Source organism: Eumetopias jubatus, unplaced genomic scaffold (genome assembly GCF_037043125.1).
Source record: "Eumetopias jubatus isolate StellerSeaLion01/CBP00866 unplaced genomic scaffold, mEumJub1_p1.0 scaffold_17, whole genome shotgun sequence".
Taxonomy (NCBI): domain Eukaryota; kingdom Metazoa; phylum Chordata; class Mammalia; order Carnivora; family Otariidae; genus Eumetopias; species Eumetopias jubatus.
This window is the reverse complement of record NW_028274823.1, coordinates 36,449,814-36,571,709: the sequence shown is the minus strand read 5'-3', so window position 1 is coordinate 36,571,709 and position 121,896 is coordinate 36,449,814. Positions and strand designations below refer to the sequence as shown.

The 121,896-nt window shown below is 40.0% G+C and overlaps 1 protein-coding gene and 3 pseudogenes across 3 annotated transcripts; 3 read left to right on the top strand and 1 right to left on the bottom strand.

The window, feature by feature from the left end:
* Positions 1–4,470: 4,470 nt before the first annotated feature.
* On the top strand, positions 4,471–76,236 carry HECTD2 (HECT domain E3 ubiquitin protein ligase 2). Of its 3 annotated transcripts, XM_088019787.1 has the most exons (22): positions 4,471–4,608; positions 4,713–4,715; positions 25,634–25,763; positions 42,433–42,571; positions 43,273–43,375; positions 43,836–43,925; positions 45,820–45,884; positions 49,521–49,566; positions 51,502–51,611; positions 53,066–53,214; positions 53,975–54,098; positions 56,477–56,573; positions 59,683–59,790; positions 60,625–60,757; positions 61,653–61,741; positions 65,627–65,785; positions 68,974–69,048; positions 69,684–69,771; positions 69,857–69,963; positions 71,252–71,367; positions 72,520–72,663; positions 75,833–76,236. In XM_088019787.1, the coding sequence occupies exons 1-22, from the start codon at positions 4,471–4,473 to the stop codon at positions 75,951–75,953; spliced, it is 2,334 nt and encodes a 777-aa protein (XP_087875913.1). In that variant the 3' UTR covers positions 75,954–76,236. The 3 variants fall into 3 exon arrangements, with proteins under 3 accessions (XP_087875913.1, XP_027954504.1, XP_027954503.1); XM_028098703.1 differs by lacking the exon at positions 4,713–4,715 and having other exon boundaries at positions 4,471–4,602; XM_028098702.2 differs by lacking the exon at positions 4,713–4,715.
* On the top strand, positions 16,963–17,398 carry LOC114205314 (large ribosomal subunit protein eL30 pseudogene; annotated as a pseudogene).
* LOC114205247 (large ribosomal subunit protein eL21 pseudogene) lies at positions 36,631–37,108 on the bottom strand (annotated as a pseudogene).
* Positions 76,237–121,067: 44,831 nt separating the features above from the next.
* LOC114205182 (cytochrome c oxidase subunit 4 isoform 1, mitochondrial pseudogene) lies at positions 121,068–121,577 on the top strand (annotated as a pseudogene).
* The last annotated feature ends 319 nt before the right edge of the window (positions 121,578–121,896 follow it).

The window sequence follows — 121,896 nt, the reverse complement described above, 5'->3', positions numbered from 1 at the left end:
GTTGAGATGTGACTCTAGAGCTATGCTGTGCACTAGGGTGGCACTAGTTACATTTGGCTACTCAAAGAGAAATTAACTAAAATTAACAATTCAGTTCCTCAGTTACACTAGCCACATTTCAAGTGCTCAGTAGCCACATGTGGCTGGTGGCTATTGCATAGGACAGTACAGGCAAAGAACACTTTCACCATTGCAGGAAGTTCTAACGGACAGCACTGATCTAGAAGATCAAGCCTTTGAAGAAGCAATACCAGACCAAATCGTCTGAACGAGTGCAGCCCATCACTCAGAGCATTTTTGGAATTCCTCTTTGGAAACTGTCTTCAGAGCCCTTAAAAGCCACACTAAGAAAACATCTATTTCATTTATTCTGAGCATATCAAGTGCCTCCTTAACAGCACACTCCAGGGATTCAAGGAGTAATTAGACATGCCCTTTCCTCCCTATGCCATGACCTACTGGGGGGAATAAAAAACTAAGCTGTAAGGTAATAGGTGTATAAATGTAAATGTGTACAATATGCTCTGGGAGCAGAGAGAAAGAAACAATTGATTCGAATTAAGAAAATGCCTTCTTTGTAAATAATTCAGGTAAATGCAAAACAACGGGTTTCAAAGCTTTTCCTGGAAAGATTTTGTTTAAGAAGTATTTTTTTTATTTTTTTAAAAGATTTTATTTATTCATTTGAGACACAGAGATAGAGAGCATGAGCAGGGGGAGAGGGAGAGGGAGAAGCAGGCTCCCCGCTGAGCCAGGAGCCCGATGTGGGGCTTGATCCCAGGACCCTGGGATCATGACCTGAGCCGAAGGCAGACGCTTAACCATCTAAGCCACCCAGGCACCCCTAGAAAGTATTTTTTTAAACAAAGGACTGAGAAGAAGTTATGTACTTTGAAAAGGTCATTCCTGTAGGAATTGGAGCAGGTAAAACACTGAAGGCAAGACCAAGTGGCAAGCTCGGGAAATAATTTAGGTTAGAGATGTTGAGGGCCCTGACTAGGTCAATGGCCATGGGAACCCAGAGAAAAAGAACAGATTCAATAGAGGCCTGATTCAGAATTCAAAGCTTGATGATCATCCACTCTGTTCTTCAGTTTTGCCTTTATATATCATTGTGCAATTTTTTTTAAGTCATCTTGGGGGGTATTCTAAAAAGTTGCACAGATTCAAAACAGTACTTCAGTATGTATGTTCTGTTTTTGTAAAAACAAATCAAGAAACAATATGTATGTGTGTAGATAGATAGATTTCGAAAAGAGTCAGACCAAGGTCTTGGCAATTATCTGAAGTTGGGCAGGATCCAGAGTTTATTTTCTTCATTTTGCTAATCTGTATCTTCTATCTTTTTCTGTAATGACAATGTATTGTTTATGTAATAAAGAAAAGCTATTTTTTAAATAGTAATTTTAAAAAGCCACAGCTATTAAACCTAAGGAAGAGTTCTAACAATGTTTTTACCAATGTCAACATGGCTAAAATAGTTTCTTTCGCCAAATTTACAACTACTTTAGGACAACACTCAGTTGAAATGTGAAAAGGATGTTTTCTTTAAAAAAACAAGTTTACTATTTCATAGCTATACCTGCTATAATTAAGGTGTTAGGTATAAGCCACTCTTAAAGGACCTGCCAGAACTTTGTTATTGTTCACTAGATTAGTATTATTCTATGTAATTATAATAGAATGTTATCTATGATTAGACCTTCCATTACCTTGTAATTTGGTCTTTCCCTTTCTTCCATGGAAATAACCAGTTCTCTACCTCCCCACCCCTCAAACTCCTATCCCCCATAGGTATAATTAATGAGCTTGGTTTTCCATCTGGATTTAGGAAGGTGAAACGTTTCTCCTGCCTTACTCCCAGTTTTTCCACGGCTAAAGAGTTTATACGTGAATGCCATCACCATTGCACTTCTAGCTGACCCTTACATAGCTGAAAAGCATCCTCTCTACACCTTGTACAGACCAGCCAGAGCTCTCAGCATGTCCTGCTCCACAACCTTCTCTCTCCCACCTGAGCCCCAGAGGCCTGTTGGTGGTGGTTGGGAAATGTGCCTCTCAAGCCCACTAGTTCCCCAGGGGCCATCACTCGGCAGTTTTCCAGCAGCCCCATCAGGACTCCAACCCCGACCCTGGAGTTCATTCATGTGCATGATGGAGGGATGGAGTGGTGCCTAGAGAGCAATGTATTTAATAGGAAGTAAAAGAAAACATCAACGAATTATAATTTTGGGTATGTAACTCACAGGTGAATTGATCAGTGGACACTTTTAGAAATGGATTAACTATACTGGTGCAGTAGCAGAAATTAAAATTTCTGACTTGCCTTGCTTTGCCAATATTTAGGCATTTTGTTCTATTGAATGTGACTACATGTACAGACACACTTTTATTTAGTCTCACACATGAAAAGAGAAAGCATAAGGCATGTAATTCGAGTGGTTTTTCATCCAAGCATTTTTATCACAAATTACTAAATCTAGTTGAAAACAGTAAGAAAGGGGATACTTCTCCCCCTTCTCCCCCCAGTATTCGTTCTAACAACCTAGCTTGGCAGCACAGAGTATTTTGAATTGTAGTTAAAATAAAGGCTTCCCTTTCTAAAACAACATTTGAGTTGTTGCCATATCAGAAGATCAGCAAGCTGACCTGCTAAAAGTAGGATGTGATTGTAGGTTCCTCTCTATAGGATGAGTATTTCAGAGGTTTAAGAAGGAAAGAAAATCCTGAAAAATTCAAGAAAAATAGAAGAATGCTTCAAAGTAATGTCTGTATACATCATTTCCCTCCAAGGCTATTTAGCACAGAAATACTTTTTCCTGACTGTATGGCACTTACTCCATACCTTTTACTAAATTAACATTTAAATAGGTGATGACAGCAACTGTATTAAAACTAGAAAGCTTTTCTATAAATGAAAGTCAGAATTTATAACAGAAATTGAACACTAATTGTTATATTCATTACATTGGTTGCTTCAGATCTGCTTGCTACAAATTCTGGGTTTGAAAAACATGCAACCTCATCTCACCGTGCACTTTAATAATTCTGAATTATGAAAAACAACAGATAACCCAAACATCATCTTCGGCTTTGTTTCAGATATATTTTTGGTTCTTACATTTGGATCTGGGTATCCTCGATTTGAAAATTCACTCAACCTCAAATAAAATAACAAAACCACAGCCTAGAAATCTGAAGACTTGAATGTCGAGAAATTCCCTATTTTTAATAGGCGATACAGCGCGTTCCTACTCTCTCCCTTCTCTTAGATCTGCAGGTGTCTCCACTGCTCCAGTAGACTGAGAAAAGGAAAAGGAGGGGGCGACAAGAAAGGAAAGGAAATTGTGTGGCTTCGCGGGGTGAGGTGGGGGGTGGTGTTAATATTATGATTAAAAGCTTTCCTCTCCAGTTTGTTAGTTCTTACCCATATTAATGATCTGACATTAAGGAATATGAGTCTGAGCAACAGCGGAGTGAGTCCGTCCATCTGTAACTTATAAAAGGAAAGGAACAAAAGCAAGGATAGGAGGCAGGAAAGAGATGCAAGGAGAGAGCGAGATGTAGGCGCGTGGGGACGGGAAGGGAGAGGCGGATTTGGCAGTCAAAGGGGGGACGAAAGGAACAGGAATGGAAAGTGTGGCCTGGCCGTCCCTGTGGTGGAGAAGGTGGAGCCCACGACGTCTCACTTCCCCACCCCCCCAGGTTTTTCCTTTGTAGGTGGGGGCCCTCAGGGCATCTGGAAAGGATCGGTCGGCTAAGAAAGGCAAGGCTGTCGCCTGAGGATGCGCAGGCTCGAGACCGCCTCTCCTGGAGCAGGCGGCGGGCAGGGATGGCAGGGACAAGCAGTGACCCCAAGGCACACGGTTTTGTGGGCTCTAGGGGGTAAAAGGCCACCAGCCCAGTCCCATGGGTCTGGACGCCCCAGGCCAGGGCCGTCCGTGCAGGGGATGTTGCCGCGCCCGCCCCGCTCTAACTAGCACCACTCGGGCGCTCTCACTCCCGGCCCGACCCTCTGCAGGCCTCGCCTTGTCCCCTCAGTCTAGACCCTCTAGTGCAGACCCCTCCTCGCCCTGTCTGGCGACAGTCGGCAAACATGGCCGCCCGACGTCGGCTGCTGCGCCTCCTCTCCCAGACCTCGGGGGCGGCGAGGCTGGCAGCGGCTGGCGCCGCGACCCGCCATCCGCGAGCGCGGAGTGGGGCGGGGGCGGCCGAGGCGAGAGGCGGGCGGGGGCTGCGGGGAGCGGCGGCCGAGGGCCGGGCGCGCGCGGGGGCGACGGCAGGGCGGGGCATCCGGGCTCGCGCGCGGGGCCGGGCGCGGGCGCGGGCGCGGGGGCGGCGCGGCGGCGGCGGTTGGAAGCGGCGGCCCAGAGCCCTCTCGCGGCCGCGGCGGCAGCAGCGCCAACCCCAGCAGCAGCCCGGCCGCCGCCGTCGCCGCCGCCGCCTTGCGCTCCCGCCGCCCGGCCCGACATGAGTGAAGCGGGTCGGGTGCCCTCGCCCGCCGCGCCGCCGGAGGTGGCAGCGGCAGCTCCGGACGAGAGGAAAGGGAAGGAGCCTGAGCGCGAGAAGCTGCCGCCCATCGTGTCGGCGGGCGCCGGAGCTGCTGCGGTAGGTGCCGGGCGGGGGCAGCGCGGCGCCCCGACGGCGGGCGTCGGGAGGGAAGGCAGGGGGCGCCCGGTGACCCCCGGGGCCTCCCGCGGAGATGCGCCCAGGCCGTCCTTCCCCGGGCTGCAGTGGAGTGTGCCTCGTGGACAGCCGCGGACACTTCTCGAGCTGCACCTTCCACAATCGGGAAATGTTGGGGTGGCCGCGTCCGCTGCCTGTTCTCGGTTATTGTCTGGTTTGGGGGGGCCCACCTTCTCTAAAGAAATGACCGGCGTCTTGGAGTCGACGTTATCATCTGTTGGGTGAGGGCAAGGTGTCAGGCAGAGGGGAATGGGTTTTCCACGGAGGTGCCTACCTGCCTTTGGGGCGCGGGGATTCCCCCCCCTTCTCTTCGCTTTTCTTTCCCTTCCCCCCTCGGATTGAACAGTCTGTGCGGCGAGTTCCACTTAATTGTGACCTTTCCGTTGCTGTCAGGATAGTGGGAGGTAGATGCCTCAGTGATGGTTTTATTTTTCATATGGTACAGATATGTGACGTAAGGTGGGGAAGCTTTTTTAACCTTTTATTTAAACTCAAGTTATCTAAGCTTGACAGGGATGATTTCCCAGCTGGATTTTCTTAAGGATTATTTGGAGAGCGCTCTAAGGCTTCAAACTACATATTGCCAGATGATGTAATGGGACAGCCCCCCCCCTTCCCTGTTTTTACTGGTGGTTACGACTCTGGTTACTTTGGAGCACACACACAAAAATTAATATCTGATTTATGAGATTTTTATTTGATATAACATTTAAATACTTTTTGAAAGTTTGCTTTGGTACATTTAAAGGCCATGACTTGTCATGCATCTGTGCTTGACAAAATAGTAAAAGTTTAGAGAACATGATACATTTTCTTTATTCCTACTTGCAATTCATTTCTTAAAACCTCCCTCTTAAATGACTAAGAAGTTACTAAAATAGCTCACTCTTTAAAGTGTTAGGAATAATGTTTTGATTCTGTAGGTTTTTTAAAAATGTCTAGGGACTGTAATAACTGGAAATTGTTAGAACAAGCTCTGATCATTAAATCAGTGCAGCAAAGTGTGGACAATAATAAAATGACACACATATTAAAATATAGCTACAGTTGAGTGGTAAATTGGAGTTGTGTGTGGTTAGGAATCACTTTGGGAAATGCTTTGAAGGAATTTGTCACCCAACTGCTTGCAGACCCAGTTCTTGTGTTGGTACCCTAGGCTTTCAGAGTTTATCCAGGATGTTCTTAACTTGCAAAAAGACAGTGTTTTAAAAGTTCATTCCAGGGCTCCTGGGTGGCTCAATCGTTAAGCACCTGCCTATGGCTCAGGTCATGATCACTGGGTCCTGGGATCAAGCCCTGCTCCACAGGAAGCCTGCTTCTCCCTCTCCCACTCCCCCTGCTTGTGTTCCTTCTCTTGCTGTGTCTCTTTCTGTCAAATAAATAAAATCTTTAAGAAAAATAAATAAAAGTTCATTCCTAAATCAGTTGTTTAAAACAATGAATGCATATGCTTATAAGAAACAGTTATATGATTGGGTTTAGGTCCTCAAGTGAGCACCCTTCCCCAAACATATTTATCTCAGTGTAACTGAAAAATTGAAGATTTGGAATAAAAACTTGGAGAAATTAATATAGTATGGACCCAGGTCTACGGACTGTTTCCCAAAACCCTTGGAGTTTAGAGTTTTGGAATCCAGACTTTTTCAGATTTTAGAAAGGCAATTCGGTATATATGTCATATATAATATCCACAGTGAGGTCCTGGCCAGTTCTTCATAATCAATCATATCAGTAGTTCTGCAGTGAAATGTATGTGTGTTCTCACTAAGAGAGGTAAAGTCAGACAAGTATAAATGGTTCAGATCAGGTTGAATTGTCAAGAGTTCAGGTCAGGTACATGTTTTGTCACCATATGAGTTACAAAAACTTTTCAGTTCTAATAGTCTATAGGATTTCAGAAGTGTGAATAAAGGATTATGGACTTTTACTACTAGTCAAACTGGAATAGAGTTCAGTAAATTTTTTAAAACCTTTGAAGAAAATATGTATTTGGTCCTCCAGAGGGCAGGAGAGCTGGGATGATATCTGAGTTCACCAGCAGGTGGGGGAAGGTCTTGATGTGGAAGGACAGGGAAAGACAGTTTGTGGCCTGTTTGGTTGTTTTTCAGCCTCCACTGTGGGTTAGATGAAGCTTCTGGAGGTTTGCTTAGGAACCTGACTGCCATCAATAACTTTTTCTTTGGGCCACTTTAGTGATTCTTTTTGCCCCAGGTGAACAGTTCTATGTAGACTGAGTTTATGACTCAATTAATGTAACCCTACATTATTGGCTTTTTCCAAAAATCATTCTATTACATTTTTATGGGAGTTTGGAAATAATTTAGAGGGACAGCTCCCTAGAATAAATAGATGGCCAAGTTATGATGACCCTAAGTAAGCTTGAAGAGTTGGGACTATAACCTGGAAGTGTAAAGAAATATGCAGGGACGGCGGCGCCTGGGTGGCTCAGTCGTTAAGCACCTGCCTTTGGCTCAGGTCATGATTCCGGAGTCCTGGGATCCAGCCCCACATTGGGCTCCCTGCTCCGAGGGAAGCCTGCTTCTCCCTCTCCCACTCCCCCTGCTTGTGTTCACTCTCTCGCTGTGTCTCTCTCTGTCAAATAAATAAACAAAATCTTAAAAAAAAAAAAATATGCAGGGGTGGGATTGAGGGTGCTGGAAAAAGCAGCCCTAAAGTGATTGATCCTAAGACCACCTAAGTGTGAAGGAAGTCTATTCTAGCCAGGAAGTGCCTAACACAGTGGTCTCGAACCTGAGTGACCAGAGTTTCCCTGGTAGCACTTTAAAATCCTGATTCCCAGATCTCACCTCAGAGCACCGATTTTCAAATTTTGATGCACAGTAGAATCACCTGGGGACCTTTTAGAGCCATCATTGTCCAGTTTCAATTGCAAACCAGTTAAATCAATTTCTGTGGATGGGGCGCAGACTTTTAAATTTTCAAATATAGCTGATTGAAAATTCATGCTTTATGTACTAAATTAAGAGCGTCGTGAAATCTGTGTTTTAACTACATTTCTTCAAGTTTATGGAGCAGCATTTGAAATGGACTGGTGAAAGTTATGGATTAAGTCAATGAGGCACAGCAGAAATCAAGGGTGGTGGGGGGAACAGAGAAATGTTGGTTAAAGTGGTTCTAGTTAGAGATGCTCAAGAGGCTCAAGATAGAGACCTCAGAAAACCATCAGGGTGCATGGTTTGGCCTTGCTGCGGTGGAGAGGTGATGCAAGTCCACAGAGTTGAGGAGACTAAGGAATTGGAAACAGGACATGGATACAAAGGGGTACTGGTGTGAACATTGAATTTACTGAGGTTGACAAATTGGAGTGGAATTAGTTGCTGATATAATACTGAAGTTAGAAAAAAAATGGTGAGTAGGGAAGAAGAAAATGGTCAAGGGAAGAGCAGAAATCATAGTGGCTCAGTCTGTTAAGTGTCCGACTCTTGGTTTCGGCTCAGGTCATGATCTCAGGGTTGTGAGATCAAGCCCTGCCTGGGGCTCTAGTGTGGAGTCTGCTTGAGATTCTCTGTCTCCATCTCTCTCCCGCGGCTCACGCAAGCACCTGTGCTGTCTCTCTCTCTCAAATAAAATAAATAAATAAAATCTTTAAAAAAAAAAGTGTGGTGATTAACATAACAATAAAAATTTTTTAAAAAGAAGAAGAAGAAACAATAGTAGCAAGTGAGGATAAGTTTGTCTACTTCAACATTTAAATCAGGTGAACAGGAAAAGGGAGGAAGTTCTCCACAGGATAGGATAGCAAGGAATGAAATGGGTTTAAGCAAGAGCTAGATTTAATTAAGTCAGGGAGATGAAGGGAAGTGGAGGAAATCAGTTTAGGATTTCAAAGGGAAGTTTGCCCACAATGAAGGCCAGAAGACTTGTCAAGTAGGTGGAAGCTGAGGGGAGGGTTTTGAGGGAAAGCATAAAGTTTGTAGAGAGGATTTGGCAGGAAGTCGGTAGCAAGAATGAGAAGTTCATATACATTGTGTCAGGTGTGTATAAATGAGCTTGGTGAAGCCACTAGCCAAAATGTAACTACCAGTTATTGAACATCTATTATGTTTAGCTTTGGGCTCCATGCTACAGAAAACACAAAAACATGGTTTAAGAAAATTTCTGCCTCAGAGGAAGCAAGACTAACACATGGAAACATAACAAAGCAAAGCAATATGTGTAAGTCACAGTGAGCCATAGAAACAATTTGCGCTATAGGAGACCAGAGAAAGGAAATCAATGTGTGCAGAACTGTGAAGAAAGGCCTTGAAGTAAAGGTAATTATTTAAGCCGGCTGGCCATTGAAGGATGATAGGCTCTGGATGGGCAAAAGAAAGTGGGATAAGTAATCCAATGGGGAAAACAACATGAACAAGGCTTAAGGAAAAGCATCAGAGAGTAATACAGTGAGCCCAATGGAAGCGTGCTGGGAACTTGTGGGAGGTAAGATTGCCTGGGCGCTGGAGCCAGATCACTAGGCACAGAAGTATGGACTTTTTTTTTCCTGTGGTTAGTGGAAGCCACTGGAGTTGCTTAAATAGAGGAGCGAAATAATGAAATCCATGGTAGTGATTAGCGGTAGTTAGCCTGGAGGGGGAGAAGGAAGAGTGCAAAGAAGGAGCTTTGAAGGTGGTACCCAAGATAAACAGGTGCATCCACTCAGGTGGTAGCCATGTGATAATGGGAAGGGATGAAAGAACACATGATGTGAAACCTTATTAGACAGCAGAATGGAAAAGAAGGAAGATTGATACAGAAAAGGATTCTGCAGTTTTCAGACAAGTTATCTCAGAGAAAAATGTTTACATCAAAAGGCAATCCAGCCGATAGCATTCCAAATAAACGTGTGTGTGAACTCACGTAAACCCTGCCCATCTAGGTGTTTGGAACAATCTCATACATGGAGACTCCTATGCCCTTTGTCCATTGTGTTCTAATCAAGAGGTGAGACAAGAAAGAGTGAAGGTTATGGTGCAATTAATAAACCACAGTTATTATAAAAATGCATCATATATGTATATGCTTAATATCGTTTAAGTAATATAACTAGTAACTAGTATTTGAGTACGAACTCTATGCTAAGCATCTTCCCTGTATCTCTTGTTTAGTCAGATTGTAACCAAAAACAATCACAACAACCACTACGATGCTGAGGAAGGTATTCTTATCTCACAGAAAAGGAGTATGAGTCAGGTTACCTGTTCCTTGCCGAAGGGTAAAATGACGAGTAAGGAGCAGAGCTTCATTGAAAATTGAGACGTTTCTGGCTCAGAAACCCATGCTCTTCCCATATACTGTATCTATGATCAGGGCAATGTGGTTCAAAGAACCTGCACCTATAGCAATATTTGTTCTTTTTTGAAAAGAGGATGTGGTCTAGTGACAAATTTGTTCAAAATTTTGTTAACCAGAGATGGAACTATTATGAAGGAGAAAATCTGTTCTACGATATCTGATAGTGTCAGTTTTAATGATGGTATGAAGGAATGAATTTTCTATGTAAAATAAAGCAATCTCATTAAAGAAAAATAATCTGAGAGTCTTGAGACATAAAAAGGAGGGGTGATAGCTATATAAATACATATCCAGGGTGTCTCTAATTTTGAATGGGTTGTAAAGTCTGTTTGTCAATTTTTTTTTAACTGCATAGCCATTATGTTGCTGCCTGCTTATTCCCTTATGCATAACTAATTCAGGATGTTAGGACACAAGGAATTTGACTGTATGTAGCAATTGGAGAAAAGTGGTCATTGTAAGTTGTGAACCAGGGAACCTCCAAAAGTGCCCTATATGATACTGAACCCTCCTCATAGCGTAAGTGAGAAGACTAAATTAATACACATAAAGCATTTAGGAAAGAGCCTGGACAAAGTGAGTGCTCAGTAAATGTTGGATGATGTTGTTGTTGTTGTTGTTGTTGTTATTGTTATTAGTGTTATTTGCAAACCAACATCTGTAGCTGGAAAGCTGTTTGTAAGCCAGCCTGCCTTTTTAATTCTGTCCTGTGGCTCTGGTACTTTCTTTCATAAGCCTCTATATCAAGCTTCCAGTCCTGTACCACCCCATCTTCCTTCTCCTTTCCTACGCTGTGTGTGTGCACATGCATGCCACACACACACACACACACACACACACTGAACAAAAGGACGTTATGCATTCTCTGAACTCTTCAGGGCTGGTGTATGCCAGGGTTCATAGGAATTTCTTTTTGAAGAGGAAAAGAATAGCTTCAAAAAAAGGGTACAGCTAGTGTTCTCCTGCCAGAGTAGCAGGTTATTTTGGCATAGTGTTTGGAAATTAACTTGCTTATTTTTAGTTTGAGTTGAGGAAGAGAGAATAGAGAAAGATCAACAGAAGACAAGTGAGGAGGTGGGTGGAGCTGAGAAAGCTCTGGGAAGCTTTGATTTCCCTACTTTTTCTCCTGTTTTTGTTTTGTTTCTAGTATGAGTTTATGGGTGAAGAATTCCTTCTTGCATTGCAAAACTGTTAGACTGCTAAGCCTTATATGAAGAATCAGTTGTTCCTAAGTTGATATTTGTAACTTAGTGACATTTTGGTAAGTAGTCAAAAACATATTTTGGGGAATGATTGTAGTAGACAAATATGCCTTTTAAAAATAGAACTTATTGAAATTTTACTAATTCAACTGAATTGAAAAGTCTATCTGAAGTCTGAGCCTAGTCACTAAAGAAAGCTCTATTTTGGGGCGCGTGGGTGGCTCAGTCAGTTAAGCAGCTGCCTTCGGCTCAGGTCATGATCCCAGGGTCCTGGGATCGAGTCCCGCATCGGGGTCCCTGTTCAGTGGGAAGCCTGCTTCTCCCTCTCCCTCTGCCTGCTTCTCTGCCTACTTCTCTATCTCTCTGTCAGATAAATAAATAAAATCTTAAAAAAAAAGAAAGCTCTATTTCAAATTAACTTGGTTTTTATCCACGTTTTTATTAAAGAACAGCAAATTGGTTGAGGAATTGTGATTGCATCAAATCATACATTTTAAAAGTAGTATTTTACTGTGTAACAATAATCTGTTGATGCAGTTTTTTTTCTCTTCCTATGCTGTAAAATAAGTGAATAAAATCTCCTATACCACCGTGCCTTCCTGATGAGTGAACACTGAATTTTCTGTTTCAGGACTAACATTTCTTTTATATTAAGTAGGGTTAGTTTTCAGTAATTTATAAGATTAATTGCATTGTGACTTTTTAGTGTCAGAATTTTGTTTCAGAATCCACATCCTTATTTCCTAGTCTCCTTTAAAAGAGGTGGCTTATATCACTTAAAGAAAGCAATTCCACTTGGACTGGTGCTACTTAGTTTGGGAGGGAAGTTCACACCTTGCAGGTAGCTAACTTTTCACATCTTAAAAGAAGGCTGTCAAGCAAAGTTAGCCCTTCTGATCTTATAACCCAGCATCCTAATAGGGAACCCTGAAAAGACATACAAAAAAGAAAAACAAAGTATCTTTACCCAGTAACAGGGCCTAAAATAGTCTCCTTTGTAGACTAAATACAGTTGAGGCCTCTCATCTGATATGGCCCTACCTGGTAATTTAGGTCAGTTTCTATAAAAAGTTGGTAAAGCAGACTATCTTAAATGTTGGCAAAGGAGACTATCTTAAATGTTTTTTATTTTAACTTAAAACATATAAATGTACGTTTGTTCACCTGTCATTTGACACAGTAGCCTTTGCTCAATACCACAGGAAGACACTCTTTGCAAAGTGGTTTTCCTAGGCATTATAGGTAGTTTCTGGACTCATTGATACTGAATGATACATGCGTTATGCATTATATTAGGAGCTCTTAACTTGTTGCTGGAATATTTATTTTTGGATTTGAAAAATATATTTCAGTGAGGTATATGGCCCAAAGTATAGATTGCTATGGTATATTTATTTATATATTTATCTATATATATCGATATATATATATATATATCAGAAATTACCAAAGCAAGACACTCAGTTTTTATTCATTCAGATATCTTTTATTCTTTGGCTATAGAGTATTTTATACCCCATTTAAATTCACTACCTTTCCAACAGATCCCTTCTTCCAAAAATGATGTAGGGATGTTCTGAATCAGAATTATAATTATGTTCTTTTTCCTGAGATTGTGTGCTGTATTGGATCTAGTTTAGGAAAATATGTTTTCTTCTGTCTATATCAGCTCTGCCCAGGAGAAATATAATGCAAACCACATATGTAATTTAAAATTTTCTAATAGCCACATCAAAAAGAATCAAAATAAAGAGGTAAACTTACTTTTAATAATATATTTTATTTAGCCCAGCATACCCAGAAATTTACTATTTCAATATTTAATCAGTATAGACATTGGCTGAACTAAACTACTTCACCTCTCTTTCGTACTACGTCTTTGAAAACTGTGTATTTTACCCTTGCTAGGTATCTGTCGGTATTAGCGTGTTTCGAGTGTTCTGCAGCCCCCTTCACAAATGGCCGTACTAGACAGTGCGGATCTGGATGGTGTCCTCTTGTCCTCCCAAGATTTCTTAAATCCGTTCTTAGTTTTAATTATTGTTTATCCCTATTGTAGCAGGCCTCAAAGTTTTCTTCCCTTCCACATCCTTATAGAGGTCCATGAGGTCAGAACGACTTCCATGATACTGAGATGTTATTTGTCTTGTCTCGTTCCCGCTCACTCTCCTGAGAGTCGTGTGCAGTTTTCTGAAGGGTACGTGACTTGGTGTTGTGACAGACTGAACACAGAGGCAGAGAGAAGAATCCAGCTGTCCTCTGTGAAACCAGATGTTAAAAAATAGATTTGAAAAATGTAAATGCCACTCTTCTCACTAAGACTTTTTTGTTGTTGTTTGAGAAAATATATTTTCCATAAATGGGTTTATTGTTATCTTAAAAGGAATTGAAACGTGCAACAATTTTTGAGTGTAAAGGGATCCTGAGACCAGAAGGTTTGAAAACCACTACTATAACATATGTTGCATTTCCTTTGTTTGTTTTTTTTTTTTAAAAAAAGATTTTATTTATTTATTTATTTGACAGAGACACAGCAAGAGAGGGAACACAAGCAGGGGGAGTGGGAGAGGGAGAAGCAGGCTTCCTGCAGAGCAGGGAGCCCGATGTGGGGCTCGATACCAGGACCCTGGGACCATGACCTGAGCCGAAGGCAAACGCTTAACGACTGAGCCACTTAGGCGCCCCCTTTGTTTGCTTTTTATTTGGCATTATTGATGACAAGTATTCTACAAAAGTGTATTTTCCAACTAACCAAGTGTTATTGAACATTTTAGAATGCCCAATCATTATTTATTGTATGGAGCACTTTCTAAAATACATTATCTACCTCTCAAATAGAAGGTACTGAACACAGTTTAACATGTCCTGTTGATTGGATCCCTGTGGCAGCTTTGCATCCAGAGCTGCCCTCACCACAGAGCTGACCTCACCATCTGTAGTGTTTGTCTCTTCAGTAAGTAAAACTTCTCCCAGTTGACCTAAATAGCTAGAATGTAATATTAATTTTCATTTGATACAGTTTAAAATGCAAGCATTTCCCAGCTTGTTCACAAAACTAGTTAAATATGTTTAAAATATGTTATGAATAATGACTTTTGTAGATATAGGAATTCAGTTTAAAATATTTTAATTCAAAGACCCTAAGGTAGTGAGATATTATGGCTTTAAAAGGTGTTTCATGATGGGACAGAGCCAGCATTTTATTCTTTTATCAGTGATTGGTTTAGAATGTGAACAAAAATGTTTTATCTTCTATAGCAGCTTTTGGGGAATAGAGGATGAGCAAGGTAAATTTTGCCAGAATCTTGAATATGATAGAACTTGGTATTAAGTACAAAAGCTATCATGGAAAACCACAAATATCCTTCTTATTAGCACCTGATGAAAAATATGATTAAAAAAATCAGAAATTTCACTCAAGTGTAGTTTGTTCCTCAGTAAAGGTTGAAAACAGGAATTTGTATAAAGAGTTAAAATGAGGTTGACAATATTATATGTTAACAATAGCAGAGCAGATACTCTAAGTATTTATTTATATTTTTTGAAATTATTTGTGATTATAAGTAGTCCAAGAGACCATTGAGGTCCATGTTAGGTACTTGTGAAATATGATCTTTGATTTGTTATGTCATTACTAAATAAATTTTTTTTGTTGTTTATTGAATCCATGGTAGCCTCTGCCTAGAGTTAAGTCTATTATTTATTATGCCAGGTTTAAATATTTTGAGTTTTTTTTCCTCAATGAGTTCTTGATGTTTTTTCCCCCCGTGTTCCCTATTTGTGCTTATCTTCAGTCTGTAACAGCTGGTTGGGTAGCCTGCTACACTTTGTTCTTTAACACGCCCAGCCCACTGCTTTTGTCTGACCACCCTCCAGAACTTCATCCTTGGTGTTCTCCTGCTGTAGGACTCCTAGATTGCATTTTCAAAACTCCTCAGGAAACCAGATGTAATAATTGTGATAGATCCAATTCTTATAGAAGACTCATAAAGAAATGTTCTCTAAACTTTAATTTAGTCTGATGTTTGATGTCAATACCCAATAACTTCTTTTTTTTTTAAAGATTTTATTTATTTATTTGAGAGAGAGAGAATGAGAGATAGAGAACACGAGAGGGAAGAGGTTCAGAGGGAGAAGCAGACTCCCCGCTGAGCAGGGAGCCCGATGTGGGACTCGATCCCGGGACTCCAGGATCATGACCTGAGCCGAAGGCAGTCACTTAACCAACTGAGCCACCCAGGCGCCCAATACCCAATAACTTCTTGAGTTGATTCTCTAATTTTTAGTTTACCATGGTACAACATGCTGCCCTGTTTTTCTTGTGAAAGTATGAGGTTATGTATAAGATTTCTCTTGTACAAGCTAGTGTGGGGCAAGGGCTATTTTGTGAGTTAACTTTTATTAATCTGTAGTGTACCATTTGCCTCTGAAATTGTCCATGATTTGTTTCATGTCATTTCAAGTATAAAGTATCAAGAACATAGCCATCTTAAAACAAGAGACTTAGTAGACCAAAGATTTTTTTCCATGTTTAAGGTTTTTTGATTACAAGGAACAGAAAGCTGGGCCATATAAGCCTCCCTTAGGAAAAAGGGGGATTTATTGGAATAATACATACGCATAGATCAGAACCAGACAGCAGACTGGAACAGAGATTGGCTGCTGTCTGTGTCTCTGCTGTTCTCTCACTCTTGGCCGGCACACTTTTTCTTTTCCTTCATATTCCTTCATCTTTTTTTTTTTTTTTTTGAGCTCTAATTTATTTATTTATAGATTTTATTTATTTATTTATTTATTTGACAGAGAGAGACATAGCGAGAAAGGGAACACAAGCAGGGGGAGTGGGAGAGGGAGAAGCAGGCCTCCCACAGAGCGGGGAGCCCGACGTGGGGCTCGATCCCAGGACCCTGGGATCATGACCCGAGCCGAAGGCAGACACTTAACGGCTGAGCCACCCAGGTGCCCCTCCATATTCCTTCATCTAAAATCTGGAAAGACCTCCTCCTGAGTATATACTAGGAAGCATCAAGGCCCTTTATGCCAGGCCACCTAATGGGTAGCCACTCAGGCTACAGATGGCTGCCCTTTGGTTGAGTGCCTATCTCTGCTCCCATCTGTGGCTGTTCCTGCACAAAGAATAGCAGTAATGCTTTGGGAACCACAGAAGCAAACATTGGATTTCGCAGCCATGAAACATGCTCAGTGTATCTTCCCTCAAACCTTTGTACCCTTCCAGCCACTGGCCTTTCTCCCCTTCTGTAAAGCTTCTGGACAGAGCAATCCCTGCTCGTTGCCTCCACTTCCTAACTTCCCACTCATTCACTAGTCCAGTTCATATAGTATCTGCCACCACCATTCCCCTGAATCTGTTGTCTCCAGTGTCCCCAAGATTTCACAGTTGTTCATTCAAGTAGGCACATTTTTGACCTAACCACTCTCCATTGTTTAACATCATTGACCACTTTTTTTCTTGAAAGTTGATCCTTCCTTCGTTTTTAACACATCACCTTTTCTGGATTTCATATCTCCTTGGCCACTGATCCTTTATCTTCTTTGTCAGCTCATATCATACGTACCTCAGAGATACTGCAGGTTTAGTTCAGACCACTGCAGCAGTCAAACAAATATCACAATAAAGTGAGTCAAATCAAAACTTTTTGATTTCCCACTGCATATGAAATTATGTTGATACTATACTATAGCATAGTAAGTGTATAAAAGCATAATATCCGAAAATACAATGTACATACCTTAACTTAAAAATACTTTATTGTTGGTCTCCTGGCCATTTTGGCTGCTGGTTTTAGGTTGGGGCCGTCCCGCATCTAAGGCAGGAAGATGGTGGCTGCAAAGAAGACGAAAAAGTCGCTGGAGTCGATCAACTCCAGGCTCCAGCTTGTTATGAAAAGTGGAAAGTACGTGCTGGGGTACAAGCAGACTCTGAAAATGATCAGACATGGCAAAGCGAAACTGGTCATCCTCGCCAACAACTGCCCAGCCTTGAGGAAATCTGAAATAGAATACTATGCCATGTTGGCCAAAACTGGTGTCCATCACTACAGTGGCAATAATATTGAATTGGGCACAGCATGTGGGAAATACTACAGAGTATGCACATTGGCTATCATTGATCCAGGTGATTCTGATATCATTTGAAGCATGCCAGAACAGACTGGTGAAAAGTAAATCACGCATAATTTTTCTTTAATAAAACTGGCCACAGCTTGTTTTAAAAACAAACAAACAAAAAAAAACAACAAAAAAAATACTTTATTGTTAAAAAATGCTGACCACCATCGGAGCATTCAGTGAGTCATAATTTTTTGCTGGTGGAGGGTCTCGCCTTGATGTTAATAGCTGCTGAATGATCAGGGTGGTGGCTGATGAAGGCTGATGGGGTGACTGTGGTTGTTTCTTAAAACAATGAAGGGTGTTGCATCAATTGACTCTCCCTTTCACAAATGATTTCTCTGCAGCATGTGATGTTTTTTGATAGCATTTTACCCACAGTAGAACTTCGTTCCAAATTGAAGTCAATCATGTAAAACCCTGCCTCTGTTTTATCAACTAAGTTTATGTACTAATCTACATCCTCTTGACATTTCAACAGTCTTCACCAGGACTAGATTCTATCTCAAGAAACCACTTTCTTTGCCCATCCGTAAGGAGCAACGCCTCATCTGTTAAAATTTTATGGTGTGATTGTAGCAGTTCAGGCACATCTGAGACTCCACTTCTAATTCTAGTTCTCTTGCTGTTTCTACCACATTAGCAGTTACTTCCTCCACAGTCATAAACCCCTTAAAGTCATCCATGAGCGTTGGAATCCACTTCTTCCAAACTTCCGTGGATATTGCTATTTTGACCTCTTCCCATGTGTCACAGATGTTCTGAATGGCATGTAGAATGGTGAATCCTTTCCAGAAGTTTTCATTTGACATTGCCCAGGTTCATCAGAGGAATTCCTATCTAGGGCAGCTACAGCCTCATGAAATGTATGTTTTAAATATGACTTAGAAATCAAAGTGACTCCTCGATCCATGAGCTGCAGAATGGATGTTGTGTTAGCTGGCATGAAGACAACATTCAGTTCATTGTACATCTCCATCAGAGTTCCCGGGTGACCAGGTGCATTGTCAATGAGCAGTAATATTTTGAAAGGCATCTTTTTTTTTTGATCAATAGGTCTCCACAGTGGGCTTAAAATACTCAGTAAACCATGTTGTAAACAGATGTGCTGTCACCTAGGCTTTATTATTCCATTTACAGAGCACAGGCAGAGTAGATCTAGCATAATTTTTAAGGGTCCTAGAATTTTCAAAATGGTCAACAAGCATTGGCCTCAACTTAGAATCACCAGCTGCCTTAGCCCCTAGAAAGGAATCAGCCTATTTTTTGAAACCAGGTATTTACTTCTCCTTTCTACGAAAGTTTTAGATGAATCATCTTCCAATAGAAGTCTGTTTTGTCTGAAATAGCACTGAAAAACCTGTTGTTTAGTGCAGCCGCCTTCATGAGTTAACTTAGCTAAATCTTCTGGGTTACTTGCTACAGCTTCTATATCAGCATTTGCTGCTTCCCTTGCACTTTTGTAATGGAGATGGCTCCTTCCTTTAAACCTCATGAAGCAACTTCTACTGGCTTCCAACTTTTCTGTAGCTTCCTCACTTCTCCCAGCCTTCATAGAATTGCAGAGAGTTAGGGTCTTGCTCTGGATTAGGTTTTGGCTTAAGGAAATGTTGTGGCTGGTTTGATCCTCTATCCAGACCCCTCAGACTTTCTCTGTATCAGCAGTAAGGCTGTTTTGTTTTCTTATCATTTGTGTGTTCACTGGAGTAGCACTTTTAACTTCCTTCACGAACTTTTCCTTTGTATTCGCAACTTGGCTGTTTGGTGCAAGAGGCCTAGTTTTCAGCTTATTTCATACATCAGCATATCTTCTTCCCTAAGCTGAATCACTTCTAGCTTTTGATATAAAGTGAGAGATACGCAACTCTTGTTTCACATGAATACTTAGAGGCAATTGTAGGGTTATTAGTTGGCCTCATTTCAATATTGTTGTGTCGAGGGTGGGGGGATGGGTTAGCCTGGTGATGGGTATTGAGGAGGGCACATTCTGCATGGAGCACTCGGTGTTATGAACAAACAATGAATCATGGAACAGTACACCAAAACAAATTATGTAATATATGGTGATTAACATAACAATAAAAAATTTAAAAAAAATATTGTTGTGTCTCAGGGACTAGGGAGACCCATGGAGGAGAGAGAGGGGCGAATAGCCGGTCCATGAAGCAGTCAGAACACACACATTCATCAGATAAGTTTGCCATCTTATATGGGTGTGGTTTGTGGTGCCCCAAAACAATTATAATAGTAACATCAAAGATCGCTGATTATAGATCACCATAATAATAATGATGGAAAAGTTTGAAATACTGCATGAATTATCAAAATGTGACACAGAAACACAAAGTAAGCAAATGCTTTGGAAAAGTGGTGCTGATAGACCTCTTGACCCTGGGTTTCCAAAACCTTCAGTTTGTAAAAATGCTGTGTCTGTAGAATGCAATAAACAGTAATAAAAGGAGGTATGCCTCTGTTTCCCATAGTTCTGTCCTTATATTAGTTTTGCATAACAGTTGCTACATAACTGTGGCATCATGATAACCCTGTCAGTTAGGAAAAAAATCCATTATTTTGGCATGAGAAACATGCTTTTGCCTAGCAAGCATTGATTCCTTTTCTGGTCACTCACAAAATCATTGTCTTATAAAACCCAGTCTGGAATTTTCAAGTTTTTACATATTCTTAAATCATACACCCTCTTGTTTATGGTGAGGTGTCAAAGTATGCCTGTTCTCCTGAACTTTGAAATAAAGCATTTTATGTTATTTATTTATTTTGTAAGTTATGGAAGGGTTCTGTGATTCTCATTATGCTTCACATTTGGAACTAAAGTAGCTGTTACTACATTTTGCCATTTCTTTGGCCCAGCCTTCCATGACTCTTCATCCCCTGTTTTGGTTCAGACTTTATTTCCTCTGATACAAAGGTCCTCCAAGGCCCGGTTTAGCTTCTAAACTAAACTTTATTCCCTCTAGCCTCTTCCCTACACTGCTAACAGAGTAATTTTGCTAGATACAGATATGATCATGTCACTCCCTGCTTAGATGTCCTCAGTGATTTTTCCCTTTCGCCTTCCATCCAGCATATCATCTCTACTCCATAGCTTGAGGGCTTCAGGATATGGTCCCTGCCTGTCTTTCCAGTCTCATCTCACTGGGCCATTCTCCCTTTCTGATTCTCTGTTTCAACCACACTGCTCCCTAAATCCTATTGTTGCACAGTCTTAGATAATAGTTAACTGTCTTTGACAGTTCACAGTGAAAAAAACAAAAACCGCCCTTGGTATACTAAATTATTGAAGATATTTAAAGCTAAGTCAGCATAGCTCCATTCCTAAGAGGCCATTCATTGATCTCATTTCACAAATCGATTATTTTTATTAATTACTATGTATAAACGAAATATATAGTGCATCAAATTTGTTCCCACTAGTATTTAAGATGTTCTATAGAACAAAACATACAAGTAAGCAAACTTGGTCCTAGTAGTTAATAAAATTTTTATTTAAGTGTCCTAATATTTATAGTAAGATTGATTTACTTTTTCAAATGTATGGTTTATTTTGATTTTATTTTACTAATCAACATTTTGTGTTGTTCTGTGAATTTGAGTGTATTGCTATAATTTACCAAGATTATACAAATTATGTAATTTATCAGAAAAAATATTGGATATCACTGTCTTATCTCTTTCTCCAGTTCTCTCTCTCTTCAGCAATCTGTATTATAAATCTATTAGAGATTAGAATTGATAGCTGCTGAAAGGATTTGATTGAATCAGTTACTTGTTATTTTTTATTATTCAGAGATTCCACAAGTGAACTAAGCAATGTTCTTTGGGACCTTCTTTTATGGAGGAAGGGTAGAGGAAGAAGTAGGAAAATAAAATATTGAGTCGTTCCTAGATTGCAAGGACATCATTTCCTTAAAATACACTTAGTTTTTCTCCTTATTTCGATTTCCTCTGCTTGCTCCTAAAGCTACCGAATTTCATTCAGCATATATCTGTAAAAGTCGAGAAGATAATAGCCACAAAGGGTTGTTGTGGAAACAAGCTGATATGTGTAACATACCTACTGTCACAGGATAAACTCCTAATAAGTGATAGCTACTATATTGAGAGACTTTAATATATGGTGGTTTAAGGGTACAGACTTGAGGGTCATTCACAGTTTGAATTCCTACTTACCAGCTCTGTGAACTTGGGCTTGGTACTTCAATTTCCTTATTCATAAAGTGGGATATAAATACATATCTCCTAAGAATGGTATATTAAGGCATTTAATATAGCACCAAGCCTATAGCAAGTACTCAGTAAGTGATTTGTTTTACTATGCTTTTATCATAGGAATAGTCATTTGTTGAGCCACTCATTATGTTGTAGGTTTTGTACAAGACCCTAGATGATACTGTTTATGATTCTGAAACCAGATTCGTACCCTACATCTATTAGAGTACTTTGTTTTAGTTAGGCAATATGTCTAATAGGCTGGATCATGTAGGCTAATCCTAACAGAAATATTAATGTCTTCACTGAGCCTAAATCTAGTCAGTACGCAAGCAGAATTTCTACTTGTGGCCCTATGAGAATGAATCAGGTGCCCCTCCACCCCCAAGAGAGTAGGAAATGTGAGAGAGTCAATCCTTGGTAATCGTAAATGTTTTTGCTCTATGGTATATGAGGTAATTCTGAAAAGGCAAATGGAAATCAGTTCAGTGGGTTAGGAAGGAGGAGAGGAAAAAGAAACTATTGTGAAAGCAAAGAAATTACCTTTAGAGTAAGGGAGTGAATATTAAGGAGGAAGTTATATTCTCTTAAGCATCAGTAAACTGGAAAGAGCTAGAGCTGAGAATAAACCCTGAGGTAGCTCTATAATTGAATATTGCCCTGGTAATATTTTATTTATAATTATAAAATACAGATGAACTACATACTGTGGGCTTTACAGTTATTATTTTTGTGGAATGTGTGTTAATGGATAGATTCTGTGCTATAGGAAGATTGCACTGCTACATGCACCTGTGGATCCCTAAGTGCTTAGCATTATCTTTTCTCCTCCCATCACCTATTTAACCCAAACCCATCCCCTCACCCATCTCCCTTCTGGTAACCATTAATTTTTTCTCTATAGTTAAGAGTCTCTCTCTCTCTCTCTCTCTTTCCCTTTGTTCATTTGTTTTGCTTCAAAATTCCACGTGAGTGAAATCAAATGATATTTGTCTTTCTCTGACTAACTTACTTCACTTAGGATAATACTCTCAAGCTCTATCCACGTTGTTGAAAATGGCAAGCTTTCACTCTTTTTTGTGGCTGAGTAATATTCCAGTGTGTATCTATGCCACATCTTCTTTATCCATTCATCAATCATTGGACATTTGAGCTCTTTCCATAATTTGGCTATTGTAGATAATGCTGCTATAAACATAAGGGTGTGTGTATCCCTTTGAATTAGCATTTTTGTATTCTTTGGGTAAATACCTTGTAGTGTAACTGATGGATCATAGGGTAGTTCTATTTTTAACTTTTTGAGGACTCTCTATACTGTTTTCCACAGTGGCTGCACCAATTTGCATGCCCACCAACAGTATAAGAGAGTTTGCCTTTCTCCACATCCTCGCCAACACCTTTGTTTCTTGTGTTGTTAATGTTAGCCATTCTGGAGGTATAAGTGGATATCTCATTGTAGTTTTGATTTGCATTTCCTTCATAAGTGATGTTGAGCATCTTTTCATGTGTCTGTTGGCCATCTGTATGTCTTCTTTGGAAAAATGTCTATTCATGTCTTCTGCCCATTTTTAATTGGACTATTCATTTTTGGGGTGTTGAGTTTTATAAGTTCTTTATAGATTTGGGTACTAACCCTTTATCAGATATGTCATTTGCAGATATCTTCTCCCATTCCATAGCTTGCCTTTTAGTTTTGTTGATTCTTTCCTTTGCTGTGCAGAAGCTTTTAATCTTGTTGAAGTCCCACTAGTTCATTTTTGCCTGTTGTTTCCCTTGCCTCCTGAGACGTGTCTAGTAAGAAATTGCTGCCGAGGCCAAAGAGGTTGCTGCCTGTGTTCTCCTCTAGGATTTGGATGGATTCCTGTCTCACATTTAGATCTTTCATCCATTTTTAATTTATTTTTGTGTATGATGTAAGAAAGTGGTCCAGTTTCATTCTTCTGCATGTGGCTGTCCAATTTTCCCAACATCATTTGTTGAAGAGACTGTCTTTTTTCCATTGGATATTCTTTCCTGCTTTGTCGAAAGTTAGTTGACCATATAGTTGTGGGTCCATTTCTGGACCCAAAATAGAATCTCTCGATTCTATTCCAGAGATCTATGTATCTGTTTTTGTGCCAGTACCATACTGTCTTGATCACTACAGGTTTGTAATATAACTTGAAGTCTGGAATTGTGATGCCTCCAGCTTTGCTTTGCTTTTGCAAGATTGCTTTGGGTATTCAAGGTCTTTTGTGTTTCCATACAGATTTTAAGATTGTTTGTTCTAGCTCTTTAAAAAAAAATGCTGGAGGGGGCGCCTGGGTGGCTCAGTTGGTTAAGCAACTGCCTTCGGCTCAGGTCATGATCTTGGAGTCCCAGGATTGAGTCCCGCCCGCATCAGCCTCCCTGCTCAGCAGGGAGTCTGCTTCTCTCTCTGACCCTCCCCCCTCTCATGCTCTCTCTCTATCTCATTCTCTCTCAAATAAATAAATAAAATCTTTAAAAATAAATAATGGGGGCACCTGGGTGGCTCAGTCAGTTAAGCGTCTGCCTTTGGCTCAGGTCATGATCTCAGGGTCCTGGGATCAAGTCCCGCATCGGGCTCCCTGCTCAGTGGGGAGCCTGCTTCTCCCTCTCCCACTCCCCCTGCTTGTGTTTCCTCTCTCGCTGTCTCTCTCTGTCAAATAAATAAATAAAATCTTAAAAAATAAATAAAAATAAATAAATAAAATGCTGTTGATATTTTGGTAGGGATTGCATTAAATATGTAGATTGCTTTGGGTAGTATAGATATTTTAATAATATTTATTTTTCCAGTCCATGTGCATAGAACATCTTTCCATTTCTTTGTGTCATCTTCAATTTCTTTCATTAGTGTTTTATAATTTTCAGAGTACAGGCTTTCACATCTTTGGTTAGGTTTATGCCTAGGTAGCTTATTATTTTTGGTACAGTTGTAAGTGGAATTAATTCCTTAATTTCTCTTTCTGCTGCTTCACTATTGGTGTATAGAAATGCAGCAGATTTCTGTACATTGATTCTGTATCCTGCGACTTTACTGAATTCATTTTTCAGTTCTACCCAATTTTTTGGTGGAGTCTTTCAGGTTTTTTTATGTTTAGTATCATATCATCTGCAAAGAATGAAAGTTTTAATAATTCTTTGCTGATTTGGATGCCTTTTATTTCTTTGTGTTGTCTGATAGCTGAGGCTAGGGCTTCCAGTACTATGTTAAATAACAGTGGTGAGAGTGGACATCCCTGTCTTGTTCCTGACTGTAGAGGAAAAGCTGTCAGTTTTTCCCCATTTAGGATGATATTAGCTGTGGCTTTTTCACCTATGGCCTTTATTACGTTAGCATTATCTTTTTTAATCCTAGTACACCCAAAGTATAATCACAATGCATAGAAAGAAATGAGCTCTAAAAGGTTTATCTTTTTACCTGAACGGTTGAAGTTGCATCAAAAGACAAGAAAACCTCCAATGAATCAACATGTGAAGTATCACATGCATGTTAACTATTGAAAATAATATTTGTGGAGCTCATAAAAATGGTGTTATCTAAATACAAATTTAAGGGACGCCTGGGTGGCTCAGTCACTTGGGCGTCTGCCTTCAGCTCAGGTCATGATCTCGGGGTCCTGGGATCGAGTCCCGCATCGGGCTCCTTGCTCAGCGGAGAGTCTGCTTCTCCCTCTGCCTGCCACTCCCTCTGCTTGTGCTCTCTTTCTTTCTGACAAATAAATAAAATAAAATAAATCTTAAAAAAAATAAATACAAATTTAAAAGAGCCGTTAACATGAGGGGAGCATGCACGATATACGAGGGGCTGTGCCACTTTATATGCTTATTTCAGTGAGACATCACAGTAACCCTATAAGGAAGATACTATTAATACCCTATTTCCAAACTTGATCAATTTGTAGGCATGGTACAACTATTTTCATTTTATATTTAAAACAATTTGATCCTAGGAAAGGTAAGTCAATGTTATGTATTTTATCTGTAATATCATCAAATTAAAATCTGTTCAAGTGTTTATGAATTTCTGCAATAAAATAGTTTAAATATAGCTAGTGGGAATCATGCTGCAATGTTAACTTTTCTGTTTTTAGGGTTTGGACAGAGGATCCAAAGGCCAAATTTCCACTTTTAGCAGTTTCATTTCAACTGTTAACCAGAAGAAAGAAGCCACTGAAAACAGAAGTTCACCTACACATCTTGTTTTCCCTAACATCAAGAATGGTAAAATAATAATAATGATGATTATTAAAAGTACACGTTGTGTATTTTGGCTGAAAATATATTATCAAACTATTAAAACGTAGTTTTTTGGTAGATGAAGTTAATTAATACAATATGAAAAAGAAATAAGCTGTATAAATATTTACAGAAAGGAGCAAAATTGTTATTTTTAGGTGACTGTTACCTAGGGTAGGGTATGAATGAGATACAAAGCTCATGAATAATAGAATTTGGTTATGCAGCCAGACACTATACAATATATGAAAATTCAGTATATTTCCTTTGAGGAATAATCACTTAGAAGACTTGATGGAAAAATAATGAAATACTTAGAAATAAACCTAAAAGAAAGTAAGCTAAACCTGTATGAGGAAAACTGTAGGACTTTATCAAAAGACTAAAAGGTCGTAGGATGGAAAACATCAAGATGTCAGGTATACCCAGTTTACTCTCTACACTTAATACATTTTTCAGCAGTTTTGGGCTGGAGATATTAAAATGATGCTTTATGTGATCCATAAGAATCAGTGTCCAAGAAGATGCAAGCAAAAATAATGAGGGAGCCCATTCCCCTGTAGTACATATATTATAAAGCTATTATAATTGCAGTACTGCCGCAAAGACAGCCAAATAGACCAGTAAAATATATAGTACATAAGTGGTATTCAGTTATTCAAAAAATGGAATTAGGATGATTGGCTAACCTGTTGAAAATAGTAACTTGAGATTTTTTTAAACTACAAAAGTACTAGAAGAAAACAGGAGGTTATTTATATAAAAAACCTCTTGGCATGATAACAATGCCAAGAGCCATAAAATAAAAAATTGACAAGTTTCAGTATATAAGAAAATTTAAAACTTCCGTAGGAATTTTTTAAAGTCATAAAGTATAAACACCTACAAATGTCATACATAGTCTGTGAAAAACATATGCTTGGTCATAAAGACTATTAATAAATCAGTAAAATGAACATTCCAATGAAGAAAAAGCAAAGGATCTGAACAGACTAATCAAAAGAGGAAAAATATGAGCAATCACACACAAATGTATAAGGATGTAGAAATTGCTTGTGTCCATAGCTGTGTGTGGCATAAATTATTCTCACACAGATTTTCACACATGTGAAAGGATGCTCAATCTCACTTGTTTTTAGAGAAGTACAAATTACAATAAGAAGTTTACATTTTCCTCTGTGGTTGCAGAGAATGAAAGGATTTATATCTGTGATGTTGTCTAGGGAATGTGAAAATTGGCACTTTTATGAATGGGTGACTTAGAGTACTATGCCTCTATTAAGAAAAATGTGATATGTGTATAAAGTGTCTAGGAGAAGTGCCCACAGTACGTTGTAAAATAAAAAACACAAGTTACACATAACAGGTAGAATATGACTCCAGGTTTTTAAGAGTAAGGAAACCTTTTATACTTCTTTGAGCGTATAAAGAAGTATGGAAGGATGCCCACCAATCGGTTTAATGGTTTTCTCAGGAGAGTAGAATTGGGTATATATTATAAATATACTTTATTTCTCTGTACAACTCTGTATTGTTTTGTCACAGGAAACATCAATTACTTGCATAATTTTAAGTTCCCCTGGCCTATAACAAAACAAATCTGGAAAGGTTTAAATGTCCCTGTACCCAAACAACACAAAACAAACCTAGAAATGTATAAGGACATAGTTTTTGGTAAATTGCTTGTGTCCATAGCTGTGTGTGGCATAAATTATTCTCACACAGATTTTCGGTTGATACTCCATGCTAGTGCTAACTTTTGCAGGTTAGCATTTACCTTATTTCATTTATCAACCTTTGCCTTTGATAACTTCTTTCCTCCTGTATTTATGCACTCAGTGTGCACACATACACACACACACATGTTCTTTCCCCTCAGTCTCACTCCGAGGAGGCACAAGTGCCCTTTATGTCAGCCCCCCAACCCACAACAAAACAAAACAAAGCTGCAGTTGTGATACCATTAAAGAAATAAAATGAACCTATTTGATGGGGAGAGGAATTGAGAGAAATGATATATATTTTAGACATGTTAACTAGATAACAACTGTAAATTATGTTTGTGTATTATTTGTGTATACATTACTTTATCTGAGCCTTGCAACAATCACATAAAATAGAATAGATATTAGAATCCCTGTTGTATTAGTTTTCTATTGCTGTATAACAAATTACCACAAACCTAATGGTTTAAAAGCAACACCCATTTATTAGCTGATGGCTCTTTAAGTCAGAGGTCTTGGTGAGTGTGGCTGGGTTTTCTGCTCAGGGTCTTACAAGGTGTTGGCTGGGCTGGACTCTTGGGGAAGAATCCTCCTCCCAGCATCTTCAGGTTGCTGGCAGAATCCCTGCTATCAGCCAGGGCTGCTCTCAGCTCCTAAAGAGACCACTTACACAGTCTGCCACCTCTGCTCACAGACCCTCTTGGAGTATTGTATTGTAGCTTTGGGTTTTAAGGCTGACAGCAGGAGCCCTTGTGTTGAATCCCCTTCATGTTTCCAGTCTCTCTGACTTTGTCTTTTGCAACCAGTGGGAGAAAACTCTTTGCTTGTAAAGGTATCATGTCATTAGGTTTTGCCTACCTGGATAATCTCCCTATTTTAAGGTGAGCCAATTAATTATTTATATCTGCACAGTCCCTTTTGTCATATAATGCAATGTAATCCTGATGGAACACCAGAAAGCTGAGACTTATGCGGGCGATCTTAGTTTCTGTTTATCACACCATTTTATAAGTATGGAAACAGGCTCAGAGAGGGTAAATGACTTGGCTGAGGTCACCGCTAAGTGTCAGAACCAAAATTCAATCCACATTTTGTGACAAAACCCTTGTTCCTCTATCTGACAGATAGAGGAAATTCCTGATTGACTTGTTTCTCTTGCCTGATTAATCATATCACATTAATCATACAACTCTAATTACATCATCTTCATACTCCCTAATGCTTCCAAAATTAAATAAAAAATTTTTACCTTGACACTCAAGGACGTTCAAAATATGACAGCTTTTCAACGTTATCTCCCACTTTTCTCCTACATATAACTACATTTTAGCTATTCTCCTGGATGCCTCATACCTTACCTCAGAGATTTTGCCAGTTTGTTCCCACTGCCTGGAATGCACTCTCCCCTCTTTTCCGTCTGACACATCCTGTCCTTCAAAGCTACTTCTTTCTTAAACCTCTGCTGATTCTCTCCAACCAGATACAGTTGTTCCCTTCTTTGACTTTCCACTTAGGTTTTCTTTTGTTATTACCTCTTATCAGTCACCCCGTCTTATGTGTTATCATTTGAATACTATTAACTCTTAGACTGTATGTTCCATGAGGGAATAAATACCTTTGTAATCCCCGCAGGCCCCAGGCAGTTACCTGTCCATCAGAGGGTCCTACAGGTACAGTGGACCAGTTGACTCTTGAATGACACAGGTTTGAACTGCATAGATCCACTTTTATGCAGACTTTTTTCAATAAATATAGTACAGGGCGCCTGGGTGGCTCAGTTGGTTAAGCGACTGCCTTCGGCTCAGGTCATGATCCTGGAGTCCCAGGATCGAGTCCCACATCGGGCTCCCTGCTCAGCGGGGGGTCTGCTTCTCCCTCTGACCCTCTTCCCTCTCATGCTCTCTGTCTCTCATTCTCTCTCTCTCTCAAATAAATAAAAATAAAAATAAATAAATAAATAAATATAGTACAGTACAGTGAATGTATTTTCCTTGTGATTTTCTTAACATTTTATTTTCTCTAGCTTATTATTTTAAGAATATGGTGTATGATACATGTAGCATACAAAATACGTGTTAACCAACTGTTTATGTCATCAGGAAGGCTTCCAGTCAATAGTAGGCTATTAGTAGTTAAGTTTTGGGGGAGTCAAAAGTTATACATAGATTTTCAACTGCATGAGGGGTTGGCGCCCCTGCCTCCACATTGTTAAAGGGTCAGCTGTATTTATTGCATAGAGTCAAACAAGAGAGAACCCAGGACAGAGGAAATAGTTATCAGAGCAGATGTGTCAAAGCAGTAACATCAGCTGCAACAGTAACTCCATATAGTGCTTTCTATGTGCCACTCCTGGTTCTGAGCGCCATAAGCGCTGTACATATGTGAATCCATTTAGTCCTTATTGCAGCTGAAGGTTGGAATTCTTTTCCCATTTCAAAGGCAAGGAAACTTAAGCCACAGAGAGTTTTAAGTGACTTGCCCTGCATGAACTTACATAGCTAATGAATGGCAGACATAGAGAAAAGAAGAGAGCCAAGGGTAGTTTTGGATAAGGCCTTCATTAAAAGAAGAGTTGGTAAAAGAAAAGAAAGTGAGTGCTGAAAGAGGGAAAAGAACTGTGTTGTGCTGTGACTTAGAAATCGGGGAAAGAGGGGCGCCTGGATGGTTCAGTCAGTTAAGCATCCAACTCTTGGTTTTCAGCTCAGGTCATGATCTCGTGTGTCAGGAGATCAAGCCCCACGTGGAGCCCTGCGTCAGGCTCCACGCTCAGTGGGGAGTCTAGTTGAGATCCTCTCCCTCTGCCCCTTCCCCAGTTCGCACGTGCACACTCTCTTTCTCTAAAATAAATAAATAAATCTTTAAGAAAAAGAGAAATCAAGGGAAAAGAAAATTTAAAGAAGAGGATTTGGTCTACGATGTCATTGCTAAGTGAGGATAAGTTGAGTAAGCACTGAGACAATGCCAAGGATTTGTTGTTTAATGTGTTTATTGGTGACTTTTAAGAGAACAGTTTCAGTAGGATGGTATGAGGAGAATTCAAATTATAGAAAGTTAAGGGGCAGATTAGTGGCGATGATGTAGGGGCAATGTAGACTGCCTAGCTTGAACTGAAGATTAGCTTGAACTGAAAGAAAAGCAGGGTCTTGCAGAGTAGTGTGGTCAAGGGAAAGGATCTAATACAGAGGGAGAGACTAAAGTTGCAGTAGGAAAATAGAATAATAAAATGAACTAGTAGAATAGAGAAGTGGTATGAGGATAGGATCAAGGAAAAATGCAAAGCATAGGGGTTGAGATGTAAGCTCCAGCAAGGTTAGAAGAGCACTTGTTACTCACACTGTGGAATTAAAGGGAAGAGAGGAAGTAGGAAGAGGAAATGGAAGTAGGAAACTCAGTTCTTCTCGCCTTGAATTCACTAATCTCCTTGGAAGGTATAGTAGTTTCCTCCCGCTGCTATAACATAGAACATAAACTTGATAGCTTAAAACAACAGAATTTTATTCTCATGGTTCTGGAGGCTAGAGGTCTGAAATCCATGCATTGGTGGAATTGGTTCCTTTTGAAGGTTCTTAGAATCTGTTCCATGCCTCTGTCCTAGCCTCTGGTGATTACCAGCAATCCTTGGTGTCCCTTGGCTTGTAGATGTGTCTCTCCAATCTTCACCTCTGCTTTCACTTGGCATTCTTTCCTGTATGTCTTTCTGTGTCCAAATTTCCCTCTTCCTGTAAGGATACCAGTCATTGAATTAGGGCCCACCCTAATCCAGTATGACTTCATCTTAATTTGTTTGCATTTACAAAGACCCTTTTTCTAAATAAATAAAATCTTTTGAAAAAAAGGGGGGTGCCTGGGAGGCTCAGTCATTAAGTGTCTGCCTTCGACTCAGGTCATGATCCCAGGGTCCTGGGATCGAGTCCCGCATCGGGCTCCCTGCCCGGCAGGAAGCCTGCTTCTCCCTCTCCCACTCCCCCTGCTTGTGTTCCCTCTCTCGCTGTGTCTCTGTCAAATAAATAAATAAAATCTTAAAAAAAAAAAAGACCCTTTTTCCAAATAAGGTCACATTCACAGGTCACAGGGTTTAGGACTTTAAAATATCTTCAAACGTATCTGTGTGACAGACACACACAGTTCAGCCCATAACAGTGTTAAGAATCTTAAGGACTTTGAAATGTCTGCTAGGGGAGAATGATAGTCAAAAAGAAAGTCATGAATAGCTCTAACCTTTTTTGTTTGGACTGTTTGTTCAAATTCAATAGCCTTTGCTTCCACGCTGATTCCTTTATTCCATTCTGTCTATACTAAAATCCTGGTGTCTGAATCAACTTGTTTGCCCACAACCTACCTGCCTCCTCCTTGGGTGGATGCATTGACTCTGAATATGGTCCACTGTTTGGGCCCCTACACTTGTCTCTTTTTCCCCTCTCATCTGTGCCAGTCTTATGGAATCTGGATTCAGCCCCAACCTGAAGCTGGAGTATTTGTATATACCACTCTAGAGGACTAGACCTCTTAGCAGACTTCTTTTACTTTATTGGAAGTCCTAGTGCTGACTTCTCCTAGCTGTTCTGTCCAGATGCCACCTGGATTCAGGTGTGACTTGGAGTCCATATGTCAGGGCTGCTGCAGAAAGAATTCCTTTATTGAATGGGAAGTTAGTCAAGTCTTCCCAATGTAAGCATGTTTATAATTCCTTAATCTTTTGGGAAGCCTCTTTTACTTGCCAGTAAGATTGTTTCCTCAAAGATGCATCATTCTTGGCAGTTATTACAGTTTCCTCCCTCTTCTCTGGTAGCAGGACCTATGCTGGGTATTCTCTAACAGCTTGTCTCCCCATCTGATCTTCAAGTGGTATTAGAGAAGCTGCAAAAGCCCAGCGTGGGTTTACCTAACAGCTGAGGGATGCCTTTCCTCCCTGTAGATCACATGACTAGGTCTGCCTGTCGAGTTGGCTGTCCTTTTGGAGATCAGAGAAGTGTAGGAGTTTTACCTACTACAACAGCTGTTAGGGATGATACATCTTCAGAGAAACAATATAAATGGTAAGTAATGGAGGGGGATTAGCACTACGTTCTCTCTTATTCTTTTGTATCTTCCTACTAAAGTGATTATGCCCCCCTGTCAGACTTCTTTGAAACATCTTTAAACAGCACAGAACATCTTTAAAAGAAATGAAGCAATTTCTCCCCATCTCTTTTATAACGTCTTTGCACTCTTGGTAATTCAGAAAAGAGTAGACAGGAACTCTTAATGTTTACCCCAAGGACACTGTTCCTCTCCCAGCTCGGTGCATTTCATGAGTTTACTCTGGAAGAGCCCTGGTAGGACCTAGTGAACCCTGCCGTTTTCTCCCTAACTCTGGAGAAACGCGTCCCATGATCTTTGCCACTGTGAAATAGCTCAGGGAAAAACGAAGAGGTCTTTAGCTCAAATGGCGATTGGGTCTTTGTGTGGTGGTGTCCTGTGATCTCTACACAGGTGAAGTACCACAGAGTTTTCACAGTTCCTCCAAGAGCAACTTTTAGAGGCAGACAGAGAAACAAGCTGTTCGAAGAAACCAGCACAGGACTTGCCATCTGGGGAGATACAAGGACTTGAAATAGCTGCTTTAGGAATCTTACCCTAGAATAAGTATCTCTAAAGCCTCAAATGACCCCATCTCCAGGTTTCTGTGGAGAATGAACTGATTTTAGACTAAATCTCCAAAATCCTTCCCTAGGTCAGAGTGAGTACCTTGGGCTTGACTTTTCCTAACTGTGCCTAGGGGAGAAGTATATCTATCAAGAACTGAGAGTATCCTGCTGCATTTATTTGTTTACTTATCTGTCTCTTTACTAGTCCTAGTAAATTCTTAAACTTCTATTTTGGAGAGGGGAAGAGCTATTCTTTTTATTTTTTATATTGAAGTTAATTTTTGGAATAGGTAACACATTTGTGTGTTTCAAAAAAAAAATAAAAACAGTATGTTTCTGACATCCCATTTTTACATTCTTCCCTGCTGTGTTATATTCTTTCCTGTATTTCTTTATGCAAATGAAAGCAAATAAAACATACATTCTCATTTCCCACCTTTTCTTAAAGAAAAGGTAACTGCCTATACATTGTCCAGCACCTTGTTTTTAGTTAGTATATCCTGGATACTTTTCTATATCAGTACGTAAAAGAGCTCCCTTATTCTTTTTTATAATTGTATTCTGCTGTATAGGCTGTACTATAACTTATTTAATAAGATCCTATTAAAAGAAATGAGTTGGGTCCGTTCTTTTACTAAACAATGCCACAGTGAATGAATCTGTACATATGTCTTTTTGTGTTTCTGAGATATTCCTAGAAGTGGGATTGTTGGGTCTGAGAGTAAATGCATCTGCATTCTCCTTGAATTTTTAATTCATCTGTGTATCTCCAGAATCCATCCTCTGTGGTACATAAAGTCTTTACTCAGTAAATAGTTTACTGAATGAGGAAATATACGGGAGACAGTTTTTCTGGGTTTCTGATCAGTTTTCCCTGTTGGAATGTCAGACCCGTCTCTATAATAAATTCTCTAAGATATGTCCAGCTTAAGACATCTGTTCCACTAGAGGTAACCTTCTGGAAAAGGGACTTTTGAATATTTTTATAACTAGACCCATAAAAGAACATTTAATCTGTGTTTTTGTTGTACTTTTACAAACATAAATATCATTGAACTTAGTAAAAAGTACATCTCCAAAAACTAAAGAGTATATTGCAGTATATTTGGCTCTGGTGGCTAAAGTCCTATGAGTCAGAGTTCCCCCCCCCCTTTTCCTTTCTCTCTCCCACCTTCAATTTTATTTTTTGCCAAATGTTTAGAAAAGTCACCTTATAGACAATGATGTAAACACCACCTGTTATGACTAATCCACTCTGGTCTCCCTGTTTCAGTTGAACAGGAACACAAGCAGGGGGAGTGGGAGAAGGAGAAGCTGGCTTCCTGCGGAGCAGGGAGCCCGATGCGGGGCTCGATCCCAGGACCCTGGGTATCATGACCTGAGCCGAAGGCAGATGCTTAATGACTGAGCCACCCAGGTGTCCCCTGTAGCTCATTTATTACCTGCCTGGTACCCACACACTGTAAATTATGATATCAAATAAGAACTGAATATTTGAGTTAATTATTACCAGTAAGTGTCATTGTGACCTTAGACATTACACTTCACCCTCATGAACCTTCATTTGCTCATTTATAGAATGAGGAATTGGGGCATTATGAGTTGTAAAATATCCTCCACACCAAAGTTTTATGATTTAAAGGGTTCATTTTCAAACATACTGATTTTGTTTGATCCTTGTTGAGTTTCGTTTTGACCTTTCATAGTTTACCAGGTCCTACGTCCATGTAAATTTAGGGTTCAGTTTTGCTACTTGTTTTTATGCAGGTAGAAGATTTGGCATTATTTAATAGTGGAAAATACATGGGTATATAACTTATCTGGATGGGTTTGAATCCTGGCTCTGTAATTTATGATCCTGGAAAAGTTATTTAGTCTCTCTGTGCTTGTTTTTCCATCTGTAAAATAGCATAATAAAGAAGCTACCTCATAAGGTTGTAAGGATAAATGAAAAAAAGCATTTAAAAGCATTCAGTTCCATGCCTTATGAAATTCAGTAAATATGAGTGATAATACTATGGGCAGCTAAGTTGTAGGGAAGGGATTGTGATGGGCAGGAGTTTCTATTACTCTTATTTCGTGGGTAACTGCACGAATTTTTAAAACTTTGAAACATCACACATACAGAAGAATGTAATCAACAGTAGTATATGGTTTTAGTAATAATAAAAGGAAAGCACATGAACTTAGTGCTAAAATTAAGAAAAGGAATATTACAAGCTCTTGTGAACCCACGCAGTTGCATTGCCCTTCCTTTCTGTCCAGAGGTAACTACTATTCCCTTGATTTTTTTAAAAAATGGTTTTGTTGTCTTTACATGTTCCTATAAACAGTATACCACTTAAATTATATATCTCATTATACACACACACACTGCTTAGTTTTGAAAAACAGAATAGCAAGCACAAACCTTGGATGTGTAAGGGACAATATTGCCACTATTAGGTGAAGAGATGATAGTCTGAATAGTCTCTGAATCAGATCTGGCTTCAGCTTCTGCAAGAATGTATGAGTCCTTTCTGGAGAAGTGAGCAAGGTCATGAGTGAATCCTGGGAAACAAAGGACAACTATTGGCATATCTGACAGAGCTGTGATTTGTTGGACTGTGTATGTATTAGATGTCTGGCAGAAATACGACCTCTCCAGCTATCAGGAGTACCCCCAGGTTAAAGCAGTGAGGTGACCTGAGTGCCTTCAGCCGATTCAGATAGCACAGCAAGAAATGGAGAACAGGGGTTTCATCACCCCACTGGCAAGACAAACCAAAGTACAGATAACAGTCTGGCCTGGGCTCACCTATCCCTTCTATCTTCAGTTACAAAAGAAGAGTACAGAGATAGTCAGGATCTTGGTGATGGCAGGCATCAAAATTACTCACTCTTAGGCCACTCTGTTTTAGCGTGTGCAGAGTACATCTTTCACCTTCCTGTCCTTTGTGTAAGGTATCTGTCTCTCTAGAAGCTTGTAGAATCATCTCTTTATCTCGGAGCGTCTGAAATTGCACAGAGCTGTGTTTGGTGTGGGTCTAGTTTCATCCCTTTTGCTACATGTGTGGTAGGCCCTTTTCCTCTAGTAGTTCATGTCCTTGAATTCCAAGAAGTTTTCTAGAAATTTTTATTGATGATTTCCTCCCATCTGCTGCTGCTTTCTTTCTGGGTCCCCTATTATTCAAAAGCCAGACCTTCTGAACTCCTAGTTTTCTTTTTTTTTTTTTCACTTCTATTTTCCATTTCTTTATCCTTTTGCTATATATATTAGGGCATTGCCTCAAAACACTTCTGCTAAGTATTTTGTTTCTGCTAATATGCTTTTAATGAACAAGAATTCTTTTTTCCCCTCTCTGAATATTTCTTCTTTATAGAACCCTCTTATTTCCTGGTTGTACTTTTATCCCTCTAAGTAAATTAGTGATAGGTTTTTATTTTTATGTATGTATGTATGCATGTATTTTAGTCTTGAGGGTTTTTTGGGGTGGTGGTGGTGTTGTTGTCTTACGCTTATCATGCCATAAATTCATAGGGAATGGGTTCCGGCAGCTCAGGCTCCTTTCCATTGGTTCTTACAAAATGTGCTTTGCTGGGTGGGGCAGGCTGGCACTTCAGTTGGACCCAAGTACCTTTCTCTTCGGCTTCCTTCTTTCTCTGATCATTTTCCTTCATGAGCTTCAAGAAGCTGTCTTGGCTCTTTGAGTGCTTCATATGCTCAATACCTACATTAATTCTCTTGGCAAGAATCTTCTTGCCTTTAACTTGTTTACAACAGTGCCAACAGCAAGCTGGGTAATACTGTAGACTCTTCCAATTTTGCCATCGTAACATCCGTGGGGCATTCCTTTTTGAACAGTGCCCATTCCTTTGATGGTGACAATATCACCTTTCTTGTAGATTGGCATCTGTGTGGCCAAAGGCTATGTTTTCTAAAAGGCCTAGAGAACATGTAGTGGGTGCCTTTCCCCTTTCCCTATGAGTTGGTGATTTTGGCAAATTACTGGAAGATGGTGGTTCCGGTGAAAGGCTAGTGATAGGTTTTTACATTTTTTTCCCTCCCTGCATGATTCCTGACTCTTCCAGGTTGCTCTTGTTTATTTGTTTTGGTTTCCACAATATTGGAATCCCTTGAAGGCTTAGCTGAAACACTTGCCCCTGGCCTTTTCATGGACTGCTTGGCTTCCTCACAGCATGGCGACTGGACTCCAAGGTCGAGCACCCCAAAAAGAGACAGCCAAGCAGAAATTGTATTGCCTTTTGTAACCTACGAAACCTATAGCATCTCTCTGTCACATTTTTTCATTAGTGGGGATCCACCAAGGCTGGCCCACATTCCAAGGGTTAAAAGTTAGACCCCATCTTTTCATGAAGAAATATAAAAGAATTTATGGACTTATTTTAAAACGACCACATCATGTGAATGTAAAATCCCAAAAGAGAGCCCAGATCTTTTAACTCTTTTTTTTAGAACTTTTTCTTACACCCTGTTGTAGAACACAAGTCGTAACGAAAATCAGGTATTTAGATGACATATGCATGTGAAGTGTCCATGCTGCTTCAATTTCTCTATTAGATGTCCTCATACAGTTCACTCTAACAGAGAATTGTCTTTAACTCTTTTGATTGGTTTGTAAGTCCTATCCATTTTGTTCTTAAATAGTTGTAGAGGTGGAAGTTAGAAATTATTAAACTAATGGTTTTCAAACCTAGCTTTATTTTCATAGCAAAACACTTTTTTGAAAAGTAAAATTTTTCTTAGAGCATCATTATACTAGGCAGAGAAAAACTGAGATGCTCTGAATAAACACATCCACCAGAGCCAATCCCATGAGGTGGCCCTTGAAGTTCTTTGGAACCTTGGGAACAGCTGACTTAGGTAATTTCTTTTATTTTATAATGGCAAAATTAAGGCCTAAGGAGTTTCAGTCACATGTCTAAGGTTATGAAAATTAGTAACTGAGCCAACAACAGGACCAAGTCCCTTACTTCCAAGGCTGATGCTTTTTGTTGTTGTTACTTATTTATTTACTTAATTACAAATTATTTGGGATAAAGCTTAGAGTATAGCATTTTGCAATGGTGTGTCACCAGCAAACCTTTTAAAACAGTAATCCCTTTCTAGCAATAGAGGGAGAAGGAACAGGCCCAGGGTCCCCCTACTGAACACCCAGCCTCCATCGGGCCTCTTGTTTACCTCTCATGCTGTTGTTGCCATCTGCGCTCCATGGCCAGGAGCAACCTTCCGCGTCCTAATCATGTGGCCAATTTAAAATGTCAGTCTTCATTTTGGTGGCTACAGTTGTGGAAAACTACATATTACTAGTTTCCAACCAGAGTCAGCTTATGATAGCTTCTTGAAAACAGTGAGTGAGCTGGCAAAATTTGGCTGATAATCTCACACCGTTATACATAGTTGTATTATGATCTTCACGTTTTTTTCAGTATACTTCCAGCCCCCACCAGAACTCTTATTCTTCTTGCCCTGGCTTCAAGTGTTTTACTTAATGTTTCTAAGCAACCAACTAAAATTGGCAGCACTATATTCAAAGCAAGGGAAATGATTACTGCTTATCAATTTAGCACTCAGTGTTCCCAAGTATTGGCTGAATGAAACCAAAATGACAGGTTTTCATTGATAAATGTATTTTGGCTTTTTTTCAGTGTATTTATGGTATTCTATATTGCAGAAAAACCTGCATGTGATAGAACAAAGAATTGCCTGTTCTATTTATAATATCAGTTTGAGATTTAATCTCTCATTACCACATTTATTGATTTTCTCTTTTGAATTAGATTTTAATAACCATCTGTGAGAACAGACTGAAAGCCTGTCTCTGGAAGCAATGCCTTGATAAATAGGGACAGGAGAACAGCTGTGAGCTGTTGTTCTTCCTTTCTTAATAGCTGAATGTCACATTCTGTAGTTTGGCTTTCATTCACTAATGTGAGCAAACGACCTGCCTTTCTTTCTGACTCAAGTTCCATTTACATAGTACGTTAACATTCTGTATTATTCTTCAGTCTGAGTTACCTTGTGACCTAAAAATAAATCCTGTCTGGGCCTCTGGTTCTAATTTCACCCTGTAATCCTCTTGGCCTTAGCGTTACTATTTCTCTTATATAAGATCTTCCCACTCTCAGGCTTTGCCAAAATCCAGTTCTCTTACTAACTAAAATTTCACTCTTCTTCCACCTCAGCATGATATTAATAAAAATGAGTGGGTATAAAAATGTGTATATATGCTCTATGAGTGAATAAGTTAATTTATATTTGAATGAGTCTGTGTGTATCTAATAGTGGGTGTTTATAGCCAGGTTGGGAAAGGTGTGTGGGAAGGGATAGGAAAGGGTAAGCCTGGTGAAGAGGAAGAGAAACTGTAGAGGAGCCTCACTAGTAACAAGACTAGTGTTGGAGAGAGGAGACTATCGTCTCTTTCTTTCCTGCTGAGATGCCCATTTCTTTCTTACTAATAAAGATTTCCAAACATAAGACATCATTTGTAGAGATATCTAATTTTACTTGCTAATGAAGTGAACCTCTGTCCAATATGTGCCTAAAGTAAAAATTACTAGAAATTGGATATTTCCATATTAATAAAGGGTATAAAAATCAGTTATAGAAGTGAGTTAAAGAAATTTAATGTTTTGTACTGTCAGCACCATTGTTCTCTCCTAATACCGAACAGTGTTTCTCAGTGTGACCCTCAGACTGGCAGCATCAACATCATCTGGTAACAGGTTAGAAATACAAATTCTTGGGCCTCACCCCAGACCTACTGAATCACAAACTCTGGGGAAAGATCTAGTAATCTGTGTTTTAACAAGCTCTCCATGTGATTCTGATATACAGTAAAGGTCGAAAATCATTGCTTTTGATTATAAGAAATTGGCATCTCTGTAGTATCTTCTAATAGGAAAGATATTTTACTATAAAATATACCCTAACACTAATGAAATTTATCTTAGTTTATTGAAGTTATAGATCCAAGAATAGATGTTTGATTGGGAGAGTGGATAAGGAAGGAAAGACCTTATAGCTATGTTCCTACCATGATGATTGATAATAGCTATGTTTGCTTAGTTGAAAATATATCCTGATTACATAAGAGTAGAATTAAATTCTACATATGTACATTTCACATTGTGGAATTTAGAGTATGTAAAATATTCACCTGTTTGGTTGGGTTGGAAGTATTAACAATTTTGAAAAAATACAATGACCAAAATAAAAGGCTTAGTAGATGGGCTCAACAGCAGAGTGGAGGAGACAGGAATAAATGAGCTGGAATGTAGAACAATAGAAATTACCCAATCTGAGCAATAGACAGAAAATAGACTAGAAAGAAAACATGAATTATCTCAGAGACCTATGGGACTGTAACAAAAGAGGATACCTTCTTGTCATTGGTGTCTTGGAAGGACAGGAGAAAGGGGGTAGGCTGAAAAAGTACTCTCAAATGACTGAAAGCTTCCTATATTTGGCAAGAGATATAAACCTACAGGTTCAAGAAACTGAGCAAACCACATACAGGATAAACCCAAAGAAATCTGTGTCAAGACATATGATAATTAACCCTCTGAAAACTAAAGACCTCTGAAAAGCAGCCAGAGAAACATAACACCTTACCTGTAGGATAAGATAATCATAAACCGAGAACAGTGAAGAGATATAAAAGGTACAGTTTCTACACTTCGCTCCAACTGGTAAAATGATAACACCAGTAGACTATGATAAGTTATGTGTATATAACATAATATTTAGAGCAACCTTTCAGAAACACTACAGATGAATCAAAATGGAATTCTAAAAAATGTTCAAGTAACCCACAAGAAGATAGGAAAAACTTTAAAAATATTAAAAAAATAAAATAAAATGACAAACTTAAGCCCTAATAGGTCAACAATTACATTAAATGTAAATGGTCTAAAATACATCAATTAAAAGAGATTGGCAGGGTAGATTAAAAACATGACCTAACTGTATGCTGTCTATAAGAAACTCAATTCAAATGTAACAATATAGGCAGGTTGAAAGTAAAAGGATGGGAAAAGATATATAGTAGTGGCTATATTAGTATCAGATAAAGTAGACTTAAATTACTGGAGAGAGAGAGGGGGACATTATATAGTGATAAAATTGGACTTACAAGGAAACAATTAGAAATATTTTTTTAAATTTTAGAAATAAAACAGAAGGAACACAAAAGCAAACGTGCATACCAGATAATGCCTTAAGAGAACTAGAAGATGAAAAGAAGGAAATGTTTAAAATTTAAAAAGAAATGAGGGGCGCCTGGGTGGCTCAGTTGGTTAAGCGACTGACTTCAGCTCAGGTCATGATCCCAGGGTCCTGGGATCGAGCCCCGCATCGGGCTCCCTGCTCGGCGGGAAGCCTGCTTCTCCCTCTCCCACTCCCCCTGCTTGTGTTCCCTCTCTCGCTGTCTCTCTCTCTGTCAAATAAATAAATAAAATCTTTAAAAAGAAATGAAAAAGAGCTAAAAAAAGAAATTAAAATTGAAATAGGCAGAGTCTAACATCTGGGTAATTGGAGCAAGGAGGGACTTGATAAGACTCCATTCCTCAACGGATTAATCGTTTCAGAGGTGTTTATCTTATAACAACTCATTAAGCCATCCATTCCTTTTGTGAGATTCTTCTGTATTTGTTTTGTTTTACAATTAAAAGATTATGAAATGCAACAAAAAGGCAAACAGTAAATGGGCAAATATTTGCAAAGAAAAAAATAGAAAAATGTCATGCAAATTGATTTTTTTAAAAAGCTAAAACTATAATAAAGAATTACAGAGGATGTGAATAAATGGTTTGCATATATTCAAAAAGGTAATAAACACTAAAAACATTGAACCTCACTGAAATACTTCCTGGAAGACAACTTTTGGGAAAGGAACAAAGGAAAGAAACTTTATTTATATTTCATCTGTGGATAACTTTTTTTTTTTTTTATAAACATTTGGAATTTTATTTAAAAAACAAAACAAAAAAAAAACAAAAAAAAACATCACAACCATGAACATTGTTACAGTTAGAGGCCCTCTTGGTTCTCCACATCTGTGAATAACTTTTAATTTAAGATATGGCCTAATATCTGTTGTGGGTGAAGTTGGGGTTGGGAGGGACTGGTGGTAATAGAGCCTTCAGGAGGTGCCCTTTACTGTGGTAAGATTTCTGTTATATGACCCCAAGGTGAATGCGATACAAAATAATTCACTTGTTTTCTGTTCATGTTAGCCTGACATTTTATAATTCGGAAAATTTTTACTATTAATTACATTGAATTTTTTTTATACTTTACAGTGAGAGACCTACCACCAATTTGCCTTGATGTTAGACAAAAACAGCGTGTTTCCGTAGATGCATTACCATCTGAAATGAAGGCCCCAGTTCTTTCAGAATCTGTCCTTCCTAACCAGTCCAAAACTATGAAAGACTTTCAGTAAGTTTCAGCTCACTGTTAATATGTAGACGTATAGTCATCTAATGACAGTACTCTACATAATTTAATATTTTTGTGTGAGAAATTGATTGAACTTGTGGCTTGTTATAAGGCATTGTTCAAGAGTGAAGACACAAAAGACTAGATGTCGCAAGTTGAATGTGAAAACAAATGTATAAATAACAGGTAAGGGGTAGATAATGTTGCAACAAAAGAAACAACACTAAATAAGAGAATATGAGTTAAAACGGACAAAAGGAGATAAAGATGATGATAAAATAATAAAATGTTTCCTTTTTAAAAAATATGATTTCATCTACTATGTGACACATAAAGCATAAAACCTATGTCACTACTGAAAATAATCCAATGAATACTGAAGGACTAAGTGATAATGAGAAAGTAGACAGAAAAAGTAAACAAAATCTCTCAAGTTTGGCTATGAAGTAAGGAAAGAAATTGTTAATTGTGAGGAGCATGTCAAGGATGACCTTTTTAAAAAGCAAGTAAATGGAAAGCTGAATAAATATTATGATCCATTTAAGAATTATAAGTTCATAAACTATATTTATATTAACTGGAATATATTGTATTCAGCTTCAATATTTCAAATTACATGCTTGGTGACATTTACTTTTAAAGGAGTAATGCTATTTTATCTGAATAATATTTCTATCTGTTAACGTTTGTTTTCATTTTAGGGAAGATATAGAAAAAGTTAAGTCATCGGGAGATTGGAAAGCAGTACATGATTTTTATCTAACAACATTTGATTCTTTCCCAGAACTAAATGCTGCATTTAAGGTAATAACACAAAAAACACATTTTTCACTTTTAATTTTAAATTTTCCAAAAAAGATACAATAACTTAGCTCTTTTTCTACCTAATATTGACTTAAGCAGCTGATTAAACATATATATGTATTAATTTCAAAAAGTATACATATCAGAAATAAATATTACTTAAGTAATATCTTAAAGATTGTTTGCATTTCTACTAATGATGACGTTTGACTCCATTCTTTCAGTTTTAAAAAACAAAGTGATTATACTGGCTAATTGAACATGATAAGAAATAAATATTAAAAAATGATTAAAATAATTCTTATACATTCATTTTTATTTCTAGCAACTTTGCCTAAAAGTTCTTTTTCATCATCCTACTAAAAAATAGTAGAAATTATGAAGGAATAGTTATGGTTCAAAATTACTAAGAACAGTCCTTAAATGTTATATACACTTAATTCATTAATTGAATTTGCAGAAAGATGCCACTGCCTCCTTTAATACCATTGAAGACTCTGGGATTAACGCTAAATTTGTGAATGCTGTATATGATGCCTTACTTAATACTGTAAGTATTATTTATGAACAGATGCAAACAGTATAATTCTTTGTCTCTTTTGTATTTCAAAAGCAGCCACACAAATATTGTAATAATCACCTTGTAACATATAATTGTACAGTAAATTTAGTTGGAATTCTCAGAAAGTTAGGTATTTTTTATATTTTTTTAATTAAATGAGAATTAAGCAGAAAATACTTTTATGTCCAGTCCTTCTTTAGGAAGGCTTGCTGAAATAAAATCATGCTTCACTTAGCCAGCAAAAGGAGATAAATTATTTGATTGTATTGGCATTGCACTGAATCTATAGTGGTTCTCAAATTTTACTATGTATCAGAATCACAGGAAGGGCTTCTCAAAATACAGAGTTTCAGATTCAATAGGTCTGGGGTAGAGCTCAAGCATTTGTGTTTCTAACAAGTTCCCAGGGACCACATTTTGAGAACCACAGTGCTATAGATGAATTTGTGAGGAGTTGACATTTTTTTTTAATCCATGAGCATGGTATATCCCTCCGATTACTTGGATCTTCTTTAGTTTGTCTTGGTGATACTTTGTATTTTTCTGGATAAATGTCTTACACATATCTTGTTACATTTAGTTCTAGTACTTGATTTTTTTTTGATGCTATTGTAATACTTTCACTATGTGCAAACAATCATGGAACACTACATCAAAAACTAATGATGTAATGTATGGTGATTAACATAACATAATAAAATTAAATTAAAAAAATACTTTCATATATTTATCTTTATTTACCATGCCAAATTCACTCATTAATTCGAATAGTGCATCAATAGATTTATTTAGATTTCCTTATATAGACAGTCCTGTCATTTGTGAAAAATGAGACTTCACCTCTCCAGTCCTTTTATCTTGCATGTGTGGATGGATAGATGTAAGTATTTGCCTTGCACTGGCTAGAACCTCTTGTAAAATTTTGAATAAAAGAAGTAATAGCAAACATCTTTGTCTTATTCCTAATCTGAGTACTTTCCTATTAAATACATGAAAAGGTACATTATTATTATGTATTGTCATGTGAGAAATGTAAATAACATACACATCCATTCAAAATGAGTAAAAAGGTTTTTAAGTACTGAATTGGCAATATTGTGCAGCAACTGGAACTTTCATACCCTGATGAGGTATGAAACTAGTACAGCCACTTTGGACAATTGCTTGGCATTATTTACTGACACTAAGCATATACATTTACTGTGACCCAAAATGTTCCACTCCTAGGACATTTGTCTGACCTCTTTTGACTTGGAATGATGTCAGTGTTTTATAGACACTAAAAAATTAAAACTACAACACATGGGGAAAACTCTCTAAAATGGAAATAAGATTTTTTTTTTAGTATTTGAATTCTTAAACTATATAGGAATGTTTTTTATGCCTTTTCTGCCTTTTCCAAATCCAGTAATGAAAAAAAATCTTATTTTTTTATTGAACATAATTTCATTGCACTTAATAATGAATTGTGGATCTACCTGCTAATTACAACTTTTTACTGGTAGTAATAAATATATTTAAATACATGCAGTCATTTATATTGTTAAACATGCTAATCTTGGACTCGTGTTCATGATTTTATCCTGCCAATCCAGGGAAAGTGAAAATTTTTTCGGTTATATAAAACTGATGTTGGTCATCAAAGGGCCACCATATATGTTTGTGCAGTTTGTCGTGCACGGCACATCCCAGGGAGCATTCTCGTTGTAATCTTATGTCATTGGTGCTCTAGCACTCTCAGATGTGAAAATAATACTATCATAAGCAATCCTCAGTCATCAAGTCTGATTTTAACTATTGAAACAGATCTGTAAATATAAATAACATATAAAAGTCACCTAAGTACCTAATCCTAATTATTTTGATTTTCTTTTGCCTGTAGCCTCAAGACATTCAGAAGACAGTATTAAAGGGAATCATTAACAGCCTATTACGAGAATGGAAAGGGTAATTTTAACAATATTTAGCTAATCAATATAGATAGTTAATTTCTACATACATCTTTAATGTATATGCATGTATTTTACTCTCAGAAAAGATTTTAGTTGTTTTAAAAACAGAGATCAGAAAGAAATTATAAACCATTTATAACAAACAAAACACTTATGACAAAGCTTTTTAACTTGAGATTTGTGACTTCTCAGGAAGGTTTATATGTGGGCTTCACAGTATCTGTGAATCCTTTAAAATTATATATAAAATTTGTTATGTACAGATATATGTGTGGTATAAAAATGGGATGCATAGTTACATCAGTAACCTAGAATTAAATTAAATGGACATTAAATTTAGCTTTGGATTTCTTGGTAGCTAGAGCAGTTTTTCTTCTTTAAGGAAATGTAAGTTTGGCTACTGAAATATATTTTTTCCTGGAACTAAATCTTGAATCATTATATAAGGAATGATGGGCAATGTAATTGATAATGTTCAAATATCACTGGATATGCAGAACACAACAGTATACTTTGAAAAGTACATGTTATTTAAATTGATACTATTTAAGTAGCATATAACTTAAATAATAGCTTCTACTAAAGGCAAAGGAATACCATTAAATTATAATTCAAATGTTTGTATTAAGCCCCATTTAAAAATAATATCAAAATTATTGAATGTTAAGGGACACCTGGGTGGCTCAGTCTGTTGAACACCTGACTCTTGGTTTCGGCTCAGGTCATGATCTCATGAGTCTTGGGATCCAGCCCTGCATCGGGCTCTGCACCCAGTGAGGATCTGCTTGAGATTGTCTCCCTCTGCCCACTCCCCATTCATGTGTGCGCGCTCTCTCTCTCTCCCTCAAATAAGTAAATAAATCTTTAAAAAAAATTATTAAATGTTAAATGTACCCCATATTTTTTAATAACATTGCTCTGATTTTCAAAGAAATTCATGGTTATTACAGTAAATGTAGAAAAGGCACTGCGAGTATTATAAAAAAAAAGTAAACGTTAACATTTTGCCATCTTTTTTCTGGTCACCTTTTTGAAACAAATGAAATCATACTGTATAGTTTGATGTGATTTTTAATAGCATTTTTCCTAATTTGTCATTATGGTAGTAAATTTGCATTTTCCTTGAATTGTATGGTTTGGGTTGAACCCGTAGTGCTTCACTGAAAACGGAGAGATTTAGAGTGTAGGAAAGCTCCTGAGAGAAGTGGAAGCCCAGTGGCCTGACCCCTCCCCGGCCTGAGTCCCCTCTCATAAGCACACTCTCGCCGCTTTCCAACCCTACTCCTCATGATGATTTGATGTGATTATCTATCAAAGGAGCATGTGGTCTTTACCCAAAAGTCTTGTTTTATTTTGGATTTTTTATAACAACAACAAGATCTAAAGTTTACTGTTTATTATGGGCTAGGCACCTAACAATCTTCCATGTATTTCTCATTGAATCTTCACTGCAATTTTATGAAATAGTTAATATGATTATTTTCATTTCACAGTGGAGGAAACTAATTTACAGAAAAGTTAAAGAAGTTGCCCAAGGTAACACAGTAAGTGCCTGAGTCAGGATTAGAACCTAGGCAGTCTGGCCTGTGATCTCAACCACGACTTCAATGCCCAGAACTGTGTACTGCATTAAAATACTAGTACATGGGACAGGAATTTGGAAATTGTCATGGTATTGCTATAAATGGAAAAAATAGGGCTCGCCTATCACCAGGAATTTCAATATTTATGAATTGCCCTGAGTGTTTTAAAATATTTTCAAATTGGGGTGCCTTCGGCTCAGGTCATGATCCTGGAATAAAGCCCTGTGTTGGGCTCCCTACTCAATAGGCAGTCTGCTTCTCCCTCTCCCTGTGCTTCTCCCCCTGCTTGTGCTCCCTCTGTCTCTCTGTCTCTGTCTGTCTCTCATAAATCAAATCTTAAAAATAAATAAATAAAATATTTTCAAATGTAATTTCTAAAACATAACAGTAGTCCCATTCAGAAAATAGTCTGACAATTATGTAGACTATTATAGACAGAAATAGTTTAGAAACCTTGTAAACAATTTAAATCATTATTCAGTCAAGATAATTCTTCCACAAAGAAATGTTACTGACTAAACATTTCTGTATACACATGTGTATACATATTTCAAATTTTAACCTGTATGTTATATATTTATATTTCAGACTATGTAGCTTTACATTTTGTAAAGGTCATTTAGTACATTTGGGGCAGTGGTTTATGTTTTCAGATTTGTTTTGTAACTATAACAGAAAAGTAACTAATCATTTGGTCATTTTATTTTCTTAAAGGAAATTCAAGGAGATACTGGGAGATGAACCTTTTTTCCCCCAGCATTTAATTTTGAAAAATTTCAAACCACAGAAAAGTTAAAGATAATGAAAACTCATATACCTTTCACCCAGATTTACCAGTTGTTAATTTTATCCCTCATTTGCTTTTTGCTTTCTCTCCCTGTGCATGTGTGCATAATTATTTTTTTAGTAAATGGAAGACATCATGACACTTAACCTGTAATTATTTCAGCATATATTTCTTAATAACCTTTTCCTGCATGACCATAACACTGTATCACACCAAACAATTTTAATGTTTTTCTAATAGTACTCTCGAAAATGCAGTCCACATTTAAATTTCCCCAGTTGTCTCAAAAGTGTTCTTTAATATCTGGGTTTTGGACCGAGTCAAGGATCATGAATTGAATCTGGTAATCTTATAGGTGAACCATTTTTAATTCAAGAAGTTACTTTAGAGTATTTTTGAGAGTGTATTCAATAGAATCTGAGAGGGTGAGAAAGAAACACTCATCAGCTTTGGGAATAACAAAAACTCTTGGTCAAATTTGACAATGTGAAAATCCAGATTAACATGGAAAAAAATTACAAATTAGTTACATCTCAGAGGTATTCAAATATGAATTTAATTTCCAATTTAATTAGAAACATACTAGATACATTTACCATGTGATTTGATTTGCAGATATTTTTATATCTATCACTTCAGAAATAGATATATAAACAAGCGTATTTTCTTTCTTCAGTGCATCAGTATTTTTAAATGAGATATCAGCTATCCTTTATTAAAACAAAAATATAAGTATTCTAAAATTGTTGATTATTCATCAGGCTCTAAACTCTTTCCCAAGTTAGTCATATTTACCTCATAAAATGTTATAGCCTACTTAATTTACCTTTCTCTTTTAAGATTTTATTTATTTGAGAGAGAGAAAGCATGTGAGAGCACAAGTAGGGGGAGGGACAGAGAGAGAATCTCAGACCCCTTGCTGAGTGCAGAGCCTGACACAGGGCTCTATCTCACAGCCCTGAGATTCTGACCTGAGCTGAAATTTAAGAGTCAGATGCTTAACCAACTGAGCCACCCAGGTGCCTCTACTTAATTCATCTTTTATGTGTCTTCAGAACCAGCCAAGACTAAGCACAAAAGAGCCTATATTCCCAGCATATTATGAATCTGTTACTGTCTCAGTAATCATACATACTAACTTAAGTCTCATTTTTGGCTTTTACGAACGCAGTTCTCACAAAAACATGTACTAATCATTTTTTGTTAGATGCTATAAGATTAAATACTAATCTGTAATCAATTATGCTTATTTCTTTTACAGTCCACGAACAAAAGATGATCTTAGAGCATATTTTATACTTTTACAGGTAAGAAAGCAAGAACTCAAGTTGTCTAATTTAAATCTCAGTCTATGCATATGTTAAGGGAAATGATATGAAGTACTAAGTATTATTTTGTGCAACATTATTGATATTTTTTTATTATAGTGTTCAGAGCACTAAAGTTATAACAAATAAACAATGGGAAGCTAAATTATCTTTGGGATTAAAATTTTAATGTAGTTCTTGCCTTTCTGCTGTGGTATTCAGGAACAAGCAGAATGGAAGCACCTCTTCTTCCTCCAGTCAACCTCTTATAACTAGCTTTAATGGGCTCCAAAACTTTCTTTTATTTCCCAACTAGTAGGTTTCTAACTTCTCTAGGTATTTTTAATAAATGTTTCCATTAGAATTCTAATGGAAAATGGAAAAATCAAGGTGGTTGCTTATGTTTGCTAAAGCAAAGGTGATGAACTTTTTCCTCTTGAGAGAGACGGATTCGTAGATACACAAAAATAAGGTCAGACAAATGAAAAGCAATTTTTAGTTTGTATTATTTTTTTGAGAAAGAAGTATGTTATTACATAGCTAGCATACTGCTTTTGTATTAGTCTTTACAATTTACAAAAGGTGTTTGTACATATTATTATCTCATTTAAAGGTAAGAAAAAATTATGTTAAATAAGATACAGTGTTGGGGTACCTGGGGGGCTCAGGCGGTTAAGCGGCTGCCTTTGGCTCAGGTCATGATCCCAGGGTCCTGGGATTGAGCCCCACGTTGGGCTCCCTGCTCAGCGGAGAGCGCACTTCTCCCTCTCCCTCTGCCTGCCACTCTGCCTACTTGTGCTCTCTCTCTATCTCTCTGTCAAATAAATAAATAAAATCTTAAAAAAAAAGATACAGTGTTTAGTTAAATATTATGTCCAATAAAAGGAAATATGGACAGTAGGAATAAAAGAAGGGGGAGAAAGGAAAAAAGTAAAAGTGGGAAAAAGAAGTTAAGTAGACAAGAGGTAGTTGAAAGATAGAAGAAGGAAAAGTAGAAGGTAGGAAGGACAAAAGCAAAACTAGAAGAAAGGGAGGAAATGTATGTAGATAGTAAAAGCTAGAGAAATGACAACTGAGGTTCAGATTTTGGGAGTGAGTCTGTTAGTCCGCAGTAAGCTCTGCCAATGATACCTTCTCATGAGCACCGCTAGGTGAGGCTCTCAGCGGGAGGCACTTTCTGATTTTGAATTTGTCCTTGCCAGTAAGTCAGTTTTGTGAAAAATACATGGTGCTCTCTTAGTTCCCACAATTTCAGTTTATTTTTCAATGATGATATTTTTTTCCATGAAGTTCTGAAATGCACATTGTGATAAGAGTTTAGGTTGTAGAGATGTAACTAGAGGCTTCAAGCAACTCCTTCAGTGTCCCTTTGACATTTGAAAGTTGTCAGAAGCTGTGATGTGGCTCTCTCCTTGTTCTTTGTGAGACATGCAACTAATTCATTTCACAGTGGCAAAAGTTTCACAACCAGCTTTTACTTCATTTTTCTAGGATTCTTTTTTTTTTTTTTAATCGAGGAAGAACTAGGTTTTTTGTTTAATTGGATGATAGTGATTGGCATGGAGCTAGGAGCCTTACATACATTTTCTTTTCTACTACTTAGAACAAGTAAGATAGATACTATCATTCCTATTTTAGAGATGAGGAAATTGAGAATCAAAGTTTAAGGAACACGCCTAAGTGATAGAATCGGCCCTCAGACCCAGATGTCTTAATTTCAAAGCCCGTGCTTTTTCTGCTATACCACAGCCAAAATCGAAATTTCTGTTAATTAAATAATTAAACAAATAGATTATTGTTTTATAGGATTTCACCCAGTATTTCATAATCTCAAATTTAGTTTCCTAATGTACCACTTAGTTCATTAAGCTTAGTGTCTTTTCTTTTCACATGTTAACAAAATTCTAACACGATTATCTGTCTTATCTTTTTCAGAATCCTCAGTTCAGTAATACGTCTACGTATGTCATCCACGCTCACTTGCTGCGACAGATAGCTGCCTTAGTGGAAGCTGATCATCATTTCCTGGTCCACTGGCTTAAAAAGTAAATCACTCTGTCATATTAATAAGAACTCTTATAATCATACAGTTTCAAGTTTGATATTAGTGATTTTATAATAAAATATATTTAAATGTTTTCAGGTCTTTAGAAATGATCTTCTAATTAACAGTACTTCAAAGCCAATTATAAACATATACCTTAGTACCACAGAGAGGGTAATTAAAAATGTTTTTAAAGCAAGTAACCATTTTGCTGGCGCAAACTGTTGTTGAGGTTTCTATCCACTGCTTTCGCTTACTACACAGCACCTGCCTGTCGGTGGTTTTCATATAGCTCAAGATGGTGACCGGATTTTCTCAGATACTATTTCAATGTGTCTTTTTATTTCCTATCTTTATATCAGTCAGTCTCACCATTACTTACATAGTGCCTTTTCTTTACCTAGTAACGTCATCATAAAATATAGTTTAGCCATCAATATCAATTTATAAAAAATACACTCTGTTTTTTCATAGAGCTATACTCACATAAACAATGACTTTTCTCCATGATTGATAAAAGGTTAGAGGCAAAGTATTTTCAGAATTAATTTTAAATAAAATCGACTGTCATTATTCATGGTATTTATGTTCTATAAAGTCACTGCTAACACTGAATTAACAAATACTGAATCATTGATCCTACAGGACATAACAGGGTTAGGTTCCCTGAGCTGCTGGTCTAGCATCCCCATCAACCGATGAGTACATGATCTTATTTTTACTGCATTGCATGTAAAGACATCTTATTTAATAGAAGTTGGTGATTCATTAGCATTGAACTTGCGACCAACAGCACTATGACTAATGTATGAACAAATTTTATCTAACACAAGTTTATTCTCCATAAGGTACCTCACATTGCTCTTGTGCTTTAGGAACACTAAACAGAACTTTAGCACTACATTTTGGGAACCATTTTAAAACACCAGAATTACTAATCAAAAAGCACAAAAATGTGGAAAACATGACACTAAGTAAACTGTGTAAAGAATACTCATTTACAGTATGGGAACTAAAACAAGAAGGCCGTGTTTCTTTGTTCGACCTCAGCTGGGAATATGCACATCTGGCAATTCACATTTTTTGCCATTCTGCACATCTGCAAATGACCATGACTGAAAGCTCCACTAATAGTGATTTTGGGGTTACAATTAAATTTTAGGAAGTAGGCAAATTTGCAAATACTGAGTCTAAGTAACAAGGATTGACTCAATATTGAAAGCCTTAAAAATGAAATGCCTAATGCTAACGTTATAGTAATTTTGGTGTTTATTTCTTATTTAAGAAACAATACTCCAGGTAAGATTTGTATCTTTTCAAATATTTGGCAACTTAAGAAATAGAATTTGGGGGGATGTTCTAAAATTTTATGTGTACAGGATACACTTTGATATCTAACATATTGCCAAAATAGAAAATGTGATTTGATTGGAATTATTTCACAATCTTTACCAGATTATCCCAGAAGAGGTTCAAACAATTGGTAGAGAGATTGCTGCAGTTTATTTCTTTGCGCCTGTTTCCTGCAAAGCCTGAAGAATTTCCACCTATAACAAAGTGTTCCTGGTGGATCCCATCAGCATCCAAAGTGTTGGCTTTACTTAGTAGGTTTTATTACTCTGTCTTCTCTTTTGTTAAATATTAAGGACATTTCTGTAAGGATCTCAAAGTACTGTAGAGGCATTCTTAAATTTTAAAACCTTCCTTTGAAGTGAAGAGTTGTGATTTATTTCCTGTTTTGATAATGGATTTCACATTTAATGTATAGCATGAAAAAGCTTTATGCATTTTATTGGGCAGTATTCTGTATTCTGGCCATCTGCTGCATATGACCTGCTAAGTAGAGACCCCTAAGAAACAGGCACTTGCGTTGATTCCCGAGAACTCCTAGGAGAGAACACTGATGGGAAAGTAGGGTAAAGAGGGGCTCACCTGTGTACTCCCTTTACTATACTGTTCTAATCCTCACCACAAGTTTTTTTATAAAAGCAAGAAATGATTGGCTGCATCTGAACCACAATTTTTTTTAAAGATTTTATTTATTTGAGAGAGAGAGAGAGTGAGCACGAGCATGGGAAGGGCAGAGGGAGAAGCAGACTCCCGCACTGAGCAGAGAGCCTGGGTTGCAAGCTCAATCCGGAGACCCTGAGATCATGACCTGAGCCGAAGGCAGACACTTAACCCACTGAGCCACCCAGGTGTCCCCTGAACCACAATTTTAAAACTACTTTTTTAATTAGGAGCTACAGTTGGCTTAAAATAGGAATTTCTAGATAAAGTCTGTCTGGTGAACATGAAAATGTTCTTATTAGAATGAATTATGCACATGTTAGAAAAGATCATTGTTAGAATTTATCTTTACAGATACTGCAAACAGTTTGGTTCATCCTCCCCTTATTCCTTATACTGATTTCTATAATTCGACATTGGATCACATTGATCTCATGGAAGAATACCACACCTGGCAGAGCTTTGGAAACTCTCACAGGTACAATCAGAAGCTCATTTTGATTACTTACCTAAATGAAATACTATTCAAAATAATGACTGGATGTTAAATTTGTATAAATTTAAGTATGCACATATCTTTATATATAAACTTATAGTTTAGATATCCAGCCCTGAAACATCATTATATTTCTTAGGGCATTTTCTTTTTCTTACGTTTTGAATTTATGTACATGTTAATTTGGTTTTGGTTTGATTAATAGCATCTTTTTAAGAAGGGCAAAGTCGTATCTTAGTATGCAAGTTTCTTGTATCTTCTTCTGTATGCTATCATCCAGTACAGGGGTCACAAACCTTCTCTGTAAAGTCCTAGATGGTAAATATTGTTGACTCTTTGGACTGTACGAACTCTGGTATACCTCTGTAACACCAAAACAGCATTAGAAAATATGTAAATAAACAGGTGTGTCTGTGTCCCAGAAAACTTCCTGTACACAGGTGGTAGACCATATTTGTCCCATGGGCCATAGTTTGCCAATGCCTGTTGTAACACAGTGATCATACACATGCACACATACACATGTACAGTTCACTCTTTTTCTCCTTCATTCTGTAGAAAAAGTGGTTGTTCCTTATACACAATATAAAAAGAATGGGAGTTACAGCGAAAGGGCTTCACCACAAATTATTTATTACAATAGTGTAATAGGTTTTCAAAACACTTGACCAAATTCTTTAATATACTGCACCTATATCCACACTCATTTGGATTAAACCAGCATGACTATACCAAACATAATTTTTTCCCAGACCATGTGATATCTTGGAGAGTGTGTCTGTTCTGAAAGAGACTTAAGAGATATGGTAGGGATATAAGTAACCTCAAAACCCCAGATTAGTTTATAAATTGGTTCAATCTGCCAGGGACCCTTTCTATCAGAATTGGTCAAAACCATTGACTGGCCTTCTGGACATATCTCAGTCCACATCTGAACACTCAGAACTAAACAAGAATTGTTTCTGGGGACTTCGTTCTGTCGGATAGATATTTTCGTGACAAAGTGTATTTATTTTACAAAGACACTTTTTTCTCCAACTTTAACATAATTAGAGTGTTGTAGACAAAACCACAAAACAACTCCAAGAGTTACTCTGCATATTTCAGTGACATCTTTTAATACAGAGCTCTTCTAACCACTGTGCCACAGCGCTGTGTGCCGAGAAGGAGCTACAGAGGACTTTTGATCCTGTGACCCTTTCAGTTTGGGGGAAGCCAGCCTGGACTTAGAGGGGGACCTGGAGCCTGAGGGCAGTAGTCACCTCTGGCAATGAACAGCCACGTCTGTTTATTTCAGTGTGTCACACACATAGTATCATTTTTCTATGTGCATGCCTAAGGAAGGGTTGAGCCACACTGTTTTAAAATACATAATAAGACCAAGATAGATCCTACTAAGGTCATTGTACTTCTTTCATTTCCAGATTTTTAGTTAGCCCTTAGTGATTCAAAACTATTACACATTAGTCCTGAACGACTTGTATTACCAGTTGCATTCTGGAGAAAGCTGTGTATCTGTGGCTCACACAGGGCGGTAGTCTCCGTTTGCCTCCTCGTGCCTTCTTCACACCCAGGGCTTCACTGTCGGTGGATGGCTTCCAGCTGTAACTAATGGATTCATTGCAGCCACTTCTCATGGAGTCTGGCTCCTGAAGTGTCCCTGTCACCTACTAGTTCTCTCTAAATGCATTTCTCTCTGGGTAGTTTGTGGCTTTTTTATGTAACACGGGATCAGCTCTGAAGGGAGGAAGTTAGTTATTTTCTTGACCTTAGATCATAATGTCGTGTCTTTACAAATACATACCATTTCATACTACTACACCCTTAAACACAAGACCAGCAGCAACATACTTCTTTTTATTGATCTTAAATTTATTACTTTGCTTTTTACTACTGTAGTTATTGCTAGATTTCCTCATTTCTGAAGCTTGCACACGAGAAATATCCATGTAATAATGGATTTTTGTAATTTCTGCCATGAACTCTCTGTCCTCATCTCCCTTCATGAGTATTCTGCCTCCGGGTTCTGCTGTGGCCATATTTCCACAGGTAATGATCTACAGGTGACTGTGCATAGACTGAAATGAGTTGTGTAAACCATATACGTGGTTAGTACATTTCAGAATGTGAGATGCAGCTTCCTCTAGAGAATGAACACACAGCGCACCTAGTAATGGTACGGACTTCACAAGGCTGTGGGGATTAAAAGAAGTGATGCACATGAAGTCATTTTGTAAATGGTAAAACACAATACAAAAGTAATGTTTTATATTGTTAGGAGGGGTACCTTAGATATTCCCTTAGTATAATTTTGCTAAAAATACGCCATTTTGCTTTTTCTGTTTTCACTTGTTGAGCAGGTTTTCCTTCTGTCAGTACCCATTCGTTATTTCTATAGCTGCAAAAAAAATCATTATTCAAAGAGACTCAGAACAACAGATGATAAGCATCGCAAGGGTAAGCCAGCTACAAAAACATATTTATGCTGACTATAATCAATATAGTGAATAATTTAATAAATACATCAAATGTCTTGTGAATTGTTCTAGCATAATCAGGAAATGTTAAAAATAAAATTCATTTCATAACTCCCTCCAAAAGTGCTTAAACCTGTTCACGATACAGGAAGGAGATAGGCCTCATCATTATATTATAAATAGAGCAGGAAGACGCAACACCTCTCACAGACCAAAGTACTGGGAACTTGTTGGACATCATGCTGTGGATACCACATTCCAGCTGCACAGTAGCCAGCACAGCACCAGCGGAGACTGCAGCGAGAGCAGGGAGTGTCCCTAAGAGCACACCACTCAAACCACTGCAGTGTGTCCTCGGTTTTATGAAAATCAAATAGGAACAACCCCAAAATTAGGAGATGTACAACCTTGGGAAACTGAGAAATATGTCCAAAAGAGGTGAAAGATGTTTTATGGATTCTTAGGAAACCAAAAGGCATAGAGACCCATAGAAACTGGGATAGCAGCCTGATTGGCTGTAGGCAGCCAACCCAGCAGGATGAAGTTTATCTCTCGGCCTGTCCTTACGTGTCTCAGCACAGCACAGGAAAACTTAACGTATGTTATCTAAGAGAGATGGACTGAGTGAGCAGTTTTTCTTTTGTTAGAGCTCTAGACTATACATTTCAATGCCCATATATTTTGAGTATCTGCTTTCGGGACACTCACTACTTTAAAAATTAGAGGGAAGGTTGGCAGTAGTCTTAAAGAGATCCTCAAGATAAAAAGAAATGATTTCCATGTCTTGTCCAAGAATATAAAAACATTCCTAAAGTATAAATTATAATACTTTAAAATGCTTTAAAAAATAAGAAATGTTTATTCTTCAGTAATTCAGTTCCCAGAAGGTGAGTATTTTTTTCTATCACAGAGCAGGACAAAAGAGTTGAGTGACTGGTGACATCCCAGAGTCAGCTCACACTGACTATGAGAATATTAGAAGAAACGTTATTGCCTGTGTGTACCAAGGGAGTTCCAAAGCCACTCTACCCCCCTGAAAAGTAAATTTAAACAGGTATATTTGGCATCAGAATTATTATTTAATCTCAGGTAGATTATTGGCTCAAAGATTAGTCTATACAGCTAGTCATTTGGCAGTTTCTGTTAGCTGCATTTATGCAATTTCATGTGCCTTTTTAGTACTTTTTTACTTTGGGCTATGACTTTTTTATATTTGTAAAAAAAAGAAAATCTGAAGAGCTAGAAGTTTATCTCCGTTCCTCTGAGCAGTTTTCTGCCATGTCACTCACACCTAAAACACCAAATATCTCCTTTTATGGAAATTTTCTTCTAATTGAAAGGAGAGTGGCAACTGTAGACTCTGTCACAGGCTGTCTTCCACCGAGCATGGACACAAGTGAGGAGAGATTGAAGAGTTAAGTGGCATGATCTGTTCTTATGGGTGTTTCCCAACATTTTAACTTTTGCAAACAGCCACACCACTTAGAATTAATGGCTGGTGATTCTATTGACAAAAGGACAAACAGCCTTACAGGTAGTTAATGTAAACAAGAGCTTATATGGTATCTGAAGTTGCAAAAGAGATTCCCCAACCAAAAATAACTTCCTCATCAGACTGGGCCTAAATTCTACCTTTTAGGGATTACTTCTTTCCTTCGAAGCATTTTCTATTAAATATTCCTGATGGGAGGAGTAACCACTAAGCCTTGTCTACCATTAGCATCTTAGTATAAATTTGTTTGCTGGGTATTTCCAGTGTGGTGGCTTTCCAGGAGCTAGACTATGAACATAACATAGGAAAGGGTAGGATAATAGGTCCATGACATAGGATATCATCCCGGGAATATAGATCTGTCTGAGCATCAATGGGCGAACCCAGAGAAGAAGAAAAAAAGCAAAACTATTAAAAGCCTTTAAATTAGAGAAATAAAGTGCTCTGAATTAGAGTGTTTTATTATAGTAATCTACAAAATCATGGACATAGCCTTATACAGATTTGTAGTATTAAAATTTTATCTACTAAAGCACTTCACTTAATGTCTGAAGTGTCATCTCTAGTCTACGATAATTTTTCTTTCCTACCAAAGAAGATGAAGTAGTCTGATAAGAATTATTTAATTAAATTAAATTCTATAAAGTGAAATAAATTACACAAGCATGTAGACTTCCTGTGATACTTAAATATTTCTAATAGGTATTTTTAATGTGTTCTTTACATACTCATTACTTATATTTTGAAAAACCATAGATTTTTTTAAATTACCCATATTTCCATTACCCAGACATTTCCATTACCCAAACATAACATACCCAAACTGTTAATATTTTAGTAAATTTTCTTTTGATATTTCTTCTCTATATTATCTTTAAAAGGCAATAGAGTTGAAACAATTTTGTATACACACTTTTGTTCCCTGCTTTTTTCACTTGTACCTTTCTTAAATATTTTCCACGTTATTTACATAATTATAACCATCCATTTTAATAATTGTATTATATTACATTACATAGATACATATATATTTCTAAAGTTTTGCTTTTATAGGTAGTGCTGTGATGAGCATCTCACTGCATATTTTTTGTGTTTAGAAATCCCAGAAGTGGAATTATTGGGACAAAGGGTATTAACATTGTTAATGTTTCTGATAAATGTTGACAAATTACTTTCTAAAAGTAGATTAAGGGAGAATTTTCCAGTAAATTCAGTATCTAAAAAGCTTAAGCCAGGTTTATCATCAATAGTATATACCTTTTTTCAAATGTTCCCATTTTATGTTTATACTTATTAAACAAAAAGCTTTGCTATTTGAGAGATGAGACATACAGAAACTGTAATGCAACATTCTTTACTATAGAAGGTGAATTATTTTTGGTCCTATATTTTGAACCCCCTTTGCTTACAATTGCTTCAAAATGAAAAGACATATACAATAAATATATAATAATTTGTATAATTGAGTTTATGAAAATATTTATGTGAGAGATGGCATAGAGAAGGATATAAGTGATTTTTACTACAGTGCTAAAATATTTTAAATGAAATTATAGTTTAAGTAAAAGTAAAAATGTTTGCTTTCTTTTTTAAATAGCAAAGTCTGGTGGATAAAGTATCTCGAAGACAGAGACCTGATATGAACATGTTATTTCTAAATATGAAAGTAAGACGGACACATCTGGTTAGTGATTCGCTTGATGAGGTATAGATCATTTATTCTAAAATAGTACTAATTGATTAAAGCTTTAAATAAATTCTACAATATAGTGTATTACTAAAGTCTTAGTAATCTGTTTTTCATTTTTGTATGCCAGTAAGTGTGCTTTCTCATACTCTGGTACCATCATTAAAATCAGTTGTGTATTCACAAATAAGCCTTATGTTCATTATTTATATGTTTATTAATGGTTTGTTGTTAACTCCCCAGAAAAGGATTTTATGTAGAACACTTAAGTGAGCAATTTGTGTTTCTGAATATGTAACTTAGATTCTGGACCCACCTTTGTTACTTGTTGGGTATGTAACAAGTCATTTTAACTTCTCCAGGCCTGAGATTACTCATCTTTAAAATTAGAGGTCTGACCTCCAGGGGATATTGAGTGTACTCAGGCCCAAACCTGCTTTGTTTGTATGGAGCTTCATGTATGTACAGTGCTTCAGCCAGATCTTCATGTGGCTATTACAAGATAATGGCTAATTTCATTATGTGATTTTTAAAATCAGGAAGGAAAGTTAAAGACAAGGAAATGAAATATTTTATGATATAACCTGCTAAATTAAAATCTTGGAGGCAATATGATACCAGGAGACAGGAACTTTGGGCAAGGTACTTGACCCTCTAATTCTTTCTCTTGATCTCTACAACAAACATAATAATGTTTAATTCACACAGTAACTGACAAATTATTGGATGAATGGATGGAGTGTTTTGTGACATTGTAAATAAAGATTGCCTAATGCATTTCCCAGAATTAAAAAAGTTAATTTCCTTTTTACTGCCCTTTGTTCTTCTCTACCATATAATTTTTTCAAATAGTTAACCCGGAAAAGAGCAGACTTAAAAAAGAAGCTGAAAGTTACATTTGTAGGGGAAGCTGGTTTGGACATGGGTGGCTTGACTAAAGAATGGTTCCTTCTTCTAATTCGCCAAATTTTTCATCCAGATTATGGTGAGTATTCAGTTTTTATGAACAGTGTTTCTTCATAATTGTTAGATTAAGTAGGCACTCTTATTTTTAACCTACCCTATGACTTTATAGATATTTTTGTCGACCATAAATGTTGAATAATTTAAGGATTGCTATTTACATATTTAAAAGTGAGCAAACTGAGGATTGAAATGTTCATTATCTTACTGGGAATCCTACACAATAAAGACTGAAAGTATATATTTGTAAGGCAGCATCCTCATCTTTCCTGAATAAACTAAATGCATAAAAATTTGTCATTGAAATAAAGAATATTCAGAATTTAAAAACAAGACTGTAGTTTGCTCTACACTAATATTTGAAGCCTCTTTAACTAGAATTTGATCCATTTTGATAAATCAGAATTCATTAATTAATTTTTAAGACAAAAGTAAGCTTTGAAATTTAAATTTTATCTTATTTAGAGAAAACACCTATATAATCCTTAGTGTCTATAAAAGATTTTTCTTCAAAGAGAGTTTTAAGTGTTTTTCTTACCCTTTATTTTGTATATATGTATATATATCCTCTTTCTGGCAATGGAAAATAGAGATGACATGGATAAATTAAAATCTCCAGATAATCCTCAAAATTAATTTTGATAACTTATAAAACTATTGTTTTTATAAAAGAAAATCAACTGATTTAGTTTTCTCTTTTTAACCCATTTATACCCTTGGTTCAGGATGCCAATAAACAGTAAAATGCTCTTACACATCATTGTGCATATATTTTATATATTTTAACATGAAAGATGGTCTGTAATGGAACTATTGCTGAAATGTCTTGCTTCTAATAGATGAGATATGTACATTTTTAGTACTTTGATTTTTTTTTTAATCAGTCATGTTAATGAAATTATGTTTCTTTTTTTCAGGCATGTTTACATATCACAAGGATTCACACTGCCATTGGTTTAGCAGTTTTAAATGTGATAACTATTCTGAATTCCGATTGGTTGGAATTGTATCCTTTAAACGTTCCACTAGGAGGTGCTAGTACACTAGAGATTTTAAATTTTATTTGAATTTTGGAAAGCTGTTCACATTAAGCCTTTTATTCAGATTTAACATTCTTGTCAAATTTACTAATAGATTTTGCGGGGTGCCTGGGTGGCTCAGTCGTTAAGCGTCTGCCTTCGGCTCAGGTCATGATCCCAGGGTCCTGGGATCGAGCCCCGCATCGAGCCCCGCATCGGGCTCCCTGCTCAGCGGGAAGCCTGCTTCTCCCTCTCCCACTCCCCCTGCTTGTGTTGTTCCCTCTCTCGCTGTGTCTCTCTCTGTCAAATAAATTAAAAAATAAATAAATAAATAAAATCTTTTTAAAAAAAGGAGGAAATGGAGATTCAGAGAAATGAAGAAATTTAAAAAAAATTTACTAATAGATTTTCAATTATTTGCAGTATCATAGCTGTATGTCACCAGACTTAATTAAAAGGAATTACGAATTTTTTATATTTTTCTCTGAAAATATCTCAAAATAAAAATAGTTATTTCCTATTTCATATATTATCTGAATTATCAGAAAATTAGGACATTTTTAAAATTAAAGTATACTTTCCATTCATAATGAACTATTTTTCTGTTCTTTTACTTTGTGCTTATTTCGCTTAGTTTAATAAATTGAAATTGTGGAAATTAAATCTAGGTCTTTAATATGCCCTCAAATCTGGAAACATCCACACAAAAACTGAATGGAATGGGAATATTTGAAGTATATGGCATTATTGTATAGTGTTTTTAAAATTATATAAATCCCTGTGCCATCCTCTGATCCCTATCAGGTGTAGTGGAGAGGACATTCCTGCAATGGGTAGGGGATTGGAAAAGATAGCTGCCACATTCACTTTTTTAATTTTAAGAAATATAATTGTCTGTGAAAGAAAGGAGGGAAGAGTAAATAAATGAGCAAGCACTGGAGATACCTATGTTAAAAGAGGGGAAAATATCCAGCTTTAAAATGTTTACCATCTAGCTGGGCAGATGACCACCAATTCAAGGTCATCAGACTCATGACTCTTTGACATTAAGTGCTAAGGAGTTCTGAGAAGGAAAAGGAGTCAGTGTATTCTTCCCAGACAAGGTAGAGGTTTAAAAATGGAACAGTTCTATCTGATGAGCACAGAGCTGGAGAGAGTAGGACACAGACTAGGAGAATGGCTAGAAACCAGGATGCATTGTCCTGGGCTTGTTACAGAGAAGTGTGCAGGCCCCTTGATTGAAGCAGAGGGCACCCTGAGTTACAGAGCACACCTTGAGCAAAGGAATCAGGAGTGATCTTAGGGCTGGAATGTTCAGTTGCATTTGTTGAAATAAATCCTGAGGAACGTATATTGAAATTGGGAAAGTGGATGGAAGAAAAGTTAGCAGGGAGAAAACTGCACATTAAGATGGTAAACCTACTTTGAAATTTTATATATGTTGTCATGTCCAAAGGTCCACAGCACCAAGTTCCACAATCTGGAGTGTTCATCAGTTCTTAGACATCTGTATTTATAGTGTTATCTACAGTAATCATTTATTGAATGTTTCAGTTTCATTGAAGGCCTGGGTCACCAATACTCACTATACAATGAGCTATTTGAATTCCCTGATATATATGTTAGTCATACTTTACATTCTTTCACAGCTTAGATTTGGATGATATTTTGACTTTCTAATATTTATAATGTAGTATTAGATCTTACTTAGCTTAAATCACATTTTTAGAATGGTGCTATCCATAAAATCATAAGTTTACTAATTGGCTTCTTTTGCAGTAGGCACTAGTTTCTATTGAATCATTACCCAAAAGAGCGAGCACATTAAGCATATTTACATATGCTGCATATTTCCAGTTAATTAATTAAATCTAAAATTAAATGATTATAGCCACTACTATCTCATTATTATGTGTATTTATCTCACATGCACACTCACAAAAAAACTATAGAAAGTGAGATTGATGCCCAAAAAGCATGATAATATGTAGGAAATATATAGGAAAAATGTGACATGGTAATGGATTATCATCATGTAAGTAGGTGATAGATCTAACAAAGGTGAGAGGTAAAAACTGAGAACACACATTCTATATTGAGAAAGTGTAGGTGGTTCTGTACATATTTTCACTGTAAGTTTCAGGACCAGAGATTTGTTGTTCTAGTAGTCCTGCCAGCATTGCATTCCTAATACTTCAGTTTTAAATATGGTAAGGCTTCGGAGTTTACAGGAAATGTTTTATAGTGAAACCTGTAATAATAATTATAAAATGTTTTGAAGATTGCATGAAGAGCCATAATATAACAATTTTTTTAAACTAGAAATGCTTTTACGAAAAGGGCCATTGAAACAGGCTCTTTAAAATCTACCCTGTTTGCACCACCTGACGTCTTAGTGGTCCAGCAGAATTCCCCCACCCTCGTCTCGTCCTTGCTTCAGCCAGCACGGGCTGACCTAGTGTGTAACGGAACACTGTAGTCTGCATATGAAACTTCCCTGTCAGAGGGCGCCTGGGTGGCTCAGTTGGTTAAGCGACTGCCTTCGGCTCAGGTCATGATCCTGGAGTCCCGGGATCGAGCCCGCATGGGGCTCCCTGCTCCGCGGGGAGCCTACTTCTCCCTCTGACCCTCTGACCCTCTTCCCTATTGTGCTCTCTATCTCTCATTCTCTCTCTCTCAAATAAATAAATAAAATCTTTAAAAAAAAAAAAAAAGAAACTGCCCTGTGGCAAATCTTCCTCATCTGCTAAAAACCTGCCTTCAGGGTTATAATTTTTAAGTTTTAATGAAAAATGCTTAGAACTTGTCCCTGTGGTAGATGATCATAATTGGTAACCATCATAGTATTATGGTCACTATCATTGTTGCTATTATCACAAGTATGGAAGTATATTAGATTTCATTTTCAGTATCTCTCTCTAGAATATACTGCTTGGTCTCTGTTGATACGGTTACCTATAAAATAATATATCTATTCCTTAAGTTACTATTAACTTTCATTCTGCCTTGGCAAATTGAAATACTCATTGTCTTCCAATTTTAAAAATTATTTTCAGTAATTTATCCAGCCCATATGTTTAGATTTCCTTTTGAGCCTATAAAATTAATGACTTCTTTAATAACTTGATATAATAATCTTTATTTGACAGCTGAAATATGACATTTAAAACCCCTCTTTCAGCAAATGGATAAGTTACATTCTGCCATATAAGTAATAAATAAAATGTAATTGGGCAGCGTTTATATATATAACATCTGTAGCTTTTAACCTCAACACTTTGTGTACACTCCAAGTAATAAAAGCCTTTCAAGTATTTCTGTAGGAGAGTAATTGTTTGGTTAGCCTGTCAGCAGCGTGTCTGTACATCTGTGTGTGTGTTGTGTGATTGGCCGTGTCCATATGTTTATTCAGTTCAGCTCTCTTTACATAGTCTGTATTTAGTTTTAAAATAGTTTAAAATGATCACCAAAATTAGTAGTGTATTCTGCACTGGGTTCTGAATAAATTGCTGCTTCTAATTATAAAATCACCAACATCATTTAAATTTAGAATAAATTTAGAAAGTGTTTTCTTGTATGTCAAATAATTTATGAAACGTCTGAAATTGCTGTCTGTTGTGATCTTAGATAAATTTTCCTGGGGAAATCATCAAATACTATCAACCGACCCCTCCCCCCGTTCACGTGACTTTTGGTAGTCAAGGAATTATAATATGTAAAATAAAGGGAAAATAAAGAAAAAGAAGTGTGTGGGATTAATTAAAATCAGTGTTAGGTCTGAACTAAGTATGCAAGAAATAGACTGATGCATAATTCAAAACTCGTTTGTTGTCATGGATTTTATGTTAATGCTTAACATTCAGTATGCATAGCTTATGGGACTAGCTGTTTATAACAGCATTACCTTGGATATTCGTTTCCCCCCCTGCTGTTACAAGAAATTATTGAGCCCTCCCATCATTCCTAGTGATCAAAATATACCAGTAGGCATCTGCAATGTGACCACTGATGACTTGTGTCAGATTATGCCTGTAAGTATAAAGTTATTAGCATCTTATTCCTTAATGCTACATCATCTTCTCTTCCACCTGAAGTCTTTCTCCTAATGCTATTCTTATTTTTAAATATAGTTTCCCTCTACCTATGTTACCCATCTCCTTCTTCATCTAGCTTTCTCCTTCCTCATAGAGGGAAATCACCCACTTTGCTGCACTCCTAAGCTCTTACAGCATAGCAGAACAGGCTTTGAAGTGAGAGAGACAGAGATTAGAATCCAGGCTCTGCCACTTACTACCTCTGTGGACTTGGCTAAGTTGTTTAAACTTTATGAGCTCTAGTTTCCTTATGTGATCAATGGGATAGCAAAACTTACATACGGGGCAATTATATGAGATAATAAAGCCCTTAGTACTTGATTACTTCTGTGGATTCTTATTAAGATGATCCTGTGCTATATCAGTAACAGTGTCGGCAAAAACATTTCTAAAATAAATACAACAAATGAATTTCACGGTACTGCCTCTTGCAACATTCCTCTCTTCAGAAATTAGATATCTCATCATCAAATTTAATCAAAGGTTAAAATTTAGTAGAGGAGGGGATACTATACATATCCTTCTGATAATCCCCTATAATAATATTATTTTTTACAGCTGACTTTTGATAACTGTTGGTCAGCAGAAAATTCTTGGTAATATCTTTAGCAAATAGCCTAGATGTGGAGAATCTCTGTTGCTAAGTATGCCTATCTAAATATCCCTGTTTTAATGATCCAGTGAGTTTGGTGTAGGAGGTGCCTTCCTGTGGAAGTTGAGAAATCTCTCCAGAACATGTTTGGTTAGAAAACTACTCTTCATACTCCCCAGGGGGTTGATACCAGACACATTTTTGGAAGTTGGGTTTAGGATATTTTCAATTAAGGGCATAAATCCACATTTTTGTAAGACTTAATAGTGGGGTGCCTCGGTGGCTCAGGTGGTTGGGCATCCAACCCTTGATTTTGGCTCAGGTCATGATCTCAGGGTCATGAGATCAAGCTCCAAGTGCGGCTCTGTGCTGAGTGTGGAACCAGCTTAAGATTCTCTCCCTCCCTCTGCCTCCACCCCTCCTCCCCGACTGGAGCATGCACACTCTCTCAAAAAGAAACAAAAAAACAACAAAAATGACTTAATAGTTAGAAAACTAGTATGATGTGAGAGTGCACAAGTTAATAGAGCAGACTCTGATTAAGAAACTGAAAGTTTGGGGCGCCTGGGTGGCTCAGTTGGTTAAGCATCTGCCTTCGGCTCAGGTCATGATCCCAGGGTCCTGGGATGGCCCCACAGTTGGGCTCCCTGCTCAGTAGGGAGCCTGCTTCTCCCTCTCCCACTGTCCCCTGGCTCGTGCTCTCACTCTCTCTCAAATAATAAATAAAATCTTTAAAAAACAACAACAAAGTTCTCCCTTCTATAGTCTTGTATCTGCAGCACACTAGCTATGACTCTGGATTATTCACTTAATTTTCTTACCTGTAAAATATTGGGAATAGACTAATCTCTGAGTTACCATCTCATTTTAGATTTTTGTAATTTTTTTAATTGCACATATTAAATTTCTGTCAAATTTTTTACCACTTTTCTAATTTTATTACTAGTTTTTGCCAATAAATTGCCTAATTTTATGATTAAAACTATTCAAATTTGGCTCATTTAGAGCCAACTTTCTTTTTTAGTTAATGGATATTTTATGAATGATGACATTGAAATATTATTTTATATTATGGAGCTGAAGATTTCACTGTGCTAATTTCATATTCTTATGTTGGCGATTTAATAATGAATCAAGATTCCTACAGCGTGGTGCTAATAAATGCAGTAATATTCCACTGTTTCCTTAGACGAACCACCAGGATTGTCCTGCAACAACAATAAGAAATCTTCCCAACCTTAACTTTGTGAAAATTACACTTGAGGGTTTTAGTTCAGAACAGAGGAGACTCGAGCATATCCTTGAATCAGCAACTGTGATATCTCTTATGCTTAAGTCACTCCCAAATATGTTGTATTAAATAAGGCCAGGAAGGGTATTCAAATGGTGTATAAAAACAGTATTCAGTATATTCACACACTCTTTATCTAATTATAGGTTTACAAAATCATAAAAAGTTTATACAGGTAATTAATGGTATTTTAGAAATAGCATATTACAGTTAAAAGTCCAAGATTGACAATATAGGTAAACAAAAAAAAAATTCTCAACAAAAATAGGGGTTTGAAAATACAAAGTCTGGAAATAAAGGGTCTATAGTCCCAAATAAAACAGATCTGAATACATAACTTCATAACCTATTGACTTTGTATTTTGTCATTAAAAATTTCATCTCTGAAAGATGGTGGTAAGTCCTTTCCCCTGGGTTTACCTGGTAGTCTGTGGAGTTCTTAAAAATTGCAAACTCCCAATTATAATTTTCAGCACTCATGATTTTTATTAATAATTGAAGCAAATGATGACATTCATACCATATCTATGCCAGCCTAGATTTGTATAAAAATTTCTGATTTTAACAGAATAGAAAATTTATTATGTATTTAAGATCGTTCTATGCTGTTGTTTACCTTTTCCTCTAATAATTAAAAATAAAACTTTAATTTTGTTCATAAAACCTGAAAAATATTTTTAAATATTGGGTCAGTTTTTCTGTTTGTAAATCTTTGTTCACGGATAACATAAGTTATAGGAAAATACTACTACTGCTGTTCCCAACTCTGGGGGGAAGAGAAGGGCACTGTAACCGAAATGTAGAAACCGAAATGTAGAAACCATGTATGAACTGTGTTTTGATGCTTAAAAGATGAATCCTAAGACAGCAGATTTTTAAAGAATATACATTGAAAAATACTTTGAATTCATAAATAATAATGTTGCTGATAGCAGTGAATTATGATGGAGACTGTGCTCTTCGCTCACTGCATAAGAACAGATCCGAGTTATGCCTCTGTCATTTGAACTGGATGTTTTCCTCTTATGTGACTTTTCCCAACGAGTTTTTCCAAGACTTTCATGTGATAGAAATCATTAACATTTTGTGCCCTGGAAAAATATATCCCAAATATTATCTTTAGTTCAAAATCTGAAAGAGTCTATCTACTCTATCTCACATGTGAGTTCACTATGGTAGATCTGCTTAACTATTTTAGGTAATATTTGATTAAAAACTCAGGTAACAGATTTCTTTTTACAGGAGTTGGCCCATGGGTTAAGTGAACTCCTGTCCTATGAAGGCAATGTTGAAGAAGATTTCTACTCAACATTCCAGGTACCGTTAAGAGCAAATAGCTTTCTGTTAACCATGTATTTCATATACGAAAAATGCCATTTGTTATTCAATATCTATCATTAGAAAAGAGGAACAAGGATTAATCAACACACACCATCCCTTATCATAAAGGATCTTAACCTGATAATGCAGAGACAGTACAGCAGACACGTGTAGATGGCCAGTCAAGGAAAGTGCCTAAAGAAGCTCCCCAAGGGTGCAGTACTCTGCCAGGCAGCAGGCATACTGACTTAATTCAGCTACTTTCTCAGAGCTTTTCAGCTTCTAAAAATAAGCCTCTCCTGTAGCTTCAATACAAGAAGTTAGGAGCAGAAACTAGTGGATCAGACCAAAATGGTCTCATTTCCTCTCCCCTAACAGTAATTGGGAGATGGAAGTCAGAGTAATCCACAGAGCTCCAAAGACCTGAGTATTATCTAAACGGCCACACAAGTCGATGAACAGCAGTAAGGTATTCAGCTGTGCTCCACAGAGAGGGTTAAGTCCCTGTAGTTTGTATATGGGGGTGGGGGTGGGGGGGAGGCATGCTCTTAAAGGTTTACAAACCTGTTCATGGAAGCCTATTATTATATTAACCATACCAATAAATATCTTGTGTTGGAATCTCCCAACAGGTTTTTCAAGAAGAATTTGGAATAATTAAATCCTACAATTTAAAGCCAGGTGGTGATAAAATTCCAGTTACCAATCAAAATAGGAAAGGTAAGTAGACACCATTTCTTAATTGAAATACATGAATATTTACCATTTACTTTTACTGTTTAACGGATGTAAAATTGCTTTCCAGAATATGTGCAGCTTTATATTGACTTTCTTCTCAACAAATCCATCTATAAGCAATTTGCTGCATTTTATTATGGATTTCATAGTGTGTGTGCTTCAAATGCCCTGATGGTGAGTTTAAAACTAAATTATGCTTTCAGTTAGATCTTGTAATACTATAATAGTGACAGATAAGTCCTTGAATAGATAAGCTTCTAAAATAGAAAATATTTTTTACTTTTTAAAGGTAGAGCTAGAAGTAAAAATAGCTTTCTCATTTCAGCCTTAATTCTGTAATGGGAGAAAAGACCAGTCAACTCCCTTTTTCTTTCCTTGGGCTCTGTCTTATACTATGTCTTTTGGGGCTTTAAGAATTTTCCTTAAGAGTAGATGAAGAGATCCCATAGGCTCAAGGTCTTAATACCGAGGGACTAAGCACAGAAAACAGAGTTAACAGGTAAGCTCCAGGGCCGAAGCCACAACTTCTGATTAAGGAACATATTTCTAACTGCTTCCTGCTGCAACTCTGAGTTACCTTTTACCCATAGGAAGTAGTTTGTCCTCAGAGTCATGATGAACTCTGGTTGGTTTGACATGTCTTAGCCAGGTGAAGATGGGTCAGTGCCATTTAGAACACCATGTCCGAGAAAAGTCAGTCTTCTCAAGAAGCCCTGCTCTCCCCCAGCTACGCAGGGGGCGCTAGTCATACCACATGTATCTCCCCTCAGTTTTAGTATGTGTGTTTGGAGTAAGGTCTTCCATTTGAGTTATTGTTATAGGAGAGAACTGGTTTTAAGGTAACCTCTGTCACGTATTTGTTGTTAAAAGCACCTCTGAAAGAGGAGCACTTAAATTGAGCTCTAACTGGGTTTTGTCTGTGACACACTGCTACTTGTGGGGGTGGAGGGAGGGAAAATAAGAATTAAATGGCACAGCATGGTCTCTATTCTTAAGTTTTAATCTCTTTAGGTGAGGGACAACTTATGTAGGTGAAAAAACCAGTGAACTACACGAGGCAGATATAATCAAGTACCCAAACTCTACAGTGCCCCTGGGAGGTGTGTGGTCTATTGGAAGGAGGCTGGAATAAGCTAAGAGAGTTTCAAGCAGGCCTGAGGGGGCGGGGAAGAGTTGTCATTTGAATTCATGCTTAGTCATCTGCTTGTTTTTCTGGCAAACTGCTAATTACTATTTGCAAAGGGGAGAGCCTAATAGTTTGACAAGATTTATAAATTTTCAGGAGCAAAAATATCTTAACCTCAGTAGAAAACTAAAAATGGAGATTTTTCCTTAATAAAAATGGCTTGGTTTACTATAAAGAAGTCATATGTTTTGTAATTTGATTCAGTGAAGATAGTTCCAATTTCATTTTTTTATTCATCACTTTTTATTATCATTTTTGGAAAATAACTATTGGCAGCTGCTTCGTCCAGAAGAGGTTGAAATTCTGGTCTGTGGAAGTCCCGAACTGGACATGCATGCTCTGCAGAGAAGTACTCAGTATGAGGGCTACGCAAAAACAGACTTAACTATAAGGTTAGCGCATTCTACTTCTGAGCGTCAGCTTGCCGGAGAGGGGATGAAAGAGAGTGTAACTTATTTGTATCATTTACAGTCTTTGAATCAAGTAAGTTAGCTGAAATATTGTAGAGTCCCACACTGCCTTATTTTATCTTCAGAAAGTAATGTGAGAATATTAAATATGAAATCACTTAGCAGTCCCCTTGGGAGAAAGTGATATAAATAAGGTTCTACAAAAGTATAGAGATTTGTTTTTAAATCTTTTTTTAGAGAGAGAGCATGTGAGCTGGCGGGGGGCGGGGGGCAGTGGTAGAAGAGAGAACCTTAAGCAAGCTCCCCACCCAGTGTAGAGCCCAACACGGGGCTCGATCTCATGACCCTGAGATCATGACCTGAGCCAAAATCAAGAGTCAGATACTTACCCTACTGAGCCATCCAGGTGCCCCAAGATTTTACTTTTTTAAAAAATGACTTGGGGGGCGCCTGGGTGGCTCAGTCGTTAAGGGTCTGCCTTCAGCTCAGGTCATGATCCCAGGGTCCTGGGATCGAGCCCCACATCGGGCTCCCTGCTCAGCGGGAAGCCTGCTTCTCCCTCTCCCACTCCCCCTGCTTGTGTTCCCTCTCTCGCTGTATCTCTCTCAGTCAAATAAATAAAATAAAATCTTAAAAAAAAATGACTTGGGTTCTAGAATTTCGGGGATGCTATACTTATAAATAGCATTTTACTAGCACTGTGCTGAAAAAAAATAAGGCTTGTAAATTATAGAGGAGAAAAATGGCTTTTGTACTATCTACTGTTGGACTACTTTTATAATTCTATAAAGATGTTACTTTTGGGGTGCCTGGGTGGCTCAGTTGGTTAAGCATCTGACTCTTGATTTCAGCTCAGGTCTTGATCTCAGGGTCTTGAGCTCAAGCCCCGCATTGGGTTCCATGCTGGGCATGGAGCCTACTTAAAAAAAAAAAAAAAAAAAGTTACTTTCATAATAATGTTAGTCAAAAATCTAACTCGTATATAGAAGCTTGTCGTTCCTTAACTTCACATTAAGGGCTATTATGTATGTTTAAGGGAAGTTTTTTCCTTAGAGCTTACTTTATGTTACTTTATTCTGATCTGCAGGATTTTTGACAAGACATTTTATATAAATTTCCTTTGGTGTTCTTTAGATATTTTTGGGATGTTGTGCTTGGATTTCCTCTTGATCTTCAAAAGAAGTTGCTACATTTTACTACAGGAAGTGACAGAGTACCTGTAGGAGGAATGGCTGACTTGAACTTTAAAATCTCAAAGAATGAAACTTCTACTAACTGGTAAATTTCCAGATTGTAATTTTATTTTTAATCTGTAGGTTTTGCTAATAATAATATGTTTGGAGTTAAAGGATTCTTTCAATCAGAAGTCATTTTTGTAGAAAAAAAATCTTGGGAGTAAATATAACCTTGAAATGAGAGAGAGTATGCATTAAAGTTCTCTGTTCATTTTTGAGACTTACCAATACCAATAATTCCTTTCTATCAACTTTTTACTTTGCTAAGTCAACTGCTTTGTAGTCTCTTTTAGAATCTAGCTGGCTTTTAGTTGTACATTGTATAATGTTCATTTTTATTTAAAGGTGTTTTTTATTAAAAATATTAAGGTGAGTTTTTTGGCTTGTATTATAGTTAGTACAAGAAATCCTCTAGTAGTAGTCCTCTTTTTCTTTTTAATCTAGTGCGCTTTGCATACGAAAGTAATAATGATGGCTTTGAATGATGGCTTTGTTTTCTAATATTATTGATGGGTTGATGCTGATCTACTTGTTTTCCCAAACACCTTATAATATCTAGAGCTGATTTGAGTAGATGCTGCTTTTATTAGAATCATTTTTTTCTCCCACCCAATATATTCCCTGAGCTTTGTCAGCTCTTCCTTTCATTTTAGACCTGGACTCTGTCCTTTCCTTTCCCACGGCCACCACCCTGATGTAGTTGTGTTTAGCTTCATTCCTAGCTTATTCAAATAGCCTTCTTCCTGGTCTACTTGCTCAGATTCTTCCCTTTTTAATTATTTTATCTTATTAAATTCATTTTCCTTAACACTGCTTTGCTTATGGTATTTCCTTGGGCCATAATAGCTTTACTGCTGCTCTCCTTCAGTTTAAGTTCTAGACTCTAGAGCCTGTCCAATAAAGCTCTACAGTCCTCTCCCCAAGATTACATAGCAGGGCGCCTGAGTGGCTCAGTTGGTTAAACGACTGCCTCCGGCTCAGGTTATGATCCCGGAGTCCTGGGATCGAGTCCCACATCGGGCTCCCCCTTCTCTGTGGGGAGCCTGCTTCTCCCTCTGCCTCTGCCTGCCACTCCCCCCTGCTTTGTGCTCACTCTTTTTCTCTCTCTCTGTGTCAAATAAATAAAATCTTAAAAAAAAAAAAAGATTACATAGCAGTTTTCCTTTCTTGTCATGCTTTAGTCAGCAGGCTATTTTGCTGTTCCTTAGACACATTTTGTCCTTTCCTTTTTCATACTTTTAAATGGTTCTCCCAACACATGACATTCACTTGCTGTCTCTCTACTCAAGAAAGTTCTACCCCTCCTCAAAGACCCAGTTTCACATCAACTTCTTCTGTAAAGCCAAAAATCATCATTCCTTTGATTCACTCCTCAAATATTTTATAGAAATCCTATGTCACTTAGGATCTTGCACCTTTATCTTAGTCATTTTGCCCCTCAGGGCAGAGGCCATGCCTTATACATCTTTGTATTCTTCAAATAGCCACACACATATTAGGTGCTCAGTAAATGTTTCTTGAATGAATATTTCAGTCAACATCAACATTATATTAAAATACAGAACAAATATTTATATACGTATATATATAATTAAGAAATGTCTAAATAAGATTTACATTGAAAGACCTAAAATGAAAAAAAATTCAAAAGAAGCTTTTTTTTAAGGTTATAGTCTTATTTACTTAACAGAAATTAGTTTTTCAAAATATTGATTAACAAAAATACTGTCAACTTAAAAAGAGTAACCTGAGGGGTGCCTGAGTGGCTCAGTTGGTTAAACGCCCAGCTCTTGATTTTGGCTCAGGTCTTGATCTCAGTGTCATGAGTTCAAGCCCCACATTGGTCTCCACACCCAGTGTGGAGCCTACCTTAAGAATAAGTAAGTAAGTAAATAAATAAATAAATAAAAAGGATAATGTGAGTAATTTAATTTAATACAAAAGTGATATTACACCTAAACTTTTCCTATTGTTATTTCAGGGATTATTTTGTAAGCACATGTGGTTTAGGCATGAATCTTCCACAACTCTAGGATTTGCAGTAGGACATTCACGTAGATTAAATATAGTTGTCCATCAAAGATGTGTACATCACCATTGTAGATCCACTAGATTTTTGTTAAATAAGAATGTTAAATTTTTACATGGTAACAGTATTGGTGTGAGGTAAGGCTGATGTGGGTTTGATTAATGGGTCTACAACTTTACCAGCTCTGTGGCGTCGAACAGATTACTTAACCTGTATGTTCCCATGCTTAGTTTCCCTCATCAGTAAAATGAGGATAACAAAAACCACTCTTTAAGTTGCTTTGAGGCTTAAATTAAACACTGCATATAAAAACACTTAGCACAGTGCTTATCGTAGACCAAGCACTCAGTAAATGCAAACTGATTGTAATGATTTTAAATCTTTTAAAACAGAGGGCTGTCAAAGTTTAGTTTCTGATCCTACAAACTTGTTTGAAAATGTTCTTTTCTCTGGCACATTCCCCATTTTTATTCACTGACTTTTCCGATGGCTGTTTTGATGCTGCAGAGGTCCTCAAGTCTGCAGGATGAAGGAAGGGCCTAGGAAAAGGGCAGCAATCTAGAGTGCAGATAGACAGTGTCATCAGGGAGAGGCTCGGGCTGGTCCAAAAGGTGCAGAGGATGGATGCCGCGTGTGCCTGAGGGCAGTGGCACTGAGAGCACGGGCGTCAAATATCCAGGAATGTTCTTTTTATTATTTTTGGACAGTCAAGACTGAAATAATAATAACAGTTGTATTATCCACTATTCTGCCGGATGTTTTATGCACATAGCTCTTTAAATCTTTTAAACAACCCACTTGGATAGTTCACCCTGCTGTGGTGACAAGGACACTGAGACGTGGAGACATGAAGCCAGTCGAACAAGATCCCACGGCCAGTAAGTTGGGGAGCCAGGATTCAAATTCAGATCTGCCTCCAACAGTAATGCCTCTAGGATGCAGGTTTCACAAGAGCACAGGGACATTGACCGGCTGGTCTGTAAACCCAGCCCCGGTGTCTAGAACAACGGTGCCGATACATAGTAGTAGGTGCTCTGTAAGTATCTGTCCAGTGAAGGAATTAAGGAGTCGCCTCTTGGCATAGCGAACTAGATTTGAGTTGGCCATGTTTGATAGTAGCTTTGCACTGATCCAGTATGTATTTTGAGACTTAGTATCTCTAAAAAGAAATTTTTTCCCCTAGGTTGCCTGTGGCCCACACCTGCTTCAATCAACTTTGCCTTCCCCCCTACAAGAGCAAAAAGGACCTAAAACAGAAATTGATCATTGGAATTTCAAATTCAGAAGGTTTTGGACTTGAGTAACCTAGAAGACTTGAAATATATTTTATATGTAGCATTTACTTCCCTCTTATTGTGCCTTTAACCTTTTCATGTCTCTGTCTCACAGCACCTTGACAAAGCTCACTAACTTTAAAATACTGATTTTTTTTAAATCAAATATGAAATATGTTCAGTGGGGGAGGCATGATTTTCTAAAAACACAGAAATTGCTTGAGGAAAAGACCAGATGGCAGAGACAGATGTGGGTCCAGCCATTCCTTTTTATAGCACTTTATGATTCTCCATAGGTCCTTTCTCACCAGTACTCCACTGGGAAAGCAAAGCGCAGTGAAGAAAGCGCCGACCGCGTAGTGGCGCCCGGTGGGGCCCGGTGGGGCCCCGGGGGCAGACACATGCACAGCTCCATTCTCGTTCATGTAAGGCATGTAGCCATATTTTCATATAGAGGTAAACAACAACAGTATAAATGCTGTTTACAGGGTTTGTTTGTTTGTTTTTTGATATACTGGCTTTGGTCCTCTAAGATTCTTTTCAACTGTTGCTGAAAAGCATGTAAATAACTACATAATAGCCTGAGAATAATGGGATTTTGATAGTGCCATTTATTGCTAAAAGATTTATTTTTACAAAGTAAATTCAGGGTTTTAGATGTGTATACAGCTTTTACAAATCAATAAAGATGATTGTACAAGAGTGTTAACTATTTTCAGACTAATTGGATTTGAGGTTCTGTTCTTTTAAGTAATGTTAGTCTGCATGCACATTGGCAGTAAACTAGTTACTTTGAGTATTCTGTAATATTTGTATAATGATCATTTCTTCTTAAGGGTCAGGACATTAGAGGGGAAATCAGATCTAACTAATTGTTAATAAATTAAGTCAATTACAAGCACAAAAGAACTGTTTTTATATATAATTTGATTGATGTACAAGGCTTATTTCTAATATTTTTTGATTACCAGTTGTACTGACACACTAATTTTGGGGAAAGGCTAGGATAAGATATTTGACAAAAGTGAATACAATAATAACATCTGTGTCAAAATGATGTGGCTTGGTGTAAAAATAAAGTTCAACATTTTGGCCAAAATGTTTGTATTTCACTGGATTCTGAATGTAGTAAATTCAAAAGTACCCTTTTTGGAGTTTCAACAAGTAGCATGTAAAAAGAAACTACATTTTAAGTCAGACTGTAAATGGTTTTCTTTTTATTTACAGCAAATGAAGCAGTTTTATTGGCATGTTACAAATATTTCCAAATCAAGACTTCTCTATTATACTTTGATAGCTTTCCTTCAGGAAACTCTGAAGATACATTTGCAATAATAATGAAGCCAGCATTTAGTACCAGCATATGGTTCACAGGCAAATAATACTGTCCCCCAGTTTTTTCTTAGTTACACTGTTTTCTTACTGCTATGCTTCCTACACCCAACCAGCAGAATACTTTTCGGGTGGAGGAACGAATCAACTCGTTCTCCTGTAGGGCTGGGGCCAATTTGCGAATCTCCTTCGTTTACTGTTCCTCTTGCGAAGGAAGTGACTCTGCTTTTCCACTGGGTGTACTATGTAAAGGATTTTTCTTCTTAAAAATCTTGGAAAAGCCTAAGAGAGTTAAAGGCATGTTGGTTTTGTTTGGTTTGCTCTGTTTCTTATCCATCTGCAAATAAAACTGCTTCTCTGTTAGACTGCTTGGACTAGAACGTAGGTTTCTACTTACTAATAAGCACAAAAGAATCACGTATAAGAAATCAGATTTAAGTGTTTTAAATAAAACAGAGTTTTATTTGGTAGAGATGGAAAAATTGTGTTGGCTTGGTCTGCATGTTTAATGATGTGCTTGTTTATCGATAGCTCTGTCACTTTTAAATAAGTACACAAGCAAGCCAAATTTTTAAATGACAAAGTCCATAAGGAACTAGAAAATTATTGTTGTCTGTTGTTATTAAGTTGAAATTTATAACCATTTATCACTTAATTACACATTGCCTTTATTTATTTATGTTGGTTTTGGTTTACAGTGTAATAATACCTCATTTTCTAAAAAAAAAAACAAACAAAACCACTATTGTCCTATTTCGTTAAATAGCTAGAAAATTCATGTAGTTGCTTTTTTTAATATAATCTGTTAAGGAAGTCTTGATTTTTATATCTGCCACAGTAAATTAAAGCATTGTGCAGTATTTATCAGTATTTACAAAATGTCCTGTCCTTTTTAAATCTTTGCTTAATCATATTTTTGTCTGTATGATCAAAAGTTTTTAACAGTCTGTCTTTTTTGTACAAATCTGTATTGTATTAAGTTCATTTCTGGATAAAATTTTTCAAATATTAAAGTTATACAATCAGTCAGGCTTCAGCTCAATTTTTTAACATTAGGCAATTCATTAAAACCGTAAGTTTAAAATATCTTATGAAAGCAAACTGTTCTCTTCTTTACACTGTCTCTTAAACTAGTGCTTAGGAAAAAATACATAGAGCTTCAAAAGATATGTGTTGATGTTGACACCAAATAAAATCAACTTCTTTCACATTCTTTTCTGTATGAAATAATGTCTATCCAGTGTCTGGATGGTCACAAACCATTCTGTCAAATGAACGTTAGAACGTCATGGAAGCCACCCAGAAAGGAACCAAGTATGACATTTCATTGGCCAACTTCAGATCTTAAGTATTCCTCCCCAAAACCATTAGTTTGGCCTTCCTCCCCTTGCCCACATCTCCTATGCTTAAGGAAAAGAAAGAGGAGATTATGAGAATGTAGGGGAGAATGTCATGAGTGATTCATGGAAGAAGAGAGCTGACTGATTTCATGGAAGATAGGCAGCTAGGAGGGAGGGAAGAAGACCAGGGTGGGTTTTCCCAGTGGCAAATACACGATCAGATGGCAAATTCACCCAGATGGCCACACAGCCTTTGGTCCGGTGTGGTGGTTACGAACAGCGCTTTGGAGCCAGACTGCCTGGGTTTGGGTCTGCTCTTCACTAGTTGTGTTTGGCCAGTTACTTATTCTCCCCCGGCCTCAATTACCACGTGAAAATAATTTGTAAATGGCAATAACAAAGCTCCCTATCTTGTAGGTGGGCTTGTAGGAGAATTAAATGAGTCGATGTATGTAAAGCACTCACTCACGTGGCATATGGCAAACAATATGATGGGTGCAAGAGGCAGCATGTGCTATTGTGATGACGTCTTAAAACCATGGCTTCTGCAGCCTTCTGGAGGTTTTTGACTATCAGACACTGGGGACAACCACAGGTAAAGAACTCAAAGTGTTTCTGAGGCATTAAAATTGTGTTAGGAGAATATTTCTTCTTCTAGAAACAGTGCTTTAGAATTGATCCTTGTAGATGTCTCACTAGGCAAGGGGTATTTTTTTTTTTGCATCAGTTTCTCTGTATTCTATTTTTTCATTTAAATTCAATTAACATATAGTGTATTATTCGTTTCAGAGGTAGAGGTCAGTGATTCATCAGTCTTGTATAATACCCAGTGCTCACTACCTTACGTGTCCTCTTTAATGCCCACCTCCCCCCCTCCAGCAACCCCCAGTTGATTAAGTCTCTTACAGTTTTTCTCCCTCTCTGATTTCGTCTTGTTTTATTTTTCCCTCCCATCTCCTATGACCTCCTGCCTTGTTTCTTAAATTCCACATGAGTGAGATCATATGATAATTGTCTTTCTGTGATTGAGTTATTTCGCTTAGCATAATACCCTCTAGTTCCATCCACGTCATTGCAAATGGCAAGATTTCATTTTTGATGAGTAATACTCCATTGAATGTATACCACCACATCTTCCTTATCCATTCATCTGTCGTTGGACATCTCGGCTCTTGCCACAGTTTGGCTATTGTGGACCTTGCTGCTGTAAACATTGGAGTGCAGGTTCCCCTTTGGATCCCTACATTTATATCTTTGGGGTAAATAGTAGTGCAATTGCTGGATCGTATGGTAACTCTATCTTCAACTTTTCGAGGAACCTCCATACTGTTTTCCAGAGTGGCCGCACCAGCTTGCATTCCCACCAACAGTGTAAGAAGGTCCCCTCTTTGATACTCTCTTTTAGATGGTTCTAGTCTTCAGTTCTTGAAGTACTAATTCTTGTATTTCTCTCTTTTTTTATAAAGATTTAAATTTTTTTAAGATTTTATTTATCCATGAGAGACAGAGAGCGAGAGGCAGAGGCAGTGGGAGAAGCAGGCTCCCTGAGGAGCAGGGACCCCAATGCAGGACTCGATCCCAGGACCCTGGGATTATGACCTGAGCCGAAGGCAGACGCTTAACCAACTGAGCCACTCGGGTGCCCCTAATGCTTGTATTTCTTCATCTGCTGGATCTCATAGTGATTTGTTTCCTTGTGCGATTTGTGATTTTGTATTTTTGTATGTTCTGTTTACTTTCAGGTTCTGAATCGTGCAAGTGCCCTAGCAGAGTAGTTCCATGTTGTTCTCAGCCAAGGCCCTCCAGGTTTCCCACACCAATTTTTATATTAACTTCTTGGACTTCTTTTCCACTTGTGTAAATGTGGACCCCCTCACCTGTAGTGGGTTTATGAGTAGAATTTTTCTATCCCTTTTTCATAGACATAGCAACCCTTTTATTTTTATTTTTTTAAAGATTTTATTTCTATTTGTCAGAGAGAGAGCGCACAGGCAGGGGGAGTAGCAGGCTGAGGGAGGAGCAGACTCCCCGCCAAGCAGGGAGCCTGATGTGTGACTCAGTCCCAGGACCCTGGGATCACGACCTGAGCCGAAGGCAGATGCTTAACTGACTGAGCTACTCAGGCATTCCCATAGCAACCCTTTTAAACTCTAGGCTTTATGAAGTGGCCTGAGCCATGTCTGCTGAACTCATGTTCACTGAAATCCCTTACAGGTCTCATCACCCCCATGAGTCACCTAATCCTGCTTACTACTTTCAGCTTTTCATTTCTTCCTCGTTTCCTATAATTTCCCTTGCTTTCAATCTTTGACATTTATATTTTAAGATTTCTGTAGATATGTTCCAAAATTTATAAAATTCTAGTGTAGTCAATGGCTTCTTCCATTTCAGCTCGGCCTATACAAGCATGGCCCTTGGTTCTTTTTACCCCATCCAATTTGTGAAACTTCGAAATATATTGCTTCCTGTAGATTATTTGCACCAAGGCTTATTAATTTATTAACTTAATACTTTTTTTTTTTAAGTAGGCTCCATGCCCAGCATGGAGCGCAACACAGGGCTTGAACTCAGGACCCCAACATAAAGACCTCAGCTGAGATGAAGAGTCAGATGCTTAACCGACTGAGCCACTCAGGTGCCCTGATAATTTAACGCTTTTTTAGTAATTGACTATTGTATCAGCTAGAGGCTGACGTTTAGCTCCATACACCACTTGTTTATTCTTTACAAACATAAGAAGCAGATCTGATTCTGAATACTTTTGAAGCATTAAAATGTGTATGTGTATTATAACAAGGAAACACATCCAGGGTTTTCACAGCAATTATACAACTCAATGTTTTCATGCCATTTAGATATTATAACTGAACCCATGGGTAGACAGGGTTAATATGAGCAATTAATAGGAGCATTAATCCCCATTGAGTTTAGCTGCTGGGTTTTCCCAGTGCAATTTCCCCAGCAAGTGCAATTGCTGGATCGTATGGTAGCTCTATCTTCAACTTTTCGAGGAACACAACTTGGTTTTTTCCATGTGCACACACACCCACACATACCCACACACACACACACACATGCAAATCACAATAGAAAAAATCTAGAATTATTTCAGAATTTCTCAAGGAGCGCAGTCTTGTGCTGTGTTTCCACTCATATATAGGCCACCTCTCAATAGGCCTTCCTTACTTGTCTCTGTCACTGGCAATCTTACTCTCCTGATTGACTTGGCTTGTAAATGGTGGTCTCATTTCAAATTTTCCTTCTCTTCAACCTCCTATCAGCAAGCTTCACCTTTATGATGTTTGTCCGATCTGACCCTTCTTTCTACTCCATTCCTGCAGCCTCCTCCTTGGTTTAGTCACTCAACCCTTAATAACTAACTGGCCTCCCTGACTGTAGACTCACTCTTCCCCCATTTATCTGAAGGCTCCTCAGTTAATCTTTATAAAATTCTGTTCTTTTCATGTGCCTCACTATCAAGTGTCTAAGGTATATCTGGTGCTGACCTGACCACCTTCCAACTCCAGAGCCTAACACGGGTTCCGCTTCTATTTTGCATTTTCCCCAACACCAACTTCCAAGAGGATAGCTCCTTTACTGAATGCCCCTCCTCAGTCCCATCCCTGCTCGGCCTAGTGCTTCTGAGGTCCTCTTCAGCGGCCCCTCTCCCACCAACCAACTCCTCCCTCGGCTCCACCCCAAATCAGCTCACATCTCCTGCCGTCCATAGCATCCCAGACTAGAACTTTCTCTCTCCTGCTAAACCTTGCCCTGAACCATTACTAGCCCCCAAACAAAAAAGCTAGCTGGAAGGCAAACCGCACTCTTCTTCACACCATCCTAGGTGGCGCTTAGTGTTTTCAAACTGGTGTATGATTCGATATATGGGTATCAGCAGCTTGAGAACAGAAGTTATTTCCTGTGTCCCCACCTACACCTAGCACAGTGCTGGGTCAGTAAACTCAGATAAAATCCTACCTGACTTGACTTGACTGGGCAGGTGGAAGAGTCATCCAATCAGTGGAGTGAACCAGAGAACTACTTACCCAAACAGGGGTAAGTAGTTCATCGTTAATCATAGCCTATTGTCCTGACTTACACAAACCATTTCGCACCCTGGCTGTCAAGACTCCAGTGTGTCAGCCTTGGGGAAACACCTTCCGAACCCCCACCTACCACCATGCTCCCATCAGCCTGAGCCTACCTTTCCACTCCAAACTACATGGAGCCTGAGCTTGCCTGCCTCCAATTACCAAGTGGCTCATTCACCAAACGAAACAAAATCGATGAGCAGTGGCGGTCAACGTACATTAACTGTGAAAGGGAAACAAAATGCTCGCAAAATAGTTCTGTGGTATAATCCAAATTTTGGTTATGTGTGTATGTATATTTGTGAATGTGAATGTGTGTGTGTGTGTGTGGCTGTGTGTGTACATAAATGTATAGAGATGTGTGTGTATGTTCTGAAAGATAATATTGCACTTTGTTGATAGTAGTTATCTCTGGGATTATGCATGATATTACTTTTGTCTTTTTGCTTGTGTGTGTTTAATTTCTTTGCAATGAACACTACTTTGTAATAAGGAAAAAACTCTTAATTTTTTAAAGCAGTTATCCAATACTCTAAGCATCTATACAAAAAGATGTATATTCATTGATCACCTATGGTGTATGAGACATTTTATGTATACCATTTCACATTTCATTTAATCTTTACAACAACAGTATAAAATTGATAAGAAAATTGAAACTCAGAGAAGTCTAGACTTTTGCCCAAGGCCCACACAGGAACCAAGGCAGAATTTGAACTCATGTCTGTCTGACTCTAAACATCATGATTTCCCATGTCAAATGCTTCCCCAAACCAGTGAGGCTTTCCAGAAGTGCCGAAGCTTAAACTATGCTGCTAGAAGTGGACAAAATATTTTCTCATTGATTGGCCCAGGAGTCAGTCAATCTGTGTTCTCATCCTAAACCTGACACTTAATGGCTGTGTAACCTTAGATGATTTCTTTATTCACCTCTCTTTTGTCTTCAAAAAAAGAAAAAAAGACAAATATTCTTGGAATTTTAAAATATAGTACAGAATAATAATTTCCTCTGGGTCAAGAAAGATATTTTGTCTATAATAATGCCTTAGGAAACCATGATAGTGAAACACTCTACATCTGATCACGTGGAATATAGACAGAATATTGTAGGGAAACTTCCAGCTCTAAATATTTTTATTGCCACAAGACAAATTCATTAGGGGCGCCTGGGTGGCTGAGTCGTTAGGCATCTGCCTTCGGCTCAGGTCATGATCCCAGGGTCCTGGATCGAACCCCGCATCGGGCTCCCTGCTCGGTGGGGAGCCTGCTTCTCCCTCTCCCATTCCCCCTGCTTGTGTTCCCTCTCTCGCTCTTGCTGTCTCTCTTTCAAATAAATAAATAAATAAAATATCATTTTTTAAAAAAGATAAATTCATTAATTTGACAAATAAAATTTCAGTGAGGGGGGTGGGGAACAAAGAAAAATAAAGAGAAAAATATAAAAGCATCAATAAATAAATTAAAAAGCATAAAAGCAGTATAATTGAGACATTAACCCAGGTCCCTTAAAGAGGCTGATAAAATCAATCAAAACTTCTAGCAAATATTAATCAGGAAAGGGGGGAAACCACACCAGATTAGAAAGGAGAAACTGTTGCAAGTAGCGGGGTGTGTCACGGAGCCCACGTTTATCCTGCTCAGCAGGGCCTGCAAGTCCATCACTGTCACTATCTGGAAGAAAACAGTGTCGACGGGACAGATGTCAGAGGCTGTTCTCACAGCACCCTCCAGAAACATGGCTAAGGAGAAAGAAACTGTATTGGACATACTCATCACACCTGGGACTCCTTCCTGTTCTGCTCTGTCCCTCACCCTAACCTCTCCTCTGAACTCTGCTCCCAAATCTCAGCAGCAGCCCAACTACCCCCCTCAGGGTCCTATCGATACAACTCCTCCAAAACGTGGCCACTTAGATCTCAGACCTCAGATCCTCCCCTTCTCCGCTTATCCTCCCATTGTCCTTCATCTCTCTTCCTCCTCCACCTTTTTTCTCTGGTTTTAAAAATGACACCACCTACCTGGTCGCCCCAGGTCTCCCTTGTCCAAGCGGTTGCCAAACCCCGTCAATTCTGTCTCCACAGTGTATGTTTACTGGTCTAGGCCTTGACTACTTACTCATGTTGTGGGCTCCAATCTGGTCTTTCTGTGGCCTCTTTCTTCCCAAATCCGTCTATGCCCAAGCTACCACCACCACATTGCTCAGAAACCCTCAGTGGCTCTCTGTTGCCCACAACATGAGGTCAAAACACGGCAGCAGATTGGAGGCTTTCCATTGTTCAACCCAATTTAATCAACCTTAGCAACTATGCCTGTCCTTCAGATATGCCATAATCCTCCCAAACAGCACACAGGCCTGTCGGAAAGCCGTAACAAGAGTTCTGAGGGGCTCTTGGGTGCCTCAGTCAGTTAAGTGTCTGACTTCTGCTCAGGTCATGATCCTGGGCTCCTGGAATGGAGCCCCTCATTGGGCTCCCCACTCAGCAGGGAGTCCGCTTCTCCATCTCCTTCTGCCCCTCCCCCTGCTTGTGCCCTCCCTGTCTCTCTCTCTCAAATAAATAAAATATTTTTTTAAGTATAAAAAAAAAGTTCTGAGAGAGTGTTACTAAGAAATCGTGTAGACATCCAAGTTATTCTTTGAACAAAAAAGGAAGAAACACTTTTTTTTAAGTAGGCTCCACGCCCAGTGTGGAGCCCAACTCGGGGCTTGAACTCATGGCCCTGAGATCAAGACCTGAGCTGAGATCAAGGGTCGGATGCTTAACTGACTGAGCCACCCAGGTGCCCCACAATAAACATTTTTGAGCATGCAAGAATTTAGGGAATGCAGCCTTTTAAATGCCCATCTTAACCAACCAACCAAACAAAAAACTACTAGATGACAAAATGCAGGCTACAAGTAGATAAATCCTAAAAGTAAGAAAACAAAAGCAGAGTACCTGGGTGGCTCAGTTGGTTAAGCAACTGCCTTCAGCTCAGGTCACGATCCCAGGGTCCTGGGATCGAGCCCCACATCGGGCTCCCTGCTCTTCGGGGAGCCTGCTTCTCCCTCTGCCTCTGCCTGCCACGTGCCTGCTCTTGCTGTCTCTCTCTCTTTGTCAAATAAATAAATAAAACTTCAAAACAAAACAAAAGCAAACATCGTTTTATGGGCAAGTGAAACCCTGTGTATGGGGCAAATAAGACATGTTATTTGCCATATTCAGCAGAGAAAAGGATATGGACCCAGGTTTTAAGTCCCACCTCTGAGTCAGACTAGAGCTGGATGTGAATCCTCCTCTACCCCATCCCGTTACGGGACCATGGAGACATACCTCAACGCCTCTGCACCTCGATTTCCTGCCTATCTACCTACTTACCTGCCCATCACCCCCTACCTACTGGATCTATTCGTTACCTATCTAGTACCTATCTGTATACCACCCATCATCGACCTCTCCACCTATCATCTGTCACCTATCCCCGAGCTCTCTTGGAATTACAGAGACAGTTGAATTATTCCATTGTTGGGGAAATCCTGCTTCTTTTCCTGCATACCAACCCCGACACACACCGTACACACAAACACACACGCAAAAGGCCTCTGATGCTTGTGTCCGCTCGGGGCTGTTAGAATGAGGACTTGCTTTCTCTCCCTCTCTGCCTGTTGCCCCCAGGGGAGAGCAGCTGCTTTTTGATTGATGAGAGCCCGGTCCCCCTGGGCCGTGTTTCACTGGAGTGTGGCTCTGTAATTCACAGAGAAGCTGCCCTGGGCCTTGTTCTTCCGTCTAGTGCTCTGGGACTCTCTGGCCTAGCCGCAGTGGGCACCTGAGCTTCCCGTCTCCTCAGTCAACGGCCACGCTCGTGAGACCCACCATTCTCTAGCTCCTCCATTCTGATCTGGAGAAGTAGGAGCGGGGGAGAGATAAGTCAGCCAAGATCAGCTAGAGTAACAGGTAGATGCCCCAAACTCATGGTTTTGTAGAGTATTAGTTAGTTTCTAACTCACTTAACAGTTCTGGGAGGATATTCAGGTCAGCTGGGCGGCTGTCCCTGTCATCATGCCCAAGCCATTTCCACCTTGTGGCTCCACCAGCCCCTAGGGCATCACTGATATCTGTATCCAGGGGCCTGAAGGAGAAAGCATGGCAGATCCGCCCAGAAGATTTTCATGGGCCAGGCCTAAAAATAGCACACACTGTGTCTGCTCACACTGCTTTGGAGAGAACTCAGTGACACAGAGTCACAGGCTGGATTCTGAAGAAGCAGGTGCTGACGTTGAAGTTCAGAGGTACATGGAAGTCGTTGGAAAGCAGTGCCTATGAAAGGAAAAGGAGAGAAGCAGAACTGGGCAGAGGGAGAAGCCAGGCTCTAACAGCACAATCAGACAACACAATGGCCAACCTGGTGGGGAGCTCTGGAGTGCATATTGTCTGTCAGGATTGTCCTCTCTGAGTCAAAATGGCCAGGCCTCTCTGTCATGCCTCAGGCAGTCAGGCGGGTCCTGGGAAGGGTGCGACACTGGGGGAGGAGGCTCTCTGTAGCTTACGGTGACCCTGAGGGAGCTGACAGCTGAAGACTATCTAGTGACTACACCTCCCGCCCGTGGGCCGCAGGCCCTTCCTGGGAGGCGTGTCTGGAGTTCCGCCTGCCGTACGTGGACACACCTAACTGCAAGAGAGTCTGAAAAATGTGAGCCAGCTCTAGGCCCAAGAAGAGGGGAAAGCAGGCTGTGCTGACAGCTAGCAGTCCAGCAAGTTCTCCGCATGCTCTCCAAACCCAACAGGGGCCTGCACCTGGGAGTTAGATGGCACAATAGATAGTCTCATCTCCATTTAACCACGTGTGCTTACTCCACCTGCTACAACCCTGAGGGGAGCGGGGTGGTGGGCACAGGAACCTAACCCTGGCGATAATGGCTGTAAAGTACCTGAGCAGGAAGTGCCTGATCAATGTGGCTTCCATCTCCAGCTTTTCCTGCTGAATTGGACTTCTTTGAGAATATGAACAGCCCCATCAGGAGCCCAGCTTATCCAGCATTAGGAGTGATTTATTAAATAAAAGGGGGGAGATGAAAATGCCCTCTGAATTACACAACTGCCCTAGTTTATGTGTGGGCCCATCAGCCTTGATCTCCAAGCTGCTGAGGGCCTACAATCACTTTCTAGGTCCAAGAGAGAAATCTGGAAACCTAGATATAAATCCCCCACTTTAAACCAAATGACCTACTTTTCTCTTCTGCTGGCATTTCTGAGGTTCCAATGGTCAAAGAAAAGTTGGGAAGTTGTCTGTGCTGGTCACAGCTGAGCACACAGCTGCCAAGCTCTCCTCTTTGATCTGTCACATGAGAACATTGGGAAATTCAAGCCAAACACAAGTCCTGGCTAGCCAGGGAGGCTGCCTGGGTTAACTCCTAGTCATCTGGAACCACGGGAAACCAGCATCAGGACCCAGCTCCCTGACAGGCTGCCAGCCAAGGTGGGTGAGAGCGGTAAGGTTGCAAAGGAGGGCCTGGTGGGATGGGCAAACCCGGGTCCACCCTTCCTCCTCCTGTCACCCCTCAGTGGTACCCTAAGCCTGGTGTTCCCTTTAAAGAGAAAAGAAACCATCACAGAACTGAGAAAAAGAGACCATCTCAGCCCTGTTCAGGCCCTCACCTGCTCTGTGACCTTGAGCAAGTAACCTCACAGGGCCTTCATGATGCAACCATTAAATGGGGCGAGAATATCAAATCTACCTACCTCTCTGGTGGCTTTTTAAACCTTGGATTTGTAGACCTCCAGACTCTATGCACATCCTCCTCCAGGCCAATGGGCTCTCCTTTGTCATTTTTCTTTTTGATTTTGATAACCGAAAATGATTTCCACAAAATGACTCTGGCTTACCTGAGGGCCATGTTATACTGAGTACTTGGTTATTTCCTGTCATCTAGAACCACAGACGTGTCATGATTTCAGATACAATGTTTTGTGTTTGAATCCAAGGGAGACCACATGCATCTCAGCATGCAAGACAAATGAATGAAGATGTATTAGTTTCTTATGGATGCTATAACAAATTACCACAAGCTTAGAGGCTTAAAACAATGCAGAGTTATTTTCTTATAGTTCTGGAAATCAGAAGTGTGAAATGGGTCTTATCAAGCTATAATCAAGGTGTCAGAAGGACTGCATTTCTTCTGGAGGCTCTAGGGGAGAGTCTGTTTCCTTGCCTTTTCAAACTTCTAGAGGCTGCCAGCATTCCTTGGCTTGTGACCACTTCCTTCATCCTCAAAGCCAGCAGTGTTGTATCGTCTAATCTCTCACTCTGACCCTTCTGCCTCCTTTCATTTATAAAGGGCCCTGTGATTACATTGAGCCCACCTAGATGATCCAGGGTAATCTCCCCATCTCAAAATCCTTAACTTAGTCACAGCTGCAAAGTCCCACTCCAGCTAAGACAACATATTCACAAGTTCCCGGGATTAAGACATGGACATCCTTGGGGGCCATTGTTCTGCTACCACAAAAAGCTTTCCATTGCTCAACCGGTCCAACTGAAGACAAAATGGACATAAGAATAAGGAATGGTCAGAATGGTAAAGTGGGTCTTTTTCATTCATTCATTCATTCATTCATTATTATCACTGATTTCCTGCAGCAATCCAAGTATCCTTCTTATGATGGTTTTTTTACTTAACTAAATATCTAAAGTATTTGAAAACTAATTTTAGATATTCTGCTGTTCTTAAATACAGCAGAAATAATATTGAAAATGAAAGAAAACAAGCTTTATATACTTCATGGTTTCCTCCTTTTTCTGAAGTCCCCAAAGCATTAAGAAGGCCTCTTCTTGTACTAACATGGACTGATGTCCAAAATATGTGGTTAAGTGTGAAAAGCGACCTTCAGAGCAGCATGTTAATTTTATTTCCATAAAATAGTAGATTTGTGTTTGGTTTCCACAAAGAAAATACCTACAAGTATATACACCAACATATTAACTGTGTTATCTTAGGGACTGGGGGCCACAGGGGGAAGCAGCTATGGGATTCCAGATTTTCACTTTCTAAATTATAATTTCAAGAATGTTCTATTGTGTATATGTGTATATATATATAATATTATGTATAATACACATAATATATATATAATAAATTCACATTATTTTTTATAACTAGGAGAAAATAGGACAGTGCTTGTTTGTGTTTAAAGACTAAGGGGCTTTTCTAAAATGTAGGTTTTGCTGGAGAATAGCATGAACCAAAACTTCAGGATTCTGCCCAGTCAATGAGAACCTTAGGCCTCACCTCTGGGTGCTTCCTATTATCACCTTTCCAATTCCTCCTTAGAAAGTTAAGATGTGTCCCCCACCATTGCAGTCACATGGAATGTAGGTCAGGTAATTAGTAAATAGGGTTTGTTTACTTTGGAAAACACTCCATACACTCAGACAAAATAGGCCATTTCCCACTCCTCAGGACAGAATCCTAGGCTGTTGAGAGAAGAGAGGCCCTGAAGTCACTGAAGGCCAGCCCCTCGTACCCTGAGGCCCAGAACTAGGTCACCAGCTAGTAAGCATCAGTGCTGGGATTTAAGCCGGGTCTCTGGGTTTCTGGAAGCCTTGTTCTTGCCCCTTGACTGCCCCTGGTCAGCGACTGAACATGGGCCTTCCTGGGATTCCAACCTGGGTTCCAGAGAGCTGGCAGGGCCCACATGTGCAATAATGGCTCCCCTCCCACCCCCTTCACCTTGGGCTGGGACACTGGTGACCATGGGGAATGATTGGAAGCATTGGTCACCCAAACAGCCCAGAGATGCACATGTTGCAAACGGATCAAAGGTTGGGTGGTGGGCAGGAGGGGCTGGGCTGCTCCTGCAGCAAAGCAGCACCATCTGTGTTAACTCGGCAGTCTTGATTGATAATTTCCTAGGTAGCCTTTGCCTCCTTAAATGTATAGTTTTTCAAGGCCATTTTCTTGAGTGAACTGGATACGATATGACTCATGGACTCCAGAATGGCTCTGGCCAGTGAGAATATCAGTGCAGACAAATGGGGGCAGCTTTTGAAGATCACTGGGGATGTTTACATCACCCACCAAGCATCAGGTGAGCTGGAAGATTCACAGGCAGAAAAGCCTGAGATCCACCCAGAGGGTGAGGACAGGAGGTCCCAGGATATAGCAGCATTTGTCCCAAGACTCAGCAGTATGCAGGAGTCTATGAAGAAAGGAGGCTCAACTGGTAGCCGGCCTGGAAATGCTGCTTGGTGTTTTCTTACCAGACTCTTCGCTGCTGTTTGTATGGCCACAATACATCCCCCCCCAGTCAGGACAAGGCATAATGTGGAAGCTGCTGGGGACACATAGCATTGGTGAACAGGGCAGAGCTGCTTCTGTTTGACACCTCCAGTGTGGTGTGTCACTACCCATAAGCAAATCCTGACCCCAGAAAGTCACTGAGCTTCATTTCCAAGGAAGTAGGATCCTGGTGCTGCACCATATAGATCCAGCTACTACACAGTCACTTTCCCTTGAAAGCTGGAAACATGAGCTTTGTTCTATGGGGGTGGGATGAATAAGGACTGGAGCATCTACTCCAACTCAGAATTCTGAAGCATCTCCTCTGGAGCCTTCTAGGCTCCATCAGTCCCAATTGTCAAGGATTCACCAGTGGGGAAACACCACCATCTATTCTCTGTGTCAGCAGGGTAGTCCTTGGGAGGAGGCCTTGGGAAAGGAGCACCCTCTCGCCTCCCCTCTGCTGCTTATGAGCCTGTATTTGGAAGCCAAGAGTATCCTACCTTAGGTTTTCCACCTAGAATTCTATCCAGGATGGCAAGTTTTGGAGCGTAGGGAGGATGTGAGACCAGATCTCAGACATCAGGAAGCTCTATCTTCCGACAGAGGCATCCTGTTCCTTCTGAGTTCCTATGTCCAAATGCCTAGGGACTATGAGGAAGTCACTGTTTACCACTGAAGGTTGATTTGTTGAAGACCTGCTTCTATCTCGCCTCCTCACTATGGACAGTATCATAGCCTGACTACAAGGGAAGATGAGGCCACAGAACCAGAAATCTTCTAAGCCGGGTCAGAACTCGGAGGCCAGCTAGGGAGGAACACAGCCATCCCATCAGGAGCTTTGAATGCAAGATTGCAAAGGAAATGGATGATCTTACAGCATATAGGGCCCCAGAGCTCTGGGTCACTCAGGAGAGGGCACATCAGATTTCAGTCTCACTATCCAGAGTGTGCCAGAAAGCAAGAAAAGGCAGATGGCCCTGCGGTGCCCCAACCACCTTGGCAGTCTTCCCTCCCTCCTCCACTCTAAGGAGTGAAATGACTCATCACAACACCTTCCTTCCCTCCCCAAGGCCTGATGATTTCCCGTCTAGGGGTGGGCTATGGAAGGAGTTGAAACAGGTCAGGGCTCAGGGTAGGAGCAGAGAAAGGTGGTGAGAAGAGAGGAGGGAGCCCAGAGAATCAAGCACGGAAATCAGCTAAGAGAGGAGCTGCTTTGTTTGACATTGGCCCCAAGGGACACAGGGCTCTGGCCACCTGGCTTCTGTCATGCAATTCCCCCAAGGCCTCTGCAAGAACCTCAGGCCTTCCAAAACCCTAGGTAGAAAAAGTCATCCATCCGATCTGGCCTCCCCAGGGCACAGCTGCGGGAAGAGTCCAGGGGGAGGAGAGGAGGACCTGCCCCACACCAAACACATTCCTGGCTGGGCCCTCCAGGCTCCACCTTGGCTCCCCTGGGTGGCTCTTCCTCTTTTCAGGGTTTCTTGGAGCTCTGACAGCCATGTCAACTTGCAACAAAGCTTGTGGTTGCATCATTCCTGACCCTAGAGTTTACATTTAGGCTCCTCCCTGTGGTGTGGCCCAGCCCTGAGGCACGTGGTGGAGATGGAGGCTGCCCTTCCTGTCTCCCAGTCACCCTGCCTATTGCCTGGAACCAAGCCATGGCAGGGCACTGATGAAACACTGTGTGGACAGGGGGGTGATGGGATGGTCTTCCTGGCATCTCTGAAAGAGCAGTCCAACAAGAACATGGGAATGATGAGTGTCCCGGAATTCCTCCCAAAATCTTTGTCCAGGCATTTAATCTCCAAAGCATTAGGATCTCCATCCCCTAGCCCCCACAAAAAGACCTTTGTCTCAATTTACTAGCCTTCACCCATAAGATCTCAGAATACATCCAGCTAGTCTCAGCCCCTACAATTCCACCCAAGGACTCTACAGCTAAGGTTCTCTGTAATGCAGCCCTGGGCTGCCTTCTCTGCTGTTCTCTGCCAGGCACAGAAAACACAGAGATGGAACGAGACACCATCCCCACCCTTGCTAAGCTCTCCACCTGGTAGAGAGATGGGATCTAGGTGCCCCGGTCTCATAAAGGTCACCACGAGGTGGTGTGTGCTGTAGGAAAGAATCCTCAAAGAGCCACGGAATCCCAAGAAGGGAGCCCTCAATTCTAAGCGAGTAGATCTGGGATGGCTAGGGGAGGGCCAGCAGAGGAGAAGGGTAAAGAACAAGGACTCCGGCTGGGCAGACCGGATGTAATTCCTCCACTTCCTGCTGTGACTCTGGACGTTAACGTCCCTGAGACCAGTGTCACCTGGAAGGTGGGGATAATAATACTCATCTCACCAGGCTATTGGAGGCTATTGAACATTGTGTACTTGGTGCTTGCTGCCTTGTGCATGTTCAGTACACATTATTTCCAAGGAGGAGGAAACTATCTGAGGCCAAAGGCTGTAGCAGTTTAGGTCATGGACTGTGCAATCAGAAGACCTGGGTTCAAATCCTGTGAAAGTATGTGGTCTACCTGAACTTCAGTTTCCTTATCTATAAAATGGGAATGATAATAGGACCCAACTCAGAGGACCACTGGGGGACTAAATAGAACAAGCCTGTAAGACAATTAGTGCAGGGCCTGGCACTTATTAAGCACATAATAGATGCTGGCTGCTTTCAGTTTCCAGACTCATGCAGCCTGGGCTGACTGGTTCACATCACTCCTTGGCCCAAATCCCAGTGGCCTACCGTGGGGACAGGGGTGAGGCTCTCTCAGGGGCCACAGAGAGAGCAGCCACGACCACAAGCTTCGAGTCACCAAGGCTTTGTGGAAACACCTGTTTGCTCAATGGATTTCAACACCCTGCCTGTTGGTCCTTCCTCCATCCATGAATTCCAACCTGTTTGTCTGAAACTTTCTTCCTGATAGACAGTGTACAAGTTCAACCTGAAGTACTCAATGGTATCGTCAACAGTCCACCCACTCCTCAGTTCAGTTACTCTGAAGATGAGGCAGGTTGGACTTTGATCCTTCCTCTGAACTGGTATGACAACACAATAGTAAACAATGTCTGTCCAGATCATGCAACATCTCTGCTACACACTCTCACACTCACTCCTCATGACTGCCTGTGAGTCTGATGGGGCCAGGGTGTCTCAGCAGTTTAGGAGGAAATGGACCTCCAGCGGCCGCTCTAGGTTCTCTAATTGTCAGCGATCTGGAGGGGGATTCTCTTCAAACTTCAGGTGCATGGAAGCACCTGCTGTGGGTTGATATGTTGGTGGCTTGGGGAATGGACAGCCATCCCTGGGGACCACTAGACCTTCAAGATAATCTAATTCAACTTTCTTATTTTACAAATGGAGAAAGTTGAGGCCCAAACAAGGGAAGCAACTTACCCAAGGTCACGAGATGGGAACAGGATTCCGGTCTCCCAGTTCCCACTTTTGCAATTTTTCTACTAAACCACCACACTGCCCAGCACATTTTTGTTTGGCAATTTTTTTGGTTAGAAAAAATCATTTTTACTTTTGAAGTAGTATAGTAGAAAAATAATCTTTTCAAACTTTATAACTCAATTTATTTAAACTAAAAAAACAAAAAACAAAAAAACAGTTTACCCTTTCCTCCCACCCCTGCCCGCCACCTATTACAGCCACCAATCTATTTTCTGCATCTAGGAACTTATTTTTTGCCTTTTAATTTGATTCCACATATAAGTAAAATCATATGATATTTGTCTTTCTCTGTCTGACTTATTTCACTTAGCATAATGCCCTCAAGGTCCATCCATGTTGTCACAAGTGGCAAGGTTTCCTTCTTTCTCGTGGCTGAATGATATCCCATGATGTGTATATACACCACGATTTCTTTGTCCAGTCATCCATCAGTGGGCACGTAGATTGTCTCTGTATCTTGGCTAGTGTAAATAATACTGCAACAAACATGGCACAGACACCTTTTCAAATTAGTGTTTTTGTTTTCCTCAGATAAATACCCGGAAGTGGAGTTGCTGGATTATACAGTAGATTTTGAAATTTTTGAGGAATCTCCATACTCTTTTCTGCAGTGGCTGCACCAATCTGTATTCCCACCTATAGTGCTGGAGTTTTCCATTTTCTCCACATCCTCGCCAACACTTATTATCTCTTGTCTTTTTGATACTTGTCATTCTGACAAGTGTGAGGTGGTATCTCATTGTAGTTTTGATTTGTATTTCCCTGATGATTAATGATGTTGAGCATCTTTTCATTTATCCGTTGGCCATTTGTATGTCTTCTCTGGAAAAATGTCTGTTCAGGGATGCCTGGGTGGCTCAGTTGGTTAAGTGTCTGACTTCGGCTCGGGTCGTGATCCCAGGGTCCTGGGATCGAGTCCCACATCGGGCTCTCTGCTCCGTGGGAGTCTGCCTCTCCCTCTACTTGTGTTCTCTCTCTGTCAAATAATAAAATCTTTAAAAAAAAGAAAGAAAGAAAGAAAAATGTTCAGATCTTCTGTTCATTTTTTAATTGGATTGGTTTTTTGCTAGTGAGTTGTATTATGAGGGTTGGGTTTTTTTTTTTTTTTTTTTTTGAGTTGTGTGAGTTCTTCGTATATTTTGGATACTAACCCTTATCAGATATATGATTTGCAAATATTTTCTCCCTACCATTCAGTAGGTTGCCTTTCACTTTATTGATGGTTTCCTTTGTTGTGCAGAAGCTTTTTAGTTTGATGTAGTCCCACTTGTTTATTTTTGCTTTCGTTCCTTTTGCTTTTTGGTGCCAGATTTAAAAAATCCTCACCAAGGCCTATGTCAAGGAGCTTACTGCCTGTGTTTTCTTCTAGGAATTTTATGGTTTCAGGTCTTATGTTCATGGCTTCAATTCACATTGCATAAAGACACCAACTGTGTATCAGAATTCTGCCCCAGCACTATTTTCAGTTGAGGAAAACTGGGGCCCCAAAAGGGCAAGTGACTTGCTGCAGGTCACACAGCCAGGAAGTGGCAAAGTTGAACAGGTTTCCTTGCTATTTCCCCTGCCCCACTGGTCCCACCCTCAAACATAAATGTGGATGTCCCAGCCTGAGGCTTCGGCTCAGCTCCTCTAGTGCCTGACAGACCTTCCTCTTAACCCCGCTGGCTTCTGGCACATTCGGCTCTCTCCCTGATTGTTGAAGCACAAAACTGAAGCCTACGTGGTTTGGGGAATGGACATGCTTTTGTTTCCTGGGAAAGCCAATGCCCCCTTGATGGGGCTGAATATGATGGAATGTGATAGAACATTAGGGCTGTGGCAGTGCCTGCCCCGAAATTCAAGGGGAAAGGAAAGTATTTCACTGGCTAGGGGATGAGGGGTAGAGATGGTGAAGCAGATGGGATTAAGTATCTTCCACTCCACAATTTCTTATCACTAATATGCCTTCTACTCAATGGTCAGTTACTTGGTGAGACTTCCCAAAGGTAATTTTTTCTAAGAAGAGTGGCATTTTACGGCTCTTGCCTCAGTCCTGGCAAGTGGTTCCGTAGAAGGGATGGCTGGGTTTCTTATGTCTGGGTCAAGGGGCACATGAGGAGAGTTGACAGGGAGGTGGGGGGAGGGGAGGTTACTGAGGTGGAAACTGCAGTTTTCTGTTCATGTCTTCACAGACATAGAAAAGAATAAGGGGACAAGTGATTTGCTGGAAAAGGAGGCTAGAGAAGCTTAATAATAATAATAAATAATAGTTGCCATTTATTGGACATCTTTTACATGCGGGCATTATTGTAAAGGAGATATTCAAATTACCACCTTATAGATGAAGAAATCAAGGTCTAGAAAGCTTCCATCCATCAATGATCACATGAGATAGAAATTAACACTTGCTGACCACCAACTAGGTGCCCAAATTAAATAAGATTTAAAAGGTTTTTGTTGTTGTTGCAGGACTTCTCAGTCTTTATTATAATGCTGTGGATTAATTTCTTTTTTAAATTAGTTTCAGAGGTAGAATTTAGTGATCATCAGTTGCATATAACACCCAGTGCTCATTAGATCAAGTGCCTTCCTTAATGCCCATCACCCAGTTACCCCATCTCCCCACCCACTGCCCCTCCAGCAACCCTCAGTTTGTTTCCTAGAGTTCAGTGTCTTTTATGGTTTGCCTCTCTCTCAGTTTTCATCTTATTTTATTTTTCCTTCCCTTCCCCTATGTTTGTCTGTTTTGTTTCTTAAATTCCACATATGAGTGAAATCATATGGTATTTGTATTTCTCTGACTGACTGATTTCGCTTAGCATAACACCCTCTAGTTCCATCCACATCATTGCCAATGGCAAGACTTCATTCTTTTTGATGGCTGAGTAATATCCATTATGTATATATACCACCTCTTCTTTATCCATTCATCTGTCGATGGACATCTGTGCCCTTTCCATATTTTGGCTATTGTGGACATTGCTGCTATAAACATTGGGGTGCATGTGTCCCTTGGAATCACTGTTTGTATCCTTTGGATAAATACCTAGTAGTGCAATTGCTGGGTCATAGGGTAGCTCTATTTTTAACTTTTTGAGGAACCTCCATACTGTTTTCCAGAGTGGCTGAACCAGTTTGCATTCCCACCAACCGTGTAAGAGGGTTCCCCTTTCTCCTCTATGTGGATTAATTTCTAAGAGAAAAATCATTTATAAAACTTTTTCCAAACTTGAAGTCCTTTTTTCCCAACTAACACTTATTAATAGCTTCATAACTAACACAGGTGGGAAATGTTGGTCTTATCTTGTCTATTTGCATCTAAAAAAATCATTTCCTAAGCCAAAAATCCATGATGATTCAGAAGATAAAGAGAGGGACTTATTCTCGAAATGAAAAAAGTAAGTCCCAACAAAGATTCAGTATGAGCACGAGATTACCTTGACTGCCAGTCCTTCCGGCAACACCAGTGCCTGGAAGTTGTTTACCCACCTACCAGCCAGTGAAGCTGGAGGGAGTATGCCAGATTGTATTTTGCAAAGATGGCTGCAAAAATATTCCTGTCCCGCTTTCTCTTTACAATGCAATCTTACCATGCTGCCATTAAGAGACAGCAAATTTCCCTTGAAATCTCAATCACAAAGCCTTGTGACTGCTTTGACCACTGGAATAGGGCAGGAAGTAACACTGTTTGACTTCTGGGGCTGAGTCATACACAGTGATGCATCTTCTACTTTTGCCCACTGGAATAGTCCCAACCACATAAGAATTCCAACTGCCCCAAGGCTGCCATGCTGTGATGGAGCCCAAGTCACATGGAGAGGCCACATGTAGGTGCTCTGGTCAGTAGTCCTGGTCTTCAAGTCATAGCAGCCAAGGAAGGCACCAGACATGGGAGTAAAGGAACCTCCAGGTGACTTTGGCCCCCACCTTTGCAGTCACCCCTAGCCTTCTAGTCTTCTCAGTGGAGGTCCCAGATGTCATAGAGCAGAGACAAGCCATCCCCTTTGTGCCCTAAATTCCTGACCCAAAGAATCTGTGAGCATAATAAAAATGGTTGTTGTTTTAAAGTCAGTAAGTTTGGGGGTAGTGTGTTATGCAGGGCACGTGTGTAATATGGGCACGGGTGAACCCATTTAATTGAGGATTTAGGTTGGTATCAATATTTTCTTTTATATTGATAAGTGATTCGCTCCTGTATGTCTTTTTGACTGGCATTCAACCTTTAGATTGGAGGCTCATTTATTCAACAATACATATTAAGATACAGCTATTTACAGGATCAAAGGGACAGAGCATAGATGTGGTACCATCTCCATGGAGCTTATATTTTACATGGACACTTAGTCAAATGCTAGCTTCACACAACTGGAAAGACACAACAGGAAGGAGGGACTGGGGAAGGAAAAAGGAAAGAGAAACTCCCTGGTAACCAGAGATAAATAAAGCTCTGAGTGCTTACAGCCACGGAGACAGTAAGTCAAATGGCTTGAAGCCGGAAATGGTTTCCACCCAGCTGTGAATTGGAAAATCCCATATGTGGTACAACATTAAGCTGCTATTTTGGAAATTCTTTCATCTTTTTCAGAAGCATCTCAGGAACCCTTCCTTCCTCTTGGAAGGCAGCCAGTCCTCTGTACTAATCACTTCATCAGCAGGAGCCGAGGCATTTCGCATGCAACTGTATAATTCTGGAATCGTGGCTTTAAAAATATTCCCTCCTGGGTGAAGAAAGAAACATCGCAGAGCAGTGTTTCTGTAAGCACCAGCTGGGCAGCTTCGGATGCACTTTTTTTTTTTTCCCTTTTCCCCTTTGAAATAGCAAAATCCTGGCACCTGCATATGAACGCCATGTAGCACTGCTGATTTTCTTAAAAGAATGATGATTCCACTTTGGAGTTATTGGGAATTTTCCATTATCACCAACGTCCATGGCACCAGAAGCATCCTCTTAAATGTTCAACTGAATTTGTCATTATTCACTGAGTATTTGGGCCAGACACCGTCAGGGGCTGGAGATGGAGTGATGAACAGGAGAGTCTCTCTCTCTGCCAGGCTGCGGGGGGAAAAGCGAGGAAGGGTGTTCCCTCGGGTAGAAGCAGCACTAAAAGCACCCCACCTCAGGATGAGTGGGACCCATCCTAATGAACACATTTTGGATACGAGAAGGAAAAAGTCATTGAGACAGAGAAATGTTCATGTGAACTGGATATTAGGAATTATTACCTATGAGATGATAATGACACTGTATATGGGTAGGGTGTTCTTGCCTGGTTTCTGTTTTAGTCCTTTTCTGTTACAGGCACATACAGTATTTATGGGTGAAATAATATAATGTCTGGTATTTGCCTTTTAAATGTCCACAAACACACACACACACACACACACACACACACAGAGAGAGAGAGAGAGAGAGAGAGAGAAGCCCCAGATCCAGACAACTTCCCAAGAATATTCTACCAACCTTTAGGAACACATCACTGCAATGCTATTTAAACTGTTCAGGGGACTGAAGACAAATTCACTCATTTAATCCCTATTCTCTCATTTAATGACCCTACGAGGAAGAGAGCATCCTCACCTTTACATTAAGGTCACTAAATCAGAGATGTGAAGAATCGAGGAGGTGGTGGAGACAGATTTGAAACCAAGCCATGCAATCCCAGTGCAAGTGCCCTAGACCTAGGGCTGCCACCACATATGGTCCCTGGGAATAGCCCCCCCTGGAGCTGAGCAGACAATAGCACAACCTTTAGAATGTTGATGGGAGCTGACTTTTATCACTATGCTATTCAGCCTTTCATAAATGAGTAAATGAGAGAATAAATATATGATGCATGAATGAGTTCTCTTTGTTTCTTCTTACTAGTTTTGCCCTCAGTAGATGGGTTCCCTAAATCTTTCTTTGTTCTCAAGAAGGCTAAATGCAGAGGTATCCATGCCAAGACTACATTGATTGAATTCCAGCAACTTCCTTGCTAACTGTGCTTTACTGCTTGGGAACAAATCAATTGTCAAAATTGCCTTTGGGAAATGAAGTGATGTTGACCTGGCTCCTTTTGGCTGCCCTGGCTTCCATGAACTGAGAGGAATAGCAGTCAGCCCCCCGTCAGAAACCCTGGCCTGAGATAAAGGATAAAACCACCAACACAGTGGGGTGCAAAAGAAGCCAGAGGCCCACTCGCCCAAAAGCACTTATCTCTTTGGACCGACTTCTGTGCTTGAAATTCCTGTCATTGGCATCTCTTGCCTCGATTAAGGACCAATCAAAATGTGAATCTATAAGCTGAGGGTAAGAGCACACAGACAACCCTTCACTTGTTCACATAAACACAGGTTCCTTCATCCACAAACTAAGAGAAAGTAGGACCAAGAAGAATGAGATCCAAAGGAGTATCATGAGAGGAGAGAGAAATCCCCAAAAGTCCCAAGTGTGGAGCAATTTGTTGAGAGGTATCTGCCTCCAGAGCCATTTTGGGGGGAAGGATGGTCTGAGAAGATGGGCCAGGCAGTGTGTGGACATTGAGAAACCAGCAGAAGATCTGGGAGACCAGGAGCTAGAGAGAGGGTTGGGATGGATGTGTTGGTTTTTATTTCTGTGTGTCCAACACAGTTTCCCATATTTTTTCCTTTGCATCCTTTGAGGAATCTCTCCCCATTTCATAAGCTCCCCAGTGAGGCTATCAATCACAGTGTCTGACCCTCATCTCAATGAAATGAGCGTATGATCCAGGCTAATTGCTTAGACTCTTCCATGAGACTGATACATGAGACTCTGAGAGATAGAAGTCTGCCATCAAAACTTTTTAAAAATTTGCCCTAATTTATATTTTCAAAAAAAATCCAAACTTAACAGAAAAATAGCAAGAATAGTATAATGAACTTAGTATGCCCTTCACCAAGATCGACACTTTGCTATATTTGCTTTATCGTTCCTTTTCTATTTTCCCTTCTCTACATATTCTTTTCTGTTCTATTCTATTGTTTTGTTCTCTTCTATTCTACTTTATTCTGTGATATTATAGTTTTATTGTGGTTGTGGTTGCAATTGTTACTGAACTATTTGAGAGAAAGTTACAGACATCATGATTCTTTATCCCTGAATACATTTATCTCTTAAGAACAAGAATATTCTTTTATGTAACCATAATACAATGATCAAATTCAGGAAATTTAACATTGAATCAATACTATTATCTAATATACAGTAAATTCCTTTATAACAACTTTTTCCCCACCCAAGACCTAATTGAGGATCCAGGATGGCACTTTGCATTTAGTTTCCATGAATGAAAATGAGACTCTTAGCCTTTCGTTTTTCATGACATTGGCATTTTAAAAAATATACAGGCCAGCTGTTTTGTAGAATATTCCTGAATTTGGGTTTGTCTGACTGCTTCCTCCTGGGTGGATTCACTTTTGGCAGGAGTACCAGCAGCTTTCCCGACAATGATGTAGGGAGAGCCAGTCAGAGGAATGAAGCCTTAGAGAGATGAGATGAACAAAGAGATAAAGATAAACCAACCCTGATTAGCCCCTTAATCCAGGGTACCTAACGTTACTTGCTGCTCTGGACCTTCCAGTTACATAAGCCAATAAATTCCTCTTTTTTGCTTAAGTTAATCTGAGTGGGCTTGTGGCTACTCTGACTCACTCATCCCTTAGCCAATAATCTTGGGCTATGCGGTATCCTCAAAAGGCCTCAAAGGAGAAGGGCCAAATGAAGTCTGACCAGGGCTCGCTTCGGCAGCACATATACCAAATGAAGTCTGACCAGAAGGACATATCCCAGGCATCCAACACGAAACTACCACCTTCCCTGGTAACAAGTCAGAGGCCACACAGTGATAACTACATTCACTTGTTTCCCACCTAAGCCCCCTTGTCTCTGGAGAAAGCCCATAACCTGCTATGGTCTGGGACCGAGTGACACAGAAAAGAGCCTGGTTTATCTATAATCCAGGGATATATGGTCTTTGTCTTCTCTCTGCCTCTACTCCTTCTCTGGGACCTCCCCATGGAGGCCTCTGCTCTCTTCTCCTGTGTCACCAGATGTCCTATCTTCATTTACCATTAATGCCTCATTACTATCTCATCATATGGCACAGGCTCTTGGGTAGCGGTGTGGCAGGGGTCCAGCCAAGGTATGCAGGGGGAACTGGAGACAAGGAGAATCACTAGGAAACCCCCAGTCCCCCAGAAACAGAGGCCCAAGTTTTGGAAGCTAGAGAGGGCAAAGGCATCCAGAACTAAAAAGATGAGCAGATTGGAGAAGCACAAATGAAGGCCGAAATGGCAGAGCTCCGGGATTAAGCACAGAGAATAGACCCAGAGACCCGGAGACCAAAATTTCCCTTCGCACAGGCTTGAGGACACACACAGCTGCTGCCCATCTGCGTTAAGCCTCACACTGACACCCTGTGTTGGTTAGGAAATGGCTTGGCAAGATCCCTCCTGGGGTTTTGGAAATCCCTCTGAGGGAATGTTCATTTCCCCTCCCCCGCTTCCCTTTTTCCTCCCCCACCCCCTTCTCTTTTTCTCTCTCCTCTTCCAACTTTCTGGCTTCTGGGGGGGAAAGTTCCCCCCAGCTGTGTCCCCAATTCTTAGAGGACAGACCCCCTCACTTGCTGGACCCAGAAGATCAGGAAGATGCCAGAACACCTCTGCCTATTGCTCCCACCAGCCTGCCCCAGAAACCTGTCCAAAGGAGAAAGTCCAACGGCACAGGAAGCCCCTTCTTCTCTCAAAACTCCCCAAGCTGCTGCTAACCAGCTTGTGGGGAGAGGGGATGTAGTGGCGTTTAGAGCAGGAAGGAATCAGCATCCTAGAAAGGCTGGCTTCTATCGCAAAGGGACCTTGTGCTCAGAGGGCTGTGGCCAGGTACAGCCAGCACACCCTAGGTCAGTCTTGGCATGTGTCCTCAAGGGGGCAGGACTACCTTTTCTTAAGTGTGTGCAAGTGCGCGCAAGCACACACGTACGCACGCACACATCCACACAGGCACAGTAACCCACCCAATATTAGGAAAAAGTAATTCTCACCCCTAGTTAGTAAAAATGGACTCTTGCAGCTCCAGATGGGAATTTGAAAGCCCAGGTCAGCAGGAAACCAGCTTTCACTGTTTCATTGAGCCATAGTCAACTCAACTACTAAATCCTGGTGCTTGGGAAGCCCTGCGGACCTCCATAGGCTGAGCCTTGTCAGCGCTCCCTCTCCTTTGTGCAGCCGTCCTCCCGAGGAAACCATTTCCTACGTCACACAGCACTCTGCACACTGGAGGTGTCCCACAAACACTGTGCAGGAGGATGTGGATTTTCCCAGGAAGCCTTTAAACCGCCGGTGGTCTTGGCTGCAAGGAGGCAGCCTCTCCCCCAGCCTCTACTGCTTGTGATTTATTCAGGGCCATCCAGTTAAGCAAGGACCTCCGGAACAGCCCACAACTGCAGGCAGGTAAGGTTTATGTCAAAAGTTTCAGGTAAAGGGGCGCCTGAGGGGCTCAGTTGTTAAGTGTCTGCCTTAGGTTCAGGTCCTGGTCCCGCTGTCCTGGGATGGAGCCCTCATAGGGCTCCCTGCTGAGTGGGGAGTCTGATTGTCTCACTCCCTCTGCCCCTCCCCCCAATGCTCTCTCCCTCTCTCAAATAATTTTATAATTACAAGGTTTTTATTTATTTTTTAAAAGGATTTTATTTATTCATTTAAGAGAGAGAGAGAGCCCAAGCAGGGACAGCAGCAGAGGGAGAGGGAGAAGTAAGTTCTCCGCTGAGCAGGGACCCCGATGTGGGGCTCGATCCCAGGACCCCGGGATCATGCCCTGAGCTGAAGGCAGACGCTTAACCAACTGAGTCATCCAGGTGCCCCTAATTACAAGGTTTTTATAATTACAATAGGCCAGATATTGCAGAGATAATACTTTAATAATCTCAATCCTTTGATATTATCAGTATTAACAGTTTGGGATATGTGCTCCTGTATCGTTCTCTGACCTGATACAAACACATATAAGCACTCATCAGGGACTTTTAGATCTAAAAACAGGATCGTTACTAAACTTGTTTTTCAGCAACTTAATCTTTAACACTGTTTTTTGGGGGGCATTCCTTCAACTCAATATGGATCTAACTCTTTATAATAGCTGCACACATACACACTTAATTCGCATCTACTTTTGTTAGCACACATGCATGTATAATTACACACACACACACACACACACACATCCATCCATCCATCCATCCATCCATCCATCCATCCATCCATCCATCCCCAAGGCTATTCATGCTGATACTGAACCAAATATGAGTCACTGCTGTGTGGTTTCCCCTCACAACCACTTTGCAGACCTCACTGGCTTGACTCTAGCAGGTGGATAAAGGCGTTCCACCTGGCCCAGCCTGAGCATCAGAGAGCAGGCTGCTCTTGCATCTCTCCAGCCCCCACTGGACTTCCAGAGGTAAAAACTTTATCCTGGGAGTGTGGACCATGCTCAGGGCCAGGCAAACACATCCGGGGGCTGCTATGGCGATGGGAGGGGAGAGAGGAAACTGGCAGGGCCCAGCGAGAAGCTAGGGGTGTCCTGGAGCAGCAAGAGACTCCCAAGCCTACGGATCGGAAACTGGGTTCTCACCACAACCCTGACATTAACCTGCTGTGTGACCTCAGGCAAGCCTATACCCTGTCTGGGCCTCTGTTTCCTCTTCCATAAAATGAAGTGTCGGCGTTGATGTTCCTAAGGCCCTTCCAGTACAAATACTGGGTTTGGTTGGTGAGTCTTGCTTCTCCCTCTGTGCTGGGAGCTCCCTCTTACATGGTCCTCCCCTGGGGCTCTGCTCCCTGCACCCTCAGGACTGAGGGCCCCTGAGGGGTTGCCGGGGAGGCCAGGGCAGAGGTTGGGCCTGCTGAGGGAGGCTGGCAGGGAAGCTGCCCTGGAGGCCAGAAGAGACTAGAATTTCCTAGGCCTGGGCAAAGCCCTACCGCCTCCTCCCTGGGCAGGAAATGCCCTTCCTGCCCAACTGGTCTCAGCCTTAACTATACATCTGGGCTGGTCTCTGAGCAGAATCTGTGGCCACCCTCAAATCAGGCAACTGGCACAGCCTCTGGGTATTGACTGATTCAAAGATTATAGTTGAGCAAACAGGAGCATGTTAATTTTTAATTTCACTCTGTTGATTGGCGATCAGACTTTCTCTTCGACCCATAACCGATAATGACCCGGTCAGAGGAAACATGCAAGCCTTGCCCTGCAATGAAAGTCCACTTGTCTGGTCTTCCTGACCCTAGCTGGGCTGTTTAAAGCAACTCCCATATTGATTTGCCTCAATTAGCAGAGAAGTAAAGGACTTCTGAGTTGGGTAACCCAGGATCAATGAGAGGCCCAGGCTGAGCAGCATGGTCCTCCAAGAATGAAAGAGGAATTCCTAGGGGAGGTCTTTGAGGTTTGGGCTTTGGGGTAGGGATAGGGCTTTTCTTCTAACAAAGGAGAGATTGTGACAGAGCAAGTATCTCTTTCCATGGCCTCCGGTTCACAAGTTACCACCTACCGGACAGCCTGCGGCGCGCACCATGAGGGCGGAAAACACCGGCGACACTCACCTCATCCTCACAGGGACCCTGCCGTTTGCCACATCCCCTAGTTCGCATCGACAGCGCTCCACAGCACGGAGAGGGAAACTGAGGATAACTGGCCCACCAAAGTTACACCGTTCTTCAATACCATACGGGGTCCAGTCACTTCATGTAGAGCTCTGCCTCAGTTTCCTCTTCCTCTTTTCTTTCTGCTTTTTGGGGCCAAAGTGGTTTCAGTTTGAAAACCATGTTGAATTTAAGATAGATCAAGAAAAGCCGCAGAAGCAATTTTTCCCATCTGCGATGCAGTAGGTTCTTCTATTTTATGCCATTATGGCTACCCTGTCACTAACAGATAACATTCTGACACTTCCCTGAGGTTTGTGGACAAAAAAAAACAAAAAACAAAAAACAAAACAAAAAACAAAAAAACAGAGAAATAAAATACATAGTCAGAATCTGAGTAAAACTTGAATGTTAGAGATCCACTGAGCAAGGATTCATTCAACTGGCTTTTTAAAATGACTAACTCCAGAAAAAGATGGGTCAAAGACACGTGTGTGTATATATATCTCGCCAACTTCAACTTCATTCACAGATGTTGGCAAGTGCCAAAAAAAAGGGAAATTTTGTTCAAAGCTCAGAGATGAATGTACCAAATCATGCAAGCCCCACTGAATTTGAGAACCAGAAGGAGACTAAGAGATGAGTTAGTTGAGTAAGTCACGGCTTGTCACCTTTTTCTGAAGAGCTACTTCTGAGTTTCCTTAAATTTTATGAGCCTAAGAGACATAATCCTTGGTGTGGTTGGAGAATGAAAGGTGGGGTTTACTGAGCTATCATCTGCCTGCTTCAAGTCCCACAAGTTTCCGCATTGCCTGTACTGGTGTTTCTGGAGAAGATCAGGCTCACGGGATCCTTCTCTACGCAGGTTTGCATGGTCAGGCTTGTTTGGGAGATGCTGCCCATCACCAGCTACTCTTGGATATTTGTGATGTCCGCCCACATAATAAAGCCTGTTGCACTGAGAAGTCCCAGAATAAAGAAAACCTCATATGCTGGGTTTAAGCCAAGCCTCCAGTCTTATCTCACGATTCTAACAGGTAGGATCCAGCTGCAAGTGACAGAAATTCTGACTCAAAACTAGGATGAACAATAAGGAAGTTGACATTTTACAAAACAGATGTTCAGCAGGTAAATAGGCTTGGGAGATTTTTCCTCACGTTGTTCTATTCTGGCACTCTCAGTTACCGCTTCCTCATGAGACCCATCGTGAGATGGCCATTCCAGGCATCAGACTCAGGCCTGAGACATGGGAGAGAAAGAGGAAAGACCATTTCTTCGTGAGAAGAAACTTCTCTGCAAGGACCCTGGCCGGAATCAGGTCACGTAGCCACTCCTGAATCAGTCACTGGCAGAAGGCATGGCATTTCCTTCTGATCAATTCCTTTCAAGCTGGAGATTTGTCAGCTTCCCTGAAGCACGTAGCTGTATGGGGCAGAAATATATTGCTGAACAAAACTGGAGCTCTAGTAGGAAGGCTGAGGAGAAAGGGTAGGCAGCCGACAGTGTTCACTACAACCACAGACCCCTTTACACTTAACACCCTGTGTTGGCTAATTTGAAGTGTCAACTTGACTGGTCCACAGGGTCCCCAGAAATTTGGTGAAACATTCTAGGTGTGTCTGTGAGGGTGTTGCTCGATGAGATTAACCTCTGAATTGGGAGACTGAGTAAGGCAGATTGCCCCACCTGACGTGGGTAAAATCCAATTCATTGAAGACCTGAGTAGCACTGAAAAGGCTGAGTAAAAGTGAACTCCTGCCTGATGGCCTGAGCTGTGACACTGGTCTTTCCCAGACTTTGGACTCAGAATGAAACATCAACTCTTCTTGGGTCTTTCAGCCACTCTTCTGGTTCTCTAGCTAGCTGACCGCACATCTCGCAACTTCTCAGCCTCCGATTCCTTTTAATGAATATCTTTATACAGATACACACACACGCATCTACTGTTGGTTCTGTTTCTCTGGAAAATCTTAACTAATATATGCCTACTTTTTAAAAAGATTTTATTTATTTAAGAGAGAGAGCAGGAACAGGGGGCAGAGGGAGAGGGAAAACCAGGCTCCCCACTGAGCAGGGAGTTCCACGCAGAGCTCAACTTGGGGCTGGACGTGGAGCTGGGTGTGGGACTGAATCCCAGGACCCCAGGATCATGACCTGAGTTGAAGGCAGATGCTTAACTGACTGAGCTACCCAGGGACTCCTACTAATATACACCTATAGTGTCCTCAGAACTTGGGCTCCTCCATACTTTGGGAAATGCTTAGAAAGCTTTCCTAGAGAGAGTTCAAATTCTCTCATAGAGCATTCTGAGCCCACCATTCTCCTCTTCCAGCACACAAGGTGCTCTTTCAGACTCCCGTGCTTTTGTAGGTTCCATTCCCTCTGCTAGTTGCCCCTTTCCCATCCATCAAGTGCCCACTTAGTTCTCAAGCACTATTCAAACATCACATCCTTCAATGAACCTCAACCTCCATGCTCACAATCATCCTCAGACTGGTTTAAGAGCAATCAGACTGAGTCCTGGCTCTGCTTTTTACTAACTATCAGAAACTTGGGCAAGTTGCTCAAACCCTGTGCCTCAATTCCCTTTCCAGAAAATGGGGGTCACGTAACTACCTGCCTCCCAGCGTTGTTTTTAGAATTAGATAAGCCAATACCTGAAAGTGTTCTTAACAGTGCCTGACGCACAGTAAGTGCTCATTAAATGTTAGAGTTCATTCTGGAATCCCTAACAATCATTCTAGAACCACACTTCATTCATCCGTCAATGAAAGCACACTCCACACAGTAATAAGTTATTTGCTTCCACATCTGTCTTCCCAATTAAATCATGAACTCTTCAAAGGCAGGAGCTCCTTGTTGTTCTTCTTTGAGACTTAGCACAATATGTAGTATCAACTAATGCTCAACGAATGATCTTCATACCTAAGGAAACTAAAATTCCAACAAGGTGAAGTGAGCCACACAGTAGTACCAGAACTTGGAATCTGGGTCTCCTAATTTCAGGGACTCTGCATGACACCTAGAGATTGCTTCCCACCATGTGACAACATTCCTGTTACTGAATTCAACAAACCTTTATTGAACATCTATTATGTGTCAGACACTCTGCTAGGGATCCATGATGAAGAAAACACAGTCTGTCCGCAAGGCATCAAATAGCCTTCCCCGGGACGCAAGCCTCCAGCTAGCCTCCCTGCATCCAGCCTTCTGCCCCCCCCCCGCCCCCCGCCTGTCCCTCATGGCATCATCAGAATGACTTCCTGGATCTACATGCCATGACCTCCTAGGAATAATGTTCACACTCCAGGCCTTGTTTCCATTTCCATACCTTTGCTCATTTGGTGCCTCCCACCTAACATCCTCTGCTTCTCAACCTGTAAATGGTGTGACCTACTTTATTAGCTTGGAATACAAACATAGTCACTTTTTTTTTTTCCAATTAATCCCCTGGAGGTCTTATTAGACCTCCTATTAGAATTGTATTTGCCTCTCTATGTTCTCCTAAAATTTGTACAAGCATACAAGGGGATTTTTAAGTACAAATAAAACACCAACTAGAAAATCTAATCTGGGGGTGCCTGGGTAGTGTGCAGTTGGTTAAGCCTCCGACTTTTGGTCTTGGTTCAGGTCATAATCTCAGGGTTGTGAGATTGAGCCCTGCACTGGGCTCTGGGCTCAGCACAGAGTCTGCTTAAGATTCTCTCTCTCCCTCCCTCTGCCTCTTCTCTACCCCCCACTCAAATAAATAAATCTTTTTAAAAAGGAAAGAAAAGAAAAAGAAAAGAAAAGAAAAGAAGAGGGGAGGGGAGAAAAGGAGAGAAGAGAAAGGGGGAAAGGAAAGGAAAAACAAAACAAAACAAAACAAAACAAAAGAAAGAAAAGAAAAAATCTGTTCACTTCTTGTTGCCTCATGCAGTTAAGGATTGCCCTGCACCATCTTGGGATACTTGTCTGCCCTGTGATTATGCCCTGCTCCAGGTCCTAATCCAGGTTGCCAGTTATAGCTCTTAAAATCACAGCTATCTGCTGAGCCATGCCCTCAGGGCTTTATTCCAGTGACTTCCACAGCCATCATTAAGCTGTATAAAGCCCAAGTCACAAAGCCAGACTCCTCTTTTCCTCAGGGTAAGTCCCTCTCTGGAGTGATATTCTGCTAGTCAGTTCGAAGTCCTGACCACCCTGGTCCATGCCCATCAGATTCCCCTCACTTCCAAACTCTGCTCCTGTCCCTTCCCTTCTCAGAAGGGCCTTGTATGCAAATTGACCCAACCTTCAGAGTGCTGCAAACAAGAGGGAGAAGCCACTAAACAAGTCTCCATTATACCTTTCTCCCAGGCCAATAGGTGTCTGCTTATATTTGCTTAACGAAGAGACACCATTTGTGACTCTTCAGGCCCCAAGCTGAACAGCTATGTCCATCTTTTCAGAGGTATGCTTGTAGTTTCTCAGTTGTTTTTCTAGGTTGTTCTCCACCTCATAACGTATTATACAACCATCTCATGTCTCATCCTTCAAAGCCCTGAGAAAGGGTAAAATATCTTTCTTCCAAAATTCTTATAGTGTTTATATAGAGTCCATATCTTGATTAATTCATTTATTGAACAAATACCGAGTACCGATGATGTACCAGGCCCAGGCACTGGTTTTGCAAAATTAAACAGGCCACAGCCTCTGCCTCCAGAGCCTACTGAGCACGTGGATTCTATATTGAGCTGTGTTGGTCATTGTGATGGTTGCCAAAGCTGTAATACCAGAAGGCCCCCTCGCTCTGTCACAGTTAATCTGGTGGATTATAAGGTTGCAGCTTCGATCAGATTGCAGCCCAGCTTCTGCCTTCCCATGATCATGACTATTACTTCTTTCTACCCCCCAGCCCATCAGCACCTGCTCCATTTGAAAGGACTGTGAAAAAGGATCTCCTACCCTCCTACAGAAGTATTTGTAAGTGATAAGGCAGAAAGCATCTTAGCATTCAGTTGGGTTTCTGAAAAGCATATAACCTGGTAGATTCATCAGAAACTAATTCTATTCCAATGAATTGAATATATTTGAAAACAAATATACAAATATTTATATGGCAACTGCTGTATGGCCTGATGAGTAGTCAGTTTCAATCACCCTTTTGGACCTTCTTTGTTTTTGTTGAGACGAACAATAATCCTAATGTACATAGAGTTGTTTTGTAAATATAAATTCTTCTTTGAGTGAAGGGAAAGGAAAGGGGAAAGGAAAAGGAAGGCCTCAGAATAAGTGCCTACCTGCCTACAAAAAAGATAACCATTTGAAGTTGAGGGAGATGATGGACATTGATTAAACCTTCCCCAGGCTCAGGGGCCCAGGTCGAGAAAACATTACATGTTTCTGAGTGAGTGTGGAATCCAAGAGAAGGAACTAATAGCAGCTAGTGGCTGCAGAAAAGCGGGACTTGAGGTCCAGCCAGAAAGGAGGTGATTGCACTAAAAGCTGGGGCTGAGCAAACTCACTGAACAACCCAGGCAATCATTGGAATGCATATAGCCAGGCCACACTGGACTCCGAGACTTTGGAGCACACCTGTAAATTGCTTTCTTTTGTTTTTTCTAAAGATTTTATTTATCTGACAGAGGGAGACACAGCAAGAGAAGGAAGACAAGCAGGGGGAGTGGGAGAGGGAGAAGCAGGCTTCCCGCTGAGCAGGGAGCCCAATGCGGGGCTCGATCCCAGGACCCTGAGATCATGATCTAAGACGACGCTTAATGACTGAGCCACCCAGGCACCGCAAGTAAATTGTTTCTGACATATCACATAGGCCCTGAAATTCCTAGCAGGGGAGTCAAATTTAGCTCTGGAAGGGTCATATGCTTTAGATGATTCACAAAACAAGTTTAAGGCAGAAGGAGAAACAAAGGAATCAAGTTTTGGGTCTTAGGTCACAGGCAAGAGAAGGGAAAGGCTCCAGTTCCTTGGGGAGCTGGAAGGGACCAACAATAAAAGGGTAGCCTCCCATTTGAGGGTGTCATCCAGGAACTGGCCACAAGATAAGATAAGAATCATTCATCTACAGGAGGGACCACAAGGTCTCCTAAAAGGCCTTGCTGGCAAAGATAAGGCAGTCACACTGCACACTTGGCCCGGGTCCCAGCTGCAGTGTGGTTCTCCACTAAGTGGTAGGTCCCACAGATGCCCGTGTGATCCCCGATTGGCTGGCATCGGTGGGCCGAGAGTTAGACCCCAGTTGGGTGAGCTTCGAGGCAATGCACAGTTCTGAAATCTTAGCTTGTTGTCAAGGTGATCCCCACCAGGAACATTTGGAGCAAGGATTGGCCAGGACAAGTCGATCCAGGGTTATGCCTCAAGCTTCCATAGAGCTCAGACAATAGGAAGGGGCCATTTTTGCCCATGGACATCATCTGGGGTATAGAATAGGCCAGTTTTCTAAGGCATTCAAGGAATTAAAAAAAATTTTTTTTCTTAGGGGGTGATTGGGAGATGTTTCTAAGGATAAGAGAACGGAGTATTAGGAGAAGGGGAAGGGTTAAGAAGTAGGAATTATTGAATATCTACCGTGCACCAGCTGATTTATTTGCATTCTATCTCTTAATCCTGCAAAAAATTCCATAAAGGAAATGTGACCTCTCCGCATGTGGCAAATGAGAAAACAGATTCAGAGAGTGAGCTGCCCATGGATGCTAGGAAGTGGCTGGGTCAGGATGTGAAGCCAGTTCTCATTTTTGGCAGAGCCTATGTTTTCCCAATTAGATTGAAAATCTAATTAGATTGAAAATCTAATTCAATAACAACAAAATATTAAAGTGTATCATTTAATAAGGCATAGAGCTGGGCCCTGTGGGCATATACAAATATGAACAAGACACACTGTCTCTGCCTTACAGGCTACCAGGAGACACAAGAACTGTAATCAGGGTGCCTGGATGGCTCAGTTGGCTAAGCGACTGCCTTCAGCTCAGGTCATGATCCTGGAGTCCCGGATCGAGTCCCACATTGGGCTCCCTGCTCAGCAGGGAGCCTGCTTCTCCCTCTGACCCTCTTCCCTCTCGTGCTCTCTATCTCTCATTCTCTCTCTCTCAAATAAATAAATAAAATCTTTAAAAAAAAAAAAAAAGAACTGTAATCAGAAAGGCTGGAAACTGATAGCAGATAAAATCATCAATATTAATAGCTCCTCAACCTCACCTTGCACGCTCCCCCTTCAGTCACTAGGTCTGACTAGACTGGCCATCTTCCCAGTCCGCACAAGACTAGCTCGTTCCTGCCTCAGAGTTTCTGCATTTGCCCTTCCCCCTACCTCTCCTGACCTTCCCCAGCTCAGTGTCACTTTCTCAAGAGTCCTTACGCATCTCCCTTGCCCCCTATACACACGCCTTCACTCTCTTTCCTCCCTCCTGGCTTTATTTTCTTCCTAACAAGGACAGGCTTTGAAGTCTTACTGTCTAGGCTCCAGTCCTAGCTTCACCACTTTCAAGCTGTAAGATTCGGGGCAAATTTGGGCAAATTAGAAACTCCCTGAGCTTCCATTTCCTGTCTGTTGGTATATAATAATTGTATGGAGTGCAGAGTGTTTTGTGAGGACAAAAGAGAATAATTAATGAAAATACCTAGAGCAATGACTAGCATATAGAAACTGCTTAATATAGGACAGGTCTTGCTGTTATTAATTTGTTTGTTTCTTGTGTTTCTTTCCCACTAAAATGTAAGCTCCAGGAAGGCAGGAATGTGGTCTGTCCACCATGACATTCTCAGGACCCAGCCCGTAGTAGCCCCACAATAAATACTCACTAAATGAATAACTTTCTTTGTACCAGGCATGGTTTATCCATGGTTATCACAATAACTCCACAAAGCAAGAACTATCATCATCCTCATTTTACAGATAAGATTCAGAAAGACTAAGTACATTCCCTAAGTCCACATAGTGGAAACGTGGTGAGCCAGGATTCAGGCCACGTGGCTCCACCCTGCTATACCACCTGGCTTGAAAGTCAGGAAGGCCACGGGAGTGCAGTCAATGAGGCAAAAGCAAAGGGCAGGAAGAGGAAGAATTGGTTGTTTTGTGGCCTTCAATTTAGGTCTCCAGGAAAAGCTGAGTGGATCTGGACAGGGTTTCTGAGTGGGTCTGAAGGATGGGCAGCATTTATGCATAGAGATTGAGGAGAGGGGCGCCTGGGTGGCTCAGTCAATTAAGTGTCTGCCTTTGGCTCAGGTCATGATCTCAGGGTCCTGAGACTGAGCCCGAGTCAGGCTCCCTGCTCAGTGGGGAGCCTGCTTCTCCCTCTGCTGCTCCCCCTGTTTGTGTTCTCATGCTCTCTGTCAAATAAATAAATAAAATCTTTTAAAAAAAGAGAAATTGAGGAGAAAACATTTCTGGAAGAGAGAGAAGGAAGAACTAGAGCACAGGCCTAAAAACAGGAAAGCTCTGAACCTGTTTGAGAAAAAACAAATTGTCTGACTAGGATATGAATGCCCCAGGGTGTGACATATTGAGTCACTGCTATTAATGCATTATTTGTAAAGGGGTGACTGCTGAGGGAAATTATGCAATGCCAGCCTTTCTGTGTCCAGAGGTGGAGACGGTTAGTCACCTTGGAGCAGACTTTTGTCTTAATGGGAAAAATCACTTGAGTGACCCCTTGTCCGGGAAAGGGGAGGAATGGGGAATATGTCCTGTGGTCTGGTCAAGGCTGCCCCCTCCCCGCACCTCTGTATATAGAGCCCCAGGGCAGTGGAGCCAGGAGAAGATGAAGCTATATGCAAAGTAGTGCTTCTGGAAGGGAAGGGACCACAACCACACTTCCCTTCCCAGAGCAGAAGTGTAGAAGCAATTAGCCCTGACTATGGCCCAGCTCGAAGGAAAGGACACTAATGGCCCAGAAGGAACTTGCCCCAAGGTAAAAGCCCTAGACTGGTGTCCTGAGTCCAACACAAAGTTAAGGCAACTGGTGTGGCACAGGGTGAGGACACAGGGCACAGGGTCCTTGGACCCCAACCACCCTGACCAGTATCATGCTTTGGAAGCATCCACTGAGCACATGAGAGAGCTGAAAGCCACCATCCTGAGTCACAGCCCTGCTGTGATCACTCACACCTCTCTGCATTGTTAGACAAATGTCCGCAGAGTGAGGGATGGAATGCCATAACCAGAATAGTGTCACTATTGGAATGAAAGAGCATTCCAGTACTCTCTCTGTCTAGATTTGGAAACAGTATTGATAGCCACTTGTGATTTTTGGCTAATTCTGAAGGAGATAAGCTTCAAACATGGATATCAGTCTTTTTGTTCCTAAGAGAAGAGGAGCTATAGCAACAAACTGGGGGAAAAAAGAGATTGAAATGTGACCATATTTGTATTTCAACCTGTTGATGTGGTTATAGTTTCCCAGAAATAAGCAAAGACATCTCCAAGCAACACCCTGCAGCAATAAGGCAGGTGACTGGTAGGAAGAGAGAGGAGCCTGAGAGCCCAGGATAAGGAGCTCCATCAGGGTAGCAGTAAAGGGTGGGAAGGCAGGCTGCTGCCAGGGAAGACACACTATGGCCATGTTTACAGCTGCTCCGGCCATCAGCTAGTCCCCACCTGCCACTTCCAAGATTATAGAGATATTTAGAACAGACTTAAACTGCCGTACAAGGACTTAATTTTTTATATAAGGCAGACTCTCCCAACACATAATCTAGAAAGGTTATGAGATTGTATTCATGAAGATAAAACAATAATAGACTGATTCTCACTGGTCATCAGGAAAGCTTTTGGGTAGGGCAGTGGCTGGCAAACATTTTTCGTCACAGAAATCTTTATTAGAATAAAATCTTATACAGAATCTCAATATTTAAACTAGAGAAATATGAGCAGTTTGGAGGGAACCCATGGCAAAGATCCACTGAGCCATGGATACCAAGACCTTCCATGTATCCCCCTGCCTCTGCTCCAGCAGCCCTGGGAGGCCTGCTAGGAGTACCAGGGGCTTTGTAACACACGGTATAAAAAAATGCTATGGTGGGAGATCTGGCAACACAGACCCTAAGTCATAGTCCCTCATTTCTCATGAATCTTTACTTGTAACACAGGTTCTTGAACCACAGCTGCTTCTAGAACAGAGAGGGTCCTGTCCTCAGCCAAGATCAATGGCCCAACTAAAGTAATGGGTCACAAGTCTACTGTAGGCATTCCTCAGACAGTCAGCTGATGGTCAGTGTTCCAAGGCACAGCCATTTCTTGGCATCAGTTCCCAGCCTACGAAACACCCGTCAGTGATGGGCAAACTGGAGTGGCACCACTCCCACACATTAAGACCTGCAGACAAGCCCATCTTGAACCACCCCCAAAGCATCCTCAGAGAGGAGAGCCTCTTCAGAGTCCTGTTTTTCCAAGTGCCATCAGTGCCATCCCAAGGTTGACTGTAAAGAGCCCAACCCTACTCCTGGAATAATCAGAGATGAAGGGGACAGACACCAGCTTAGACCTCAGTGACAAGGCCCATATGAAGGACTGGCAATCCCATGCTCACTATGGCTTGTTCACCATCAGATCTCACAAGCCTGGCACAGTACTTGGCACATGTAGATGCTCAGCAGATGCTTGCTGAATGTGCAATAGAATCACTACCTCAGGAGACAGGATTGGCTCTGGCTCTGTCCCTAATTAATGTGTGACTTAGGACAACTCATTTCTCATTTGGATACCATTCACCCAATTATAAAATTAGAAAGTTGGTCATGTAAGTTATTCCTCAAGAAATGAAATATTGTTCACTAAAAAAAATGAACGTTTTAACTCCCTAGGAACCCATTCATTTTTGTTATTTGGGTATAATTTTGGATTCTGCATACATTTAATTTGAAAAACAGTAGGGGAGAGCTTATTTTTTGGGCGGGGGGACAGTTTATATTTAAATGGTTGCAAACTACTAAACCAAATGATCTATAGGATTCCATCAAGTGTTGATATTTTTTGCAACTTTATTTCCCAGACTATTCATAGCATATTCCAAAGAGATGATGAGATCAAACTGAAAAAAGTGAATTCAATTTCCACTTGGGATTATACACCTGAAACTAATATAACACTGGATGTTAACTATACTGAAATTAAATTTTTTTTTAAAAAAATTCTACTTGGTTCCATCTACAGGTAAAATTGTGAAAGAGCCTAAGGTAGGCTCCCATGTCCTCTATACATCTTCATCTGGACACCACCCACCCTTGGACACACGATTGTGCTGGGCCAATAAACAGCTGGAGCACAATCCTGGCATGTGCCTCCACACCAAATCTATTTTCCATTATATCCCCCTCGGAACCTATTATGTCAACTAATCTATTGGATTAACAGAGTCAGGCTAATGCCTTAGGATCAACAGGTCTGGAAGGGATCTTACAGTCACCTGCTAAGTCACTTGGTAACCAAGGCCCAGATCAGGAGAGTGATTTACCCAAGGCCAGAAGCAAACTCCAGGTTTCCCAGTTCTCAGATCAGTAAGTAGCTCACACCCCTGACTATAAATGAAGATCGCCCGGAGGGCTTTGTAAAATGCTGTGTGCTCAGTCTCCACCTCCAGAAAGTCAGAATTAGTCTAGAGTGGGGTCCAAGCATCACTGATTTTTTAAAAAGACTTTTTATCCAAATGTAACATATATATGTAAAAGTGAATAGATTATAAATGTAGATGTTAATGAATTTTCAGACACCCATGAACCCAGACCAAGAAACAGAAGATCTCCAGCACCTAAAGCTCCCGCCAAAGATAACTGCTATCCTGATTTCCAAAACATAGGTTGCTTTTGCCTGTTTTTGTATTTTATGTAAATGGAAACACAGAATGTCCTCTTTTATGTCTCACTTCTTTTGCTCAGAATTATGCTTTTAAGATTCATCCATATTGTTTGCTATGGTTATAGTTTATTCATTCCCATTGCAGAAGAGTATTTCATTGTGTGTATATACCACGATTTGTGATCCATTCTACTGTTGATGGACATTTGGGTAGTTTCCTGTTTAAGGATATTATAAATCGTGTATGTTGTAGCATGTATCTTTTAGTGAACACATGCAAGCATTTCTTTTGAGTGTATACTTAGGAATGGAATTGCTGGGTCATTTGTGTATACCTGTGTTCAGCTTTAATAGACACTGTGAAACAATTACTTCAAGTGACTATAGCAATTTATATCTCCTACCTGAAATGTGTGAAAGTTTCAGTTATTCCACATCTTCACCCAAACTTGGTATCATCAGTTTTCTTGGGTTGTCATTCTGGGGTGTGTATGTGAGGATATTACATTGTTTTTAAGGTCCCCTAATGACTCTATGGACAGAAAAGGATCAGAACCTCTGCTTTGTCCCTACCCTCATGACCACTTGAGGCTTACGAAAATAATGCTCTTGCTTTTATTGTCTGACTCAATGCTTCTACAATATCCTACAAGCCAACTCAAAGTGTTAGACCACTAAAATAAAAATTTTCAGGAGATTTTCCTAATTTATACAAAAAATAAATTGGTGTTTAAAAATTTTACTTAAAGTTCTCTGGGAAATTTTACTTATATTTTTGGCACTCACTGTTGCTTTCCACCAGTGAATGCTAGTAGTCAACAAAATAGGTAAGAAATGAAACAATAACCTCTTCCAAACCCTCACATGGAATTCTAGAATATGCAATTTGTTTCTATAAATGTTTTTTTTTTTTTAAAGATTTTATTTATTTATTTGAGAGAGAGAGAATGAGATAGAGCATGAGAGGGGAGAGGGTCAGAGGGAGAAGCAGACTCCCCGCTGAGCGGGGAGCCCGATGCGGGACTCGATCCCGGGACTCCAGGATCATGACCTGAACCGAAGGCAGTCGCCTAACCAACTGAGCCACCCAGGCGCCCGTTTCTATAAATGTTTTGTTGTTGTTGTAACCACAAGCATTTCCTGCTAAGCATACCCGTTTCTCTGTGCTGAAGAGGCCCTTAATGTCCTTCATTCTCCTCTCTGGGATTCCTTCTTCCTTACAGCTAGGAAAAGGCAGCCCTATGTACCACATGATCCTCTTCTGCCTACAACTGATTGCATCAAGAGTAAACACCGGGCTCAAGTTGATCCAATCAGATCCGCTTTCAGCAATTAGGAATTAGGACTTAAAGGCTGAGTAAATTATTTAGGGCCATACAGTTATGTGAAATTGGAACCAAAATTGGTACCAAATTACTTGAAAGCCACATAAAAGCTGATGTGACATTGGCATAAGCAGAGCTTAGGAGTATATACCTACAAGAGAGCTTGAGAGCAAAATTAAATATGGATTGCACGAAATAATTTCAGTCTCGGAAATCCAAATTATTTTAGTTATCTGGTACCATAGCAGGACAAGGGGAAATGAATGGCAACTACTTTTTGTCATTAAATCAGAAAGGCATAGAGCCTGAAATAGAGATCCAGATTCAGGAAAAAAAAAAATCTCTCAGCATATTAAGCAGAGTAATCCTGAAGAAGTCCTCTTGAATAAGGGATGATAAATGGAAATTAATGGTTCAGATGCCATTGATACTAATTTAAGGTGCATTAAATATCATTGATTTTGGTATTTGATATCGTTAAATATCATATATCATGATTTTGTCATTATTTGCTGCCTTTGTGGTCTTTTTTAATGCACGTAAGGAATTCATAAGCTTTCATCAGATCACAGTTATTATTCATTTAGTATAATTTTTCCCATACAGTTTTAAATCTTTTTAACATGAATTTTTCAATCATGTGCCTATTAGGTAGTGGATCTCTAAAGTTGGAGATGAACAAGTGAATTAACAGACAAGTTAGGAGGAAATCAGCAGTGCTCCATTTAACAGCTTATTACTTTATTTTTAATGAATATATCAGAGTTGGCTAGGTTTTGCTATGGTAACAAAACTCCAAACTATTAATGGCTTAAACAGACAAAGATGTATTTCTTGTTCATACCACGTTTGATGTATGTTGGCAAAAGAGCTCAACTTATCATAGCAACTCTGTGACTCTGATGAACAAGGGCTCCATCTCAACATAGACTTCCACGAAAACTGTACTATAGGGAAGGGAATTAGAAGAATCATGCACTGACTTTAAAAGCTTCCATTCACATTTCTCTCACCAAACCATGTTATATGGCAATGCCTATGAAAGAAAATGGGGGAAGTGCAAGCTCACCATGTGCCCAGGAGAACCAAAATATGTGTGACTAGTCTTAATGACTAATGCAACGTGTGCGTTTACAAAGTTATTCTGTGTGCTTTACCAGTTGGCTTTTCTGCTGGCAGAGTGGCTTCTCGTTTGTCTGATGGAATTAAGTAAGTCAATAATTTCTGGTGCTCCACAGGTGCACTGACACGTGAATTCGTTTGAAAACTGCTGGCCCAACCCATGGTGGGAATTCCAGTTAGATGGGCAGGTATCACACCACACAGACAACCCTGTTCACCACAACTTAGTCAGTCCTATTTCCAGACCATGGTGTTCATGAAATATTATAAATCTGGGTACTAGTTTGGGTTTTGGGAACTGGAGAAAAATAAATGGGCCTCTCGGAGAGAAAAGAATCCAGGCAGGTTTTGTGAGTCCTGTTTGATTTACAGTAACATGGCACCACCACAGTGAGGGAGTGGGGGTGGTGGTGAAGACCATAGTGTTATGTCATGAACTGGCTTTGAGTCTCAGAGAGTCACCTTCCTTTCCTGTCACGTGAAGAAGTTAAAAAAGAACAAATTTTAAGTACACAACCCTCTACAAAAATAAATAATATTCAGAATCCCAGTGTATAAAATAGATACAAAGTGATACTAAAATGAGGGGGAAGGACCAGCCCCACATCCCATTATATCTCACAGAAAACAGCAGTCCTTGAAACATGTTCACATAGAATCTTTAGAACTCCAGGGAACATGACTTAAACGCTATTATTAACCTCTGAGATGCTTCCCCGTGATCCTGTCACTCTAGTTTTAACGCCAGCACTTCCTGGTTCCAAGTCTAAAGAAACAGCGCTCTTCCGGTTGCGGCTGCACACAGGGGACCAAGAAGGCGGCTTGGCTGGCCGTTCTCGCCGCAGCGGCCAGGATGTTGGTTACCAGAGTATTTAGCCTAACTGGCGAGCAAGCCATTTCCACCTCCGTGTGTATGCGAGCACATGGAAATGTGAAGAGTGAAGACAATGCTCTGCCCAGTTATGTCGACCGGTGCAACTGGCCCTTGCCTGATGCGGCACACGTCAGGATTTTTTCTGCCAGCCGCAAGGCCTTGAAAGAAAAGGAGGAGGCCCCCCTGGAGTAGCCTCTCCACTGCTGAAAAATGTTGAATTGTGCCGCATTAAGTTCAGCGAGAGCTTTGCTGACATAAACAGGAGCACGCACAAGTGCAAGACAGTGGTGGGCGCCGCCATGTTCTTCCGGGGTGTCCCGCTACGGTGCTGAGCTGGGAGAAGCACTGTGTGTACGGGCCCCTTCCCGCACACCTTTGAAGAGGAGTGGGTGGCCAGGCAGGACCCAGAGGATGCTCAACAGGAAGGTCAGGCCGATCCAGGGCTTCTCAGCCAAGTGGGACTACGACAAGAACAAATAGAAGAAATAAGAACCCTCCCGTATCTGAGCCTCACCTTGTTCTGCCACCTCCATGCAGCTCAGCGTATTTGCTGGAAACTGTTGTGTTGCAGTACCAATGCTAATATGTGAGCAGTTTCTGTGGAAGAAAAAATAAAGAAACAGCCAGCATTCACAGCCCTCCTTCTCCGGCCCCGTAGTTGGCACAGGCTGGACACAGCCCCTCACCCCTCCATGCAACCAAAAGGCCCTCTCTCGCCTACGCCCCATGCCTTGAAACCCGTTATTATTGCAATCCCAAAGCTCTGTGCCTAGGACTGCCAATAACGCTGACATCTTTTGCCTCTACT

Bases quoted from the DNA above. Each gene is read 5' to 3' on its own strand.
- HECTD2 (XM_088019787.1), top strand. From the start codon at position 4,471: ATGAGTGAAGCGGGTCGGGTGCCCTCGCCCGCCGCGCCGCCGGAGGTG. The intron at 43,376-43,835 runs GTAATAACACAA...TTGAATTTGCAG, and splicing joins AACTAAATGCTGCATTTAAG to AAAGATGCCACTGCCTCCTT. The intron at 59,791-60,624 runs GTATAGATCATT...TTTTTCAAATAG, and splicing joins TTAGTGATTCGCTTGATGAG to TTAACCCGGAAAAGAGCAGA.